Source organism: Bubalus kerabau, chromosome 23 (assembly GCF_029407905.1).
Source record: "Bubalus kerabau isolate K-KA32 ecotype Philippines breed swamp buffalo chromosome 23, PCC_UOA_SB_1v2, whole genome shotgun sequence".
Taxonomy (NCBI): Eukaryota; Metazoa; Chordata; class Mammalia; order Artiodactyla; family Bovidae; genus Bubalus; species Bubalus kerabau.
In genome coordinates, this window is record NC_073646.1 from 2,992,514 (window position 1) to 3,131,555 (window position 139,042).

At 53.6% G+C, this 139,042-nt stretch overlaps 3 protein-coding genes and 1 non-coding gene across 6 annotated transcripts; 3 read left to right on the forward strand and 1 right to left on the reverse strand.

The window, feature by feature from the left end:
• Nucleotides 1-5,863: 5,863 nt before the first annotated feature.
• On the forward strand, nt 5,864-75,153 carry PDPK1 (3-phosphoinositide dependent protein kinase 1). Of its 2 annotated transcripts, none has more exons than XM_055562474.1 (14): nt 5,864-5,944; nt 36,002-36,265; nt 38,665-38,707; nt 38,967-39,104; nt 43,645-43,789; nt 44,508-44,605; nt 55,239-55,314; nt 58,771-58,839; nt 59,070-59,166; nt 60,068-60,241; nt 61,736-61,953; nt 68,197-68,254; nt 69,089-69,241; nt 69,655-75,153. In XM_055562474.1, exons 2-14 carry the CDS (start codon nt 36,059-36,061, stop codon nt 69,769-69,771), a joined length of 1,593 nt encoding a protein of 530 aa, XP_055418449.1. In that variant the 5' UTR covers nt 5,864-5,944; nt 36,002-36,058; the 3' UTR covers nt 69,772-75,153. The 2 variants fall into 2 exon arrangements, with proteins under 2 accessions (XP_055418449.1, XP_055418447.1); XM_055562472.1 differs by lacking the exon at nt 5,864-5,944 and adding an exon at nt 10,152-10,298.
• A 310-nt stretch (nt 75,154-75,463) lies between these two features.
• Nucleotides 75,464-97,853, forward strand: KCTD5 (potassium channel tetramerization domain containing 5). Its single transcript, XM_055562475.1, has 6 exons — nt 75,464-75,778; nt 84,991-85,099; nt 85,683-85,774; nt 87,353-87,448; nt 91,306-91,431; nt 96,328-97,853. Exons 1-6 carry the CDS (start codon nt 75,527-75,529, stop codon nt 96,355-96,357), a joined length of 705 nt encoding a protein of 234 aa, XP_055418450.1. The 5' UTR covers nt 75,464-75,526; the 3' UTR covers nt 96,358-97,853.
• A 3,176-nt stretch (nt 97,854-101,029) lies between these two features.
• PRSS27 (serine protease 27) lies at nt 101,030-107,867 on the reverse strand. Of its 2 annotated transcripts, none has more exons than XM_055562194.1 (6): nt 107,849-107,867; nt 104,452-104,478; nt 103,811-103,973; nt 102,489-102,760; nt 101,750-101,919; nt 101,030-101,319 (listed from the first exon to the last, which is right to left on the reverse strand). In XM_055562194.1, exons 1-6 carry the CDS (start codon nt 107,865-107,867, stop codon nt 101,065-101,067), a joined length of 906 nt encoding a protein of 301 aa, XP_055418169.1. In that variant the 3' UTR covers nt 101,030-101,064. The 2 variants fall into 2 exon arrangements, with proteins under 2 accessions (XP_055418169.1, XP_055418170.1); XM_055562195.1 differs by lacking the exon at nt 104,452-104,478 and adding an exon at nt 104,787-104,791 and having other exon boundaries at nt 107,845-107,867.
• Nucleotides 107,868-124,817: 16,950 nt separating this feature from the next.
• On the forward strand, nt 124,818-124,890 carry TRNAE-CUC (transfer RNA glutamic acid (anticodon CUC)). The gene has a single exon. It is a non-coding gene; the product is annotated as a tRNA-Glu (tRNA).
• The last annotated feature ends 14,152 nt before the right edge of the window (nt 124,891-139,042 follow it).

Below are 139,042 nucleotides of genomic sequence, written 5' to 3' on the forward strand. Positions count from 1 at the left end.
AAGGAGGTGTCTGGACCCAAGGGGACAAAGATGGTTGCAGGTCCCAGCAACTTCTGGGAAGAGCAGCCATGTGACACAGGGCTGAGGGGTGATCTGGGGGCTGGGGGCCACCTGCCAGAGGAACAAAAGCCCCTCCACCTGCTCAGCCCAAGGCCGCCTCCAGGTGTTCCAGTGTATTAACCCCTCCCTTCCTTCTGTCTGTCCACAATCCAAAGAGGGTGTTCCTGTTTGTCAGCTGGGGAAGTGAGAGCATGGGGTCTCAGGGCTGGTGAGCATTGGCCAGAATGTGGCCTGACTGCCCGCCCAGGGGTTTCTGATAACGCTGCCTCTGCAGAATCACCGAGGGGCTCATGGACGTGGTGATCAGTGGGGGGACACCAGGGAGGGTGGGCTGGAAGCAAAGGGAACTACAATGCGCAGGCCCAGGGCTCAGGCTTAGTGTGGGGTTGGGGGGGTGACTTGGGGGCTGGAGAGGAACTGTGGTGTGGGGAACTGAGCCCTGCACCTGGGGTGGGAGTGTGGGTTTTGAAGTGGGGCAGCCATTGGTGTTTGTTTTTTTTTTTTTTTTAATGTTAAATACACAGATCGTTCGCCATTGTAACCATATTGAAGTGCAGAGTTCCGTGGCGTTGAGAATGTTCACACTGTGCAGCCCTTACCAGCATCTCCAAGTCTCCACAAAGCCGACCTGCGCCAAGGACGCCCTCGCTCCCACCCCTTCCCACCCCCTCACTCACCTCGCTCACTTGTCCGAGTTTGAGGCTATTGGGTTTTAGACATAAGGATGCCCCGCGTGGGTAGTAAGGAGACCCTGTGGGGTGGCAGTGGGGCCAGACTCAGGTAAAGTAGGGGGACAAGCTTTCCTTGATGTGGGCGTGGGGGGTGTGGGGGAGGTGACGCCAGGTGTGTGCTGAGTCACTAATGAGCGCTGGTGACTTTCACCATTTGGAGAAGCTGGGGTGGGATCGGGGCGGTGACCTGGCATGCTTCCAGCTTCTCCGTGTTTTGTTTGGGTGTGAGTGTGGGTGGGCGTGGGTAAGAGGCTCTGCAGGGACTTGCCTGTCCCTCGCAGCCGCCGCGTCGCGACTCCCCCGGGCGGGGGCAGGGGCCACCTGGCGGCCGAGCCCAGGCGCTGTGAGGCTTCTCCTGGGTGTTGCTGGGGGCTCCCTCCCGAAACCTCGGGCCCGTCTTCGGGATGACGGGTCTCCAGGTCCCGAGCGCAACCGGCACCATGGTGGACTGTGGGCTTGGAGCCGGCTGCAGGCGTGTGCAGTGATTGCGGCAGGAGAAGCCGGCTTGGGGACAGGCGGGTCGACAACGCCGAACCAGGCTGTGCCCGAGAGTCCGGGCGTCCACCACGAACCTGGTCCAACTCGCTCCGCCGCAGCTCAGGCGCCGGGCCTGAGATGGGAGCGCAGGTCGTGGAGACTTGGCGCCCGAGGACTCGCGCGTCCTGGGCGGGGCTCCCTCCAAGGGGCGGGGCTCCGGCTCAGGGCAATCAGGGCCGCCCTGCGGAGGGCTGCGCCTCGGCCGAGCAATAGGGGCGCGGGGAGCCCTCTGACGTCTTCAAGGGGTGGGCGGGGAGCTAGAAGCCCGGCCCCGCCCCCTGCCCGCCTCTCCCGAACCTGTAGCGCCGGCACCCCAGCCCTCTTCTCGGCGCCTCTCTCCCCCCCAACCTGTAACAGCTAGGTGTGGTACTTCATAACGTGGTCCTGGACCCCTTTCCACATTTATGGCTTTGTTTTACAAACCGGAATTGCAATTGTAATACGGCTCTGCTATTCACTAATTTTTTGAATTGAACGACATGAAGGGGAGAGCTTCCCAGGTGGGTATATGTGGACCTGTCTCACTGTTTTAACAAGGTGTCCAGTGTTGTCCAAGATGGATATTCCTTGACTTACCCACCGTGGACCTATTGGGTTCCTCCCCACCCAACCCCAGCTGTCCTGGGGAAGATGGACCTTGGAGTGATGGACAGGGAATTCTGCGAACTCTGGTGTTCAAGTGTGTCTAGAAGGCTGCAGGGAGCCCTGCCTGGGCACTCCTTTGGGCCCTGTGGGTTCCTTCTCCATCCTGTGGCCTCAGATGGGGCTTCTGTATTAATTTCGTAGTGCTGAAAAAAAATAATTTCTTAGTACTACTAGAACAAATTACCAAAACCTAAGTGGCTTAAAAAGACAAACTGGTTACTTAACAATTCTGGAGGTCAAATTCAAAAATAGGCCTCAGTGGCCTGAAGTCAAGGTTGTGACATCTCTCAGGAAGACTTTTACATCACCAGCTTGTGCACACCACCGGCCCTCCTTGGTTCATGACTCCCTCCCACTGGCAAAACCAGCAGTGGCAGGCCAGCCTCACATCCCACCACTCTGCCTCCTGCTGTGTGGCCCGGTTCCCAACAGGCCAGGGACCAGTACTGTGGCCTGGGGGTTGGGGACCCCTGCCTCGTTAAGGCAGGTTTGGCCACAGTACTGGTCCCTGGCCTGTTGGGAACCGGGCCACACAGCAGGAGGTGAGCAGTGGGCCAGTGAGCGAAGAGTCATCTGTATTTACAACTGCTCTCCATCACTTGCTTTACTGCCTGAACTCCGCCTCCTGTCGGATGGGTAGCGGCATTAGATTCCCATAAGAGCACAAACCCTACTGTGAACTGCACACGCAAGGGATCTAGGTTGCAAGCTCCTTATGAGAATCATCCCCAAACTATCCACTCCTACCTGGTCCATAGAAAAATTATTTTCCACGAAACCTGTCACTGGACCTAAAAATGTTTGGGGCTGCTGCCTTAATAACTAGTGATTGTATTGGGCTTACCTGGATGATCTCCAGATTTTAAGGTCAGCTCCCTGGCAAGCCACCTTAATTCCCCCTTTTCATGTAAGACAGCATATTCACAGGTTGGGAGATTCGGATGTAGACATATTAGGAGGCTCTGTTATTCTCCCACTGTATCTTCTGGGGAGAAGGGACTAGGCCTGGGCTCCCCATGGCTACCATCAGTGTATGAAGGTGCTGTTGCCCTACATGCTGATCAAACCGGATGTTTTCAGTCTTCGGAATTTTGACTGATTTGAGGAGTTGGCCCATTTTAAAGCTGAGAAAGCCCAGTTCTGCCCTCCCTCTCCCAACACATACACATTGCCCAGGCTGTGGGATCTTAGTTCCCTGACTAGAGGTGAAACCCAGACCGTGCCCCCTGCAGTAGCAGCACGAAGTCTGGATTGCCAGGGAAGTCCCAAGAGGAAACTCAGTTTTAGAGAAGGAAGCTTACTTACCTGAGACCTCAGGCAACTTTCTATTTCCAGAATTCCAGTCTAATGTTTTCCTCACAAAGCATGATTCATATGGGAGGATGTTTAGCCAGATGGCTTGGAAATCATTGGCCGAGTCGCATTTTTCATCCATCCACCGGCAGCCATGAGCAAACGCATCTTGGGAGCCTCAGGAGTGGTGACCAGGGACTTGGAAGGCAGAGGCAGAGACCACGCTGTAATCTCCAAGCCATGACCTCCTGATAGTTCCCTGTGTGTGTCTGTGTGTACTCGGTTATGTCCAACTCTTTGCGACTCCATGGACTGTAGCCCCACCCAGGCTCCTCTGTCCAAGGGATTCTCCAGGCAAGAATACTGGAGTGGGTTACCATTTCCTCCTCCAGGGGATCTTCCCAACCCAGGGATCTCTTGTGTCTCTTGCATCTCCTGCATTGGCAGGCAGATTCTTTACCACTGCACCACCTGGGAAGCCTGGAGAGTCCCCTTCTCTCTCCCTAACTGGATGCATTCTGACTGGTCTCCCAGCCTGCCCATTCCCAGGTACAGCCCTTTTTTTCCAGACCCACAAACCTCCAGGGGTGCAGGCCTGGCATCCTTCTTCTTTTGTCTTTCTCTGCATCCCAGCAGAACTGGAGTCCTGGCTCTGCCCTTGACCAGCTGTGGTGACCAGCCTGGAAGGTGTCACCCAGTGATCCTACCTCCCAGATCCTACCTACTGCACCCTCCTGCAGTGCCTCTCACGTGGTACCAGGAGGTCCCGTGTGACCTGCAGACTGTCAGAAGTGATGTTGTATTGCTTCGGACATTAGGTTATAAAAGTCACTACAGCTTCCATCTTTGGTGTTCCCTGGGGAATCATTCTCTCTGGGGAAAGCCCGCTGCCACCACACGAAGACAGACAGCCCTGCGGAGGGACCCCATGATGAGGAGGCTTCCAGCAGCAGCTGGGTGAATGAGCCCTTCTGGAAGTGGATCCTGCAGCTTTAGTCGAGTCTTTCAATGACTCAGCAGCGGCTGACATCTTGCCCACAACCTCATGAGAGACCCTGAGCCCGAACCCACCAGCCAAGCTGCTCCCGTATTCCTGACCCACAGGAACCATGAGAGCATCAGTGTGCACTGTTTCATGCCTCTATGTTTTGGGATGATTTGTTCACAGTAATAGATGATTAACACACTAGCTCTGCGATGTTAGGCAGGTTCTGTAGCCTCTGAACCCCAGTTTCCTCCTTTGCACCCCAAGAATCATAGAAGTGACTGAAACATAGAAAACGGCACAGTGCAAGCACAGAGCCTGGTTTGCTGTGAGTACTCCACACCCGTGGGCCCTGTGCTTCCCAGCCCTCTCCCAGGTTGGTTACTGTCACCCTCCTGCCCCTCCCCGGGCAAGATGACCTCACAATGTCAGGCCAAGCCACTGCACTCTTGGCCTGAGGTCACCCTCGAGCCGGCCAGGGACAGAGGCTCTGCCCAGGGAAGGGAGAAGGTGCCGTTTCTCTCCTCTAGCTGGGGCGCCTATGAACTGTGCCAGGCCAGGTGAGTCCATCTGCCCTCCCGCCCACTGTCCTGGGATGGGCAGCCAGAGGCATCCATGGAGTGGGTGCCCGGCCTCTCCCCAGGTGAGAAGAGCAGCCTGGCCTGACCTGGGCTCTGCACGCTAGTTGCCTTTCTGCCCTGTGAAGACTGAGAATTGTCCTGTGTTCTTCTCTCACCTTCCCCTCCCTGCCCTGCCCCTGCTGCCTCTCAGTGCCCCTCACCCCTGCCCCTGAGTCTGGCTGGGCTCAATCCTCCCCATCTGCTCTCCAGTGGGCTCTAGTGTTGACCACAGACTTTTCCCTCAAGCTTTGTTCCCCTCCCTGTTTCTCTTTCAATAACTCAAGATCACCATGGCCACGGTTTGGTGTCATAGACTCTAATTAAAAAAAAAAAATCTAAGACTCCATATTCTGCAGCTTGCTTCTTTGCCCTTGTGCCTAGTTTCCATGTTAGGGCTTTGCCTTGTGCTTTTCAGCAGCTGAGCTGCAGAAAATTCAGGATGAGTGTACATAATTTACTGCTCTCTCAATAAATATTTTTGTGTGTTTTTTTTAAATTTAGCTTTTCTGCTTTTTGCTTTGTAATATAGCCATGTGGTCACAGACATCCTCACACAGCTTTACATTCATGGGTGAAAGCTTCTTAGAATTTCCACGAAGAAGATACACCATTTTATTAATCTTTTAAAAAATAATTTTATATTTTTCTTTCTTCTTCATTTTATTAATTATTTGCCTCAATGTTTAAGAGCCCAATTAGTCCTAGAAAGGCTGGAAATGAGAAACAGCAGCAACCCGCCCCCCCCCCCCCCACACACACCTCTCTCTCTAGCCACGTTCCATTTACCGCTGGTTCTTCCGGGAAGTATTCTGTTATATATGTCCATCTTTCTATATAATATCTTTGTACTTTACGACTTGCTTTATCGGTTGTGGTCATCAGCTGCTGCCTTTCTGTTAAAAGAGGGAAGGATTCAGCTGTCTCATACCCTCCTTCCTCTCCAGGTCCTGCCAGGGTGCAGTAGAGTAATTACCAGTTGAATCAATGCATCTGTGTTATGCATCTGAGTAGCTATCACTTAGGGCTGAAATGAGCAAGCAGCCTCCTGAACTTCCGATGGTGCTTCCTTTCTGGTATGGCTGTTTTTCTGAAGTTTTCCTCATCCATCTGTCAATTTCTTTGTTCACTTTTGTTTTTTAAGAAGCCACCTTGTGTGGAAGGATCATTTTCCTTTTTTTTTAATCTTTAAAAATTATTATCCTTTGTTTATTGTTGGCTGTACTGGGTCTTTGATACTGCGCGCGGGCTTTCTCTAGTTGCGGTGAACAGGGACTGCTTTTCCTTGCGGTGCACGGGCTTGTCATGGCAGTGACTTCTCTCGTCACAGACCACGGGCTCAGTGGCCGTGCAGCGTGGGGGATCTTCCCGGACCAGGGTTCATACCCAAGTCCCCTGCATTGGCAGGCGAGTTCTTAAACACTGGACCACCAGGGAAGTCCCTTAATTAATTTTTTTCCTTAATTAAATTTTTTACATGGTGAAATCTCTCACAGAAGCTATCATTTTCAGTATTTTGGGGCAGCCTTCTGTAGCCTGTTCTCCTTATGTCTGAGGATTCTTGGGACTTTTCCCCATTATCCATTTCAAATTGCACCATCTCCCTGGGTACTCCTGAGGCCCCACTTAGTTGATTTTTTTCTCCCCCACAGCACTTATCTTCTAACATCCCATAAGATTTGCTTATTTATGATGCTTGCTGCCCTCCTTGGCCCCCTCCACACACACTGTCTGCCCTTCACCGGTGGTATCAGAGTACCACGAGGGCAGAGATTTTTGCTTTTTGTTCACCGATGTCTAGCATACTGCTTTGCATGGAGAAGAGGTGCAGTGCATGCTTGTTGAATGGACAGTCTCTGGGACTCCCCTTCGTGGTCCTCCTATGTGCTTACTTCCTCATTTGGCAGAGCTCATCCTTCAGTAACTTTCTGAGAAAGGGTGCTTGTGAGATAGATATTTTCAGACTTCTATAGTTATGTGTATATTGACACGCACATTTAGCGTAGAGTCTGCAAATTTCTTCACATGTAGTTCAGTCGCTCAGTTGTGTCTGACTCTTTGTGACCTCATGGACTGCATCCATCACCAACTCCTAGAGCTTGCTCAAACTCATGTCCCTTGAGTCATTGATGCCATCCAACCATATCATCCTCTTTCATCCCCTTCTCCTCCTGCCTTCAATTTTTCCCAGAGTCAAAGTCTTTTCCAGTGAGTCAGTTCTTCACATCAGATGGCCAAAGTACTGGAGTTTCAGCTTCAGCATCAGTCCTTCCAGTGAATATTCAGGACTGATCTCCTTTAGGATTGACTGGTTGGATCTCCTTGCAATCCAAGGGACTCGCAAGAGTCTTCTCCAACACCACAGTTCAAAAGCATCAGTTTTTTAGCACTCAGCTTTCTTTATGGTCCAACTCTCACATCCATACATGACTACTGGAAAAACCATGGTTTTGATTAGATGGACCTTTGTTGGCAAAGTAATGTCTCTGCTTTTTAATATGCTGTCTAAGATGGTCATAGCTTTTCTTCCAAGGAGCAAGCGTTTTTTAATTTCATGGCTGCAGTCACCATCTGCAGTGATTTTGGAGCCCCCCAAAATAAAGTCTGACACTGTTTCCATTGTTTACCCATCTATTTGCTATGAAGTGAGGGGAGCAGATGCTTCATGTGTAAGATGGTAATAAATATTGAGTCTCTCCAGGTTGTTCTTAGAACTAAGATAAAATGGTTAGAATTCTTTGAGGACAAGGTATTAGTTTGTGAAGATTGAAGTATGTATAAAATAAGGGTTGTTGAGGCAGCTGAGTCCAGTGACTGAGAGCAGGGTGTCAGTGTAGGTCGGGCTCATTCTGAGTCCTGTGCTCTGTAACCTAATAACTCTATGACCAAGAGTAACCAAGTTACTGAAGCCTTGGCTTCCTTGTGTAAAGAATGATCATAGTACCTGTTGTTTATGGGGCAAAATCCGATACACCACTCTGAATATACAGTAGGTGTGATTGATGTAGATACTGTTGGATGTGGCTTGGCATGGGAATAAGAGCAGTGTCTACCTTGGACTTGCCTTTGTGTCCCCTGAGGGTTACAGTACCTGGAGTGGGGTGCTGCTGCTGCTAAGTCACTTCAGTCGTGTCCAACTCTGTGCGACCCCGTAGACGGCAGCCCACCAGGCTCACCGGTCCCTGGGATTCTCCAGGCAAGAACACTGGAGTGGGTTGCCATTTCCTTCTCCAATGCGTGAAAGTGAAAAGTGAAAGTGAAGTCGCTCAGTCATGTCCAACTCTTAGCGACCCCATGGACAGCAGCCTACCAGGCTCCTCCGCCCATGGTGTTTTCCAGGCAAGAGTACTGGAGTGGGTTGCCATTGCCTTCTCCGTGGAGTAGGGTAACAAAGAGCCATTTACAGCAAAAGTCCTGGGAAGGATACCAGTGTTTTGACCCCCATTTCCATCTGCTAAGAATTTATCTTAAGGAAAGAAGTAAGGGTGTGTCCAGATTGATCTATAGGGCCTTGTTCATGACATAAAAGTCTGGGAACCACTTCAGTATCAGGTGTGAGCTTGATCAGTATCATAGATTTGGGGCTTATTAGGTGGATCGGTGGTAAACAATCTGCCTGCAATGCAGGAGACACTGGAGATGTGTGCAAATTGCTCTTTTTTTTAACAACTCCGCTGAGTTGGGAAGATCCTCTGGAGGAGGAAATGACAACCCACTGCAGTATTCTTGCCTTGAGAATCCCATGGACGGAGGAGCCCGGGGGGTTACAGTCCACGGGGTCACAGAGAGTCGGTCATGACTGACCGGCTGAGCACGGAGGCATAGACTCTAGTCTTCCTCTGGTGGAATCCTCTTTAGCTCTTACAGCTGAGGAAGATAGATATCCCAAGAGCCAGACAGGATACAGGAGGGTACATTGTTAAGTGAAAAAAGTGAGTGTCAGAACAGCAGGAGCCTTCTGAGGGATGGAGGTTACATTTGCCTTTTTACTGGTTATTTATTATTTAAATTTATTTTTGGCTGTGCCATGAAGTTTCTGGGATCTTAGTTCTCTGACCTGGAATCGAACCCCAGGCTAGTGGTAGAGAAAGCTTTTAACCACTAGACCACCAGGGAAGTCCCTCCCTATTGGTTTTTTAAGGTTTGTAAATAGAGGACTGGATGCCTGGACAAATAGAAGTCATATAGTCTAATTGTCAAACCACAGCCTCTGGCATGTGAATATCAAGATTCTGGGTCTGGTGATAACAAAACTCAGGGAAAGCTACAGAGTTATACTATGCCTCAGCTTCCTCATCTGAGAAGTGAGACAACAGTAGCTGGATGCTTGTTCTGAGTAAATGAGATTAGACATGAACATTCCTTACTGAGAGTAAGCACCGCTGCTCAATGATTAATTCTGGCCAGTGAGATTAGGGGTTCACTTATCTTACTGTTACTTCTCTTTATTGTCTAAAGGGTTGTTTTTTTTTTTTTTAATTAAGTGAAGATATATTTCTTCTAGAAACAGAAAAAAGATTTTTATATATAAATATATATTTATTTTAAAGATAAACTATGCAAACCTTCAGGTAACAAGGTGATTCTAATTTTTTTTTGAACTAACATCATCTTAGAACAACAACGTGAATGTACTGAATGCCACTGAACTCTAAACTGGTTAAGGTCTTAAATTTTACCACAATTAGAACAATAATACCACCGTCATCATCAACAATAACAACTACAAAAAAGTTAAAAGCAGAGAAGGAAGTCCTGAGGTAGTCCCTGGGACTCTCAGCGGAGATGAGATGGGACGGTTTTCTGCCTTACAGCTGCGGCTTTAGAGCCTCGTTTTGCTTCCGTGAACACTTCTCTGTTTTGCAACTAGTGAAGTTGCTTCTCTCGGTGTTTACTCAGAGCCCCGCTTCCGAGTCCGCGCCGTGCGGCTGCACCCCAGCCGCCGCGCCTGGGGCGTGACCTTGGCCGCCGCGTCCCCGCCCAGGCGAGCCTCAGTTTCCCGGTCCCGGAGCGAGGATGACAGCTCGCCGGGTCCGCGCGCAGCCCCGCCCCGCAGCCCGCGGATTGGCTTTCGTGGGGTCGCCCCCCCGCACAGGGGCGGGGCCGGGCCGCTCCCGCCTGCCAGGCCCTATCCCGGAAATGCGGCTCGGGGGCGCCGGCCGGGCTGGCCCGGACCGTGGCAGAGCGACGGCGAGGGCGGCCAATGGGCGCAGGCGGCGGCGGCGGCCCGGCGGAAGTCCCGCCCGGCGTCGCGCGGGGGCGGGGCGGCGCCGGGGGCGGCGGGCCGCGGGGCGGGCGCAGGATGAGGGCGGCCATTGCTGGGGCTCCGCCGCGGGGAGGAGGACGCTGAGGAGGCGCCGAGCCGCGCAGCGCTGCGGGGGAGGCGCCCGTGCCGACGCGGGGCCCATGGCCAGGACCACCAGCCAGCTGGTGAGTGCGCGGCTGCCGCCTGGGCGCGCCGGCCCGTCACCCCGCTGAGCGCGGCGGTCGCCGGGGCCCGGCAAGGCGGGGCGGCCCCGCGGTCCCGGGGGCCGGGCGGCGCCTCTTCACCTGCGGCAAGCGGCTGGGCCAGCGACCGCGGGCGCCGTCGGGGCGTCGCTCGGCCGCCCGGCGAATCCCGGGCCCGCCTGAGGCGGGCGCTGGCCGGCGGGGGCACTGACAGGCGCGCGCAGGGCGGGGGAGGCCGGGGAGGTGTCACCGGCCCGCCGCGGTGGAAGTGCTTGGAAAGTTTGTTTTCGGCGCGGCGCGGCCTGTAGCCCAGCCTCCGGGGTTACCTGTCGGACCGTCTGCGGAGAAGCCGCCCTGGGCCTTCACCTGGGACCGGTCCCTGTGCCTCCGCTCGCCGCCGAAGCGGGATGTGCGAGTTCTTGCCCGGAGCACCTGATGCTCGGGCCCTTCCGAATTCCCGGTTGGGATGGAGTCCGATGCACTCGGGTGCGCTCCTTTCCCGGCCCCGCGGGGCGGCGTGTGGGTGCTTTGCGTGCCTTTGGGCTCCACTCCGGCACCGGAGTGATGGGATGCCTCTGGGAGGCCAGGCTTGAACCCACCGCCGCGGGCTGGTGAGCGTGACCGGGCGGAGAGATTTTAGGGGGAAGGAAACGAAGAAGCGCTTGTTGGGTTAAATGTGTTGGTGAATGTATCGCTAGTGCTTCTGTGTTTTCTGTCTGTTGCTAAAAGTACCCCTACTGTGTTTATGTTTGTCCTCGCTTAAGTTCGGGAGTCTTGGGAAGACGGTTTAAGGATTTATACCTTGTATGCAATTGTGAAGTGAGTGCTGGATGAAGGTCTAGACTGCTTACAAAATCGGGTTCAAAAGGCGAATCCCTCCAATAGAGGAAGACCCAAGAAATTGACTCGACTCCTTATTTTTCTTATTTCTGCATTAGTGGCTGTTAATCATTTTGATGGGTCATGGACCCTTTAAAAACTCAGGGCTTTTCCGAATTTTGTAATTACTTCGGGAGGTTCTTGAACCTTCTGCCGCTGGTCCGTGGACTGGAGAATTCTGCTTTGTAGAGATGGGTGATAAGCTGAAGTGTGAGAGGAGGAAGACCTGGGCAGGTGAGACAAACGGTGAAAGGCGAGGGGATGTTTCTGACTCTTGCAACATGTATGGCCGTGCCCTGGGGGGCCTGGACTACCGTGCAAAAAACACCAACTAGGCTGCTTGGCGGCCCTCAGTGGTGGCTGGGGCTGACAGATTGTGGAAGTTTGTGCGACGAACTTTCGCACAGAGATGCTGTGGCAATGCAAGGTGTGCGCTCCGACGGCCTCCAGGGGAAGAGGAAAAGAGCGTGTCATCTCATGGTCTCGGTAGTTCCACGTGACGGACACTTGACATGTGGAGGTTTCTGTGCAGAAGGCAGCTTTTTCGTACAAAAACGCTGAAATCCAGTGAGAAGAAATGGGTTCCAAAAGAAAGAATGGACGTTCCCATCAGGAAGTGAGAGGAGCGAGGCTTTCATGTTCTCATCAGCTAGATTTTCCCCACCTGTCTGGGAGAACACGCCATGTTTCCCATCAGTAGTGGCAGAGATGCCCCCAATAGTGGGTTTTTTGTCTGAGGACAGATGGATTTGCGCTGTTCAAGTGAGTTTGCACCTGGATTTTTATGGTGGCACTTTATGAGAAGCCCCCCACCCGATTATTTTCCTGTTTCTTTACATGTGTACAGCCAGCGGGGCAGCAGAATGAGTGGGGAGGTCTGGAAACGGCCCAGCCCGGTTTGATACTAAGGTGGGCCGGAAGCTGTCGGACCCGGGTGTCGAGCTCTTACTTTAAGGCGGGCCCTTTGCCAGATAGTCCTCCTCGTGCTGCTGGGCTTCCATCAACAGTGTTCTGAGGTCAGTGTTGCTCCCATTTTACAGGTGTGAAAGCTTCAGTTTCCACAGTGCAGAGAGGTTGAGTACCCATCCGATAGAGTGCAGTTTGAACCCATGTCTGACTGATGGCAGAGGCCTGGGCGCCACCCTGCCTGCCCCTCCTGGGAGTGGTGCCCTGAGAGGGGCCGCAGCCTGCTGTCTGCGGAAGTCCTCAGTGCCACTGCCCAGGACATGTTTCTGGGGGCTGTGCGTGTCCTCAGACTGCTGTGTACGAGGCAGGAGGGACATCCTCTCCTAGACGGACAGAACACTTAGTTATTTCTCTAGGCAGATGGCTGAACTCTGTGACCCCTGGAACTCGTTTCAGCCTCTTGCCGTCAGAAAGCCGCTGTTTGGAAAGAGGCTCTGGTCCCTCCTTATTTGAGGGCTGGTTTTCTGAATGGTGAGCTTGGGAATCTTCCCTTGGTGAGAAGCTGCAGTGATGTTGTTAAGGTGAAACTGTTGGCTGGGGAGAGTGGTCCCGCGCACGCCAGGGTGGCTTTTGCAGGGTGGTTGCGTGTGTGGGCGGGTGTGGGGAAGGCTGGCAGCACGGAAAGAAGTGGGCTCTGGCTCTCGCGCGCCCTTGTGCATAGCTTCTCCTCGTGCGGCACGTGCAGAGCGATGCTCCCCACCCTGCCGCTCTCACCGAGTCCAGTCCAGAGCTGGCAGGTGGGGGCCCTGTACTCACGTACTCAGGAAGGGTGGACTTGCAGGTTTGCCCCCCTCCTCTGACATGTGTTTAGTAAGAAGGACTGCAGCGCAGCTTAGAGCAGTACAGGCTTTGAAGAGAGGCTTTGGGCTGCTCCCCAAGGCAGGACCGGGCCTCTGGGCTGCCTGTAGCAGCGGTGTGGGGAGGAGGAAGAGGCAGCTCTTGGGTGGGCCCCATTTTCAGCCTGTGCCCTCCCCCACTGACCCACCCAGTGGTGGGTTTGGGTGTGTGGACGGCAAGTGTGTTACGAATTGGGAAGTGGTGCAGAAGGGAGGGGGTGAACAAGGTCGGTGCCTTCCAGCTGGTGGTGTAAGGAGAGCCTCCACGGGCCCTACACTTTGCCCCTTCCTGAGGGGGAGCTTCTGTGGATGTGGACTTTGATGGAGTCCCACGTGATGCTTCACTTCTGTGACTACAGAGCGAGGAGCCACTGCTGAGGAGCGCTTGATGCAGAAATGACTCCCTCAGCAGGTGCGGGGGTGGGGCCAGCGTGTGCGTGCTCTATGCCTGCCCTTGTGAGGACAGCTGGCCATAGGGGTGCGGAGCACAGTTGTTTTGAAGGCGGGTTCAAAGGGCAGATCAGCAGGGAGGAAGTGCTGGTGTGGAAACTGTAGATTGGGACATGTATCGTTAAGGCCTTTTCAGTAATGCATTCTTCTCTAACTGGGTTGCATTCCTGTTCCCTGTGATACCAGACCCTTTAGAAAATTATTTGAATATTGAGAGCTAGTTGTGTATCCAGTCTGTATACCAGTCAACAGGCAGAGTGCATTTTTCTCAAGAGCAGTAGGGGACCTGTTTTGATGATGATGTCTTAAAAAGAGAGAGGTCTGTTGGGTTCATGGTGGTTCTTGGGGGTCTGTTTTCGGTGCTTGGTGCTGGTTGTGTTTGTATAGTTGTACAAAGTCTGGTTCTGTTCTCTTGATCTAGAAAATCTTAATAATTTAAACTGATGTTTTTACTCCAAGAAATCCCAAGTCGTTTTGAATGTGTTGAGAGAGAGTTCACTGTAAAGGATTTACATTTGTGGGCTTCAGATCTCTTATCAGAGCAACTGGTTCAGGCGTCTGTCTACATAGTTGGATCACACGTGGGCTCACAGAAGCGAGGACTGACCGCACCGCAAGCTCTGCGCAAGAAGAGGCACAGACCTGACCTTCGGGCTGGCACCTGGGTGCACAGCCATTTGGAGTGTGGTCGAGGGCCTGATGAAGGGGGCGCAGAGCTCCTGGCGGCCCAGTGACCTCCTCTGTCCTACAGATGGGACTGTGTGTCCGCTGTACCAGCCACGTGCAGCCTTCAGAATATTTACAGGTGTGGTTTGAAGGTATGTCTGGAGGTCCGCGTCTTCTGCCTGTTTGTGGAGCGGGTGGCAGGTCTGCCCACGCTGGAGAGGGCTGATGAGAGGCTGTGTGTGTGTGTGTGTATCTCTCGGCAGTATTGCAGTCAGAATTCATCCGGCTAAAAGCTTATTTAACAATGAATTCATTGTTAAAGTCTCATTCTTCAACCTGTTCTTTTTTGGAATTAATTTTAGCGCAGCAGGAGTTGTATCTCAAAGTGACAGCCGAATATTGGATGCTGTCAAGAAAGGTTGATAAGATTCGCCGGGAGGCTTGGAGCCTCATTGAGGTTCTCCTTAAGTGCCTTGGAAAGCTGTGGGGCTTGGAGTTCACTTTTCTGTCCCCGCCCAACCCCCGGATGCTGTGAGGTTGGGAGGGTCAGGCCGCAGGGGACCCGGAGAACTACCACTGCAGGGGGAGACCTTGTCTGAGCGTGGAGGTCGGTGCCTGTGGACACCCTCCCGCGGTGAAGGAAGGACTCCATGGCGGGCCGTGCTGCTCTCCCGCCTGGTGGTGCTGGAAATGCAGACACACTCTCTTCTTCATTCTCCCTTTTCTGGTGAGGAAGTGGGGGGATGCTGGGGCTCCCCGAATTCTGATGCTCCTGTGCCTTCCCTCGCCTCTCTCACCCATCACTTAGCTCTCCTCCACGCCAGTCCCCACCGTGTGGCTCTGTCCCAGGCAGGTTCAGGATCTCCGACCTCCAGGCTCTCCTCTCCAGTTCTCTTGGCCTGAAGAGATCCCCCTCAGGGGAAACATCCCTCCCTGCACCCGCCCTCCCCCGCCCCGCTCTGAAGCCTTTTCTAGCCAATCAGGTTCTCTGTGCCCCTTCCTGCCCTTGGTCTGCATCAGCTCTGACTACATGTGCCATGTTCTGTTTCTCTGGAATGGGTGTGTATAGCTCTTGTTAAACGTGTCTCCCTGAACTTGGAGTCTCTAGCTGGTTTCTGTTACTCTTTCTCACGCTTTTCTCTTCATGGTTTTCATCCCTGTCGTAGTTGTCACAAGCCTGTCTGTCTGACCGTTGCTGTTTATTAACAAAGACATCTCTGAATCCTGCATGTTTGTTCTGACTCCCTGTGTTCAGAGCTGAACGTGTTTGAGGGGCAGAGGGTCTCACCGTAGTCTGTTGCTTAACACGAAAGCTTTCCAAACAAGAAGTCAGATGGTTAAAAGCATGGTCCCACGTTCCATTTCTTCATTGTGTAAGGGAATGTAATTCAGAAAGGGAATATATATACATTATACTTCGTTCTTTATACATACTGTACCACCTACCTGAGCCTTGAAAGGTTGTATTTCAAAGCCGTTGGTTCTGTTTTATCCTACAGCCCCTCCCGGGAAGTTTGCTGATCAAATGCTGGGTGAAATCTGGGTGAGTGAGGAGTCAGGGTCAAGTGTGCGGTGCTCTGGGCTGAGGCTCGCCACGTTGGCACTGCTGCCCTGCTCTGGACCACTGTCCTCACTGGTCAGACCTTGAGTGTCTAGCCTGGAGAAGTGCCAGCGTTGGCGAGGTGGACCCTGACTGCAGGTCAGGGCATCCCTAGCGGATTCTCGGACCAGACGCCAAGCTGCTTTCCCCCCTTGCCAGAAGCAGCCACACTGTGCTGTGGTCCCTCTGGCACACCTCTCTGCTGCTTTGGGGCAGGTCGGAGGGAGCGTTTCCCAGCCCTGGGCTCTGCTCTGTTTCCAGGAGTGCCCTGTCCCAAGAGGAGCACGTGCTCCGTGGGTGCCTGCGGCCCTGGGTGTGAGGGCCTCCACCTTCCTGAGACAGCTGTGTGCTGGCGGTCCTGGGGGAAGCCAGCACTCTGTGTCCAAGCAGCCTGCTGCCTTCGGGTTTCCTGCTGGGCACCTGTGTGCGGCCATGCGGTGACTGAGTGTGACTGAGCGAGCCAGCAGCTTGGGAGGAGGGCGGCGGTGGACGGGCACTTGAGACCCCAGCGTGTGCCCACTCTGGCTGCGTGCAGAGCATCTCCTTCGGGAAGTGATGGAAACAGCCCAGTCTCTGGGAAAACTGCCCGAACACTGGCTCTGCTCAGGCACGTTGTCAGGAAGGTCTGATCCGCAGCGGCTGGGGCCGGGGGAAGCAGGTAAGTTACAAGCTCAGCAGCTGGATCACTGCTGTTTCTGGGGTCTTGTCAGTTTGTGACCTTGAGCTCTTAGCTGTTCGATTTTCCTCTCCGAGTGGCCTGTGACTTAACCTGGACCGGAGGCTCTTCATTGCAGGGTCTCAGGCGCTCAGCTTGCGCTGCCTTCTTTTCCCATTGTTAACTCATTTTTTCTTTCTGCAGTTTGGCGTTTTTCTTTCAGGGTTTTTTCAGAATTACAGTCTACTGATTGTATGTACATAGCTGGTTATTATCAGATACACAGTTTTAAAAATTGCATCTAAATATAGATTATATTTGTGAACCTATTTATTCTCATTCCTAAAAAAACAGAACTTGTGTCATCTAAATGCCTTTTTTTTTTTTTTTTTTTAAATAAAATCTTAGAAAACTCGCCTGAAAGTGGCTGGCACTGAGCTTTGTGTCTCTGGGGTGGAAGGGGGCGAGGACGGCCTGGTCGTGGGGTAGGAGAAGCGGCGTCAACAGAACAGGTCTCCGGGCTCACGCCCTGAAGGAATCCTTGGGTGAAAAAGGCCACATCTGCAACTCGGCACCGCTCTGTGAGCCCGCCAGCCATGGCCCTGCCTCGGGGAAGGAGGGAAGTGGCCAGCAGCACCGCCATTGCAAATGGTGCCCGAGGGGAGGGCAGCGCCCTGCCAGGAGGGGGTGGCCGGCCCTTGCGGGGCTGCTGCTGTGAGAAACCCAGAAGAACCGGGCCCCAGGGTGCACGGGGTATGCTGAGCAGGGGCCGGTCCTGTCCGCAAGTGGCGGACAGGCGCAGGGGATGGCTGAGAGCGGAGACGTCTGAGGAGGGGGCGCCCCTTTGTCGCCGGGAAGACAGGTGGGCTGTGCTTGCCGTGCTTTCTCGGGGCACCTGCTGTGCGCCCAGTCCTGGATGTCTTTCCGACAGTGCATGCTGAAGAAGGTGGTGGTGGTTGGAAATTTATACTGAGCTTATTCAGTGTCCAGGTTTTTCCCTTCCTGTCAAGTGTATTATTTTCTTTCAGTAGCCATATATTTTTCAAATTAGTGTTCAGCGTTGACTCTGAGTCGTTTTTTTTGGATACACCCTGCAGCATACAGGATATTAGTTCCCCAACCACGGATCATACCTGTGCCCCCCTGGAGCGGAAACGCAGTATTGGACCACCAGGGAAGTCCCCTGACTCAAGTTTTTAATGACACAGGATGTTTTCAGATCCTTTTGGTTTGCTTGACCAACCTAGACAGCATATTAAAAAGCAGAGACATTATTTTGTCAACAAAGGTCTGTCCAGTCAAAACTATGGTTTTTCCAGTAATCATATATGGATGTGAGAGTTGGACTATAAAGAAAGCTGAGTGCCAAAGAATTGATGATTGTGAACTGTGGTGTTGGAGAAGACACTTGAGAGTCCCTTGGACTGCAAGGAGATCCAGTCAGTCCATCTGAAAAGGAAATCAGTCCTGAATATTTGTTGGAAGGACTGATGCTGAAGCTGAAACTCCAATACTTTGGGCACCTGATGCGAAGATCTGAGTCATTGGAAAAGACCCTGATGCTGGGAAAGGTTGAAAGCAGGAGGAGACGGGGACGACAGAGGATGAGATGGTTGGATGGCATCACCGACTCAATGGACATGAGTTGGAGTAAACTCCAGGAGTTGGTGATGGACAGGGAGGCCTGGCGTGCCATGGTCCATGGGGTCGCAAAGAGTCAGACACGACTGAGCAACTGAACTGATCAAAATAATCTTCAAAACAAACTTAACTTTTAAAATAAACTTGATTTTTGGAATAAGTTTAGGTGTATAGAAAAGTTGCAAACACAACGTGGAGTTCCTGTAATACCTATCGTCCCACTTTCCCGGATGTTAGCATGTACACAGCCCGGCCACATCCATCAAAACTGAGCCCTAACCCTGCCAACACACTGTGACTCTGCTGCAGACCTGCTGGGCTTTCCTCAGTTTCCCCCTCCGTCGTCTCTCTGTCCCAGGACCCCACCCAGGGTACCACGTTGCGTTTGGCTGTCACGTCTCCAGGGTCCTCGCTGCTCTGTGACGGTCTGTCAGTCTTGTCTTGTCATGAACCTGATGCTTTTGAAGAGTGCCGCTCAGGTATTTCATGGACTGTCCTGCAATCTGGGTTTGTCTGATGTCTTTTGGTGATGAAACTGGGGTTCTGAGCTCAGGAAGAATTCCAAGGATGTCAGGTGTGCCTGGTGCGACCCGTCGCGTATCACTGGCAAGGTGGGGAGTGGCTGCAGGTGACTGGAGTCAGGCCTGCGGCCCGGCCCTGCCCTGCGGCCCTTGCGGACGGTGTGTCCCAGGATGACCGCAGTATTTCGCTTGGGGAGGGACCTTCCTGCTCGCCCGGTCGGATCCTTTTGGTTTCCAGATGAAGACAGTTGGGACTTGGAGGGCTTCTGACTTATGTACTGGGTTAGGCCTGGCATGGGGTCCAGGTGCTTTGTGGGTCTGGCCTCTTTCTGCAGGCTTGGGCACTCCCAGGACTCTGCCAGGACAGAGCTGTTTCCAAGTGCTGAGTGAACCCAAACTCACTGACGGAAACGGCTCCTCCTGGGGGAGGCCTGTGTCCCGCGGGCAGTCTGACGGCTGCTGCGTGTGATCTAATTAGCGCTCGGGTCCCGTGTGCTCGTCTCTCCGTGCTTTCTTTGCGGGCAGGAAGCTAGTCCTGTATCACCTGGGCTTCGTCACAGTAGGTGGTCAGCTGTGACATGTTCTTCTTTGGCTCTTTTCTTACCCTTGAAGCTAGAGTGTTATTATTGTCTAAAGCTCTTGAGTCGAGATTGATTTGTGGGCTGTTGACTCTGAGACTCTTAGATTGAGCCAAGAACAGAGCTTGGAGTTTCTTCTGCAGATCTCTGAAGATAGGCATTTTCAGGAAAATCATGAGTTGGTTTTGTTTTCCCACCCATCTATGGATTTCCCCTCCAACCTCTTTTCTACATGACCACAGCAAAAACAAGACTGTTACAAAGGTAGGAATTGGTAGGAAGAATGACGAGGAAAGCACTTTGAAGAAAATGAGGGAGCCGGCTCCTGGCCGCCGCAGGGAGGCCTGAGGGCATTGCAGGCCGTCCCCGGGACTCCGGGGCCGGACGCTGTCTAGGTGTTGGAAGTGGGTTAGGAGAAGGTGGGACAGAGCCTGGCCGGCCTGCCTGCCCTTCCTTCCTTCCTCCTCCTGTCTTTGTTTCCGGTAACTGAACTCTCAGTTGGTGATCAGTGGAGGTGTGGATGAAGGTCATGCTAGACAGAGTCGGTCTTTCTATGCACACTGATGCTGTGAAGCTTTGCTGTGGGAGTTAGCTGTTCACAGTGGGACAGAGTCTCTCTGTCTCAGTTGGTCATTATTGTTCCCAATAAGACGCTCTTTATTCAGAATTTGTAGATAAAGGCCCTGGAAAGGAAAGCATCTGTTAGAGGAGCCTTTTCAGGTGTCAGGAGAGGCAGTCACAGTTAGAAATAAGCTGAGCGAGTTGACTGCTAGAAGGGCGTTCCTGCCGGATGCTGTTTATATGTATGCCCAGTGGCATTCTGGGGGTTGGTTGGGTTTTATTTTCTATTTCAGAGAGAAGCTTTAGAGGATTAAAAATCAAGTCTAAACACATTAATCTGGCTTTTTTTTTTCAACAGGATAATCTGTTAGGGCTCTCAGAACAGTTGTCAGTATCAGTGTGGCTGTGTTTATGTGTGAGAGACTCAGATGGAGAATAAACAGTACCAGGGCCTTTTCAGGACGTCCCTACAGCCCCTTTGCCGTTCTTAAGGACCCCGCACCTTGCCAAGGGAGGCACACGAGCCGAGGGCCGGCGTGGACAGACGGCAGTGCAATCCCCACTGAGGTTGAAGGACATGGGAGACAGCAGGGCTCGTGGTCCGGATCAGCCAGGGGAAGGGGGTGGGGCTGCCGGAGCGGTCAGAGGCGTGGGCAGTGCCAAGGGTCCCAGCCCAGCAGAGGGAAGGGGACTGAAGAGGGGGCTTGGGAGGGCTGGGACCCTGGAGGACAGTTCTCATCTCACTGACAGTACCCGTGTGCTCTAGATTTCATTTTAGCGTTTGACCTTTTAGTCTTGAAGGCCGAGCGAGGTTTCCTCTAAGGAGCTGGAGTTGGGAGCTAGAGAGCAGGAAAGGGGAGCCCCAGGCTCTTCAGGGCAGAAGGGAGACAGCTCCGTGCTGCTGGCCTCACCATATGTATCACTTAACTTTCAAGATGCCCTGCTTTGGATCAAGTTAGGTATCACTTAGTTTCCCAAACTAGATTGTAGTGGGAAAATGTTAGCTGCATGGGTTTAATTCCCCAGAGAAGATTCATTTGTAGGTAGTATAAGTATGACGAGTTTAGAAGCTCAGTTTTTTTTTAGTTGTCAAGTTTAATATGTTGTATTATTTGAGCAAAACAGAGGGCAAGAGCTTGTTGATATTATTGTTTACTGATTACTAATAGATTTCACTGAGTAAAGCTTTTATACACATTCTTTCTAGATTTCATTCACGTCATTTAGGTGTGAGACAGAATCATAAGTATCTGGATGGGCTGCCCTGGTGGCTCAGATGGTAAAGAGTCTGCCTGCAAAGCAGGAGACCTGAGTTCGATCCCTGGGTTGAGAAGATCCCCTGGAGAAGGGAATGGCTATCCACTCCAGTATTCTTGCCTGGAGAATTTCTTGCACAGAGGAGCCTGGCGGGCTGCTGTCCATGGGGTCACAAAGAGTCGGACACAACTAACACAGACACAGTTACCTTTGAAGTGCTACTGTTTTTCTGATACAGCTCTGGGATGACAGGCTTCTAAAAGCAAAAGCAGGATTTCCATGCTGGGCCCCCACTGGTGGTTAATGATTTCTTCCTCACATAAAAGATAGCTAAAAGGTACTAACTTACTCATTTGTGCATTAGCAAATGCTTTTATACATCACGTGTCTTTTCTGAATGAATGAACTGATGGACCTAGAAGGAAGTTCAGGAAGTCTGTGGGCCCCCTGTGGTATCACCTGTGTCTGTTGAGGACCTTGTGGCCCCTGTGGTTGGTGTGCCATTGACAAGGTCCCTTGGAGGTCCCCACTGTCTCAAGCCTCTGCATCTACTGACCCTCGGGTGGATTCCATCCCTTGCCGCTGTCCAGGTTCGTAGTTTCAGGGAGCTGACCAGAAGATCTATGTTTCCTTCACCCAGAGGTCATTGCTGTTTCCTTTGTGTATTTTTTACTTATTTTGGGCAGCTCTGGGGCTTTATCGCTGTGTGCAGGCTTTCTCTAGTTGTGGAGAGCGGGCTGCTGTCTGGTTGCGGTGCTCAGACTTCTTGCTGCAGCGGCTTCTCTTGCTGTGGAGCCCCGGCCCTAGGTACAGGGCTTCAGTGGCTGCAGGCGCCGGGCTTTAGAGCGCAGGCTCGATAGTTGTGGCGCATGGCTTAGGTGCCCCGCGGCGCGTGGGATCTCCCCAGACCAGGGAGCGAACCGGTGTCTCCTGCATTGCAAGGCGGATTCTTAACCACTGGACCACCAGGGAAGCCCCTCCTATTTGTATTTTTTAAAAAATCAATTGGGACCCTTACTGTATATCTGAGACGGTTTTGTCTCCTGTTGTTTTCACTGAGTGTTTTGCGTGAGCCACTTGGCAGTGGCTGTGTGAACTCCCCTCTGTCAGTGAACCTTGAGCAGCCATTGTTCTGTTGGTGGACATTTACATAGGCTGTTTCCAGCTGTTTGGAGTAATTTCTTAATAAATGCTTTCATAGTATAAATCTTCATATGAATTTGTTGCAGCTAGATTCAGTGTGACAGAAGTTGTCAGAAGGACTGGAGCCCAAGGCGTGTTGTGGAGTGGTCCCTGACTGCTTCCCCGACGGCCCTGCCTGCTTGTTCCTGGCTCACCCTGAGCATCAGCTCCCCCTCCCCACTGCCCCCCAGCTGGGCAGGGCCGAGGGAGTGTGCATCTGGCTTCACTGCTGGGCTTGGGACTCAGGCGAGGGCCTGATCTGTGCCTTAATGTCTCCATTTGTAAAAAGGGATGCCAGTGGTCCTCATGCCCAGAAGTTGTTTTGAGAACTGTGATACCATGTGTGAAATGCCCAGAAGTGTGTGTTATTAAACAGTAAGTGCTTAATAAAAGTTATTTTTAGAAGTAGAGAAAAATGGCAGTTCATTAATTTCCCTTTAAGTAATGTTATTTAAAGTTGTATTTATAACGGGTGCATATAGAGAATTTGAAACAAACTGGCCCGTGCCACCACCCTCCTGTAAACACAGGGTTTTGTTGAGCTCTTAGAAGCCCCCTAAGTGGTCCTGCTGATTATAATCTCCCCTCACCTGCCCAGAAGTCACCCGCATCCTGATGCTCACGTTAATCAAGTTCGTGGCTTGTAAAGTGTACCTGTATGCAGTTTCAGAGTATGGCAGGGAAGTGAGAAGGACAAAGAGATCCTGTATTTCAGTGTTGTGTAGTATATATCAAGTTAGCGTTGGAGGTGCCAGTTTAGCACAGTTCAGAGACAGCGTTTGCTGAGTCTTGTGGTCTGTTAGACTTTACTGGTGGCTCAGGTGGTAAAGAACCTGCCTGCCACTCAGGAGACCTGAGTTCAATCCCTGGGTTGGGAAGATCCCCTGGAGAAGGGAATGGCTGCCCACTCCAGTATTCTGGCCTGGAGAATCCATGGACAGAGGAGCCTGGTGGGCTGTTAAGCCTGAGGACTGGACTTCATTCAGGCAGCTGGCAGCCATGACCTCGTGTTCCTCTTCCTGCCTCTGGCTGGGTGAGCGGCTCTGAGGGGCTGGAGAAGGGAGTAGGGGGACGGATTAAGTGGCCACCCTTGGGAATCACCCACAAGACGCTTCCCCCTTTGCTTGTGTCCTCTCTCCACCCTGGACAGCAAGGAGATCAAACCAGTCTATCTTAATGGAAATCAGTCCTGAATATTCATTGGAAGGACTGATGTTGGAGCTCAAACTCCAATACTTGGGCCATCTGATGCGAAGAACTGACTCATTTGAAAAGACCCTGATGCTGGGAAAGATTGAAGGCAGGAGGAGAAGGGGACGACAGAGGATGAGATGGTTGGATAGCATTACCAACTCGATGGACCTGAGTTTGAGCAAGCTCTGGGAGTTGGTGATGGACAGGGAGGCCTGGCGTGCTGCAGCCCATGGGGTTAGAGAGTTGGACACGACTGAGCAACTGAACTGAACTCTCTCTACCCTGCACCATGGAACAGCAGAGTCTTACTCGGGTGTTCATTGAGATCCAGTCAGCCACCCACCCGGGGTTCCTCGGTGTCATTGCGTGGTCAGGAGCGGTGGCATTTTGCTGTGTATCACACTGCACAAGCTCCTTGGTGACCCCAGTGTCCTGTGGGCCAGCTCCCAGTCTGCCTGTGCTTGGAGGCTCCCATGGGTGGAGCGGGTGGCCGCCGGCGCTCTCAGTGCGCTCAGACGGGCACCCAGGCCCCGCAGTCCAGCCTTCAGCAGGGGCCGTGTCTCTTCTGCCCTGTGGACACAAGACATGCCCTTCCCAGAGTGCCTTTGACCTCCTGTCTATCATGGGCCCCCAGCAGCCCTCAAGAAGTGGGTTGATGTTCTTGACCTCTCTCTACAGAGAGTGAACCATGGCTCAGAGAGTGGGGCTTCACCCTGGTTGGCCCTGGTCTTCGTGAGCTCGCCGGGGGTCCTCGGTTTGGCTCTGTCCCTCCGGCCCCTCGTGGTGGGGCCTGGGCGGGACTGGGCTTGTGGGGGTCCTCGGCTTGGCGCCCCCTCTCCGGCCTCTCGTGGTGGGTCCTGGGTGGAGCTGGGCTTGTGGCTGCTGTCCCTGCCTCTACCAGGTTCTGTGCACTGGGCTCCGCCTTGCTGGGTTTCTTGAGGTGCGAGGAGGCTCTTAGCAGAGTGTTCTTTGCCAGTGAGCGCGCCTGACTGGAGAGCAGGGTCCCTCTGGGGCTGAGCTGCTTGGCTGGGGGGGCAGTCCACGCCACCCTCGTGCAGGGCCCAGGGGGAGATGCCCTCTCTGCGGTGCGTTGGCTGCGCCCGGCAAGGCCTTCTAGAGCGCCGCCGCACACTCCTCCAGGGAGGCCCGTGGAGTTTGGGATCCTTTCTCTCGATGCCTGGAGCCTTATGCAGCAGGACGGCATCCTGACCATAGAAGGCCTGGCTGTGATCCTGATTCCAGAGCTCAGCAGTCCTGTATCACCTCGTCTGCCTCGCAGTTAGAGCTGGGCCTCTTCACTCAGTACATTGTTAATTCAGGTTTACTCACAGAAAAGGGAATAGTATTTGGAAAGGGGATGAGCTTCATTTTGGTCGTGAAGGGTTTGTTTTATGATCTGATGACCCTTGGTTGGGAAAACCGTGTGTCTTCTGTGTTCTTTAATCATAAAACTGCTTATAGCATGCTCGGTCTGAGTCGGCTTGAGTGCTTTGTGTAGATTAACTCATTAAATCCTCCTGGCAAGCCTGGAAGTTCCGGTTCTCGTCATCCCTGCTATTAGGTGAAGAGTCTGAGCCGCAGAGAGGTGACATAGCACGTTCAAGGTCAGATGGCTAGTGAGGAGTGGAGCTGGGGTCCAGCCTGGCAGAGTGCAGCTTTGAACAGTTTGGAGGTAACTTCTCTTCTTGTACCTGTAACTTGTTTGTCTGAAGTGGTGACTATTAATAAGTGAGAGGTTTGGGTGGTTTAGTAAGTCATGGTTAAGCGTTTGGGACAGTTCACCCTTGTGATATCATGGAGTTCGTTTCTTCCTCAGCAGGTCTGCAGGTAGAAATTTGAAACTCCTCGGAGCCGAGACACTTTGAAAGCATCTAGTTGCGATTGCTTCAGTATGGGGTGTGCAGGCCCCCAGGTTTGAGTCCTTGGCTGTGTTGCGGAGTGACAGGCTCCCCACTCAGGCTGAAAGACTGACTCATCACGCCAGCCATGAGTCTAGCTTTAGGCTTCCGAGCCTGTTGTTCATGTGAAATTCTTGCTTAATGTGCACTTTATCCTTTTTAAAGAGATAAAGATACAGAGATGAGAAAGAAAGATCCAAAGGGATCCGAGGAACTTTAGGCAACCCCGCTCCCCTGCGTCCCCTCCCCTGCTTCCTGGCGCTGGCTCAGGAGCTGTTTGCTTTGCTCGTCTTGGTCCCCGGGGCTCAGGTAGGATTGGACACCTGGTTGGTGCTAAGTGAATATCTGTCAGAATGAACAGATAAATCACTTTTCATTGTAAAGTTTTTTTTTTTTTTTTTTTAATAATTTTATTCTTTTTTTTGGCTGTGCTGGGTCTTCAGTGCCGCTTGAGCTTTTCTCTGGCTGTGGTGAGTGGGGGCTCCTCTGGTTGCGGAGCACGGGCTTCTCGCTGCGGTGGCTTCTCTCCTTGCGGAGCAGGGCTTTAGCGCGTGCGCCCTTCAGCGCTGGAGCACAGGCTCAGTAGTTGTGGCGCACGGGTTTAGCTGCTCTACAGCGTGTGGGAGCTCCCTGGGTCGGGGATCCACCCTGTGTCTCCTGCATTGGCAGGCAGATTCTTCACCACTGAGCCACTAGGGAAGCCCCATTGTAAAGTGTTTTAAACTACATTTCAAAACAGAGGAGGAGAAACCATGAATCTCTCATCCTGACACAACTTCTCTGAGCGCTTTTGGAGAAGTCGTCATCTCTGCTGAGCCCCTGCACGTGCAGGCCCAGCAGGGGCTCAGGGAGGCCACCCAGGCTGCGGGCCGTGCCCCCCTGCACGCTCGCCAAGGTGCCTGGAGCCTGGTGCGTGGTCGCCGCTCTGCTTCCTCATATGCCAGGCGCAGTACTGTCCTGCCGCCCCGTAATTAAGATCTGGGGTGTGCTTTAAGAACACATGGCTCTGAATTTTAAAAACCAGCTTCCGTTCACCCAGCGGCTGGTCTCCTAAGGATTAGGGAAGTCGTCACTTGCAGCTTGGGAAGAGGTGTGGTGTCTGGTGTAAGAAACTTGATGGAAGCTGGAAAAGAAACCTGTGGGTCATTGTTTTCCTTTGCTCCAAATTCATTTGCATTTTCATCTATTTGTCAATCAAATATTTGTCACATTTAGCAGTTTCGAATGTTGGATACTGGACTTGTTTTTCAGTGTTGGTTTATTTATTTGACTTGCGGGGTTGGGGCCGGGTGTAGTTGTGGCGCATGGGATCTAGTTCTCTAACCAGAGAGGGAGCATGGGCCCCTGGACCACCAGGGAAGTCCCTGGATTCTGGATATTTTGATGCTCATATTTTCCTAAACTCCCTTAGTGGTTGATAGTGTCATTAAACCTTGATGTGTTTTTGTGGATATGAAAATTAATTCATCTCATTAATTTTTCCTTTAGAGTTTCTGCCTCTTAGGAGACTGCTGAACTCAATCCTCAAAGAAATTGAAAGTCCTATGTTCTTTATACACATTGCTGTAAAACCAGTTTAAGTGTACAGAAAATGCCCAGTTTACGGACGATGCTTTTCCAAGTTCATTTGGAAGTCGGTTGTTTGAGATGTGGGCTTGTCTGCTGTCAGGGATGCTCGGGTGCTGCCCTGGCCTTGCCCGGAGATGGTGGGCCCTCGGGTGCCGCCTGCTGACTTGGTCACATGGCCCGGGGATGGTGCGGGATGAGGTGTGTCTTGGGCCGTGTGACCGCGCTTCCAGAGACATCACAGGTGCTGGGTGTTGGTGGCGCCGGCTCTTCAGACTGAGTTCAGTTGAGAACAGCCGTCTGTCCCTGTCCGCGGTGGAGCAGAGCCACAGGCTCCACTTCATGCATTTCCAGAAGCCAGAGAGAGGAACAGAGGGGCCCTGTCCTGTGGGGGTTAGAGGGTGCTGGTGCTGGGAGGTGGGGGAGCGGGGGTGGGGGTTGCGGCCCCTGGCGTGGGCCAGCCTTCCCTCAGTGGGAGATGCTTCACTCGGGTGCGCCACGTGTGTCGGGAGGCCCGCAGTCAGGACTTGTGGTGACGCTGCGCTGTCAGGACCCGGCGGAGAGCCGTGTTCTCGAGGACTTGTGACCAGGGCGGAGGAGGCTGGGGGACAGGGTGCTGGAGCTTTAAATTTCTCCTGAGACTTACATTTCAGAAGCTGTTGAGTAACCAGATGTATTTGTTCACCATAATTTTGGGTCACCAAGCGGGTGGCGGGCTGACGGGGCTGTGCTGGGTGGGAGTGACTCACTCGAGGCCCTGGGCGCCCCGGGCAGTGCTGTCTCCACAGGGCGCAGGGCCCGCGGGCTGGGAGGAAGTCCTCGTGAGCCCGACCCCCGCCCCGGGCCGGAACTGGTGAGAGTCCTCTGGACCACGGTGAGGACGTCTCAGAGTTCCTTCTCTGCAGCTTAATTATCACCTCGAAACCTTACAAAATCAACCCTTTAGAGTAACAGCAAGAGTACAGATAAACATTTGGGCTTTTCACTGTGGGCGAGGGATTTCTTCATAGGCTTTTCATTTTACAGTTGATGCTTTTAAAATGCTTTAAAAGGTAACATTGCGACCATCATTTTACTGCCAGATTGAAACTGTTCATTAAGACATACCCATACCAGCGAGTTATGACTGCAGGGAGAGAAAGCCGGAGCCCTGAGCTGCCCCTGTGAGCGGCACTCTGTCAGCGCGGCCCTGAGACGCAGTCTCGCGCTGAGGCACGTTGCTGGGGCACTGGGGCTGACGCAGGAAGGAAATTGCGGAATTCCACAAAGGAGAAAGGCTGGCAGTGACAGGCCCCTGTGTCAGCATGCCCGTGGCGCTGGTGCAGAGTGGGAGCTTCTGGGGCGTGTCCAGAGCGGCCGTGGTCTGGTGGCCAGCATCTGCCGCCCAGGGCTGACGTGGGACCCCACAGTGGGGTTCAGCCGGCATCAGACTCGGGTGCAGGAGGCGCCTGGACCCTATGGGAAGCCCCACTACTCAGGCTTCTCCCTTGAGGTTTGCGGTGCCCAGAGGGTGCCAGAAGTGGCTAGAGGAGGGGGTTTCAGGGATCCTGAGGTCTTGCCTGGCATCCAGAGGTCCTGTCTGGAGGCGTCCCGTCCCAAGGGTCAAGCGGACGACTGTGAGTCTAGAGCTGCTCTGCCGCCGGGTCTTTGCGTTGCCCGGTCCTCTCCCTGAGGGTTCCCCACCTCCTCAGGTCTTTGTTCAGAAGTCACCTTCCCAGTGGGGGCGCCTCTGGTCGTTACATTTGCAGCCCTCTTGTCTTCCTTCCCTGCTGTATTTTCTCACAGTGATTTATCACCATTTGAGACGCTGGGTTTTGCCTGGCTTTTGTTTTTGGGCGTCAGCCTGCCCCCACTAGAACGTGGGCCTCTTGAGGGATGGGCTCGGTTCTTTGCTGTATCTGCCGTGCCTAGGGCAGTGCACGGTGCAGAGTAGGTGCTCAGGGAATGTTTGTTAGTGAAGTAGATAAAACTGTGTTTAAAGAAATATTTATTCAACTGTTCTAGGTATCAGTCGAGGCACTAGGACCCTCGATCTTTGTTGCAGCACCCAGGATCTTTAGTTTTGGCATACCAATTCTTAGTTGCAGCATGTGGAATCTAGTTCCCTGACCGGGGATCGATCCCGGGCCCCCTGCATAGGGAGTCCTGCGTCTTAGCCACTGGCCCACCAGGGAATCCCCTGAAGCAGTGTGGTCTTGAGGGCACTGCATTTACCTTAAGTCCCTGAAGCGCCTGTGAAGTGCTGGTGGTGGCCCTGCCCTTTCTCATAAAGCCTGTGGGGGAGAAAAGCAGGTGTGTGTGTGTGTGTGTGTCTGTGTATTGCATCATCTATTATTGCCATTTCAGAATGACTGGGTTTTCTTTCTGACTCATAAAGGCCGCTGAATCTGAATTTTGAGTCTCAAACATTAGAGGAAAGTGAAACTCGACCTGTGTGGTGCATGGTTGGTTACTTTTGCATCTCGCTTTGTGTGTGTGTGTCCCCCTGCGTGCCGTCGCAGCACCCCTGAGCCACTGTCAGCCTCCTGGGACCTGCGGCAGTGCTCCCCAGCTCCCCCGAGCTTCCCCCCCCCGCCCCCCACACGCCCTCCACCTGTGCCCGGCTGCCCTCACACTCTCCTCAGTGAGTTCTGGGTGTGAACCCGCGTCTGTCACTCCCTCTCCCTTAGGATGTTGCTTCCTAGAGGTAGGGACCGCGTCTGCCTGGGCCTTTGCTAGCACAGTGGCCGTGTTTGTTGAGTCTGGGTTAATAACGTAGTTCATTTACCTCCTTTAAGAAACAGTGATGAGCAGAATGAGCACGTGTATTTTCATGAAATAACAGAAGGTGTTGGAGAAGAGGGTGTCCTTGGGGAAGTCACTGAGGCACTGTCGGCAGGGTGCAGTTGTGGTCTCAGAGCTCTGCGACCCTCCTTCCTGGGTTGTGGGCAGCGGCACACCGGGGCAAGCCTGCTGTGCGGGGGTGAGGGTGCAGAGGTTCGGGGCGGTGACGGGGTTCTGGCATTTGAGGCGGGGATGGTGCTTGTGTCGGGGCGAGGTGCCTGGTGTGTGTGCAGACCCAGCGTCCTGTCCCCGCCCCTCAGCCTGGCCCCAGGGCCACCTTTCCACCCACCAGCAGCTCCAGCGCACACAGTTTCTCTGCTCCGACTCCAGTCAAGCCTTCTGCTTCAGTGCCCATCAGGCTGAAGTGGGCGCAGCTTAGCTCTGGCTCCAGAACCTTCTGCAGCTGTCCAGAACATGCTGACAGTTGCAGCCAGCTTCCAACGATGAAAGACTTAGTAGTTTATGTTAGTTTACATGGTGTGTGTCCTTCAAGAGTGGCCTGTCAGCTCCTGCCTTCATACCTGTCATTGAAGTTGTGCTTTGGGGCTGGCAGCTTGCCAGAGTTCAACACTTGTGAGAATAAGTGTCGGCCTCAAGGGCCTTGATGTTTACTGGTGGGAAAACCCTGGGCTCCAGCCTTTGTCTCGTGACCAGCTTTGGGGGGATAAAGGTGGCTGGGGCGTTTTCCGAGGCACTCACCACAGATTGGTGTTGAGTAGGACCTGAGCGGATTTCTTCAGCACGACCCTCTGCTCCTTCCCTTGTCGTTGGCCGGCCAGGGGCGCTCGGTGTCACAGGTCTGGAGGCAGGTCCAGCTCTGTCGAGATGGCTTGATCTTCAGCACGCCTCGAATTTCCACATGTCCGCTAGAAGTGCTGTCGCCTGGAGGGAGGCTGCGTGTGGGGTCTCTGCCGCTGAGGTCAGGAGCAGACCTCTATGTTCTGTGCTGTCCTTCGAGAACCTGTTCTGGAGAAACTGCTCTGATGGAGAGGAAGCGCTCAGGAGCATGTCTGTGTCAGCTTGAGTCTCATTAGACGCACCTGTCGTTGTCTTTGGAGGCTGCGGTCGTGGGCTGGACGCGTGTTCATTTCGCATCCAGGAGGCTGCAGCTGAAGAGTACGGCCCTCAGCAGGTGTTCCTGAGGCCGGCAGAAGGTGCATTCACCGTGTGAGCCTCCGTGGCTGCCTGATGCCAGGGCCATCTGCCCCTGCTCGAGCTGGCTCGAGGGTGGTGGTCCTGCCAGCTTTTGTCCCCATGTGTGCGGATGCCTGGGGCCTGCTGCCTGCGCCCGCCTCCAGCGCCACCTCAGGCCTCTGCCCTCTGTGCTGTCCCTCGCCTGGGCTGAGACCCGTGTGAGACCCACGTGGCACCGTTGCTGGAATAGTCACTGGGTCCAGAAGCATGTCTGTAAAATTACCTGTTTTCAGGTCCATGAATCAACTCATCACGTTTTGTTATCTAAAAACTTCATGTTTGAGATTTTACTCAGTAGTTCATGTGTCGGTTTTGAATCAGAAGCAGCATTTGCCACTATCTGGTGCGTTTCCCATTGTCTCCTAGAGCCTTGCTTGGCAGGAGCGGGGCGCTCAGGTGAGGTCAATAACCGGCTGCACGTGGCGGGACCCGTGGTGCTCTCCCTGCCCCCATCCCGTTGGGCAGCAGTGACCCTACTGGGCGTGTGAGCCGCCAGTCTGAAGTGGTGCCTGGGGTGGCGCTGCTGGAGTGCCGGCTCTTTCCTCCCCATCTCGTGGAGTCCCTTTGGGCCCCACAGCCCTGCTGCGCCTCAGTCCTGGGCCTGAGAGCTTGCACTTGGGATGACTCTGCAGGCACAGGGAGCGCTTACCCCTTGGCTGTGTGTGGGAAGCCCGTGAGGTGCTCGGTGGCCTGTGGGCACAGCCTGGGGTCATCAGGCCCCTGGCCTGGACGCTGAGGACAGCCCGGGCCTGTCTTGGTTCCTGATGGACCTTGGCATGGTGGCTGTGACCTTCTCCCTACTTCCCACTGCTCTGGAGGACAGAAAGTTCCAGCTGATATCCAGGGGAAGCTCCTGAGTTTGATTACACTTCTATTAGCTTCCCTGGTGGCTCAGGGGTAGAGAACCTGCCTGCAGTGTAGTAGACGCAAGCGACATGGGTTCGATCCCTGGGTCAGGAAGATCTGCTGGAGGAGGGCACGGCAACCTACTCCAGTATTCTTTCCTGGAGAATCCTGGGGACAGAGGAGCCTGGCAGACTATAGTCCATGGGGTCACAAAGAGTTGCACACAACTGAGCAGCTAAACAACACTTCTGTTAGGATTGTATGCCTTGTTTATAGGGACAAACCCTTAAGGTACTGGCTGAACCACAGAGCTGAGTCCAGCCCTCGTACCTCTCCCGAGATGGAGGGTTTATGAGGTGCATCAGCCACACTAGACCTACTGTGAGCCTCAGTGTGTCCACGGAGACAGCAGTGTTCCAGAAGGAACTGGTGTGCCTCAGGCTCCCATTCCAAGGAGAGGGCCCCACTGCTGGTCACATCTGTGCTGTCGGCCACATTTAAAAAGGCAAGTTTTCTTAGATAGGCTTTACAACGCTTGTTAGTCACAGTCTCCTAGTGTTTCATTGATTGTGTGTGTTGAGTTAGTTCCTTCATATTTGTGTACCTTGCCTGAAGTGAAAATGAAGCCTGCCCGTCCCAGCTGGGGAGCAGCTCTGGAGCTGGCATGTGCTGTGTCCTCTGGGGTGACCTGCCTGCACCAGCCTTGCCTGGCCTGCCCTGCCGGGGGCAGCCCAGGCTCCTGCCTTTCTTGCCATCCGCTGCCTCGCTTCTCCTCCTCTGTGCTCATCACGTTCGGGTTGCAGGGTGTTCCACCTAGATGTGTCTCACTTGTTTGGCTTTTGTGCCTCTTAGGGTGAGCGTCTGTCTCCATCAGCTTCCCCTGTGGTTGAGCTGTCGCAGTCCGCACACGTTGGTTGCTGTGCCCGCCTGTCCAGCCTTTCTTGGTGCACTTCCTGTAGGACTCTGGCTTCTTGATAGTTCTCTGCATCTCTTCCTGTATTAATGGAGAGAGAAAATTTTTATCTAGCCTTTCTGAACAAACATAGTTGGAGTAAACTCAGGGAGATGGTGAAGGACAGGGAAGCCTGGTGTGCTTCATTGCAGGGGATTGCAAAGAGTCAGACACGACTGAGTGACTGAAAAACAGCAATGTACATATAAGAAACAACTTTGGCCACACTCCTTTACCTGTTTAAATTCATAAAGTTAAGTGTTCAGTTGTCTTGAGCCTGCTTTTGTGTTACCACGTTGATGCACTTCTTACCACCTATCTGTGTGTGTTGTTGCAGTCTTGATTTTCCCCAGTTTCAGCTTATTCTTAGTGGCTGTACTTATGTTTGCAGGGACACAGCGTGGCCAGTAACAGTCCCTGCAGGCCAGCTTCCCTGCCTTTTCCTCCCACACAGACAGCCTCCTTTTCAGACGTAGCAGAGGATCACAGCCCATGTTGACAGCCTTCTTCCTGTTCCAAGATGTGGAGCCAAGTGCTCTCCTGGTTCTTTTAAAGGGCAGGACTGTTAGAAACAAATCTGGGTGCTCTGAGTTCGTTCCGTGTTGTTCCACAACAGTCTGGTGATGAGTAGGCCCATGATGTCACTCCTGGAACGCTTTAGGCTCAGACTGGAAAGGCTTTTCTTTTTAACGGTTGTGGGCACAACTTTTGTGTGTTTCCGATTTAACTTTGCACTATCTAAAAATCCTTCCTTAATGGCCATCTAAATTTTAACTGTACATCTGGCCACCTCTCCTAAGTGTTTTTATGTATCTCACTGATGAAAGTTTTGTGGTCACTCTGTTGACAGGTTACCATATTGTGTCCAAAACCATTTTAGTGGCAGCACGGGCCCATGTGCCGGCCACAGTTGGATGGTCAGCGTGCTTTATAGTCCCGCCAGCCTTTGGTGTCTCTCTGTGTTGTAGACATACTTAATCATTCTTCTTGTCTAATAATTCATCCCCCCAGCCTCTCCCCATAGTTAAAAATGTGTGCTGTGGTCTGGGGCTCTCGCTTGTATTTGAGAGACACATTTTCACAGCTCTGAGCTACTTGAGTTTTTTTGGTGCCTATTCTTTTGTTAAAAAACAGTCTTGATGGTTTATGGATTCGAATGAGATATATAAATTTATGTAGTCATTTGTGTGATACAGCTATTTTTATAACAGCTTATTGAGATACAATTCATATACTGTATAATCCACCTATTTTAAAAGTGTGTAATTCAGTGGTTTTAGTGTATTTATGAGGTTATATGTCCCCACTTTCCAATTCCAGGACATCCTTCTCATTCCAGAAAGAAACCCCCGACCCATTAGCAGCCACTCTGTTCTCCCCTCCTGCCAGCCCCAACAACCACCAGTTTTCCTTTCTTTGTAGATCTGCCTCATCTGGACATTTCACACAGATGGAATCACACAATGTGTGGCTTTTGTGTCAGGCCCTTTTCACATCCCATAGCGTTTGCATGTTCATCTGTTTGGTAGAGTATATCAGTACTTCCTTTTTATGGCTGAGTATTCAGCTTTTTTATAGCTGCAGTGCATTTTGTTTATTCATTTATCTGTTGATTGTCCTTTCCAGCCCTTTTAGTTATCTATAATGATGCTGCGAACATGCTTGTACAGGATTTGTGTGGACCTGTGCTTTCATTTCTAGGAGTGGGATTGCTCGGTTGTACGCTACCTGTTTCCTTTTGAGGAACTGTTGTATGTTTTCTGATGTGGTTGCCCCATTTGACATCCTACCAGCAGTGTGAGGGTTCCAATTTCTGTGCATCTCCATCAACACTTGTTATTATCTTTTTGATCCTGGTATGTGTGAAATGGAATTTCATTGTGGCTTTGACTTGCATTTCTGTAGCAGCGAATGATGTTGAGCCTCTTTTCAGGTACTTTTTCGCCATTTGTATGGTTTTTTCCTTGGAGAAGTGTTTACTCAGATTTGTTGACTGTTTTTAAATTGTGTTTTGTTTCGTTTTTAATTGAATTGTTTGAGTTCTTTATACAGTCTGAATGCAAGTCCCTTATCAGATAGATGATTTGTAAATATTTTCTCCCATTCTTTGGCTTGTTCTTTCACTTTGTTGGTGGTGCCTTTGAAGCACAGAAGTTTAAAATTGTGATGAAGTCCCTTTGATCTGTTTCTTCTTTTGTTCCTGTGCTTTTGGTTTCATATCTAAGAAACCATTGCCAAAATCATAAAGATATACTCCTGTATTTTCTTCTAAGAGTTTTCTAGTTTTATTTCTTACATGTAGATCTTTGATCCATTTGAGTTAAATTTTGATGTGGGAAAGGCAGCCACCTTCATTTTTCTACGTGTGGATATCCAGTACCATTGGCAGAAAAAGGCTTTTTCCCCTTGAAGCCTTGGCACCCTTGTCAAAGATTGATTGGCCATAGACTTAGGAGTTTTCTTCTAGACTCTGCTCCGTTCACCACCGCGTGTATCGTTACACAGCACCACACTGTCTTGATTACTATAGCTTTGGAATGAATTTGGAAACCAGGTAGTGTGAGTCCTCCAGTTTTGTTCTTTTTTTTTGAGATTGTTTGGCTATTCTGGATTCCTTGAATTTCCATAAGAATTTTAGAATTATCTTGTCAGTTTCTGCAAGGAAGCCAGCTTCTTTTAATAGGGATTGCAAATTTTAAAAACTTGTTAGGTTTTAAAATTTGTTTAAATAACTAAAAAAACATAAAATTCTTTAATTTGGAGGTAACTTGGGTGTGCAGTGAGCATTTTGGCTCTAAATCAGTTACTTTTTCAAGTTGTTAAGCATTATCCACTACTGTTCTTTTTGAGCAGCTTGTTTCTTCTTCATCAGCTGTACCTTTCATGTGCGGTTGGCAGTTCTTGGACTCTTCTTTCCATTTGGTTACTCTCTGTGTTCCGGGACTGCTTAGGTACCCGCTCTGTTTAGCTGTGGGACACAGTCTGAAGCTGGTCTTTTTGTTCAAGCCCTGGGTGCCTTCTGTGCATCTTGCCTTATATCATGTGTGGGTGGGTGAGCAGGGGAGGGGTTCTGGGATGGGAGACCCTGAGGTCACAGGTTTGGACCAGCTTGCTCTGTGACAGGCCACAGAAGGTGTTCAGGGAAGGCCAGCTGAGCGGGGCTGGGGGTGTTGGAGGCGCACGCGGTGCTGAGGGAGTGGGTGAGGGCGGGTCGATGCTGGGTGGGGGGGTCGTGGGCGTGCAGACCGGGCAGGGCGAGGTTTGAGCAGGAGGAGACTTCAGAGTAGAGGGCCGCGGCCAGGGCTGCACGTCCGAACATCGGGCGGCCTGCCTGTGCTTGGTGGCGGCTCAGCGGCATCTAGACTTCGTTCAGAACAGCGAGCCGCCTTGAACCTTACCTCTCTTTTCCTGTGCCCCCAGTATGACACGGTTCCCATTCAGTCCAGCGTGGTGTTATGCTCCTGCCCATCCCCATCAATGGTGAGGACCCAGACTGAGTCCAGCACGGCCCCCGGCGTTCCCAGCGGGGGGAGCAGGCAGGGCCCCGCCATGGACGGCACCGCGGCCCAGCCCCGGGCTAGCGCCAGCGCTCTGCAGCACGCCGCGCAGCCCCCGCAGCCTCGGAAGAAACGGCCCGAGGACTTCAAATTCGGGAAGATTCTCGGTGAAGGCTCGTTTTCAACAGTGAGTACACGCCGCTGCCGTTTGTTTGTTGGACGAGGGTGTTCTCCTTGGGAGCACTGGCCTTTCTCAGGACGTGGAGCTGGGCGCTGAGATGCTGTGGTGGCGCTCCACCCCAGAGGAGCCTCTCGGGCCCCTTGGGGATTCGTCTCCTACCTGTAGTGAAGGTGGCTTGGGGCTGGCTGCCACCAGTCAGATCAGATGGTTAAAATATCGAAGCTGTGATTTTCGTAGGTGAAAGCTTTAAAAGGCATTTCATGATCTTGTTTTTAATTTTCTAAAAAATCCAGTGAAATTTTATTCTCGTCAGGCATCACAAGTGACATTTCATATCACTGTGTCCCATTGGCAGGGCCCTGGGAGTCTTCTCTTCCTTAGATTGGACATCAGTATTGGTGTCAGTGTCTGTTCATAGTTGTTGGGAAACATCCAGTTCAGATCAGTCGCTCATTCGTGTCCAACTCTTTGCAACCCCATGAACCGCAGCACGCCAGGCCTCCCTGTCCATCACCAAAAATTTTCCATTTATGAAATATTTCAAACTACAAAGAACGTGACATACTACAGCTCACCCATGTTCCCAGTATCATTTTAATTGTTAACTTTTGCTCCGTTCACATTTTTAATTTAGATTTTTTTATTGGCAGTATTTAAGTTATGAAAGAATTGGGTCCTCATGATAAAAATCTTCAACTTTAAGGATAAGGCCCAGTAGGTCTGGTACTCACAGGTCCTTTCAGTAAGAGAAAAACTGTTTTGGAAAGAACCTTGGGTGTTCTGCAGTTACTTGCACGAGTCCAGTAAAAGAAGCAGTGTTCTCCCTTCTCTCAGCTGGCCCTCACAGGATGTTTATGTTGCCTGGAAAATGAGGACGTGTTTGTGACGTCCCCCCGGTGTCCCTGGGTTTCCACCGTGGGTGAAAGTGCGTGCCATATGTTCTGGATGCAGAGAAGCCCCAGCTGGTCTGGTCTTCCCGGTGCTCAGCAAAGCCCGAGAGCCCGCAGGCTCTTTTCTGGCGCTGCTGGGAGTCCTGCAGCCTGCGGCCTCCGATTACGTGTGCTGCCCGCAGGTCTCTCCCACCACTCTTGCAGCAGGTCTCCAGGGCGGGAGTGGAGGAGAAGAGGCGGCTCCCAGGCTGGGTGCTGGAGAGGGGAAGCCTGGTCCGCTGCCCACGGCTCCCTGAGGGTGCTCCTGCCGTCAGCTTGAGCCGCGTGGACGGACATAGGAGACCTGCGTGGAATGTGCAGTTCACGTGACAGAAGGATGAGACGGCGTCTCCTTCAGAGAGGGCTTCGTTACACGCTAGCGCCCGAGCCACGCGCTTCCTCTCTCTCCTCACCTGGCCAGCGCGTGCTGCTGTCAGCCTTGCGTCAGTCGTGACCTCAGGAGGCCGGCCCTTCACCAGCCCCGCTCCTTACCCTCCAGCAGCTGAGGGCAATCCAGGGTCCCTCTTCCACAGAGATCCTTCCAATCTTTCCGCCTGAGCACGTGTAATCCAACCTTGGTCTTACTGACTGCAGAGCTTCACACAGTGCCCAGGGTCACTTGTGATGAACTTGAGGGATTCTGTAATGGGATAGAACTCACAGCCCTGGAGTAGACAGGTTTGCATCTGCTCGTGGGTCCTTGGCCGTTCCCTGCAGGTGTTATAGGAGAGGAATTGGAACCGGCTGGTGGAGGGGGGGAGGTGCCCCAGCTCACTGCCAGGGGGGCCATCGGGCACTGGGAAGTTGTTGCTCAGGTTGTGCCCAGGTGTGTGTAGAAAGGTCTCTTCCCTGTTGTGTGGGGCCCCACCGGTGCTCTGTCTCCGGGGTTGAGGGTCAGGCTGTGCCAGGAGAGGGCACAGCCGGGGGGTGGTGCTGGCATGCTGGGGGTGGCTCTGCCTCCGTTTCCCGCACCCTCCAGGCAGGCGTGGGATTATAGCATCTGCAGGGGGCATCAAAATCAAGTGAAATGGATGGTAACCGTTATTGGTAAAAGCCCAAATTCAGGGCAGCCTTTTGCAGTGAACATGTACTAGGGACATATCCATAGAGTTATTTTTCTGAAGCAATTCCCGATACCCACTTGGTGGAGGTATTACTTGCTGCTGCTTCCCACAGTTTGTGAGGGTTACGCTAGTGCTAAGGTTTGTGAATATATGTTTCACTGCATCAAGGAACATTGGCAGATGCTGAGGATCCTTCTGGAAACATGTGAGGAATATCTGTTTGCTTTACTGTGAGAACACGTTGCCTTAGTCACTGACCACGTTTGTCCGCACAGGGCGGGAGTGTGTAAAGAGGGATTTCAGAGGGGGCGGGGTGGTCCTTGTGGTTGGTTGCAGGGTGCCTTGTGAGACTCTGCCCTAGTGACATTGGGTGTTTTTTCTCTTCTTTTTCCCCCTTTTCTTCCCAAACCAGGTTGTCCTGGCCCGAGAACTGGCAACCTCAAGGGAATATGCTAGTAAGTAACTAACTCCAGCGAGCTAGGTTGCTCAGTGTCTAGGAAGCAGGGACAGCGCCCCGGCCCGCGGCCGCCTGGCTGCCCCTCCCCGGAGGGCTCTGCGCTGGTCTCGGGGGACAGGGCACTGTTGGTCTTAGAGATCACAAAGCTGGTGGGTGTGTTTTGTGAAACACTTTTATTTGTGTTTGATACTTTATGTGTTGTGTCTTTAGTTGTTTTCTTACCATTTCCAATTGCAGTAACTTGCTTCTTTCTTAAGTTAAAATTCTAGAGAAACGCCACATTATCAAAGAGAACAAAGTCCCGTATGTAACCAGAGAGCGAGACGTGATGTCGCGGCTGGATCATCCCTTCTTTGTTAAACTTTACTTCACGTTTCAGGATGATGAAAAGCTGTGTATCCTTTGAACACTCAAAGCCTCCGAAATGCCATGCCAGTGATTGCTTATTGTTTTGGAACCATGACCCTGTTTTTGTTTTCAGAAGTAACCCCTTGCCTGGAAAGGAAAGGGTAGCATATTCTAGATACAAATGAATTCACATCACTTGCTTTGGGACCCCTGGGATTGCAGACAGTCACTGAAGTCGAACATTGCTTCAAGGGAGATCATCACAGCCACTTTTGAGGTTTTCTATTGGTAAACTTCGTAGCTCAACTGTTTCAGTGCTGACGTTGCTACACCTTTACTGAAAGGCGTTTCTCCCACTCCTCTTGACCAGCGTCCGTGCAGCACCTATCAGGTGTCACATCCTGTGCACAGAGCAGGGACATGAGTGAGAAGGGTCGTGGGCATCCAGGGCTCCTGGGAGGTGGGCACCACTCTGCCCTCCCTGGCCTGGGGCTCTGGGGTTTGGTTGGAAGGGGCTTCTTTCCCAGGCTCGGCTGCCAGGTGAGAAGTTCAGGGAGTGACCCCCAGAAACCCAGAACCTTTATCCCTGCCTCTGGGGCTGTCCCCCACCCCCGTTCCGCCCCTCCCTCCAGGGCTGTGCTCCCTGCTTCTCCACCCTGCCGATTCTTTGCTTTATTTCAGGGCATCCCCTGAACTTGTTCCCTGACGTGTCCTCTAATCCCTGAACACTGTCATTTTTCTTGCTCCTTTGCTCGGGGTTGGGGGGCTTTGTCTACGCCATCAGCTTGTCTGTTGTTCCCTGGGCAGCCGGGTCGGCCGGTGCTCCCTGCTCCCAGCCCCTCTCCTGCAGCTGTTCTTCCAAACCCAGCCTTCCCTGGCCCCTGGATGCCCGGAGACGCTGTCTGAGCCCCAGCAGACGCTCTTGGCTGCAGCTCGATGGGGGAGGTCACTCAGATTTAAACCTTGTTCAGGCTTAAACCTCAGTCTGTGCATCTGCTCTCTTCCTTCTGCCCTTGGGTCTCCAGAGCCCCTCCCCACCCCCCCACCTTGGGGTGGACCTGCCCTGAACCCCCTCCCCTCCCACCCTCCTCTTTCCACTCTCCACCTTCTGGGTTGAAACTTGTCTTGATCCTCTTTCCCCTTGCACAACGCTTTCTGTCTCCTTCAGCCATCTGTTGAATGTTGTCTTTGGTTCATTGAGAAGGCCTTGTTGAGTGCCGGGGTGGGAACACGGTGGTGTGTGAGGTGAGGGCTCTGCCCTCGGGGGGCTTGTGTTTCCCTGCGGAGTTAGATCTACACGGATGATTCCTGGCTGTGTAGGAATCAGGCCAGTGGGAGGTGGGAGTGTTGGAGTTGCTGTTTTAGTGGTCGAAGGAGAGGCCATCAGCCAGAGGCCTGGACGGAGCAGGGGCAGGTGTGGGTGGGTTGGGGGGCACCGGGCCCAAGAGACCAGAGTCCCAGCAAGAGTTCTGGGTTTTCTTCTGAGTGTGGTGCAGAGCCCAGCAGGGTCTGGGGCAGCTGCCGCGTGCTCTCACCCGGGCCGCTGCTGGGAGGAGGCCCTTGGGAGGGGGCAGGGAGGCTGGGGCCTCGGAGCCTGTGCACGTTGCTCCCGCACCTGACATGTGTGGTGGCGCCTGCCACTCGAGACCCCGAGGTCAGGTTGGTGTGCAGACTCAGGGGCAGAGGGCCGGAGCGGGCCCAGCAGGGCAGAGTTCCAGGGAGCGGAGACGGCAGATCCCAGGGCCACGGCCAGCTGGTTCCAGTGAGGGTGCTGGCTGCCCGGCCAGACAGCGCCGGGTAGGCCAGTACTTGGGCGGAGGCCTGAACTGTGGATCGGCCCCCAGGGAGGTGTGGAGAGTACAGTCTGGGGTGGGGTGCGGGTCTTGAGAGGGGCTAGGAGGTACAGCTGGTTTTCCTGATGTTGCGCTCTCAAGGGGACTGGTGAAGGGGTCCAGCCACCACGGCCTGCGGGGCGGGGAGTCCTGCAGATTTGTTTCCGGGGTCGCAGCGGGTGCGCCTCTCCACCTGGCTTTGGCATCACCTGCCCCCGCCTGTGTGCTGCCAGGGGTCTCCTGGGGACATCGGAGCACCCCTCAGCCTGCTCTGGGTCTCACTCTGAGGCCGCCTTGACCCCTCGTACCCCATGCTCCTCTCTGAGCCTGTGGGGCTCTCTGGCCAGTTTTCTGGAGTCCCAGGCCTGGGCTTCCAGCAGGGCCCCTGGAGAATGCGTCTTGTCATCTGGGAGGCTCCAGCAGTCGCACACGCTGATGGCGCCTCCTCCCAGGGTCAGGAGCCGTGGGAGCAGGCCCTAAGACTGGGTGAGTGAGCTTGCTGTCTGATTTTGGACGGGATTGGCCAGAGTAACGCAGGTGGAGGGGACTCTAGGTCTTTGTCCAACAGTATCTGTTGCTCTTGACCTTTTAAGACCACTTTGAAAGCCTGTGGAGATTGCAAGGGCTCACTTACCTTTGATAGGAGTGAGACCCGGGGAGGGGGGACTTGCACTCTACTCAAAGTCTTTTGTGGCGCACAATGTGTTGAAAGAGAAAGTAAAGGAGACACTCTGCCTGAAGCAGATCCCCAGCGTGCACGGCATCCTCCCTGTAGCCGTGATGTGCCTGCTGGGGAGAACGGCGCCTCCTGCAACTGCAGGGGTAACCTCCGCCCCGGGATAGACAAGGCAGAGCCTGGAGATCCCCCTGCCACAGCCTGAGAGCAGGCAGGTTGGTCCGCGAGGGGACTCCTGGGCTCTGGCAGCCTTTTCGCCCTCTGGAGGTTCAGCTTGACCAACTCAGTCCCTGCTCCCAAGAGAGGCTGAACTCAGAGCAGCCCGCCTGCCCTCCCTCCCTGGGTGCGGGGCAGGGCTGGGCACTGGAGCCAGACGGCCAGGGTGCCTTTCCTCTAGCAGGGGTGCAGCTGGAGGGGCTTCAGGGCTGCTGCCGGGCCAGCCTGCGTTCTTCCTCCGCCGCCCCCTGCCCGCCCTCGGTGTCCTCTTGCAGCCTGGGGACAGGCATGGTGCACTGGCCCTCAGGAAGCTGCGCTCCAGGCTGGGTGACCTTGAGCCAGTTGCTTAACCTCTCTGGGCTGGGTTTGCCTGCAGAGTGCAGGCACTGGGCTCAGCAGGCTCTCCGGCTCTGCCACGGGCCTGTGCTCCTCATCCCAGGAATTCACCTATTCCTGCTGAGAGAGCAGCCTCGTCTCCTGCCTTGAGGCCTTCGCTGTGCTGGGGAGGAGGAGCGGAGCCATGAGGTCTGAGGGTATTCCTGGGGAATGAGGAACGTGTGTGGGCAGAGAGAACACCGGCTTGGAGCCGTGATCCTCAGCATCTGTCATGTTCAGAATCGTCGGTCACTAGCTCCCTGGCTGGGCAGAGAACTCAGAGTGTCCTTCACACAGGAAACAGGAACTCGGGGAGTGGGCAGATAAGGGGCAAAACCTGTGAAGCCAGAAGAGGCCCCATGGCCAAGCCTCTCATGGGGGCTGCTGGTCTCTGGGAGACCGCGCTCCTGCGCTGGAGAGGCACCGTGGCCAGTCCAGGGCCGGTGGGACCTCTGCTCAGAGTTGGCTGGGCTGGAGTCTGCAGGCCTCTGGCGAGGCTGGCCACGGGTGCCGGCCTTCCCTGAGGAGGGGTCGGAGCAAGGCAGGGAGGGAGGGGCCCTGGCTGAGACCCTTTGCTTTCCCTGGAAGTAAGGTTGGTTTTCCGCTTCAGCTGCCTGTTACACGTTGTTCTAGTTGGAAGGGCTTGGGTAGCCACGGAGGGGGCCCAGTCAGAAAGTTTCGAGCAGCTTCGGTTGCTGGTTTCTTCCCTCTTGGCCTTGTCCTCCCTGCGCCACAGTGTCAGGCACCTTCCTCCGTGGGCGATGCAGGGCCTTGGGGAACAGAAACCAGATGGAACACCTTGACCACAGGCCACCCCCGGCGCCATTGCTCAGGGTGGGCTAGGCCTTGGGCCACCCCGTCCCTGGCGGCCTGTAGCTTCCATTAAGAGGTGCCGTACTCCATGGGGAGGAAGCAGTTCTGTGGGATCTGTCACTCGCGTCAGCCTTTAGTCCGCTTTGAGAAAGGGAGAAGAGGAGCGAAACGGCACACTGCGGTGTCTGAGGGGAGAGGGGACCACAGAGAGAGTCAGAGTGAGCCAGACAGGGTTTCTCCCCCGGAACTGCTCACTTCACATGTGCCGGGAGCCTTCTTTTCAGGAGCCTTTCCGTGACTTGGCGCCGCACAGCCTGAGGTGCGAGGCTGGCGCAAGCTGTGAGGGTGGAAGCGCTGCCCGCATCTCCAGCCGCTCTCTTCACAGAGCCCACGGGGGTCTTCTGTGGACGGGCGTCCAGAAGGGGCAGTTGGCTAAGAGGCCTGTGTTTCTGTGCTGTTGGTGAGAACCCCCGGGGGCCTGTCCTGGAGCCAGGCCAGGGGATCCCTCCAGACCCAGCTCCGCAGGTCTGTGGAGGGCCTGGCTGGGGGCGGGGCAGCTGTCTCTGGCCACAGGTACCTTCAATTTTCATTAATTAAAAAAAAATTGCTACTGGGCTGCTAAGATTAGTTTAAAAGAATGACTTTTGCTGTCTTCCTTAACCATGCGATGTTTAGATTTTGGCCTTAGTTATGCCAAAAATGGAGAACTACTTAAATACATTCGGAAAATCGGTTCATTTGATGAGACGTGCACCCGCTTTTACACGGCCGAGATGGTGTCCGCCCTGGAGTACTTGCACGGCAAGGGCATCGTCCACAGGTACCGAGCTGGGGGCTGCCGGCTGCTCCCCAGGCCTGGGCTCAGCTCTGGTCTCCTTCCTGGAGGGCGGGCTGCCTCCCTGTGAGAACTAAGAACCTGGCGCCGAGAGGCCGTGGGCCTGAAGTACCAGGTGAAACCGGTCAGATGTCTTTTTCACCAGGCTAATGATTCTCTTCGCCATCTTGGCTGCTGCTTTTATTTTGTCAGCTTCTGTATGTACTTACTTCTGGTCTCATTTTCCAATAGTCAAATTGAAAGTATTCATTTGAGCTTTTTTTTTCTCTTATAAATTTTTTTTTTGGTGGTAGTCGTAGTAGAATACACATAACATAAAAATTTATCATTTAATCATTTTTCCCCTCCTTGTTTTATTGAGAAGTAGTTGACATCCCTAAGTTTAAGGTGTGCGTTGTGATGGTTTGATTCACATTGATTGTGTAATGATACCACAGAAGGTTTAAAGGTTCTTTATAAACATGAGAGATTATACTTCAGTTAAAAGCTTATTAAAATGATAGCAGTTATGAAATGATTGATTCGAATGTCCTCACTGGATCAGTTGATACTGTTCGGTGCTAACTTTAGACTTGTATTCTTGGTTGTTCGTCTATACAGATTATAGGTATTAACCAGTTCATTTTGTTTTTAGCTAAATTTGGAGTATGTAATGTTACTGTTTCAAATATTTCATCTCAAGTGTGAAAATCTGCTTTCACAGGGACCTGAAACCAGAAAATATTTTGTTAAATGAAGACATGCACATCCAGATCACAGATTTTGGAACAGCGAAAGTATTATCCCCAGAGAGTAAACAAGGTGTGTGTTTCGTTTCCTGCAGACCCCGCTCCAGGCTTCAGATCCAAATCCCCTTAGAAACCGGTGGAGTGCAGTGCCTTGTGCCCGTCTTTAGGGACAGTTGTTTGTAGTACCTTCGTTGTTGTAAAGAAGATGCTTGAGTGTTCCTCAGGGAAGCCCCTGCCTCCGGGCAGCTCTAGCAGAGGCCTGGTTGGTGAGTGCCTGGTCTAGTGGGGGCCGGGAGGAGGCTTCCTCGGCATCCGTGGTTGGTCCTCCTGGCCTTGAGTGGTGCTGGGTCCCCAGGCGCTTTCTGTACCTTGTCACAGGGCCTCGGACGCCTGCCGTGGCTCACCCTCCCTAGTCATCTTCCTGGAAGTTTCTGGAGTGTCTCGTTTGTTCTCATTTCCCACGCAGGGGTGTGGGCTCAGTGTGATCAGCTCCCAGTTCTTCCTTTTGGCACTGTGGGTTCCCCAGGGCGGGGGGAAACACATTCACGATGCCCACTGTCTGCCTGTCTCCTGTGTGCAAATGCCAGGGGTGGTGGCCCCAGCACGCCGATCACACGTTCTGTAAGGTCACAGTGAGTGGGGGCTGGCTTTTCCTGCTGGTCCAGTGCACGTTCGTCATTGCAGACCCTCCTAACCACTGCCCCTCGCTGGTGTTTCCTAGCTGGATTATGTGCCGTGACAGTTGCTGACAGCCTACCTGGGGTAGAGGAGAGCCTGGGTGTCTTAGCTAGCCAGGGGCTTCTCGGCCAGGGTGGGATGCAGGCATCTTTCAGCCCTTTAGGTGTTTGTTGACTGGAAATGATAAACTTCGAGGTTTACAGAATGGCAGTTTAACTCAGAAAACTGTGTTCAGGTGTTGGGGTAGAGAGACCATGAAGTTCTGTGTAGTGAGGTTGCAAGAAGCTCAAGGCCCGTGTGTGAATTAATAAATGACCCTGAAAATGAACCTTGGGTGTGGGGCCAGGTGTGACAGAACTGCCCTGACCTGAGACGCTGCTGAAGGGACCCCCACGTAGAGCCTGTGCTTCTGCTGGGGCTCGTGGGTAGCCGGGAGACAAGGACCTTGATGGGGGGTGGGGACAGACATGCTGGGGTGGGTAGAGGGTTTGCTGGTGGAAGGAAGATTCAGACAGAAGCCTCCACTTTTCTGCAGCTGCTCTTTTCATCTGTAGCTTCTTGGCATCTCTGTTTTTTTCTCTTGTGTCTGTTGAAGAAACCAGGTCGTTGTCTCGCAGAGCTTCCCAGAGTTTGTCGATGGCACCTCTGTGGAGTCCTGTAGCGTTCTCCTTTCCCTCTGTACATCTTGAAAGTCGGGAGTTGGATGTGGCTGCTTGATGACGTTCAGGTTCAGTCCTTTTACCTAGCGGCTGGTGTGCGTAGCATGTTCTTCATTTGGGAGCATGTAATGTCCAGTCATCTCTCCCTCTGTGATGTCAGCAGCCCTTTATAGCTGCAATGGCCTAGATCTATCTGTTCATTAGAGAATGCAGAGTGATCGTAGCCCAGTTCTTTCATTCTGGAGCTGGAATTCTTTAAAGAGAAACTTATCCTTTGCCACTATTTGGTTAACTAGTGACATTGATTGTAAAGGAAAAACTGGATAAATGCTCGCTTCTTTCCCCTTTATTTACAGCTTTTGAAAAGTGTGAATTGGTTCACTGTCCTGATGACCAGTTCATCAAAAACATTATTAACTCCACCTCACACCGTACACAGAAGTTAACTTGGATAGATCAGAGATCTGAATATAGGAGCTAAAACAATTACACTCTTGGAAGAAGGCATTGGAATAAATCTCTATGACCTTGGGTGAGGTAGTGGTTCTTTAGATACAATACCAAAAGCATAAGCAGCAGAGCAAGTTTTAAAACTTTGGTGCTTTGATACATTAAGAAAGTGAAAAAGACAACCTGTGGGATTGAAGAGGAAAAAAAATTTTGGCTCCTGTATCTGATAAGGGACTTGTACTCAGAGTATATGAAGAATTCATAACAACAACAAAAAATTTTTAATGGGTCTGAATAGACGTTTTCTCCAAAGATAAACACCAAAGAAGATAAACAAATGGCTGATAAACACATGAAAAGATGCTCAATATCACTCATTAGAGAAATGCAAATCAAAACTACGAGATATCACCTCACACCAGTCAGAATGACCTTCATCAAGAAGTCTACAAACAGTAAATGCAGGAGAGGGTGTGGAGGAGAGGGAACGCACTTGCACTGTAGTGGGAATGTAAATTGACAGCCACCATGGAAGACGGTATGGAGATTCCTTTAAAAACTAGGAATAACATCACCATATGACCCAGCGGCGCCACTCCTAGGCATATACCCTGAGGAAACCAAAATTGAAAAGACACGTGTATCCCGTTGTTCATTGCAGCACTGTTTACAATAGCTGGAACATGGAAGCAACCTAGATGCCCATCGACAGATGAATGGATAAGGAAGTTGTGGTACATACACACGAAGGAATATTACTCAGCCATAAAAAGGAATGCATTTGAGTCAGTTCTGATGAGGTGGATGAATCTAGAGCCTATTTTACAGAGTGAAGTAAGTCAGAGAGAGATAAATACTGTATTCAAACACATACATATGGGATCTAGAAAAATGGCACTGAAGAATTTATTTACAGGGCATCAGTGGAGAAACCGGAGAAGGCAATGGCACCCCACTTCCGTACTCTTGCCTGGAAAATCCCACGGACGGAGGAGCCTGGTAGGCTGCAGTCCATGGGGTCGCTAAGAGTCGGACACGACTGAGCGACTTCACTTTCACTTTTCACTTGCATGCATTGGAGAAGGAAATGGCAACCCACTCCAGTGTTCTTGCCTGGAGACTCCCAGGGACAGGGGAGCCTGGTAGGCTGCAGTCTGTGGGGTCACACAGAGTCGGACACGACTGAAGTGACTTAGCAGTGGAGAAACAGATGTAGGGAATAGACTTATGGGCTTGGGAAGAGGGGAGGAGAGGGTGAGATGCATGGAAAGAAGTAATAAGGAAACTTGCATTACCATATGTAAAATAGATAGCCAACGGGAATTTGCTGTGTGACTCAGGAAACTCAAACAGGGGCTCTGTATCAACCCAGAAGGGTGGGATGGGGTGGGAGATGGGAAGGAAGTTCAAAAGGGAGGGGATATATGTATACCTGTGGCTGATTCACATTGAGGTTTAGCAGAAAACAACAAAATTCTGTAAAGGAATTATCTTTCAATTAAGAAATAAATTTAAAAGGATTTAGAAAAGAAAATACATGAAAGAAAAGAAATAAGAGCAGAAATTGGTGAAATTGAAAAAAAAACAGTATAGAAATTTAACAGAGCCAAAGTCCAGAGGGAAGAGGCTGAGTGGTCTGGGGAAGCCAAATGTGAGGACCATGGGTCTGAGGGGGAGAATGCCGCTCAGTGTTACCAAGTCTTTGTAGAAACACCCAATCCCATGGGGGTCTTTTTGACACTGTCATTTTGCCCCAGTACAAACAGAGTTGGGAGGCAGGTATTATTTCAACAGCATTTGAAACTTAGAAACGTTGGCGCAATCTTTTGTTGTGCCTGTCACTTTCCTGTGCTTCCATTATCTCTTTCTGCCATTTAGCATCCTTAAGACCTTCTCCAAGCCAGGCTTCAGCAGTATGTGAACCGTGAACTTCCTGATGTTCAAGCTGGTTTTAGAAAAGGCAGAGGAACCAGAGATCAAATTGCCAACATCCGCTGGATCATGGAAAAAGCAAGAGAGTTCCAGAAAAACATCTATTTCTGCTTTCTTGACTATGCCAAAGCCTTTGACTGTGTGGATCACAATGAACTGTGGAAAATTCTTCAAGAGATGGGAATACCAGACCACCTGACCTGCCTCTTGAGAAATCTGTATGCAGGTCAGGAAGCAACAGTTAGAACTGGACATGGAACAACAGACTGGTTCCAAATAGGAAAAGGAGTACGTCAAGGCTGTATATTGTCACCCTGCTTATTTAACTTCTTTGGAGAGTACATCATGAGAAACGCTGGACTGGAGGAAGCACAAGCTGGAATCAAGATTGCTGGGAGAAATATCAATAACCTCAGATATGCAGATGACACCACCCTTATGGCAGAAAGTGAAGAGGAACTCAAAAGCCTCTTGATGAAAGTGAAAGAGGAGAGTGAAAAAGTTGGCTTAAAGCTCAACATTCAGAAAACGAAGATCATGGCATCCGGTCCCACCACTTCATGGGAAATAGATGGGGAAACAGTGTCAGACTTTATTTTTGGGGGCTCCAAAATCAGTGCAGACGGTGACTGCACCCATGAAATTAAAAGACGCTTACTCCTTGGAAGAAAAGTTATGACCAACCTAGATAGCTTATTCAAAAGCAGAGACATTACTTTGCCAACAAAGGTCCGTCTAGTCAAGGCTATGGTTTTTCCAGTGGTCATGTATGGATGTGAGAGTTGGACTGTGAAGAAGGCTGAGCGCCGAAGAATTGATGCTTTTGAACTGGGGTGTTGGAGAAGACTCTTGAGAGTCCCTTGGACTGCAAAGAGATCCAACTAGTCCATTCTGAAGGAGATCAGCCCTGGGATTTCTTTGGAAGGAATGATGCTAAAGCTGAAACTCCAGTACTTTGGCCACCTCATGCGAAGGGTTGACTCATTGGAAAAGACTCTGATGCTGGGAGGGATTGGGGGCAGGAGGAGAAGGACAACAGAGGATGAGATGGCTGGATGGCATCACTGACTCGATGGACGTGAGTGTGGGTGAACTCTGGGAGTTGGTGATGGACAGGGAGGCCTGGCGTGCTGCGATTCATGGGGTTGCAAAGATTTGGACACGACTGAGCGACTGAACTGAACTAAACTGAAGACCTTCTGTGTTTCTCAGCACCATTGCCTTTGCTGGCTCGCAGCAATATACAGTAGGGACTGCACACCTATGGAGATTTTATTCAGAGCGCAGTACCTGTATGTCTGGGCTTGGGCTTAATACAAGGTCTCCAGGAGAACCATCTCTGGAAGAGAGGGCTCCCTGTTCTTGCTTCAGTTTAGTATGTTGAAATTTGCAAATGTCATGCACACTTGTAAGAATGTCAGTTACAATTCAGTCTATAGGAAATGACCATTTGATCAATAAATTTTTGCTTTTAATTTTAAAAAAAAAAGTGAAAAAGACAACCCATGGGGTTGAAGAGGAAAAAAAAAATTCAGCTTCTGTATCTGTACCCACAATATATAAAGAACTTATAACAAAAAAAAATTTTTTAAGGGGTCTGAATAGATATTTTCTCCAAAGAAGAGAAACAAGTGGCTGATAAACACATGAAAAGATGCTCAAGATCTTAGGGAAATGCAACTCAAACCCACAGTGAGACACCACTCCACACCCACTAAGACGACTGTGGTCGAAAAGACCATAAGAAGCATTAGCAAGGATGGGGAGAAATCGAAGCCCTCCTATTCTGCAGGTGGGGTTGTCAAATGATGCAGCCGCTTTGGAAAAGTCTGGCAGTTCCTTACAAGGTTAAGCATAGTTATGTTGTAATTGACAGTTCAGCTTCTAGTTAATATATCCAAGAGAACGGAAAAACGTTCATATAAAAGGTTGTACACAGTTGTTCATAGCAGCTTTATTTGTAATAACCAAGGAGTGGAAACAGCTCAGGTGTCCATCAACGGATGAACGGATAGATGAAGCGTGGCTCTCTGTACGTGGAGTGTCATTCAGCCTTGGAAGGGATGAAGTTCTCATACAGGCTGCAGCCTTGGTGAACTGTGAAAACTGCTTGAGTGACAGCCAGCTGGGATCAGGACAGGGCTTGTGTTGCGTGGATAGGTCAGTTTGGGAGTCCTGCTGTCTTAACAGTATTGTCTTCTGATGCTTCACTGTGGAATGTCTTTCTGTGTATAGCTTTTGTAATTTCAAATTTTTTTGGTAGGTTTTGGTATTATAAGCTTTGTGCTTCTTTTGTTAAATTTATTCCTAAGTATTTTTTATTTTATTTTTGAGGTTATTGTAAATGTAGTTGTTTTCTTAATTTTCAGATTTTTCATTGAGGGTGTTTAGGAATAGAGTTGACCTTTTTTTGGTGTACTGATCTTACGTCCTGCGGCCTGAATGGACTTGTGTATTACTTGTGATAGTTCTTGAGCAACTTCCTGGGGACCTTTTATGTACAAGATGGTGTCATCTGTCATTAGAGATAGTTTTACTTCTTCCTTTGCAACCAGGATGCCTTTTGCCTCACGTTCTTTCCTGCTTTTCCTGGTTTGAGCCTCCTGTTGAATAGCGAGAGCAGGCATCCTTGTCTTGTTACTGATCTTCGGGGGAGAGCTTTCAGTCTTTCACTGCTGATGTTCACCACTGAGTGTGATGTTCCTTGTGGGTTTTTCATGGTGTCTTTATCAGGTTGCGGATGTTCCCTTCTGTTCCTAGTTTGTTTCATAATTCATCATGAGGAGCATTGAATTTTGGTAGATGCTTTTTCTGCATTTCTTGATCAGGTTGGTCATGTGGGTTTTGTGCTCTGTTCTTCATTTCTTTATGGCTGTGCTGGGTCTTCGTTGCTATGCACGGGCTTTCTCTAGTTGTGGCAGGCGGGGCTACTCTGCTTGGCAGTGCACGAGCTGCTCATTGTATTGGCTTCTCGTTGCAGAGCAGGGGCTCTAGGCGTGCGGGCCTCAGTAGCTGGGGTGCACGGGCTTGGTTGGTTGCCCCACAACATGTGAGATCGTCCTGGACCAGGGGTCGAACCTGCATCCCCTGCATTGGCAGGTGGATTCTTAACCACTGGACCACCAGGGATGTCCTTGTTCTTTATTCTGATGATGTGATGTCATAAATTGATGGGTTTTTAACGTGCTGAACCACCCTTGCATTCGCAAGATAACTGCCACTTGGTCGTGGTGCACACTCCTCTCTGTGTTGCTGGATTCAGTTTGCTTGTCTTCTGTCCAAGGGCTAACAAGCACATTTTGTGGGGTGTTTGCTGTGCCTCGCATGTGGGTTCACGGGTAAGTCAGCGGCAGTCTACACTTTCAGCTTTGGAGACATTGTGGGTGTCTTCTGACCTCAGCAGCACCTCGGGGTCCGACTTGCAGATCTGTGGTGGCCAGAGTGGTTTCCAGCCCAGGGTACTGGGCAGGTGTTTTGAATCACTTGGAGGGTGGAGATAAAAACCCAGCGCAAACACTCCTCCTTTGGCCTGACCCTGTGGCCCCTGTTGAGTGGGCCGTGGCCTGGAGGAGGCAGCTCAGGTCCACAGTGGTTCTGGGCCTGGTCTCCAGGGCCTGGGGGAGTTTGCCTCTGGCTCATCTCTGAGCTTCCAGGGGAAGTAACTGGATTATCTCTGTGGTTTGCTCCTGTGCTCTCGGGCTCTTACCTGAGTTTCACATAGAAACCTGCTGTTTGTGAAGCTGGAGAGGAGAACAGTCCTTGTTGTCACTAACCTTTCAGTGAAATGGAGCATTTTTTTCAGTTTGAAGGTGGGAGCAGACGTCTGTCAGTAGAAACCACAGATGTGTGCATGTCCTGTCCCAGTGAGCACGGTTCCTGGTCTGTTGTTTGTGCTCACCGCCGGATCTTGTTAGTGCATTAAAAAAAAGACACCAGATACTGGTACCTTATGCGTTTATTACTTTAATGTTTTGATACTTTCATTATGTATATAGTCTTATGTATTTTACTTTATGTCTTTAGAACATCATTCTGAGGACAGGAGTTCTTTTCCATACTGTGGAGGAGTGATTCATCTCTAGACTAATGAAAGAGCTCCTTCCTGGGGGTGTGACTTAGTACACTCCCAGGGTCTTGGAGTCCCTTTAAGAAGGTGGGGCTCCTGGGAAGAGGAAGCAGCAAGGGTCGCAGGAGACAAGCAGATGTAGGCCCAGAAAACTTACAGCAGTGGCAGCAACAGCAACCCGGTCCAGTGCCATCATGATTTGCTCTTTAAAGCCCTGCTGTGCAGCGGGGGGGGGTGTGTGTGCGCGTCCTGTCCACTTTGTTTTATGCAAAATGTAGCTATTGCAAAGCATCAATGCCTCTGCATACTTTGTGATAGCCTGAATTATTTAATTATGTGTAATGCATATCTTTTCATATAAAATATATTTCTAGAGATTTTTAATAGTAGCATTAAAAAAAAATAAATCCTGGAAGAAATGCACGCTTCTTGAACAGAGCAGGAACGCTGCCCGGGCACAGCGTCTCGCGCGGCCCAGCCCCTGACGGGTTGGGCGTTTGTCCTGCTGTCTGTGCCAACTTCATCCTGGAGGCTCAGGTGCCAGAAGGGGGACCGCGGGTCAGAGGGCACACCTGCCTCTTCTCTGTGGCTTTCGGTGTTTGTTGGAAAGTTGCTCCCTAGAGTGACATCATCTCACATCCCCACCGGTGGCACTGCACGGCCTCCCTCCTCACGCCCAGTCAGCGCTGTGCATTCTCTCTCGTCGCTGGTTTGATGGCTGTCCTGTGTTGAACGCGTCAGTGATTCATTGTGAGATTGAAGTTTTCACTGGGCTTCGGCTCCTGCTGTGTTTTCTTCCTCTTGTAATCATCTCCGAGCTCTTGGTGTATCCGGGTCCTGGCAGGTGCAGGAGAGTCCCTGACCTTGGGGACCAGTCACAGGTCGCGAGGCCCTAAGAAGCTGGGTCCCCCAGCAGGACTGAGCACCCCTCGGCCCCAGGAGGGCGCTGGGTGGGGGTGTGCGGGGCCTCTGTCATGGGTGCGCCTGGGGCGGGGGGTGGCTGTGGCCTGGGGGGTGGGTCAGGAGGAAGAATCCCCAGCTCTCTCTCCCTTGGGGAGGCCCTGGTGGCTGCAGGGCCTGGAGACCAAACCTGGGAACAAATGGGGACGAGGCAGCAGGGCGGCCTTGTCTGTGTTCCTCAGCCTTTGGAGGTCGTTAGACGCAGTCAGGAGGTCTCCCCCATGGGAAGCCCTGCTGGGTGCCCACCCCAGGGATGGCAGGTGGGGAGCGGAGGGCCGCTGTGGCCAGCGGGCAGCAGACCATTGCATGCAGAAGTGGTGTGGCCACGGGCCCTGGGCATTTTTGCCTTTCCATTCTGGTATTAGGTTATTTGTACCTGTGTGCGGTGAAGACTCCAGCTGTGGGCAGACATAGCACAGTCTGGCAGGTTTACTGCAGGCAGCCGCACCCCATCAGGCTGTTTGAGGCGGGCCTGAGCCAAGGAGCCCAGGACAGAGCCTTCAGCCTGTGCGGGAGGCGCAGCGTGGCCCCCCGACTGGAGCTCTGGGTGGAGCGGGTGGTGGGCTTCGAGAAGGAGAGACGAGAAGGCGCTCTGAGCTGTCCTGCCTCCCCAGCTCTAGAGCAGTCCGCACCGGGCTGGCTGCCCTGCGGCGTGCGTGGCCGGAGCTCGTGTCTGAGAGAGCGCTGCTACAGCCCCTGGGCCTGTGGGCTTGGAGAGGTCCTGCTGAGGGGCTGTCTGGCGCCCTGCCAGCGTGCTTAGGTGCACCCCTGGCTTCTGCCCGCTTGGTGATGGCAGCCGCTTCCCACCCCCTCTGTCTGGGAGCCAGTTGTCCACAGCTGAGGCAGGGGGCCAGCAGGCGGGCCCCTCACCTTGGGGCCTGTCCCTGTTCTTAGCGTTGTCTGACTTCAGGTGAGCCTGCAGGGCCGGGCCCCTCTCAGGGGTTGGTGTGTCACGTTGCACCTGGCGCACTTCCCAGGTCGGCTCAGGTGAACAGAGAGACCAGTAGTTTCTAGCCCAGGTTATTAAAGATGGTGAAGGAAAAGTCAGCTTGACCGCAGAGGGTCAGGCCAGGTGAAAGGGTCTGTGTCTGGAGCCCGCGAGTGTTGAGCCAGGCGAGGTGCTCTGTGTTGCCCTGTGGGGAGCCATCAGAGGGGCCGGTGCCGTGGGTGTCCCTGGGGACCCACCGGTGGGGTGACAGTACTTGACAGCAGGATGCTCACGGGAATCCCCGGCCCCGTGTCCTCTGGCTGTGGGTAAGGACAAGAGCGGCTGCTCCGTCCCCATCACGGGGACGCCTCCGGGGGTGGGGGCGGGGGGCATGCGGACTGGCCGTGCCCACAGTGCAGCCCTGTCAGGGCTCCGGGATCCCCTGGGGCGATGCGGCGTCTGCCTCCTCACAGCCGGCACCAGACCCTGCAGGGCTGCAGTTGACCTTGGAGAGCCTTGCACGCGCAGTCAAGGACTAGCGGGGACAGAATGTTGCAAGGGGGTCGGGCCGCCCGAGTCTTATTCCCCTTCTGGCCCCTTGGCTCCATGAGCGGTTGTTACGAGGAGAGGGTGTCCCTGCAGGGGGGTCCAGTCCTGGCCCCACACTGCATGTGTGCAGGGCTGGTTTAGGCACCCCGGCTCCAGCGGTGAGCAAACAGGAGCCCGTCTGCAAGGTGCTCCCGGCTGACAGCACGCTGGGCGAGGGCCACTCGGGGGGCGAGGGCCACTCGGGGGGTGTGTGCGGGAGGAGGGCGGGCCAGAGCACTGCCCTGGAGTCAGGGCCACCTGGGAGCCTCGGGGCAGGGGCGGGCACCAGAAGGGGGTGCAGGGGGTCCCCAACAAGTCCTGCTCTCGGGAGGGTATGGGCGGATGGCGGGTGACCACGGCGTCCTGAGAGGTGAACGCCGACAGCAGCATCCACGGTGGAAGCGCTGGCGCAGCATGACCGTCTCCTCTCCCCTCTTCTCATCAGCCAGGGCCAACTCGTTTGTGGGAACAGCCCAGTATGTCTCTCCAGAGCTGCTCACAGAGAAATCGGCCTGTAAGAGGTAACCTGCTTTCCTCTGACCCATGCTTCTCTCTCCTCTAAAGTGCTGGTACTTCTTTCAGGTGAAATCAGTAGTTAAGAGAATGCCTTTCATGGCCTTTACCTCGCTGAGCCTCCTTTGGAAGAAGTTAGCGTTTTGCCTTTTAGCCAGCATCTTTCCTTTGATAACCTGCGTGTTAACTTTATTGTCACTGCTTATCCTTCCTGGGTGGTGGTTGCTTTTATGCTCTGAGATTTGGTCTTGCTCCTGTCGGAACTACTGACTGTGCAGTGGGGAACAGCATGGCCAGCAGGTCTGTCTGATTGACCCGAGGCTTCCTGCCGTGGCCTGGAGCCCGGGGACCCTTGGCGCCACCTCTGCTCAGGTCAGCTGCTGAGTGTGCCACGCTCTGCAGAGTGCAGGGCAGGCCCAGCCGGCCCTCCAGGAGCCAGGCCCAGTGGTGGCCACAGGCTGGAGGACCCAGGCAGAGGCCTCAGTTGTGGAAATGAGAAGTGCAGGGGCTGGGATGTTGTTCCCCGAGGGAGGTCCGGAGCGTGGAGAGGGTTAGCGACGGGCAGTGGGCAGTGGAGGTAAAGCAGGTGGGCGCCAATGGTCTGGAGCTTGGGGCATCTGGGGGGCTGTCTGGAGCAGGCGTGAGGCAGGCGAGGACGGAGAGGCGGCAATAGGAGTGGGCTGTCAGGGTTCAGGGACAGGTTCTGTGGTGAGGTGTTTTCGGCTCTTCCTGCGCTGGGCCAGGCCCTGGGCCCGCAGGTGCCATCAGAGCTGACCAGGGCCCACACGGCCAGTGTCTGTGCCCGTGGGCTGCACGGCCGCCTTCCTGGCGCGACAAGCCCCTGCCAGAGGCAGGAGAATTGAGGATGGTTCTGGGCACAGCAGCTGTTTCTGAGCCTGAAGGCTTTTCAAAAACTCTTAGGGAGTGGATGGATCCACCGGGCACAGACATGATGGGTAGAAAGATGTTAGGAAAACTTGGCCATCTTAGCAGTTGCTGAGCTCTTTGGTTTTTTGTTTTTTAGTTGTTTTACTGAGTCAACAGACTTGGAGCTCTTCCTGTGGCCAGACGCTGTTGTGGGTCAGGGCTTCCCCGTGGGGCAGTTCTCCCGCCAGGGGACTTCTGGTCTAGACAGTTCTGATGTCACACTTCACGGCCGGGAGGCACTGGGTGGAGCCGGGGGTGCCGCCCAGCGTCCCACAGTGTGAAAGCCCCAGGACAGCAGGTCCCAGACGCCCCAGGGGCCCTGCTGAAGAGCCCTCTTGCAGGCGCGCTCAGCCAGCCTCTCCAGTGTGTCCCTGCTGGCCGAGAGCCGGCTTTTCCTCTCGTTGGAGTCACTTTTAGAAAGAGGAAGCTCTCACTGCTGATAGAGGAAGGTCTCCAGGCTCTGCTGAGGAGAGGAGGGCACAGGGGCGCTCATCTGTGCGTTTAGACCTCTACCAGGACACACAGGGTGTGGACAGCTGGCTGGCTGTAGGGCAAGGGCTGTACCAGGGCTGAGGGGCACGTCACTGGGCATCCTTTATGCTTTTAATTCGTAAAGTCATGTGATATGTAAAAGTAGTTACGAATTTTTTTTTCTGATTATAAAAATGATACCTTTTCATTATAAAGAATTCTTAGAAAATATGAAGATTAAAAGAAAGCAATTAATGGGGAGTTCCCTGTGGCCTAGTGGTTAGGATTCAGCACTTCCGCTGCTGTGGCCCGGTTTCAGTCCCTGGTCGGGGAACTGAGATTCCTTAAGGCAAGCAGTCAGAACAAAAACAGAAAACACTCACGGTCTCCGACCCGCTTGCAGTCACAGACAGTGGTTTGGTGTGGCCGTCTTTCCAGCTCCTTTTTTCTGTGTGTTGTATATGTGTTTACGTAGTTTTTGTACAGCTGGAATCACACTGAATGACCAGTTTTGAATCACACTCCCTGCGATTAGCTGATGGACATCTCCCATGTCACTCACAGTGTTGGCAGAAATCTCTTCAGAGCTGTGTGGTCTCCTCACCTATGACCTCAGTGTAGTTTATCCAGCTTCGCTGTGGTTCCTCCCGTGTCGGGCGTGGCCTGACGCGCCTCCCGCGTGCACACAGCCTGTGCCGGGGAAGACGGGCTCCTGCCTGAGTGGCCGGGCACCGCGCTGCCCCGTGGTCTGCTTTGAATTTCAAGAATAGAATAACTCTGTTTAACTGAGCATTTAAAGAAATCACTGGTGCATACTGCTTTCCAGAAATGTTCACTGGCTTCCCCTTTTATTTTTCATCGCATTAGAAAACATTAAACGATAAGATGCTTGTGGAAGGGTAGCCCGGGGCTGGTTCTGCTAGCGGTCCTGCTCCCTGGAGATGACCCGGGACGGCTAGGGAGGCAGCCCCCCGACACACACACAGCCCGCCCCCCTTTCTGGACACTGTCGCAGCACGGGGCCGGTGCTTTTCTGTCAGCGTTTGTCTCGTGTAGCTCCCCCTGTTAACTACACCAGACAGCAGAGGACGCCAAGGGTTAAGAACTAGCCATTGAGAATGCACGCTTGTTTTTAACATGCCTTCACCCGACCTGTGTGTTGTGACTCAGATTTCTGGTCTGTGGCGTTTTTAACTCACATCGAGTCCTTCATCCGCCTGCCGTGCTGGTGATGCGGGTCCGAGGACAGAGCCTCCACTCAGGCCCCCAGCCCTGTAACCGGCCCGTTGTCTTGCCCACGACCTGTGAGCTCGTCTTCGGAATGCCCGGTGTGGCCTCTTGGAGCTGCCTATGTCCAGCACCCCACGAGCCTTGTACGTTTATGGCTTGCAGGGCGGCAGCTGGCTGTGCAGGGCGAGTTGCCTCTTGGTGCTTTCCTAGGGCTGAGCTGGGAGTAGAACGCAGAACTGACAGAGGAAATAAAGCATGCAAAGTGGTTCTCAGTAGGACTCTGCAGTGCCCCAAGGGGAGGGCGTGGGTGGGAGCAGGGCAGCCCCTCCAGGCTTCCTGCAGCTGGTTCCTGAGGGGCGGGCTGTTCTCCACGAGTCCAGGCAGTGCAAGAGAAGTGCTCCGTGTGCAGCCTGACACGCGAACGGCATCCGTGTGCTAAGGGCAACAGTGACGAGGAGGGACTCTGAGCCTGTGCCCTCCCTGGCACTGGAGGAGGGGCTTTTCTGCCAGTGGCTGCTGCCCTCAGGAGTGACCACTGGTCCCTGGTCAGGGTCAGGCCAGGCCTATGGGGGCGCTGGTTGCCCCCGAGGAAGGCACCTGACCTGGCCCAGCAGCGCCTGCGGTGTGTGCGGGACCCTCTGGTCCTGGCCCAGCAGGGAGGCCCCCTCAAGGGGAGCCCAGAGCAGGTGAGGTCTCCACCGCACGCTGACTTGGTTTTAAAGGAGAGGAAGGGGTCAGAAGCTGAATCTGGTGGCGTGAACAGATGGAGGGACATGAGCTGTGCTCGCCTCTGAAGTTACAAATGTCACTCTCCTGTGTTTTCTCTTCCCGTAAAGTTCAGACCTTTGGGCACTTGGATGCATCATATACCAGCTTGTGGCAGGACTGCCTCCGTTCCGAGCCGGGTAAGAGACCCCTCCCGGCTCTGGCCGCCCCTTCGCAGCAGCCTGATGAGGAATGGGAGAGGGCGGTCCCAGGGGGTGGGGGGGGGGCCTGTCCTGACGGCTCTTGAGTGACCGAGGTGGCTCTCTGCGGGAGAGGGAGCTGGCTGGGTCCGGAGGGCTGCAGCTCTGTCCTGTGGTGGGCTGGGATCTGTGTGCCCCCACCCAGAATAACGGCTTTTCTTGTTTTACAGAAATGAGTATCTTATATTTCAGAAGATCATTAAGTTGGAGTATGACTTTCCTGAAAAATTCTTTCCTAAGGCGAGAGATCTTGTGGAAAAACTTCTGGTAAATGTTTTGCATTTTCTTCTGGTGAGCTCATCCAGTAGCCACCCCCTGAGTCCCTCTCGTCTTGTGGTCAGAGGGGCTTTCCTTGGTGGCACCGTGTTTAATAAAGGGCGTTTGAGGGTAGGTAATGGTTGTAGGTAGATGTGTGTCTCCAGTCTCTTCCCATCAAGCCTTTTCAGTTCCCAGGTGTCTGATTTCTGACCTTAGTTAAGACAGGAAGTTACTCTAGCGCTCTGCAGTTGCCCATCAGCACACACAGCACTTCAGGCTGCGGGGCGCTGGGGCTGGCTGTGCTGTGTGGCTGGTGGTGTGAGTTCCGCCCAGCGACGTTGGTGGGCGTCCGCCTTAGAGTCGGGCACGTGAGGCGTCAGACGCCAGTACAGGGACAGTGTGCCCGGGAAGGCAGTGTGTGTGTTCTGGAAACTGCAGTGTCCTTTCCCCTGGTGTGTGTTGGCTCCACGCCTTCCCTCTTCTTGGTCTGGGTGAGAGGGTTGCGTCTGCCTCTGCCCGCCTGGCCCTCCTGCACTGTCCCCAGTGGGGGAGGCCTGCGTCCTCCATGGAGCTGGGGGCAGCCGGATGCCGAGGTCCCTTGGAGCCCTCTGGGTGAACTCTTCATTCTCTTGTTGAAGCCAGTGAGCTCCTCTTTCTTGTTTTAGGATTTTAAGAGGATACTTGCCATTATTTGTGAACTTTTAATGTCGTGATTCGTTTGCACCTGTGTGAGGAGGGGCAGAGACTCCAGAAAAGTGAAAGGACCCCTGAGGGTGACTCCGTTGTTCCCAGCCCTCCGTGTCCTTCCAAGTTCCAAGAGACCCCAAGAACTGAGAACTACTCAGAAGAGTTTTTTGGGTCAGAATTGTGTTTTAACCCTAATGCTGAATTGTCTCGACTTCTGTTTCAGGTTTTAGATGCCACAAAGCGATTAGGCTGTGAAGAAATGGAGGGGTATGGCCCTCTGAAAGCCCACCCGTTCTTTGAGTCCATCTCGTGGGAGGACCTGCATCACCAGACGCCCCCGAAGCTCACGGCTTACTTGCCGGCCATGTCGGAAGACGACGAGGACTGCTATGGCAACGTGAGCCACGCTGGGGCGTCCCTCGGGGGGGACGGTGGCCGGAGCGAGAGCCAGTGGAGATACGTGATGGAGGGCGGCGAACACTGGCCTCGAGGTCCCCACTGGGACTGAAGAGGCTTCTGTCCGCCCCAAGCACAGAGTGCCAGGCCCTGGGGCGCGTGCGTCCCTTTCACTTTTCCTCTAGTTAATTTTTCCCAAAGAGATTGGACCAGAGCCTGGGCACCAGTTCTCCTGGTGGGCTTCTGTCTTTGGGTTTTAGCTGGTGTCTTTATAATTGTGTATTTGGAGACATTCTGGAGTGCTTCCTCTATTTCCCAGAGAGGTGGGCACCGCTGCTTTGCGCTTTCAGGGCACGTAGCATCGAGGATGGACGCTGGTTGCCGTCGGCTCTTAGCACCCGACTCTAGGCCTGCGGGGTGGGCAGCGGAGGCCCTTGGTGTGCTTGGTCCCTTAACTCTTCTGGGGAAGGCCGTGTTTGTGTGCAGTTTCAGATGTTTTTATTGTCAGCTGCGGTCCATTTTTCTGGTGTGATTTCTGTCATTATGGCTTGCAACCAGTCGTCATATATAGCGCTCCACCTCAGTTGACTGAGGAATTCTAAAGTTTATCTTAAAAGTCACTCACAGGTGAGTTAAAATTACAACAGGCATCGCCTCCTGGAGATCAAGAGCGCCTCTTTATGGCTTCAACCTACCGTTTAAAGCTGTACATCCCCCTTCTTTTGCCCTAAAATATCCTTTATGCTCAGACTCAAGGAGACCCAGACATGGGGAGTCATCTGTGCCCCACCCTGCTCTGGTCTGCTTCCCTGTCTCACTGGCTCCAGCTTTCCGCATCCTTTGCACACGCAGAGGACTTCCACCTTGGCCCTAGAGGCCGACCAGACCCTTGAGCCCTGATGCTGTCATGGGGAGGGTCCCCAGGGCCTGTGGCAGGGGGGGTCCCACAGAGGGCCACGCTCTGCTGGCTGGGCTCCAAGAGAGTCGTTGTCTCTGATCTCAGTGCCCGGGAACCCTGGCTCCACGGGGCGTGTATACACTCCTGCCTGTCGTGTGCAGGCCCTCTGTCTGCTGTCTCATCGTGTTTGCCAGGGTGAGAGCTCTGGTGTCGCCGCCTTAATCCTGACCCTGCAGGGCGGCATGGGACCCACGGAGGTCAGCAGGCCCAGGTCCCGGCTCTCCCCTTCCTGTAGGTCAGGACTGAAGCTAACCCCCTCTCTCAGGGGTGAACAGCTTCTGAGGTTGCTGTTAGAAGTGGGGCGCAGGGCAGGTCGGGCCCAGCCTCAGGCTTGGTGGCCAGCTGTGTAGTGAGGAGAAGTCTGAGTGGCCCACACTGGTCAGGGTACTCTGAGCGGGGCCCCTGGTCAGCAGCTTGTCTCCCTGGGGGCTCGACCTTCAGGATGTGGGCCATGGGGTACCCTCCAGGGCAGGGGGGTCAGGACGCTGGGGGCGGAGGGGAGCCGGGCGCCACGCTCACTGCCTGCTCTCCCCGCAGTACGACAATCTCCTGAGCCAGTTCGGCTGCATGCAGGTGTCCGCGTCCTCCTCCTCGCACTCCTTGTCGGCCGTGGACACGGGCCTGCCCCAGCGGGTGGGCAGCAACATCGAGCAGTACATCCACGACCTGGACACGAACTCCTTTGAACTGGACTTACAGTTTTCTGAAGACGAGAAGAGGTTGTTGTTGGAGAAGCAGGCCAGCGGAAACCCTTGGTAAGGACGCACGGGCGTGAGCAGCGCCGCGGGTCCCGCTTTCTGTCCCCGCTGCCGTCAGGGCCCGGGCGCGCATAGCTGCCTTTTGCACATGAGGACCCAACCCTCGAAGCGCCGAACTGGAAGTAGGTGTTTGGAGCACTGGCTGGGGGCTGTGTGGGGTTGGCCTCCTGGGGCTCAGCAGGCCAGGCACGCCAGCAGTGTGGTTGGACTGGGATTAGCTAGTATATCCACCACTCCCTGGTGGAGTGTTTAGGATGTTCCGAGCTTTGGCTCTAGATCACCCTCTGCACGTGGCTCTCATTTGCCTCGTTCATGGTGCGCCCTGAGGTGGCGGGTGGGGCGTGCCTGTTTAAGAAGGCAGTGCTCAGTGTCCACGGCGCCTGAGAGCCTGTGTTTCCCGAGGGCCCCCCTGCCCTTGAGCGTCTGGCTGCTCTAGAAATGGGCTGTGTGAACGGGCGCCTGTATTCTGGTCGGGGCATACCTCTTCCATGTGTGTTGGCCGCTTGTATTTATTTTTTGAGGTACTTTTGTGTCCTTTGACCCTTTTTTGGGTGTACCTTTTGCGTCTTTTGAAAATTGACTTTTCAGCGCCATGGATATGAAGACTGTTCCTTGTTTGTTGAGAAAGCATTCTTCTTCAGTTTATCTTTTTATTCTACTTGTGCATCATATTTTTGGGAGGGGAAGTTGCAAATTCTTAAAAGGAAAACCAGTTGAGTTGGTGTGTTTCTTTTCTGCTTTCCGTCTTGGTCCTGTTGAAAAGAGGTTCTCTGCCTGGACATTGTCTTCAAGCGTTTTCTTGGTTTCACTTTTTGCACGGGCAGAGAGGAGCTTTTGCAGGGCCAAGAGGAAGACCCTGAGTTCTCTGAAGCCTGGCAGGGAGAAATCAACTCCAGAGAAACTGGGCACAAGTGCATGAAACAGAAGCGAGACAGACGCTGCTTTCCCCGCCTGTGGGGTCTGAGCAACTCGCAGTGTTGTGTCTGTGAACAGTATCTTTGCTGTTTTGGTGCCCGAGAAGTTGCAGCAGCATCTGGAGACCAGTCACTCAGAATTTCAGAGAGAAAAGAATGGAATGTTGTAAGTGACACGTGACGAGCTCTTTCCAACCCAGACATCGTGCAGCCCCTGGAGCGCCTTAGCGAGGAGTTAGGTGTGGTAGATCGCTGGGAGTCCGAAGAGTCTCAGGCCACTGGCCCTGCCGACAGCCCCTGGGGCCACGAGCATGGTCCATGACTCACTGGATTGAAGATGTGGCTGCTGACGTGGGGAGAGAGTTGGTGTCTCTGCCTCCACGTGGCTCTCTCCCTTCCAGGTGGACAGACCTCCAGTGGGACTGCACTCACTCACTCCTTGGCTGGCGTTTGTCTGCAGGCCTTTGCCCCAGCTTGCCATCAAAGAAAGTGTTCTTTTACATTTTCCCTGTGTGGCTTGGCAGGAAGCGCCGTGTGTGGGACAGTCCGTGTTGGGCACCCCTTTTGGATATCACGACTTCTTCTGGGACAGATGCGTTGCTGTGGAGCGGTGGTGCCAGAGCAGTCGTGGGCAGGCCCGCCAGCTGCGGGGCCAGGCGGCGCGGGAAGAGCCGGCTCTACAGCCACCGGTCACAGGCAGAGGAAGACAAGCAGCCTGCTAGGGAGGACGCGTTTGGGGAGTGTGCTGCGGAGCGGGTGAGAGGGCTGCAGAATGCCTCCTGCTGTCCCGGCCTCCGGGGCGAGGCCGCTCAGGACCGGCTCTGCGTGCTGACCTCGTTGGGAGCTGGACGTCTGGTCTGCTTCTGGAAGCCCGTTTCCACTGGAAGGTCTGCCTGCCAGTTGGGGTTATCCACTCAGCTGTTCAACCAGTGTTGTTCTGGGAAATGAATGGAATGAGCCTGTAGCTTCAGGGAAAACAACTGCTAGTGTTTGTTACCAGTGATAAAATCACAGCCTTCAAGTGAAAATTAGAATTTGGGGAAACTTTACCCGTCACTGTCAGCTTGACACCTTCCCAGTGCTTAAAAGAGAAAGTGCTTTTGAGGAGAAACGTAGCGATGTTTGTGGATTGATTTGTTGATATCATAGAATGAAATTGGTCAGGATTCGGGAGATCTCCATAACTCAGCGAACCAGTGTTGGGTGCTGTCAGACCACGTCAGGGCGCAGGATCCAGTCCCAGTGTAAGGTGATGGGTGGGTTCTGGTGTCACGGAGTATGAAAAATATATTCCTGGGGATTTGGATTCCATGTGGCAGCTAACCTGTAAGAAACGACACTTGGAGACTTCTGGTGTAGTCTCCGGTAGCCTTGGGCCGGTGGCCTTGAGGTGGGCCTTCTCAGGGTCTGGGTAGGGTGGGAGAGGGTGAGGAGGAGGGAACTGGCTCTGGAGTCAGGAAAGGGGGTTACCCTGTCACCCCATGTGAAGTGACATGGGCAGCTGGCACCTGAGTGGTGGAAGCCAGAGGCTGTGGGGCAGCGGGCTGCGTTCAAGCCGCATCCATACGCCGCCTATGTGCTCAGAGTCAGGTGTGTCTCTGACTCGGGTCTGCACGCTTGTCAGAGAGGCGGTGCCAGCGCCGGGTGGGGCCTGGGCGCTCCCCTCAGGAAAGTGGGGATTGACTTTTGGAAGTGAAAGATGAAAATGCTTCCTTAGTCCTTACACGTTTCAGGGTAGCTGACTGGTCGGTCAGCCGAGTGAGTGGGCTGCCGAGCTGTGGCTGCTGCCCAGCTACTCTGCACGCTGCTCCTGGGCTTTCTCACCGCAGCTGCTGCATCCAGCCTGCACCCAGCTTGGGCTGCTCCCGCCCTGCCCACCGTGGTTCTCCTGTCTCGGGAGAAGCCGGGAGGGAGCGTGCGGGCAGAGGCCTTGTGCCAGGAGACGGCCAGCCCTGCGTCTGCAGGTTCCCGGACGGGACTGTTCCTGCTGTGAGCATGCGTCCTCCTCTTTGCTGTCTTTGCGTCCTGAGGGTAAATTCCTGGGAGCGGGATTCCTGCAGTATTCAGCGAGTCCCTCCTGCGGTCACTGCACCCCAGCGCACCCCAGGAGAACCAGAGCCAGAGGAGTAGGGCTCGGTGTCTTTCTTTGGAGCCATACCAAAGAATGCTCAAACTACTGCACAATTGCACTCATCTCACACGCTAGTAAAGTAATGCTCAAAATTCTCCACGCCAGGCTTCAGCAATATGTGAACCGTGAACTTCCTGATGTTCAAGCTGGTTTTAGAAAAGGCAGAGGAACCAGAGATCAAATTGCCAACATCCGCTGGATCATAGAAAAAGCAAGAGAGTTCCAGAAAAACATCTATTTCTGCTTTCTTGACTATGCCAAAGCCTTTGACTGTGTGGATCACAATAAACTGTGGAAAATTCTTCAAGAGATGGGAATACCAGACCACCTGATCTGCCTCTTGAGAAACCTATATGCAGGTCAGGAAGCAACAGTTAGAACTGGACATGGAACAACAGACTGGTTCCAAATAGGAAAAGGACTACGTCAAGGCTGTATATTGTCACCCTGCTTATTTAACTTCTATGCAGAGTACATCATGAGAAACGCTGGACTGGAAGAAACACAAGCTGGAATCAAGATTGCTGGGAGAAATATCAATAACCTCAGATATGCAGATGACACCACCCTTATGGCAGAAAGTGAAGAGGAACTCAAAAGCCTCTTGATGAAAGTGAAAGAGGAGAGTGAAAAAGTTGGCTTAAAGCTCAACGTTCAGAAAATGAAGATCATGGCATCCGGTCCCATCACTTCATGGGAAATAGATGGGGAAACAGTGGAAACAGTGTCAGACTTTATTTTGGGGGGTTCCAAAATCACTGCAGATGGTGACCGCAGCCAAGAAATTAAAAGACGCTTACTCCTTGGAAGGAAAGTTATGTCCAACCTAGACAGCATATTCAAAAGCAGAGACATCACTTTGCCAACAAAGTGTGGTCATGTATGGATGTGAGAGTTGGACTGTGAAGAAGGCTGAGCGCCACAGAATTGATGCTTTTGAACTGTGGTGTTGGAGAAGACTCTTGAGAGTCCCTTGGACTGCAAGGAGATCTAACCAGTCCATTCTGAAGGAGATCAGCCCTGGGATTTCTTTGGAAGGAACGATGCTAAAGCTGAAACTCCAGTACTTTGGCCACCTCATGCAAAGGGTTGATTCATTGGAAAAGACTGATGCTGGGAGGAATTGGGGGCAGGAGGAGAAGGGGACGACAGAGGATGAGATGGCTGGATGGCATCACTGACTCGATGGACGTGAGTGTGGGTGAACTCTGGGAGTTGGTGATGGACAGGGAGGCCTGGCGTGCTGCGATTCATGGGGTAACAAAGAGTTGGACACGACTGAGCGACTGATCTGATCTGATGGCGAATTTGGGGCCACTTCATTTCTTTGGGAAGAATTTCCAGCCCGTGTCCTTGGCTCAGCTTTCTCTAAAAGTTTTAACCCATAAAAGCTGCTTTGTGTGCATTCTGGAGCTCAGGTGTTGGCTGTCTGTAGGTTATCTTCGCGGAAGGTCTTCTCCAGCGTGTTTTCCTGTAAATTGTGGTTATTTCTGTAATTAGAGGTTCCTTTTGTTCCCTTGTATCGTGTGTGTTATTCTGTTTGGTGACTTGTTTTCAGCGTAGAGAAGGGTCCCTCCCACCAAAGCTTGCCCGCTGTCCCCTGCTGTCTGGTCTCCTGTTTGACCTCTTTGTGCCGTCCCCGTGGCGGCTGCTTCTGTCCTTGCCTGCCTGGCTTCCCAGGCGACCCGGCCCCTGCTGCCCAGCTTACTGCGGGCCTTGGCGGCGAGGTCCTTGACCAGCTTGGGACTAGACTATACTCGGGACACACACACACAGATACACACACACACACACACACACACACCCCTGGGACTACACTGTACTCGGGAGACACACAAATACACACACACCCCTGGGACTAGACTACTCGGGGGACACACACACAGATACACACACACACGCACACACACCCCATTGTCAGATCAGATAATCTGATCATCTCCAGCCTGTCGTCAGTGTGTGGTTCTGACATGGTGGGACCTGCTGGTCCAAGGGGCTCCTCTTGGGCCCCGTGGATTCATCTCTGTGTTTCTACCCTGCGGGAGCCCCTCATTATGTCTCCTCACGAACTTCTTGATTTTTTTCTCTTTGTTTCAAGTCTTGTTTTTGTTTGGTTTTTAAGTACCTCTCAGAGGAAGCATCACACTTTGCCTCATGAAAGTCGCAACACTTTTTGTTGTTGTTAACATTCCTCTGAGTTGTTTTCAGAACCCAGATGCTGTGTCAGTTTAACTGGGTCTGGGTCCTTCGTGAGGGGCCCTAGTTTAGTGGGGTCTGTGGGGCGGGCATTGTCTGGTGGATTTGGTGGGGCAGACCTGGAGGCCAGTTAAACTCACGGGAGAACTCGGCCCCCCAGCCAGGCTGTCTCCTCGCATGTGAGCCAGTCCCAGGAGGAGCCAGGAGAGCGAGTAGTCTGCTCACTTCTGGGGTAAGATCATCGCTGTGGGAGGTGACAAGCGTCTTACGCCTTTTACTGTTTCTACAGTAGAACCTTTAGATCAAGAATTTTAGTCAAGTCAGACAAAACGTAAAGCGCTAACGGCTAGCTTTAACCAAAAGAGAGAACCTGCAGACACTAATGTCCCAGGAGTCAAGCGGACGGTACTTGTTACTAATATGTTTTAAGTCAGAATCTCTATTTGGGAGTTTTTGTTCTGAATTCCTGCCATGTTGGGATACAAGTGCTTTATTACTATGATAGAAACACCAGATGAGATGTTCTTAAACCAAGTTTCCAACTTGGCTCTTTAGGGATTCGTGATTCTAAACAGCACAGTGGTTTCTGAGTGCCGCGTCAGGGTCCCAGCTTAGTGCGGTGACGTGAGAACAGCAGTCTCTCTTTCACCCCAGCTTTGCTTCCAAGTGGCGAGCACGTGTGTTCCCGCCATCTGCCCGTGCCTTCACCTGTCGAGCAGACGCTGCTGAGGAGAGCCGAGGCTGAGGTCTTGCCAGCGCCCATGGCCCCGGGCCCACGGGCAGGCGCAGTTTTGTGTGGCACCCGCGCTCAGGCGCGTCTGCAGTTCGCTCCCCTCACTGGAGTGCGCTTGGGTCTCTGAAGGCGGGGGCTTGATTGAGGCAGGGTTCACAGTGCTGTCTGGGAGTTTGTTCTGAGGGGGGAGTTTGTTCTGAGGGAGGAGTTTGGAGAGTTTCTGACTCTGACATGAGTGTCTGATCCTTGTTTTCTTTTTTTTATAGGCACCAGTTTGTAGAAAATAATTTAATACTAAAAATGGGTCCAGTAGACAAGCGGAAGGTAAGTTAGAGTCCGGAGGCGCCTTCCTGCGCGTCCATGTCTTACTCCATTCCTCCCTCTCAGAGATCGTCTCTGCATGTCAGAGCTAAGGACAGCCTCAGCCGCTTGGGGAGACCTCTGAGAGCACACAAGGCTGGGCATACGGAAATTTGGCCTCTTGTTGCCGACTGGGGAGCCAGGGTTCTGATTTCTGTCCGATGCTGGGGTTGGTCACTGAGGTCAAGGTTTCTGTCTGAGGAGCCTCTCTTTATATCCCAGCAAGTCATTATTACTTTATCAGGATTGTTTCTGAAAATCTTACTTTGTTTTATGAATTAATTAAATGGATTAACGCGTCCAAAAATAACAGACTCTGCACACGTTCTCTCTCCGCTGCTGTGGGCCCTTGTCGGCTCAGGCTCCCCTACCCTGGGTGTCTCTGCCCCGAGAGCCTCTGTGAAGGTGGCGGGCAGGGGGTCAGCATGCAGGACTCGGCCTCAGCGTGGAGAAGAGAGTCTGGGAAGCGGCAGGGCCTGGGTGCTGAGGGCAGGTTCTCGGGGCCAGGCTGCGGTCCCATCCCATGCGGCAGCCAGAGTAGGACGCTCCGTCCTGGATGCCGGGATCCAGCTCGCACCAGCAGGCGTGGTGCCGCTGCGTCCATCTGACCCGGGGGCCTGGTCCTGATCAGGGGAGGTGTGCCCGCCCCTGTCCCAGGCCAATGGGCAGGGGCCGGTGGTGGTCCCCATGCTGGAGCGCCCCGACAGTCCAGCATCCGAGGTGGCAGCGGGAGCGCTCAGCCTCCACTCTGAGCCTTAACGAGCAGAGTCCTTTCTTTCCTGTTGTCATTTGCACCAGGGTTTATTTGCACGGCGACGACAGTTGCTGCTCACGGAAGGGCCACACTTGTATTACGTGGATCCTGTCAACAAAGTCTTGAAAGGTGAAATTCCATGGTCACAAGAACTCCGACCAGAGGCCAAGAATTTTAAAACTTTCTTTGTGCACACGGTGAGTTTGTCCCCACGAGCTCCCCTGCCAGGCACTCAGGCCTCTGTGCCTCCAGCCAGAGCGGTCGAATGCTGTGGCCAGTGGGGCAGGTGGGGGTGGGGGTCGTGGTCCCCCCTTCCCCACGCGCCAGGGATCCCAGCATTCACGACTCAGCTCAGAGTTAGGTCAGGATTCACCCATGCTTGTTCTCAAGTCTCGGGGTGACCTCACCCCCAGGGAACTGCAGGTCCTCACCTGCATGTTTAATCTCCGCACAAACGTGGAAGGAAAACGCCCACCTGCTCTCGGGCTTCCTGGCGGTGCTTGTGTTGGCCGCAGGAGCCGGCACCTTCTTTGTTCGATTTCTCACTGCCGGGGGGGTGCCGGTCATGCTGGGACCCCTAGCAGAAAAGTCAGCGTGTCTCTCTCTGCAGCCAAACAGGACATATTACCTGATGGACCCCAGCGGGAACGCGCATAAGTGGTGCCGAAAGATCCAGGAGGTGTGGCGGCACAGGTACCAGAGCCACCCGGATGCCGCCGTGCAGTGACGCTGCGGCCCGCCCTTACCGCGGGGCCATGCCCCGCACAGCCTGCCGCCTCCGGACGCTTCCAGACCACCTGCCGGCCATCTCAAGGGGGACGCAGACGGCGGAACCTTGCAGCTTTTTTATTTAAAAGAAAAGAAGAAAAAAAACATCCAACCACACAAAGAACAAAACCAATAACGAAAAGGAATTCAGGGTCGCTTTGCTTGCTCTCTGTGCTGTGTGGAGCTCTCCACGCTCTGCTCGCCGTGGGGACTAGCGCTGTGCACGTCTGCCTGGCTCCCGCCCCGACTCGGGGTCAGACTCGCGGCGCCAGCTCTCCTCCGTGGGCCCGTCATGCCTGTCCTGCTGTGGCCCCTGGGCCAAGGCGTGTCTCTGGGTTCTCCCTGCCCCTGGATCATCGGGGGGGGGAACCAACTCTTCTCCAGGGAGCCAGGCGGGCCCTGCTAGGGGCCTCCAGCTCTGCAGGCGGGGGGGTCCTTGGCTTTTGTCCGTTTGCCCCTTTCTTCTCGTCCCCAGTGTCTGGCCCGATCCCTGCGACCGTGCTTGGCTCCTCCAGCCGTCGTGGCTGTGAGATTCCTGCGGTCCTTGCTGTCTGTCTGCGAGCACTCCTGCGTCGTGTCGACCGGGCAGGCTCCGGGCGGTGAGAAGTGGAACAGGTTGTCCAGGCGAAACGCAGAGCCGCTGCTGTCGGAGGGCGCCAGCCGAGCGCTCCAGTGCGTCACCCATGGAGCAGCGTTGCCCCGGGTCTGGGGACCGAGCACTGACCCGGGGGAGCCCCAGGAGCCGGGCTCTGTGGCCCCCTCCCCTGTGAGGCCAGGGCAGCGGGGCAGACAGGCCTGGTGGCCTCCTCTTGGAGGAGCAAGAGCCGACAGCCCTTCTGAGAGTTTGGTTGGAAGGTGGAGTGTGTCCGGGTGAAGTCGGGGCTGCGAGGTGCCCGGCATTGGCACATGGGCTGGTCCTCCATCACACCAAGGCTGCCCCGCACACCCTTTTCCTGCTAAAGTTGCCTCTTCTCCGAGTCTAGCTCAGAGCGTTTTTACGTGTCCACCGGGAACATCAAAAAGCCCTCACATCGTCGGGTCACCTGGTCCCCGTCATGTGGGCTTTGCCTGGAGAACAGTGGTGCCGCTCCCCTTGCACAGGGGCAGGAGCAGCACATGTGAACCCGGCCCACCCCTCTCCAGTGTCAGGCTATTTCCTCTTGCTCTTTAGGGGCGTGCCCTGCCCAGGGTGTCCCGGGGGGCAGCCTTCAGTCCCAGTGGAGGAGGAGCAGGCGCTGTGGCCCCGTCCCCAGGGGAAGGGTGACTGCCATTTCCTCTGGACTTGCACAAAGGCACCGATTTAAACTCCCACGGAAAAGGTCCCCTGACGACTTCTGTGCCCCCACCTCCTGTCCCACCACCCATCACCGTGTGTGACCCACGGTCCACCCGGAGGGAAGGATGTCTTAACCTCTATTGGTGATGTCGCAACAGCGGCTGTTAAACTCGGAAGGAGGTTGGGCTGTGGGGAATCCCACTGTGCGGGGGGCACTGGAGGGGCGCAGAGGTGTAGCCAGGTTCACGTGTGTGTGTGTGTGTGTGTGTGTGTGTGTGTGTGTGTAGGATACCAAGGCGCAGGGGGTGCCTGCCCAGGGTGGGGGGCGGCCCAGAAATAAGTCACTGCCCTGGGCGTGTAGCCGTAGACTGAGCCCCCCCTCCTTGCTTTGGAAAAAGCTTGCCTGTGTTCACCTGCTTTCCCAAAAGCGAATCTGTCTTGAGCCTTTCTTTCAGGATCAGGACTTGGGTTTCAGGTGCACACCCTGTTCAAATGTCCCTCGCCACAGCGCCCGTGTCTGTGTGTGCAGTTGGAGGGCGGGGAGCCGCGTCCACGCCGCATCCGTCCTGGATGTCTGGGTGCGGGGGTGATAGGCAGAGCTGAGTCCTGGCTGTAAAAGCGCGCTCGGCTGGGCCGCTCGGGGAGAGACAATGCTCCCACTGCATTCTTCCCTCCGGAGAGCGCCACTACCTCCTGGGCTCAACCGACAAGCTCCATCTTAACCTCCAGAGCCAGAGACCCAGGGCTTCGGGGTTGAGCTCGCAGCTGGCAGAGCTGAAGTGACTGCCCTGGCCTGAGCCGGTGACAGCTGAGCCCTTGTCGGCCACCTTTCTCTGCTCACTCACAAGCCTCTTCCCTTGTTTTTCTTTTAAAGGCCCTTAGATATTCTCTTCTTGCCCTGTGCTTCCTCGTGTAGTCTTTAATTTTATCCACCTCATCCTTTGAGCCATCATCCTGGCAGGCAGGTGCCTTACGTTCTAAGATGTGGACGTGGGTGGATGTCAGTCTCTGAACACGCGCAGACATACCTGGAAACATATATATAAACGTGGGCTGATCCAGGGTGAGAAAGAGAATGCCCTAGTGTTGAACAGCTCAGGAGCCCGGAGTTGTACCGAGAGGGGCGGGGGGGGAGGTGCCGGAGCTGAAGCCAGTGCCTTTCAGAGAGCGCCGCTCCCCCACTGCCCAGCCCCTCTTGCCACAGAGCCGGGGCAGGAGGGCCGAGGGCTTTGCCACCTGGCAACGCCTAGCCTCCCTCCAGGGGCATGAGGAAGCCAGGTGTGACGTGACCAAGGCAGTGGGCAGCCCCACGTGGAGCCCAAAGCCCCACCCCGAGAGGGGCACCACAGGCCTGCCATTCTGAACCTTGCGTCTCAGGAGGCTGGTTACAGACTTTCCTTGGGAAAGATGACTCTTGGGGTCAGGCCAGGGCTGAGGGGAACTGCACCTACCCCAGCACCCTTGGGCCAGTCTGTGGCATTGGTGGTACAGGCCCGAAGGAATTGCAGGAGACCGACCACCTGCCAACAGACCCCCAAGGACAGGGTGCGTGCGTGGGGCTCCGCGTGACTTTGTACTTTGTTAAAACATTTGTGTTCTGAAAAAAGTCAGTGGGAGGCTCAGCACCCAGGAAAGCCCGCTGCGCGCGTCTGTGTACAGGCCCAGCCTGCCGCCCGCCGCCCCACCTGCACACGTGTGTTCGCTCTTGTAACTGACCTGGGAACATGACAACGCACACCATTTTGCATCCAGCTTTTCCCACTTGGTGTTTTTTCTTAATGTTGTGTCATGTTTGAACGGTGATTTAAAAACCTTATTTTTAATGATTGTAGAGTTTAATGGATAATTTTTATCATAATTTATCTGACCATTTCACTGCTATAAAACATTTAGGTGGCTTCTGGTTTTTCACCATTTAAATAATGCTGTGATTAATATCCTCAGAAATCTTTGATTTTGGACTCTGAATCTCCCTCGCCCCCACCCTGCCCAAATACCTAGAAGTGGTGTTTTGGGGGCAAAAAGTCTGTTCATTTTAAAGGTAGTATAGTGTCTCTTCTCTGTCTTGATCTGATGAGTAGATGCTCAGAGTTCCAGTACAGAACTTCCTTAGTTGTGTTCTGCAGATTCTGAACAAATCAATTTCTGGTAAGCTGTGTGTTCCCAAGAATGTTTGAGTAAGATTGCTCTTTTTTTTCCCCCCCTCTTAATCCTAAAGTGATGTCATTACTGCAGGCCATTTGTGACATATTTTTCCAAAAGCCAGTTTCCTTATTTTCACTGAGAAAACCTGGTTATGCTTGCATGTTACCTTCCCGCCCCTGCTGCTATGGCTTTCAAGTGCTTGGTGACACTTCCAGAATCTTGTACTTTGTGTCCACAATGGTACTGAATTTGCATCTGCACAGTCAGCAGAGATAAAAAGTGTTGAACTGACCTTGCCACATACTTAGTGGATAATTTGTAATGAAGTTTGTAGACTCAGAAAGTACACTGGGCCATTTGGAATCAGCAAAAGAGCAAAGGCTCTACTTGAAACCATGTAGACAATTGGATTTTAGGGAAGTGTGCTTGCCCTCATGCTCTTCAGATCACAGGACTTAGGTCTTAGCAGTTCATTAGAGCATGCTGGCCAGGTTTTTTCATTGTAGAATATGATTGTCCTGGCTGACAAGGATTTAAGGATTTCTCCTCCCCTTTCCTTGCCCACCAGTGTTGCAGGTTGCCTAGTTGTCTTTTAAGTCCAGACCACCCAAATTGGCTTCATCCTTAATTTCTGCACTTTAGTTTGGGGTCTGTCAATTCTGAGGTGGAACACACATGGGAGACTTCTGGGTGCCATGCCCAGTGCCACTTGGCATGGTCAGAGGCTGTGGCCAGATGATGCAGAATTAGCTCTCCCTTCCCTCTGATCACCTCCCCCTGGTTGGTCCATAGACCAGAGCAGAGGCTGAGCAGCTGTGAGCATGGTGGAGGTACTCTCCTTGGAGATAGCACCGTATGCGTTTCCCCATGTTTTCTTTCATGCCCAAACCTAGCATGAACTAACTGATGGTGACTCGAGTGGGTGTGGCCCTTGCTTCTTAGGCAGAGTACATGGCAAGTGCCTTAACTCAGGGCAGGAGTCACTCCCAGAGCCTCAGAGGGGTGCAGGCTGCTGGCCCAAGACTGCAGGGTTGTGAACTAGGCTGCCTGTGGAGATCTGGCCTGGGGAGGAAGCTGTTCAGCAGAGGGCAGTTTTATCTGAGCTCAGACAGCATGGTGGGCAAGCCTCCAAGGATACCTGAATTTCCCCCAGACCCATTTCTTCACTATGAAGAAATACCAAACTATGTACAGAGAACTTTTTACAAAAGGCAAACTTTTTTAGCTGTGTAATCCACCCTAGTCTAACCCATCTGGCTGAATGACTATGAATAGGGGTTCATTTTGCTGATGAAAAGCCTCTATCGTGGTGTTTGATTGGACATCGACAAAATCAAATTTTTGCAATATTTAGAGCTGCTGTAGCTGTTCCTTAACAACACAAAATAGGATGAATCAGTAGTATGTTAGCTGTCTTTCAGGTTGGTGGCAGTCAGTTATAACATGTGTAATATTCTCTACCTGGTCTGTAGCTGTAACTGTGATGTACAGGCAAAGCAAACATTAAAAAAAGAACTTATGAAAACAAATAATGCAATGATATTAGGATATACACTTTTGTATTTTTATTCTTATATAAGGTTATTTGCTGGCTATTGTTGGCCTCTAGTTCAGTCTGTGTTATTTAAAATCTAATATATGAATTATTTGGATTGAATTCATGTTCGGGGCCACGTTGTTGTATGTATGGATGTACAGCCTTGAATGTGAATAATTATTGTAAACTATATTTTACAACTTTTTTTTCTGGCTTTATTATATAAATTTTCTATTTGGTCGATGATTTAATCATATCATAATTTAATGAATCTGTTTATTCTTTTTTTTTTCCCCCCAAATATTTGTGCTTTAGATGTAGTTACCAGATGAATTTTCCACGTATGCTCGGTAGTCTTGTAATAAAAAAGCATGTAGAGTGTAGACTCTCGCTGACGTAGCTCATCCTTTGGCCGGGGCGCGGGTCGGGCGTGGTCGGGCGACCAGGACCTGGGCCCGAGAACAGGGCGTCCAGGCATGGCACGCGCCTGGCGGAGGCTGGCGAACCCCTTTCGAGCCCTACACCCGGCTCCACCGCGGCTCGCCCACGTCGGCGTTACCGGGCCACGCCGCGCCGGGCTCCGGCCGGAAGAAGGTACGGCCGGCCGCTTTTCCGGGCCGGAACTTCCGCTTCTCGCGTGACGCCGGGGTGGGCGCTTTACGAAGGCGGACCCGTGGGCGGGACAGAGCTCGGAGGACTGTATTAAAGACAGGACGCTTCCGGTGGCGAGGAGCTGTGGCGGGGCTTGCTGGGATCATGGCGGAGAATCACTGCGAGCTGCTGCCTCCGGCCCCGGGCGGCCTCGGGGCGGGGCTGGGGGGTGGCCTGTGCCGGCGCTGCAGCGCGGGGCTCGGCGCCTTGGCCCAGCGTCCTGGCAGCGTGTCCAAGTGGGTCCGGCTCAACGTCGGCGGCACCTACTTCCTCACCACTCGGCAGACGCTGTGCCGGGATCCGAAATCCTTCCTCTACCGTTTGTGCCAGGCCGACCCCGACCTGGACTCGGACAAGGTGAGGGCCGCGCGGGCCAGTCAGAAGGGTTCGGGTCGCCCTGGTCAGCGGCCCGCCGCACGCCCCCTGCCCCACGCTGAGGAGATCCGCCTCGGCTCCGAGCCCCGCGTTCTCCGTCACCAGCTTGACCCAGGTTCGCGACTCCTTTTCTCGGGCCGGGAAAAGAGAGGATGGCGCTCTGGCGCCCACCACCCTCAAGGATCCCCTGCCCGTCCGCCTCTGGGTGCCTCTCTGTCTCGCCCTCTCTACTCTTCTGTGGAGGAGGTTTTCCAGACCCCAGACTACTGTGGATCTACTTTCTTTCGTCCCTAGATTCTTTGGCCCCTGGTGCGAACACCTTCTCTTCTCCGTCCCGTGGTGTACTTACTGGCCTTGGAATCTGAGAGCCCCGGTGTTCTCGTCTTCTCACGTTCCAGACGCTTGACTTAACGTTGGTGTGGGGGTTTACGTGGGTGGCCTCTCTTTCCCAGTGACTTGCATTTAGAGAGTTGATGCTCCATGGTTTTCAGCCGCAACACGCACCCACTCAGCACTCCGAGAAAGTGCCGTCCATAGAGTGCTTTTTCAAAAGGAGGGTTGCTTATATTAAGGCATGGCTTAGGAGTGTTAAGGAAGGGCTAGATAGGAAATTTTTTTTAGTCTTCTAAGTAACCTAGTTTTCTTAGTGCCCTCTCCGAAGGATAGGAATCTCTAGGTTGGTTTGCCGATTGTCTTTCATCAGATTAAATGCTCCTACGGTTGTGCAGAAACTATTGTGATGACCACATTTACAAGATTTGTGTGCCTGAAGGAGACTGTCTCGAGCTGAACAGCGCTGACACTCAGAAAAGGCACTTGGAAGAACAGTTTTTACCTATATTTTTCCTAGTTCACAAGTCTTATTCTAACTTTCCTGTCTTTCACTTGAGCCTACATAATTGCACTTGGCTTGGAGCCTTGCCAGCCCAGCATTTGCCAGGCCTAGGCTTCTCAGAAAGATTCATATTGTCTTCAGGATGCAAAGCCTGACCGACACCATCTTCTGTGTGGCATGACCTTATGATCAGGAAAGGAGAGCTCGAGTTACCACAAAACCACCAGTCATGGGTAGAAATCAGAGTTTGGGCTGCCAGCTCTCCGGTTCCCACCACCCCACACACACCCTCCCCCGCGGCTGCCCAGCTGTTTCCATTGCGCATTTGACCAAGCTCTCTGCTCTCAGAGAATTGACCTCCCAGAAAATGACAGTCATCTCCAGGATAGAAATAGGCTTTTGTTAGCTGTGATTTTCCTTTTATAGTGTGGGTGTATGTTTTACTGTTTAAGCAGTGAGCCTTAGTGGTCATTCACTTGCATTTCTACTTGAGCCTTTTTGTTTTGTATGCTGAGGCCCATTTTTACATTGCTCTTGTCCATTGGGTTGTTTTGAGGCAGTGCTGTCTATTCAGCGCTGAGACAGTTGATTCAGGGCTGATTATAGTTTGCCTGTTAAGTCAGTTTATCCCTTCATTTTAATATCTCAAGACTGCTTAAAAAAATTACACTTTATAGTAGTTTTTTGCAGGGGGTAATTTATCAGAGTATAAATTATATCTGTGTTACAGCTGCTCTTTTTCATCTATTTGTAAAGTTGGAATTCAGAACATGAAGGTAATGCAGCAGATACGGTTTCTGTCTCATGAAGGAGTTGATAGTAACTATGAGTTAGCTTTAGCCACAGATGTGAACTTGCCAGAAAGAGTAAGGCTAATTCCCTTTAGTCATAGTAGTAGTGTTCTGCTTCAAATGACAAAATGTATAAGGTACTCATTCTCCTCAGTTTTCCCCCCTTTCGTTCTGATGAAAGAATGTCCCAGAGATTCACTCCTGGATAACGAAATCCTGAGTAAGGAGTCTGAGGTTGAGGGTGGAGGGAAAGGGGCTCATTTGGAAGAGTGGGATGCTAGCAGTTATGTGCTGGAAGAGAAAACAGGATGTTGATTCACGTGTAAAAATCTCCAAACCCAGACCTCATAGTTAAGACTGATGGACGCACACCTCAAAGATATTCACAGGGCTGGACGCACCTACTGGAAGATTTCCTGCTGGGCATATTTCTCGTGTTTATTGAGCACTTGGGCTTGCAGAGTAGTGCTTGGGTCGTGTTGGGTGGGGAGACTTAATGGGGAGGAGTTCCCAGACGTCGAAGGCTGGAATCTTTCAGGAGCCTGATGGGTTCGGAGTTTGCTGGGAGAGTGCCTAGAGCTTGCTATTAAACACAGAATGTCTGGCAAGGACCTCTGTCAGGAAGCCTGGGGGGAAAGGTGGTGTCAGGATATTTCTGTGGAGGAGTGCTTCGTTCAACAGCGGACAGCCAGGTTGTTAGGGGCGCGGGGAGCCAGGCTGTCTCTGGGCCCCACTGCTCACTGCTCTCTCGCCTGCTGTTCTGACCTGGGCCCCCGGCGGCCGTGACGTTCTCTCTGCAGTTAGCCCCAGTGCGAGTTCTCACTTCCTCCTGGTGCTTCCCCAGCAGGGCCGGGACTGCGCCCTTCATCTCGGCCTCTGTTCATCTGCTGTCCTGGGCCATTTTTCTCTGCCCTCTTCCATCGGGAACGGGCCAGGTGTAGCACCTCTTCCCGGAAGTGCTGTGCAAATACCCGGCATGTGATTCACTTGGGCTGTCTCTCTATTCCACGGTTCCTAGCCCAGTGGCATTGTTGAAAACAGGTTTGAGTTTGTTCAGAGTTAAGTCCATCCCTGCTTCGGTGGGGAGATGCTTTAGGAATTAAAGGGAAACAGGAAATACTACTTGGTGGTTGGAAACCACTCAGATTAAATAGGATTTGCAGGGGAGGGGCTTCATTCTCTGCCACTGAGCCAGGTCTGGAGAAAACTGCGTTTCTCATCAGCCTTTGCCCTTCAGCAGGGCCCTTGTCCTAGTTTTGGGGCTGCAGGTGTGGGGGCATCAGGTGGGTCTCTGAGAGGTGGGCTGTCGAGGTGTTCTGATGACATGCTGTATCCTACACAGGTCTTGGCCTGTGCTGACCCCCAGGTGTTGGCTAGAGTTTCAGGATTAGAACGATAGTGAAAGGAGTTTCACAGACAGGGCTAAGTGACGGGGGTGTGGGTGGAAGGACTATCTTTTAAGCTGCTTGGCAGGAGAAGTGGGGATTACTTAGAGTGAAACGCCAGATTATGTTCTGTGTGACTTAAGTCAGAGGTGAAAGGCTGTGAGCATCGTAGCTCCACCGAGAGGGCTGGGGTTCTGGTGTGAGGCAGGAGCGGTGGTCCCCAGGGGCTGTGCGTTTCATCTCACACTTTGCTTGAGTTCCGAGCCCGTCCTCAGCCCTGGCCCCGGGCCTGGCTCAGGCCCCTGGCGGGGGATGCCCCAGCGCAGGGGGTGGCTCACTCGCTGAGGATGCCGCAGTCATCTCTTCACAAGGCCCCTTGGCCCTGACCAGCCCACGCGTCAGAGCAGGGATGTCCTGAGAAAGGGCTTGCTTCTAGGGGAGAGCTGCTTCAGGCCAGTGGACTCGGCTGCTAGCCGTCCGAGGGTGGCCAGGAGGAAGTGGTCGTCTGCTGCAGAGCAGTTCCTCTTTCTGCCGACAGCTTGGGCGGCCTTCACTCACTCTTGGCCAGCGGGACAGTGACTGGCCTCGGTTTCCAGCAGCGGTCAGAAAGCTGTGGTCCACCTGCCTGTTTTGCAAAACAGAGTTGTATGAGAACATAGAGATGCCAGCTCCTGGGGCTTGGCCGTGGCCGCATTCCCCTGGGGTGGCCGCGCTCGACTGCTTTCCGGAGGTGCCCGAGGACTGCAGTCACTGGGCCAACCATCTTTAAACGCACTGACTCTGCCTGGTACCCAGGGCACAGTCTGCGCGGCCAGGACACCCGCGGGCTGCCTCGAGCACAGGACGCTTCCCAGGCCTCCGCTGGGCAGCTCTCCTCAGCCTGCAGAGCGCCCAGCACATTGTGGTCTAGAGTTGGTGGGCTGCGGGGCGTTTTCCACGGTGGCCCACTTAGACTCAGGCCTGACTTTGACTCCACCCACAACCCAACCTGCCCTTATGTGGGTTGGGTTCCTGGACCTCTCTGAGCCAGAGTCCCAGGGGCGTTTGAGGACCAGGGATGCAGGCGTCAGCTCCCCCGCCGGGTGCCCCACGCTGCGTCAGCGACGGCGCAGGAAGTAGAGATGGCACTCCCTGGGCTTTATTTACCTCCGCACTTTGTTTTTAGAAAGAATGTCCCAAGAATTTCTCACCTTTGGAACTTGTTTTTTGTTTCCATTTGTTACTTACACACACTAACTCAATGCGTGCAAACTTCATGCCACTGGCAGGGAGCCCCGGCTGCTGGGCCAGCCCCTTGGTGGGGGGTGGGCACTGGGCTCTGCAGACCCCCCTGCAGGCCTCTCAAGCTGCCAGTTCTCAGGACAGGCCCTGGGGGTCCGTTCCCAGCACTGGGCACTGGGGCTGTACCACGGGGGAGGGGCACGGGTTCCCTGCTTACAGGAAGCATGATGCCCTTCAGCTTGCAGGGCGCAGCTCCTCTGGGCCGTGTGCCTCTGGGACAGGCTCCTAGCCTCAGGGAGGCTGTGTACCCTGCGTCTCTTATCAGGGTCCATTCTGGGGGGCTCTGGTGTCCTCGGGCTGGGCGTCCAGGTTCCTGGCTGACTTTGCAAGTCAGGCTCGGCTAGGGCTGGCTCTGCCGCTGAATAGACCAAGGTGGGCTTCTCAAAGCAGTAAGGGAGAGGCAGGCAGGCCTCAGTGAGGACGGGGAGTTGGTCGAGGGCGCAGAGGAGCCGTGTGCCTGCCCTTCGGCCCGGCAAGAAGGGAGAGTGAACTCTGTACCGGCTCCGCCAGCAGGACCAGGCTCAGAGGAGAACAAAGGCTGCTGGGAGCCAGCAGGGCGGTGCCGTGGGGGCCTCAGGAGCAGCGGGTGCGGCATGAGCCTGTGGTGAACATCCTGGCTGCAGTGTCCTGCCTGCCTGCTGTGACTGGCATCCAGGGGACTGGAGACTCCAGGCCTGAGGGGGCCTCGCCTCCAGGCTGGCAGAGCTGCTTGGGAGCTTTGTGCCAGGGACCCTGGGCCCTGTCTGCGGGTGCGTCTCTCCCGTGGTTCCTGCCTGTTTCCATCTCAGGTTGACCTGGTTGCTCACGTTCTCTCTCCCCTCTCCCTCTCTCTCTCCCTCCCGTCTCTCTCCTCTCACTTTCTCTCTCTCTCTCTCTCCCCTCTCCTCTCTCTCTCCCCACCAAGATAAGCAGCGTGGCATCTGTAGGGGAATTCTTTGCAGGTGCTCTGTAACTACTGTCTGTAGGCAGGGAAGTACCTGAGCAGTCCGGACAGGTGGCTGCCCCCTTGCCTTTGACAGAGGTGTTCATGGCTGGTGGGTCTCCCCACAGCGTCCTGCTCACGACTGCCCCACACCTGGGTGCCTGGCCCCTGTCTCTGCACACATTTGATACAGTGTCTGCTCCAAGCGGGCCCGGGTCCTGTGAGCCATCTCTGCTTGTTCAGGGAGCTTGGTGTGATTCCCTACACCCCCCACCCCCTGGTGGATTGGTTCTAAGAGAAGAACCAGGAGCCTCGTGTGGGGGTCCTGTCATGCACCTGTGGTTTGCTTCTGAGTCAGCGTCATTGGAGTCGTGGGTGTCACCCTAGATTCTGTTCCTAAGCCACATGCTAGGACTGCGAGGTGCCCTGGGGTCGGGGCCCCAGGAGCCCAGGGCCCTGCTTCCCCTCCGTTCCCTGCGTGTGCCGCAGGGATGCCCCTCCACGGTGCGCAGGGCGGCGTGCGGCCGGGGCCGCCGGCTCTCCCACGCTCATGAGTGCGGCCGCTGCCCGCGCGGGCCTCTGCTCTCTGGCCTCCGTTTCCTCATTTGGAACTGATGATGTCTCAGGCCTCTTCTAGGTCAGGGACTTGTCAAACCGTAGAAAACTAAAGAGAAAAGCAGGCAGAGGTGAAGGTTTTAAGTGATACAGAATCCCTTAAGTGGGTAATTTCAGAGAGAAATGTCTTTCTAATTATGTTGCTTGCACATGTTTGTGCACAGATAACTCCACGCTTTTGCGTTTAGATCTCAGATGGGGAATTTTGACAGCACACCTTGCGTTAGCTGGGGACACTCCACCCCCTTAACTTATAGCCGCCGGTGGCCGACAGCCACGGTCACATTGTGTTTCCTGGTGTGTCTGCTGCAGTTGGGAAGGTGGCTGAGAGGAGCCGGGCACAGTGAGACGGTAACAGGATTCCTCTGTTTACTGTCTCGCCTGAGGGCCCGGCTTCTCCACCCGCGTCCCTTATGCCCCTTTTCCTTTTTATGGCCCTTTGCATGGGCGGCTGCCTGCTCTGACCCACAGTGCTTGCTGGCAGGGCGTTCAAACCTGCCTGGACCATGCGGGCCGGGCATGGGCGGGCAGGCGCGCTGCCTCCTAACCAGCACCAGGGGCTGGGGTGGGTGTGCGTGGGGTCTCCCATCGGGATTCCCCTCCCTGCCTCCCTCCTCTGACTGCAGGTCAGGGGTCCCATGGGTGCCTGTGGCATGGGCTTGTCCAGAGGAGGGACGGGGGCAGGGCACTTATGGCTGTGGCCAGGGCGTTGCCTCTGTGGCCCAAGGCCCAGGTTCACTGTTCACTGGAGCCCTCGGCTCAGCCCCGGGCAGGGCGGGAAAGTGAGCAGACAGTGAGAGCTGCCTGGTGGGCATGGCCTCTGTTAAATATTCATGAGCAAGTTCAGCCATTCTGTGCCTTTGGGTGGATGTATATTTCAAAGCCAGCACTGCGGAAGCAGGTCACACGCTAACTTGGCGAGAAGAGGGGATAGTCAGTTTTTAAAAAAAAGGTTTGTTGAGCAAGCAATCTTAATTCTGGCTCTTTTACAAAAAAATAAAACCCTCAAGCCTCACCACTGTATGAATGTGACACAGGCTTGTTATATAAACTGAGGGCAGGAGAGAGATCCTCGAGTCTTCCTGCCTGTTGTCCGCCTGGCCAGGCCAGGCACACGTCACAAGCTCATCCTCCCGTGAGCTGGCGCCGGGCGGCATTCCCCCGCTGCTAACTAGACAGCACGGAGACCGCCCTCCCTGTCCTGTGGCTCAGGTGAGCCCGAGGCTGCTGAATCTGGGACAAGGGGTCTTCTCTCTTTGTGTGCTCTGTGTTTTTATTTCTGCCTTAGGCTGGATGCCCCGGGGCCGCTTACACACAAACAGCGTGAGGGCCCAGGGCCCTGGCGCCCCCGGGTGCAGCCTAGTCACGGCCCAGGGCACGGCTGCCCTCGCCAGCGCAGATGCGCTCCAGCAGCGTGGGCTCCAGCATGGGCTCAGTGCTAGGGTGCGGCTTCTGCAGAGCTCCTGCCTGAGTGCCTCAAGTGAGCGTGTGCGGTCTTCTGGGCAGGGGCCCATGTGCCGTCGTAGAGTGAGCACTGCCCCCACACTGCTGCTCGGCCTGTCCTGACTCCGGAGTCTCGACCGTGTTTCTTAAGGAAGCCCTTCCGATCAGAACAGGTGCTTGCAGAGAGACTGGGCCCGAGAGCCGTGTGGGGCCCACGAGGAGGCCGCCGAGAAGACTCCTCAGGTCCGTCCTGGAGAGGCGGGCCCATCGCTGCCAGGAGGTGGCCGCTTCCCTGCAGCGTCTCAGGGTGCCTGGGGCCTGCACTTCCAGGGCCAGGTTGGGGGGTTTCCCTCCCCGGAGGGGGCGCAGGGCCGGCGTGGCAGCCGCTGGACTGGGTGTCCCGCCCTCAGCTGGTGACGCTGCAGGGGAGACACGTGGCGTGTCAGGGGCCCCCCTGAAGCCCACTCCGGCTGGCCCCAGCCCCTGGAGGCCAGCTCAGGCAGTGGGTCCTGGGACCCTGGGGAGCTGGCACATGTGCCCTGAGGGTGGGTAGGTGCCCAGCTCCGGGCAGCCGTGCTCTGGCACGGAGGCAGTCGAGATAGAAAACGGTAGAACTACACAGAAGGCGTGCATCCTCACATCCCCTGGTCCATCCCAGAGGCCGCCTTTGCTCCTCCTGGACTCAACGGAAAACCCTTGAGGCCTCCAGGTTTACTGCACGAAATTCCGGGCTCTATGCGCACGAGGGAGAAGGGGGCCCTCGCACAGCACGTTGCCTCACAGTTGAGAGTGGCTCTGGCACCCGTGGGCTCACCATGTCCAGGAGGCTCAGGGGCTTCTACTGCACCCCCTCCTACCGTGAGCACCCTGATGCTGCACTGGAGCCTCGGTCCGTCAGCTGCCCCTGCGTCCTCCATGGCCCTTGCCTCCAGGACCCCAGCCTCATCCCGGCAGGCACCTGCTGGACAGGGAGGCCAGCCCCACACTTCCTGACTTATGAGTCACCTGCTTGTCTCAGCGGAGTCCTGGGGCCCTTGGCCCAGGTGCAGAGGGAAGGGGGCTCCTATGAGAGGAGGAGCCAGCAGCCCTGCTGGATGGCAGCCTGGGCCAGGTCGCACTCAGCAGACCAGAGAGCAGTGGACACAGTGTCCTGGAAGCGGCGGGGCCGTGGCCTTCTGTGGACCCCAGACTCTTCTCCTTGGCACAGACCCTGCCCTGCCTCTGCACCGAGGGCTGCCACAGGCCTCCACTGGTGTGCCCACGTATGGGCACCACAGCCTCCCCTGTGCCAGGGCGTGTGTGTCCACCTCCGTCAGCCACGCCCGGATGGCGCTGAGCTGACGCCAAAGGCCTGCCGCGGGCAGCGAGGCATCAGAAAGACGCTGGCCCTGCGGGGGGGCAGGGCCCACCAGGTCTGGAGGGGCGCCTTCTGAAGATAGGCCCTGGAGGCGCCACCTATCGGGGAGGGGTCCTCGGTGGTCAGTCACAGGGAAGCTCTGTTCCCTGAGCCTGGACCCCACCCCAGTCCTGCCCAGGGAGGAGCCCCGAAATGAGCAGGGCAGCCATCAGCCACTGTGCCGGGGAGAGAGTGGGGTCACTAGGGGGCGGGCCTGACTGAGCGAAAGGTGAACCCGCCTCAGGAGTCCTGGGAGCTGAGCAGAGAGGTCTTGTGCATGGCCCCCCTGCCTCTGAGTGGCGGTCACCTTGCCGCCACAGAGCTGAGACTCAGTTTCAGCTGCAGTGGTGATGGGTCAGGGCCAGCAGCCGCGGGTGCTGAGGCAGGCGACGCTGCTTGGGGTCCCCTGAAGTGGCACGAGCGCTGACGCGCCGGTTGGGGGTGAGACCCCTCTAGCCGTGGCCTGGCGGCCAGCTGCAGAAACCGCCCTGTTGTCTGGGCTCAGCTTGTCTCTTGCTCTCTGCAGGATGAAACAGGTGCCTACTTAATCGACAGAGACCCCACCTACTTTGGGCCTGTGCTGAACTACCTGAGACATGGGAAGCTGGTCATTAACAAAGACCTGGCAGAGGAAGGTAAGTCGGAGAGGGAGGGGCAGGCAGTGGGGGCCCTCCAGCCCCAGGAACGGAGCCCCCCTCCTTCCCCAGCTCCCTCCCGAGCAGATGCTCGTCTCAGGCCCAGCCTGCCCGCTGGGGGCTGCAGCTCTCTCACTCCCTGTCCTTCAGGGAGGGCGGCTCTGGCCCGGGGCCCGCTGCTCTCTGGGGTCCTGGCTGACACTGCTTGGGGGCCACGCCCCTCCCGGGGTCCCCGGGATCGCCCACCCTGGGTCTGCTCCCCTCCAGGGCAGCCTGGCTGCCGGCTCTGCGTTCTGCCCATGTCTGCAGACACCGGCCATGCTCCGGTTCCTGGCATGGAGCCGGGTGTCCTGAGAGCCCAGGGCTCGGCCCTGTTTTGCTTGTTGAGCTGTGCCAACTCCCTCCTTCATTCTGGCCCATCTTGCTCCTGTGACCATATGTCTGCATCTTTTTCTGCAGCATCTATTTAGTATATACATGTGTGTTTTGTCTGTTATATGTGTGCATGGGCCTTGGGTTCACTGCGGGGCAGAGACAGCATTTATTTCATCTGGTTGAAATTAGTTATTTTTCTTTATCCTAGGGGTATTGGAGGAAGCGGAATTTTACAATATCACCTCACTAATAAAACTCGTCAAGGACAAAATTAGAGAGCGAGACAGCAAAACATCACAGGTGAGATGGGTGACACACCAGAACCCTTCCGAGACCTGCTTGGTGATGTGGCTCACTCCCTTCTCCCGGCTGACCAGTTCCTCTGGAGCTGTCCTTGTGCCCTGCCTTGCCCTCTGGGCACCTCTCGCAGTGCCTGCCAGCTGGTGCCCTGGCCAGTGAGGAGGGGCGGAGGACGAGCGAGAGGCCTCCATGGGCCTCTGTGTGTGTAGCCGTCTCGGGGCGGGTGTTGCAGGCAGAGCTCCGCAAGTGCAAAGGTCCTGTGGTGGCCAACTCCTTGGCCCATTCGGAAGGCTTGCGGGGAGACTGGGGGAGCTGGCGGTGGGCTGGTGCTGATGGGGACAGGGGTGGGGGTGTAGGCAGAGCGGGCTTGGCTCTGATCGGGAAGGAAGGGCTCAGTGGACAGCTCTTGATGCTGACCCTGTCCCAAGGGCATGGAGTCCACGTGGGACCTGTTTGCACTTGGCCACGGTCAGCAGTGCTGGAGCTGGCGTGGGCACTCTGCTGCCTGTTGGGCCAGTGCATTTTGAGGCAGCTATCTGACACCTTCCCCGAGGCAGGCTCCTGAGGGTCTCGGCAGTGGTCCTGTCGTGGTGCCAGGCTCTGCGGTGGCTGCAGAGTGCAGCCCCTGCCCAGGCCCCCACCCGGGGCCGCTGTGCACACTTTCCCTGAGAGCCGGTGTTCCTGACTAAGCGTCTCCACTCTTCTCACCGCCCTGCCACTGCCTCCCGAGCCGGGCTTCCCCCCGGGGCCCTGCAGCCCCAGGGCTGGCACTCTCGGCCTCTCTGAAGAGCTTGCTGAGATCGGCCACTCCAGGTGGCTGGTCAGGGACTGGGGGAGGGCAGGTGATGCGGCCACAGGCCCCACAGTCATCTCTGGCCAGTGTGCAGCCTGGTTCCCTGCTGCCAGCCCCCTCAGAGACAAAGCCCGTGACTGGGCCAGCCCAGCCCTCTGTGCCTGTGCCGTTGCACCCCCCACCCCGTGGGGACCTGGGCGAGGCCCACACAGGCGGGGCAGCGCTCAGCGCCCTCCATGTGTCCCCGGTGAAGGCTCTTGGGCCGTGTGGGGACCAGAGCACTGGGGCTGCGACCCTGTCCCTGGGGCGGCGTCAGGGCAGAGCTCTGGCAGTGTGGCCCAGGCTGGGAGTGGAGCTGGGTGGAGTTTGGGGTGGGGGTGCACAGACGGGAAGGCCCACGGGCTCCTGTCCGAGCCACGTGCTCAGCTGAGTGCTGTCTTCCGGGGGTGGGCCCGGGCCGGTCCTGCTGCTGGGGTCAGACGCTTGGTAAGGCTCCCCAGGGCGCAGGCAGGGCTGCCTTCATGTGTTTGCATCCAGCCACAGGTGTTCTCGGGTTTCAGGAACATGACTCATTTTATTTTGGAATTTAGAAATAGAAATATTTTTGGAGGCGGATGGGGAAGCAGAAGACAGTAGCTATTCCAACATGTTTGTTTTGCTTTGGTGTTCCTGTGGGCGTTACGACCTGGGCTGAGAGGTGGGCGGGCCTGTGGGCCTCCCCGGGGCCCGGGGCTGTCCCCGGCTTGGCCCCCAGTGGGAACACTCGCCCGTGTCTGCTCTCGCAGGTGCCGGTGAAGCACGTGTACCGTGTCCTGCAGTGTCAAGAGGAGGAGCTCACGCAGATGGTCTCCACCATGTCCGATGGCTGGAAGTTCGAGCAGGTAAAGGCCTCTGAGCCCACAGGGCAGTGAAGCTGCTGATTGCCAAGGCCTTGCCCAGTGCTCAGGGCAGCCGGCCCCAGGGACCAGTAATGAGGCATCAGGAGGCCTGCGGTTCCTGGAAGCTCGGTCCCCAGGGTGTCCCCCGCACCTCTCACTAGCAGCAACCTGTGCCAGCCCAGGCTGGATCGTTGTGGGCGCAGGGCTGGTGGCGGCAGGAGTTGGTCTTAGGGTCCCACTGCCCAGTCTTCACTCCACAGTTATCTTTCCTCGTCCAGTTGCTTCTTTGTGGTACGACTGTTCCCTGGGCTTCTCTGTGGCATCTCTACATGTGTGTGTAGAGATGTGTTTGTGTGTGTATATGTGTGTCCTTGAGTATATACATGTGTGTGCGTCTGTGTATACGTGTGTGATTGTGTATGTACCCGTGTGTGTACATGTGTGCACGTGTACTTCTGTGTCCTTGTGTATATACATGTGTGTGCATGTGTTTTTGTGTGTCTGTGTGTATATACGTGTGTGTGCTTATATGTGTGTGTGATTGTGTGTGTGTGTATCTATGTGCATGTGTGTACTTAAGTGTATCTCTGTGTGTGTGCATGTGTGTACCCATGTGTGTATGTGTGAATATCTGTGTGCATGTGTGTACCTATGTGTGTTTCTGTGTGTGTACCTATGTGTGTATGTCTATGTATGTGTATCTGTGTGTATGTGTCTGTTCTTGTGTATATAGGTGTGTGTGTATATATGTATATCTGTGTGTGTATATGTGTGTATATCTGTGTGTGTGTGTCCGTCCTTGTATGTATAGGTGTGTGTGTGTATCTCTGTGTGTGTGTATCTCTATGTGTGTGTGTGTTTGTGTGTGTGTCCATCCGTGTGTGTGTGTGTGTGTGTGTATCTGTGTGTGTGTGTGTGTATATCTGTGTGTATGTGTGTTTGTCCTTGTGTGTATCGGTGTGTGTGTGTGTGTATCTGTGTGTATGTGTGTTTGTCCTTGTGTGTATCGGTGTGTGTGTGTGTGTATCTGTGTGTGTGTGTGTCCGTCCTTGTGTGTATGGGGGTGTGTGTGTGTGTATATCTGTGTGTATGTGTGTTTGTCCTTGTGTGTATCGGTGTGTGTGTGTGTGTGTATCTGTGTGTGTGTGTGTGTGTGTGTGTGTGTGTCTCCATCCGTGTGTGTGTGTATCTGTGTGTGTATGTGTGTATATCTGTGTGTATGTGTGTCGGTCCTTGTGTGTATCGGTGTGTGTGTGTGTGTATCTGTGTGTGTGTGTGTCCGTCCTTGCGTGTATGGGGGTGTGTGTGTGTGTATCTGTGTGTATGTGTGTTTGTCCTTGTGTGTATCGGTGTGTGTGTGTGTATCTGTGTGTGTGTGTGTGTCCGTCCTTGTGTGTATGTGTGTTTGTCCTTGTGTGTATCGGTGTGTGTGTGTGTGTATCTGTGTGTGTGTGTGTGTGTCCGTCCTTATGTGTATCGGTGTGTGTGTGTGTGTCCCCGTCCTTGTGTGTATGGGGGGGTGTGTGTGTGTATCTGTGTGTGTGTGTGTGTCTGTCCTTGTGTGTATGGGGGTGTGTGTGTGTGTATCTGTGTGTGTGTGTGTCCCCGTCCTTGTGTGTACGGGGGTGTGTGTGTGTGTATCTCTGTGTGTGTGTGTCCGTCCTTGTGTGTATGGGGGGGTGTGTGTGTGTATCTGTGTGTGTGTGTGTCCGTCCTTGTGTGTATGGGGGGGTGTGTGTGTGTATCTGTGTGTGTGTGTGTCCCCGTCCTTGTGTGTATGGGGGGGTGTGTGTGTGTATCTCTGTGTGTGTGTGTCCGTCCTTGTGTGTATGGGGGTGTGTGTGTGTGTATCTGTGTGTGTGTGTCCGTCCTTGTGTGTATGGGGGTGTGTGTGTGTATGTGTGTGTGTGTGTGTCCGTCCTTGTGTGTATGGGGGGGTGTGTGTGTATCTGTGTGTGTGTGTGTGTCCGTCCTTGTGTGTATGGGGGGGTGTGTGTGTGTATCTGTGTGTGTGTGTGTGTCCATCCTTATGTGTATCGGTGTGTGTGTGTGTATCTGTGTGTGTGTGTGTCCGTCCTTGTGTGTATGGGGGTGTGTGTGTGTATGTGTGTGTGTGTGTGTCCGTCCTTGTGTGTATGGGGGTGTGTGTGTGTGTATCTGTGTGTGTGTCCCCGTCCTTGTGTGTATGGGGGTGTGTGTGTGTGTGTGTGTGTGTGTCCGTCCTTGTGTGTATGGGGGGGTGTGTGTGTGTATCTGTGTGTGTGTGTGTCCGTCCTTATGTGTATCGGTGTGTGTGTGTGTATCTGTGTGTGTGTGTGTCCGTCCTTGTGTGTATGGGGGTGTGTGTGTGTATGTGTGTGTGTGTGTCCCCGTCCTTGTGTGTATGGGGGGGTGTGTGTGTGTATCTGTGTGTGTGTGTGTCCGTCCTTGTGTGTATGGGGGGGTGTGTGTGTGTATCTGTGTGTGTGTGTGTGTCCGTCCTTGTGTGTATGGGGGGGTGTGTGTGTGTATCTGTGTGTGTGTGTGTCCGTCCTTGTGTGTATGGGGGGGTGTGTGTGTGTATCTGTGTGTGTGTGTGTGTCCGTCCTTGTGTGTATGGGGGGGTGTGTGTGTGTATCTGTGTGTGTGTGTGTGTCCGTCCTTATGTGTATCGGTGTGTGTGTGTATGTGTGTGTGTGTGTGTGTGTCCGTCCTTGTGTGTATGGGGGTGTGTGTGTGTATGTGTGTGTATCTGTGTGTGTCCTCCAGCCCCACCCCTGGTCCGTGTCCGCCTCGGCCTCCAAGGCCGTTGGTGCTGCTGTAGGCACCAGGGCCCTTCCCGGGGGGCTGCCCGGCGCGCTCCTGCCCTGTCCTGCCCGTGACCGAGCAGCGCTGCCGACTCTGGCCCGACCCAGCCGCTCGCTTCATCAGCAGCGCCCTGGCCAGGACCACAGGGAGAAGGGACGAGAGCTGAGTCTCTTCCTCCCACCCACCTGCTGCCCTGTCCAGGGCGCTCTGACGGTCCCGCGGGCACACTGCCCCTCGTGCCAGGGGCCTGCAGCTCGTTACCTGGGGGCCTCTGCCCACGGCCAGGGTGTTCTGTGAGTAGCCAGCGCCCCCACAAGCTCAGTGTCCCTGTGCCTGTGTCTCAGGCTGAGACTCTGAGGTTTGACCTCACAACCCCATGACCCTGCTGGCCCCTCTGGCTCCTCAGAGTGTCCCCTGGAGCAGACTACCCAAGGGAGAAATTAAAGGGCTCCCGGCATCTCTCCTGGTTAAGGTGACCCCTTTCGGGGGTATTTTGAAATAATCACACTGTTCTTGGCGCCCCTGTGAATCGTCATGAAAGGTGCCAGCCCAGCCCTCCTCAACTGCTCCTTGGTCAGCAGCCCCAGCGCGAGGAAGCCCCAGTCCTGGCTTCCCCGAGGGGCTCGCCCTCGAGTGTGCTCATGCACATGTGCTCTGGCCCTTGCTCACGGAGAGGGCAGAGCACTGTGGCCCCCTCCTGGGCCTGGCTCCGAGGGGCCCCCAGCGCCCTGCCTGCTCGCTGCCGGCTCCAGCGCCACACTCCCCTCCCTGGTCACTGCTTGTCCTCTGTGGGCCCAGCCAGGACCCCCGAGAGGAGCTGGACGCGCGGCACAGGAGGCCCGTCCCGCATGGCTTCGTGTGTGTGTGTGTGTGTGTGTGCGCGCGCGCACACATTTGAGCCTGAGCCCAGATGTTTGGAGACTGTGTTTTCAGTAAGCTCATAAAAAGTCTCTCGACTGAACCCTGTCCCTAGCTTATTCGGCTGGGTGTCTCCGAAGGCTTCCCTCCCGGTGGGCTGGTCCTGAGCTGGGGGCAGCTCTCAACCCATGTCCCACTGGCCCTCTCTCCCCTAGCTGGTCAGCATCGGCTCCTCCTACAACTATGGCAGCGAGGACCAGGCCGAGTTCCTGTGTGTGGTCTCCAAGGAGCTGCACAACTCGCCACACGGCCCCGCCAGCGAGCCCAGCGAGAAGGCCAAGGTGGGTGCACCGTGCCCGCCGCCTGCCGGGCTGGCTCCCTCCTTCCCGCGTCGCCGCTCGCCATCGTCCCTGTGCTGCAGCCTCGTGGGCTTCGCGGCCACCCGCTCGCCCTGTGCATCTGCTCTGTCGTCCCTCATTTTCCCCAGGCGTGTCGGAAGCGAAACTCGGAAACAGAGGGCGCAGACATCCCTGGGCCGTGGGCTGTGGGGTCACTGGACACCCAGGCCCCCGCCCTCACTGCCCCTGCCCACGGCCTGCTCCTGAAAGTGCCCTCCTTGGTGGGGGCTGCACTTCTCCGTGATGTTTTCCTGGGGACGGGACGTTGAGGCTGGAGGGCAGGGCCTCCGTCCCAGGTGTGGGGGTAGACGGGGCAGATCTGGTAGGTGTGTGGTTCTTCAACTCCACGGAGTGCGCTCTTGGCGCGGCACCGGCCCCTCCCTGCGGGCCATCGGGCACTTCTCCCCAGAGCAGCTCAAGTGCAGCCACGGTGAAAACGGGCAGGGGGTGGTTGCTACCCTTCCCCGGAGGCAACAGGTTCTAACGCATGTCTTCTGGGCTCGTCCCTGGGTCAGGACTCCAGATGTGTTTGTCCGTGCAGAGTCCAGCGTCAGTATGAGCAGGACTTCCGAACCTGTGGGCCAAGCGGTGCCTGGACGACCCTGCAGCCGGCTCAGGGGGCCCAGGGCTCCGTGGCGGCCAGCCCGTGAGGCCAGGCCCACAGACGGCCCTGGGGGAGGCTCAGGTGGCCATCAGAGGTGCTCTGAGGGGGTATGGGAAAGGCCTGAGTTGGGAGGGCTTTACCTGATGATGTTAAACTGGGGCTCCCCGGCCTTCCCCACATGCTTGCCCAGGGGCACCCCGTCTGCTCTGGGCCTAGAACTGTTGCCATGAGCCTTTCAGGGTCTTCCTTGGAGGTGTAGGCTTGGGATGGACCGCAGAGTCACCGCGCCCACAGTCCGTGGTGACTGTCCCCCTCTTCCTCCAGGGCTGCAGGCGCCTCCTCGCCAGGGCTCTACCAGGGTCCGGAGGTGAGGAGTGCTGATGCCTTGCCTGGAGTGGGGCTTCAGGGGCTCAGAGTCGGCCCACCTCCCCAGAGCCCCAGCCTCCAGAGGAGCCTTGTCTCCCTGAGTGTTTGCAGGGCTCTTTGTAAGTTGTCTATTTTTAGCAGCTTTTATTTCTGAACTTGAAAAATTGGTGTAGCCAAGCTCCCCAGGCAACCATCCGGCTCATCTCCCTCAGGTGCTTTTCAGCTGCGGGAGGATGCGTCTGTGCCGCCGGGGTGCCGGGCATGACCCCAGATGCCTTTGCCAGCGGAAGCGCGGCCCTGTTTCTCTCTCCAGAAATACCTGGTCCTGGAGTGTGGTCACCACAGCGGCTTCTAAATGGGGCGGTAGCAGAGGGGGCCTCAGAGCTGTGGGAAACCGTGGGCGCCACTTGGGGTGTCGTCGGGGGCACCCGTGTGTGGCCTGGGGGGAGCAGTGCCGTGAGCTCCAGGAGCCCCGTCACGATGGCCCCTCCCTGGGCCGCAGCTGGGGCTGGCCTCCCCCACACACGCGTCTCGGGGGAAGTGACCCGAGAGAGTGGGGGCGGGGCAGCCGGACAAGGGGCCCAGGCGCCGGGGTCAGGCACGCGGTGCACAGGAAGCTCAGAGCGGGTGTGGGGCGGAGGCCAGAAAGTCGGCCCCTGGAGTTCACCGAGGTGCCCCTGGGGCCATGGGACCCTGCCCCCAAGCACGCACCCCCAACCTGTGTCCAGCCCAGTCTATGGGTCTTGGTTAGGTAGACATGATTGATCCATGGATCAGTGATCGATCGCCCATGTGCCTGATCGCAGCCTCCAGCCCCCCGGCCAACTGACCCCACCCTGTGTCCTGGAGGTCATGGCCTCCCAGGAGCCGAAGGTAACGGCCAGGTTCTGGGCCTGGCCCAGTGCTTCACAACGTGGAGGGAAGGAGAACTCTGCAGCCTCAGGGACACAGGGACGGCGCAGCTCGCTCCGCTGTGGCCAGCACGGCTGCACTGAGGAGTCTTGCCCATCTGGGTGGGCTCCCTTGCCCCCGCCCTGCCCGCACTGAAGGGTGGGCGCCCCCCGCCCCCCACCCCGCCTGCACTGACGCGCCCTCTCTTCTTCTCCTCCCTGCCGCCCGCCACGTGCCGAGCCAGAGTGACGACGAGGACACGGGTCCCGGTGACAGTGACTCAGATTAAGTGTAAATGTCACGGTGAGCCTGCCGCCCTCGAAACTGACCACGCGCCTGCGCCTCCTTGAGCCCCGCCTCCCCCGCCGCGTCTGCCCCGCACCTGTAGTTGACAGAGGCCCTTCCGTGCTCAGTACCCGCGCCGACCTGTCCGGGAGCGGGGCTCTGTGTCCCCCAAAGGATGCCCGCGTGGGGGTGGGACCTTGGCCGGGGCCCCCGGGCGCTGTGTGTATCTGCCTGGGGGTGCAGCTGGGCCTCAGGCCTGTGCCTCCCGGGGACACGCAGCCCCAGCCTCACGGTCTCCCCACCCTGTCCCAGCCACCCCCTGGCTCAGGGCTGAGGAGTCGGTGTTGTGCCTCAGAGGGTGGGCCCTGACGCCCTGCTCCCCGCGCCTCATGAGGCTTGCTGGTGGACAGGAGTCTGTGCCAACCCTCCGGTTGGCCATTTTGGGAGACCCTGGGGTGCCCCTCAGCCCTGCTGCTCATCAGGGCCCTGCTTCCGCCTGGCCAGAACCCGATCAGCAGGGAGCGCCAGGCTTGCCCCCTCACATTGCCAGCAGAAGTGGAGCTCAGAGGGGCTGGGCGCCAGCGTCGCCCAGGGTCCCCCAAGCCCTGAGGTCTGGTCTGGGGGCACGGGCCAGGAATGGCTTCTTCGTTGTTACTGGTGGTTTTTCTGGTGGTTGTACAAGTACATAATATCCTCATTGTGCCTCTTGACCTGGAGATCGTGCGGTGTCTGCCGCCTAGCCCTTTGAGCAAAGTCTGCAGGGCCTGGTCTGGGCCAGTGCAGCGCAGGCTCCAGCTGTCGTTTTAAACTTTGCAGCGGCCACGTGGACCAAGAAAAGGGACACGCGGAATAGATGCGATGACCGTTAGCTGTGACGGTCCTGACTCGTTTCTCACTTCCCTCTTCTCAGCCTGGAGTCAGGCGTGCAGTTTGCGGGTAGGGCCCGTCTCAGCTTGGAGTGACCGCCCCTTCGGGCTCAGCTCAGCCTCAGCCCGGCCGGAGGTGAACCGCAGTGAGGGTGCAGGAGCGCAGAGGAGCCAGCCTCCCGGAGGAGGCGGGGCTTCTTTCAGCACCACCCCCGTTACGGCTGTCACGGGTGCCTGCAGGAGACCCTGGCTCCGGGTGTGGACTGCTGGGGGTGCTGCCCTGGACCTGGACTGGCCCGGCCCTTGGGGGCCCTGCCGTGTACCGGGCTTGGCCTGCTCTGTTCCCGCGAGCTGGCTCAGGCCTTCTTGCCAGCGGTGGCTGAGGTGAGAGCCCGTCTGGGTAGACGGGCTGTGCCCGCCACAGCTCCCAAGCGAGGTTTCTGCCCTCATGTGCAGACAATGCTGGGGCTCCGGCTGCAGCGGGCCGCTCCCTCCCGCACGGTCCCTCACTCCCAGCCCGCTCGACCTTCCCATGTCTCAGTCCTGCGATCTCAGATGCCCACTGCCCTGCTGGACTCCACGGAGTGGGTGGCTCGCGGCCCCCCAGACTCCAGCTTTTCCTTCAGACTGCCATGGGGCCAGGGCTGCAGGCCCTCCTGAGATCGCCCCAGGTCTTGTTCTCAGGCCGCGTCCCCGTCCAGGCCTTTCCCAGTGAGCAGGCAAGTCCAACTTGGGGGCCTGCCCCGTCCAGCCTGAGGAGGGGCCCTCAGCCTGTTGCACCCCCAGCCCAGCAGAAGGTGCACCTCCCTGGCGGCTGGTGGTAGGCAGGGCAGGAGAGCGGCCTGGAGACCTGGCTGTCGGACGCCGTGGCAGGCGGGGGCTGTCGAGGTGGGCTGGACAGCTTGAACGTCTCCTGAGTCACTGGAACACGCCCACGGGACGTGATAGGCTGGCCCAGGCGGCTGTGCTGGTGGGGAGCCACTGGCCTCGAGACAGCGGTCTGCCCGTGCCCGCAGGGCCTCACCTGACCAGCCTCCGTGTGAGCTCACCCTCCCAGGCGCGGCCTGAGCTCGGGGGATTCAGGGCTCAGCACCTCTTCTCAGGGCCATATCTCTCTCAGCTCCGAAACGCAAGTGGAAAATGCCCCCAGGAGGCCTCTTTTGCTGCCAGTGAGGTCGCAGGGAAGGTTATCTTACTGCTCTGGCCTGGGCTGGGTCGGCCTGGCTGGGCAGTGGCCTTCTTATCCTGGTACCTGGGGTCAGGGATGTGTCCCAGAGCCCTGTCTGGTTACAAAGAGGGAGCCGGCCCCCCAGGCCAAGGGTCTGGTTACAGAAGACAAGACTCAGCCAGGCAGTGTGTGGATGAGGGGGTGACAGGCAGGCCTGGGGGGCCAGTTGGAGGGGTGTGGTTTGCAGTGGGGCATGGAAGGAAAATGAGGGCCGGTTGGGTGGGGGCCCTGGTCACACACCTGTGTCTTCCACCTGGACTAAGCTGAGCTGGATAGAAAATCAAGGTTTGGGGGCAGTTAACCCCCAGGTGGGCACTGGCACCCTTGGGAGCGGGGAGCCTCCCACCCTTGGGAGGCCATTGCGGGAGATGCAGCTGGGGTCCTCTGGCCCTCGGTGAGGAGCTGTCCCCTGGGGCCGCGCTGGTGAGTCTCAGGCGACCCTGGAGGCGCCGTGGAGACAGGCCTGCGACTGCCTCGAGCGCGGTCACTCGGTGGTTTTCTGCAGCCTCTACATGTCCATTGCTTCCCGGGCCGCAGCCCGCAACGCTGCCTTTCTGTTCACAGCCTGAGTCCTCACTGTCTGCCTTTGGCATTTTCAGATTTTGCAAGAACGGGGTTCGAGGATGTGAGGAACACACTGTTGAAGCTGAAGAGACGTTTTACCTTTTCCCAAGACGCAATGATCCGCCATGTCGAGGAAGCTTGGCCGTGAGAAGAAACCTGCTTTTGACAATTTCTCTAGAGATCTGGGTGTGAATGCTTTTTTTGCCTCTGAGGTGGGTGGTGAGAGACGGGACCAGCTGTCCGAAGCCAGGCATCGCTGCTCGCAGGCAGCTTCTGCTGGGTGGGCATCTCTGTGGGGACCTCCGCTCGGTTTCCCAAGTGCCGCTCGGGCCCGAGGCAGGGCTCCTGAACTGGCCCTTATATCACTGAAGATCATTTCAAGGACTGCGTTCTTGGTGCTACATAAACAGTCTGTAATGGAGCCTGGGCCTCGCTGGTAGGAGGTGGGCACAGTGCCCCAGGCTCTGGGTGCCCTCTGACCACCCTGGTCCTTGGGGCAGGGGGTCTGCTGTGCCTCCCAGACGTGACGGCTTGGTGGTCTCTCCCGGCCTCCGCGTGTTCACTACTTCCTGGGCCTGACCCGGCCGGGCCGACCCAGGCTTCTCCATTTGTAGTTTCCCGACAAGAGACCGTGGCGTCCTTTCTTTCCCAGTATGGACAGACTGCCAGTGCTTTCGCTTCCTAGAGACGCCTGAAAGTGCTGCTGCCTTTTGGGTGGACCTGTCCCCTCACTTAAAGGGAGGGACGAGTTTGCCTTGTCTGGCCCGCCCGGGGGCGCGGGGGCAGCCGGCGCCCCGCAGTGCCTTGCTCTCGCCTGGGCTGGAGGGCGGGGCGGGAGGCCTGTCCACGGGCTCCCGGAGCTGAGACTCCAGGCCGCGCTGGAGGTCGGGCGTTGACAGCGCACACGGACAGCCTCTGCCGGCTTGCGCGCTCGTGTAACTATGCAGTTCTCTGACATTTCTGGGGCGCTGGGGAGGAGCCTGCATGGCCAGCCCCTGCCTGACGCTGGAGCTGCCGGATCGGATTCCTTTGAGGACGGCTGTCCACGCGCTTTGAGAGCTGACCTTCCCCAGCGGGTTGGGGACCTGTGCCCCCCATCCCGTCCGGGTGCCGACCTGCCTGGCTCCAGACGCTACCGGAGGCTTCTCGCCTGCCCCTCTTCTCCTTTGCCAATATTACCTGATGAACCAAGTTCTCCAGCACTAGGACTTACCTCTTTTTGTAAGGTCTCTTGTGCGTGGTTCAGCGTTTTTGGCTTCACACCGACCTTTCCATGGGCACACTCGGCCCCGAGACCCGCCCTCCCCTTGGAGCCTCGGGGATACCATGGGGCGCCGCTGACTGCTTCGCATCATTTGATTTGTGACCTTGAGATAATAGATAGGCTTGTGGTTTGTTTGTTTTTTTAATTTAAAGATATTAAGACTTAATTCACTAAAATTTATTCTAAGGGGATATTTATACTTTTGTACTTTTTTAGGTATCCGTATTTTATCACCTTACAGTTTAATGCCTAAGTTTCCCCTGAAAATAGCAAATAAAATTGTGTATTTATGACTGAGCAGAACAGCTGGTAGTGTCTTAAAGCGCACAGAAGAGCCACTGCCGTGGAAGCACCACCTTGGGCTCATGGCAGCCCTGCTGGCTGCCTGGGTCCCTGTCCAGCCCGACCCCCACCACGGCCAGGCCAGCCCTCGCCGCCTCACCTGGTTCTTGTGGAATCGTTTAAAGAGTGCCGATGCCACACCGAGTCAAGCGTGTGCGCGTGTCTCTCCCTGGCTGGAAGCACCAGCTTCAGAGACATTTCCCTGAAGTTCCCTGGGTGTCCCCCCCAACAGGCTCTCCGGCTCCCCCTGGTGGCAGCTCCTCAGGCTTTGAGGCGGTTCCCTGGACAGCTGCCCCAGCTGGACTAGGACATCTGTGACCCTGAGAGGCTGGTCTCACCGGCTGCCTGTAGTGTTTCCAGCGCCCACTCGGCTCGAGTGGGAATTCCCTGCCAGAGGGTGGAAGTGGGGCTCCAGGCGTGCCCTATACAGCGGGGCACATGGGGAGGACTTGAGATTCTCCAAGGAGTTTGCTTTCTGCAAGGAGACTAAACCTGGCATCTCCCAGCTGCCTGAGGCCAATAGCAAAGCTGGACCTGCCTCCAGGCCCCTCTGCCCGGCGGGTGCTTGGAGACACCACAGAGCAGCTGGTCTTACAGCGCATGCCTGTCTCCTGTCTTGAGCACAGGGCCAAGAGGAGATGGCGGTCCAGTCTGGGGCCTGCAGTCGGGGGCCCGTGCTGGGTCCTCAGGACGGGGTGGGGCAGTTGGGGGCACACCGCCTCCCACACTTCACAGCTCTGAGCTCACTGTGAACGGCGTCAATAAAGTCTCTCCCCCTCCCGTCTCCTTGAGTGCCTGCCTGGGTCTGGGTGGGGCCAGTGTCTGGGAGCCCAGGTCGTGGGGGACCTGCCCTGGAGTCGCATGCTGGCCACCCCCTGGGGCCCACCGAGGACCGCAGCCTCGCCCTTCCAGCCTGGTGCGGGGGGTACCCGGGGTGCTCAGCTGTGCTGATATCCGTGCGCCTCCTCCCCTAGGACCACTGGACCCTGAGCAGACTCCCGCCCCATGGCAGAGGCAGGAGGTTGGTGGGGTAAGGGAGACCCCTGGGCACCCAGAAAGCTGGGATAGCAGGCAGGGGGATGCGGAGACGGGGTGGCAGGACTTCCAAGGGGAGCCTGTTGCTTCCGGATCCCCACATGGCCCTACCCTGGCCTCTCTCCACGGAGCTGGCAGGTGGGCTGCCCCACCCTCCTCTGACCCCACCATGACAGGACCTGGAGTCTACTCCCCCGGGCAGGGTGGCCTCTCCATGGCGGCAGGACCTAGGCTAGCCCCTGCTCCCAGCACCTGGGGCTGTACTCCGGACGCCCACAGCCTTGCCTTCCCCCCCACCTCCCCGTCAGGCCTCGTTGCACCTGCTGCCCCATCCCACTTCCCCCGAGGCCTCAGAGCCCATGTCTGCTCTGGAGAAGGAGCTCGCAGACGGCCCTGGGCCACTCCCCGGGGCCACTGGGCAGCGCTCCCTGCCCGCCAAGAGCACGCCTGGGCAGAGTGGAGCGGACAGGAACGCGGTGTTTTTTCCTGCTTCCGTCCCCAGGGTCGGGTCGCAGCAGGTGCCTGCTAAGTGCTTACGGGTTTGTTCCATAAACAGCCAGGCCTGCGTTCCCCCAGCACTGGCCGGGCCAGCTGGGCCCATGCACGCGCTTGCATGTGTGTTTCTCTGTGCGTGAGTGTGCACGTGTGTGCGTGTACACGTGAATGTGAAGTGTGTGTGTCTGCGTGGGTGCACGTGTGTTACATGGGCATGTGTGTTCAGTGTGCAAGGCCCAGACCTCCCAGGACTCTCGCCCACTCATGTTCACTGAGCAGGGCGAGAAGCCACTGCCTTTTGGGAATCGGCCAACACCGGGGAGTGGACTGGCTGGCTGCAGGCCTGCTGTGGACACACGGGCCAGAGAACCCGGGGCGGCCTCCAGGGACAGCCTTACCGTCGCGGCCGTGATAGGGTCAGAGTGAGCTGCGGGCCTGAGCTCTGCGCCTGCTGGATTCCCTGGCCGGGAGGGAGTGGGGTGGGGTGGCTGGTGGGACAAGGGGTGGGAGGGGCAGCGGAACTGGGGCAGGGGTGCTGTGGGCAGGGAATCCCCAGGGGTCCTCGCAGAAACCATGAACCACTCCGGCAAACACGATCTGAATCCCAAACGTGGAGCAAGGGGGATGGAGGGGGTCCCAGCCAAGGGAGCTGTTGAGGCCTGTCTCCTGGGGGCCTGGCCCACCGACCTCCGTGCCCCCACCCCCCCCTCCCATGGCCTGGGCCTCCCTCTTCTGTGTGACACCATCCGAGCCTGGCCGGCAGCATGTGGACTCCAGGAGGGCCCTGCCCACCCCTGCATCCTCGGGTCTGGGGGGGTTCAGCCTGCTGGGCTGTTGGGTCTGCAGGGTCCCCGGGCGCTTCCAGGTGGGTGTGGGGCCTTGCCTGACGTACGCTCGGGCGAGTTCACCGACCACGCCGTGACCTGGGAGCTGGTGGAGGTGCTGCCCAGGGTCACAGGAGACAAACAGGCTCAGAGGGGCCAGTGGCTTGTCCAACATCTCCCAGCTGGTGTGGACCCCAACTCCAGCCCCCCACCCCCCAAAACTTCAGATTCAGGTTGACATGGAGGGAGGGAGGGCGTGGAGGAAAGGAAACGGGTTCAAGGGGCCCTGGGGCGCCAGGAGCAGCCCCCTGTCTTAGCCTTGGTGTGTCACCAAGGGAAGTTGTTGGGCGAGTCCAACAGGCAGTGGGGGTTGCTCCCCGACTCCCCGCAGAGCCCCCCTCCTCCAAAGCTCTGCTGGGCCCCCCTGCCAGTGTTGGTCACCCCCAGTGCCATCCCCAGGTACCCGTTGGTGACACATGGTGACAACCATGTTGGCAAGGACACAGGTGGGGGGGAAGCGGGGAGGCCGCCTGTGTGGGCTGGGTGACATCCAGCTTCCAGTGTGGAGCCTCGCCCCCACACCCCTCCCTAGCACCAGACGCCCTGCCCCCTGAGGGGCCACACCCAGGCAGCCAGCCCTGAGGTTGGGTCTTTATTGGAGAGTGAACATAAATAAAAATAAGCAGGAACTTGAGAGGAGGGGGAACTGGAGGGCTATTTACAAATGTACACCTTGGACCTGGGCGGCCGCTGCCCACCGGCCTGAGCAAGGCTCAGAGCAAGGCGAGCAGGGCTGCAAGGACCAGGACGGCTCAGGCGGCAGGGTAGCGTGCAGAGTTCCAACCGAGGGGCTGCCGGGTCCGGGGGTCCCGCTTCTGGGCACCGCCTGGCCCTGCCTGCTGGAACTGCAGCTCTGGGATGATCCGGTGGATCCAGTCGTGGTGGGAGGTGAGCCGGATGTAGACACCTGGGCGGTTCCGGCGGGCGCAGCCCTCGCCCCAGCTGATCACCCCGGCCTGCAGCCACACCTGGCCCACGAGGCACACCAGGGGGCCCCCGGAATCTCCCTGCGGCCAAAGCAGAGGTACCTGTGTCGGCGCACGCGGGCCAGAGAGCCGGGCTCTGCAGCTGCATGGCTCAGTGCCTGTGCCTGTCTCCCTCCCTTCGCTCGTCTCTGCCCAGGACACCCCAGCCCCTGCAGTCCTTCCTTTCCAGCCTGGAGTGCCCATTTCTCTAGCATTGCCGCACTACCCACCCTGAATCACCTCAGAGAAGTGTCTTGAAGATGCCGCTTCCTGAGTCCCGCCGCAGACCCACTGACTGACTCCCCCGGGTAGAACCCAGGAACCTGCTTTCCCAGCTGGTCGAATGCATAGCTCTGGTCTGGGCCCTGCGGGTCCACCTCCTTGGCCTTGTCCCTTGTCCCAGGTGGGCTGGTTTCCGCCTGGGGCCCAGGGACTAGGGCTCAGCCTCGGCCCGCCCCGCCCCAGTGCCCACCTTGCAGGCATCCTTCTTGCCCTCAGCGAAGCCCGCACATAGCATGTCGTCCTTGATGGTTCTGGGCTGGAAGCCGGACTCTGCATCCTTGCTGTAGAGCAGATTGCACTTGGGCGTGCTGATGATGGGCACGGCAAGCTTCTGCAGGGTCCGGGGTTTGGGCAGGCTGTCTGCAGAGGGAAGACACCAGGTGCGGCTCAGGGGACAGTCTCACCGAGGGCCCCAGGCCCTGGTTCTCAAGAACCGCAGCTCCATCCCACCTGCTTTTCTCTTGTGTTTTTAGATCTCTTCTGGCTGGAGGCTTTGTAAGACAGAGTTCCTTCTTCCCACCCCCCACCCACCAGGCTGGGCTCTTTCTGTTCCCTGTGGCCCCTGCTCCTATGTCTGCTGCCCCTTTCCCATACCTACTCCACCCATTTGAGTAGAGATCTTGTGGACCTTCCTGGTGGCTCAGACGGTAAAGAATCTATCTGCAGTGCGGGAGACCAGGGTTCGATCTCTGGGTTGGGAAGATCCCCTGGAGAAGGGAATGGCTACCCACTCCAGTATTCTTGCCTGGAGAACCCCGTGGACAGAGGAGCCTGGCGGGCTACAGTCCATGGGGTCACAGAGAGTCGGACATGACTGAGCGACTAACACACGTGCAGCAGTTTGAACTGAAGATGGTTGGTTCAGGGTGGCCCCCAGGCTGCCTTCTCTAGGCCCGCCACCCGTTCTCTCCCCGCCCTGCCCTTAGTACCTTGTTCACCGGGGATGCCCCAGCCGGTGACCCAGCAGTTCATGCCTGACTCAAAGACGACTGAGGGGTCAGGCAAACACACGGGGAGGATGTAGTTGGTGAAGGTCACAGGTGCCTCCAACTCCACCAGGGCCACGTCGGCGCTAGAGGCCATGCCTTGGTACTGGGGGTTGCTCTCGACCCGCTTCACCCGGGCATACACGGCGTGTGGCCCTGGCCTCGCCAGCTGCAGCACCCCCAGCAGGACCTGGTACAGGGATGTTTCCGAGGTGCTGGTGGGAGAGTAGAGACCTGGTGTGAGGCGGCCTGGGAGGCGTCAGCGGAAGTTAAGTGGAGATGAGAAGTAGGGAGGAGTCGGCCTTCCTCCCCGCTCCCCAGGATGCTGACAGCTCAGTCTACACTTTGTCTTCCGGAGCACACTCTCCAGGGGGGTGTACTAAGAGATGAGGTGGGAAAGGGTGTAAACCCCAAGCAGCTTTAAATTCCCAGCTCCACCCTGGCCAGCCCAGCCACCTCGCACAAGTCACCCAGCAAGTTCTCTGTGACTCCGTTTCCTTGTCTGTAAAATGGGGACAGTAACAGTCCCCACCTGAAAGGCTGTCTGTGGGGGTCGAAGGAGATGATCACCCACCGGGACCCAGCCTGAGGCAAGTGACCTGTTCACTCTGAGCCTGGATTTCTGAACTTGAGATGTGAGGTTTTAGAATTGCAAGAGCTGTGGCATGGAGAGAGCTGAGATGCCTGGGCAGCCCTGAAGGCTTGGGACCAGGCAGGTCATGGTGTGGAAGCAGGGTTTGGGTGGCTTGGCCCTTTGGTTAGGGCCAGTGTAGGTGACCTCAGAGTGAGGAGGAGGAATGGCCATTTTGCTTCGTCCACCTGTGCCCAGAGCCCCAACCAGGAAGGGAGTGTCTGGATTTGAGGTGTGGGAGGAGACGAGGAAGAGATGCAGGCAACAGGAGGACCCTGAGGCCAGCAGCAGGGGCGGCCTGTCTGGGAAAGCACCTCACTGTGAGCCCCCGGGGGAAATGGACCCCTCCCAGCTGGGCTGGGGACAGCAAGAGCCCAGAAGCAGGGGCTGCTGCTGGAAGCTGGCCCCGAGGCTGGACCCAAAGGGAGCCCTGGCAGGGAAGGCTCAGATGACCCAGACGCAGCCTCTCTCGGGCCGTGGGGGCTCGGCCTGGGCGCCCCGCACCGCCGCTGTCCGCGGGCCGGCGCTGTCCGCGGTGCTGAAGCCCGGCGTTTGCGGACGGCGCACGGGGAGGGGGCGGTTCCGTCGCTCGATCTGTGCCCCCGGAGCGGAGTGAGGGGCGCAGCCGACTCACTTGGAGAAGCAGTGCGCGGCGGTGAGGACCCACCGGTCCGTGATGAGGCTGCCCCCGCAGAAGTGGCTTCCGTTTCTCTGAATGCTGACCTGCCAGGGCCACTCGCCCTCCAAGGCATTCTGCCCGCCCACCATCCGGTTCAGCATCCTCCGGCGGCCGCAGGCTGGGGGAACAGAATCAAGGCGGGGGTGGGGGGCGCTCCCTGGAGGCCCATCCTCTCAGCTGTGATTCCCACCCCCAAACCCACACTCAAGCTTTCTTATCCTGTTCACTCCCTGGCTTTCCTGTCCCTGACCCACTCCAGGACCTTGGGCCTAAGTCGGAGGCCTGGGCATCAGTCAGCCTCTGACAGTGGGCTGTGGGCCCCTTGCCCCTCACCTGTGACACCTGACCCTCTGCGTGGTGGGGGTGAGATAACACGGTTAAGGTCTTACCCCACCCCCCCAGCCTGACAAATGGGCTCCCGGACCTTCCCCTTCCACCCCGCAACTCCTGTCTAGGCTCCCCAGTTTTCCCCACTGTGGGATTCCCATGCCGGGCCCATTCATTATGGGTCTCACCAGGGAGGGGGTCCTGGCCAGTCTCGGAGATCTCAGCCAAGCCCACTCCTGTCCCCTTACCCGAAGGCCTTGAATGCTTACCGTTCAGTGCCTCGCCTCCCCGAGTCCCTGAAAATGAGAAAAAAGAGGGTGATCAGCCAACTTTGCCCAAGGTGCAGTCTGCTCCTCCCCTCCCCAACGACTGGTCAGCATAGCCTGTCCTCTGCTGCACACCCAGCCTCCTGCAGACTCTGCAGGACCATCCACCGGGGACCTGGCAGGAGAGGCTGGCAGCCTTCAGCCGCAGGTCCCCCACGTGCCCCCATGGTGTGCACAGGCCAGGCTGTGGGCCAGGACCAATCAGAAAGGCCAGGGAGGGGACCCCGTCAGGGCTTGACCCTCCCATTCGGGGCAAGAGGGCTTCTTCTGGACCCCACCAGGGCTTTCCCTCCACACCCCACACTCATCCTCATCTGGAAGCTCTGTGGAGGATGTGGCCTTCAGCCCAGGGGCTGTGGGGCCTCCCCCCAACCACCCCCCCCCAGCCTGGGGCTGGCTGGGATAAGGGGCCAAACGAGTGAGCGAGGCTCCACGTCCGCCCACCCACCCAGCCGCTCGAGCCTCGCTCATCTCAGGGGAGTAGAGAGGCCAGACGATGGTCATGGGTCAGTCCTCCCAAGATCCCAGATTCCCAGGCGCCAGCCCCTCAGGTGTTCCAGCAAGCTCACAGGCGGCCCCAAGAGCCCTGCCGGGCCCAGCACCCCTGCCCATGTGAGGGACAGTGGGGGGAAGGGTGGGGGGCACTCTTTGGAAGTGGACCCCTCTCCCCGGGACCACTGTCCCCCAGTCTCTGGACAAGGCACAGGGCCCACCTCTTGGCCTTGACAGGCCCCTCCACTCCAGCTCGGAGACCCCAGCCAGGCCAACAGTCTCGACCAGCGCCAGCGCAGCTCCAGGTAACCCACCCCATAAAGAGAGCCCTGCTTATGGATCTGGTCACTGGGGTGGATCTGATTAGAGCTTGGGGGGTCAGGACAGCCTCTTCCCACTTCACACTCCCCCGACACCCCAGCCCCAGTAACCAGTCCCAGGCGGCTGAGGGGCCCCTGGGGCCAGGCAGGAAATGGCCGGGCTGAGCCACACCCCTCTGTGACCTTGGGGGTTTTAACAGGACCCTATTCTTCCAGCTGAGGGGCGCACTCTCCAGTGCTGGGGGCCGGATGATAAAGCAGTTGCAGAGGGTGCTGAGCATGGGCCAAGAGGAGCGGGCAGGCACAGGCAGGACCGGCCACTCTTCCAGGCAGAGGCGCCAACAGACGCGTGGGGGTGAGGGCAGTCAGTCCAGGCCAGCAGGACATCTGCCCAGACACTGATTGTGTCAACAAGGGTCCCTTTAAAAATGCACACGTGCCCCAGGTGGACATTCCCTCCAGCCCCTCGTCTTAGTATAATCTGATTTAGTCAGATTGACAACCCCAGACCCTGCGCTCTTGCTTCTTGCACGAAGCTGAAACGCCCTGGCCGGCTTTTTCCCTCCCCGTGGGGCTTTCCCAGAGCCTTGACCAGGTTCTCCCCACAGCCATCCCTGCTCCTGTGTGTGGATCCACTGTCCACGCCTGGGATCAAGGGCACTCACACCCTGCCTAGCAGACCCTTCCATTGAGGCTCTGCAGGCTTCTGCGTCCCAGCCTGATGCACTTCAGCTTCTTGTTTGGACTGAGCCCCCGGCCTCTGAGGCTTCCCTGGTGGCTCAGATGGTAAAGAATCCATCTATGATGAAGGAGAACCAGGTTCGATCACTGGGTTGGGAAGATCCCCTGGAGAAGGGAATGGCTATCCACTCCAGTATTTCCTGGAGAATTCCACAGACAGAGGAACCTGGCGGTCTACAGTCCCGGGGGTCACAAAGAATCAGACCCGACTAAGCGACTTTGACTTCACTTTTTCTGCCTCTGAATGTTTGTTCACAGCACCGCTTTCCTCCTGGGTCTAAATCCAGATTCTAGAGAGTGCTAATCCAGATCCTAATCCAGAGTGCTAACCCTAACTGAAATTCCTCCCCCTCCTTCAGGCAGCCCTCCTTGATTGTACTGTCTGGGCAGCCTGGCTCCCTTTCCTGAGCTTTCTGCCTTCCCACTTGGCCCCACAGAGCTCTGCCCACCTTGCCCTGGGGGTGGAATTGTCATCTCATCTCATCTCACCCATGAGCTCAGGATCTCTGTGGAAGCAGGGCCCACATCCTGGGAGCCTGAGCCCAGGGAATATATAAGTGGGACAATGGGAGCAGGACTGCCTGGGGAAGAGCGATGTGGAGACCCAGGCTGGGCAGGGTGGGCATCCTGTTGGGGCTGGGTAAGCCAGCAGGGTGTCAGCCCCCTCCTCTGGATCCAGGGCCCTTCTGCTCCTGTATCTGGTTGTGGAGGCAGGAGAGGCCCAAGGATTTAGGAGGAACAGCCAGAGATGAGAGGCCAAGATGGTGCTGAAGGAGTTCAGGCCTCTGGTGTCAGCTGTTGGAGAGCCAAGTGCAGGCCGCTGTTTGCACTTTGGCAATGACCTCGATTACTCTACCCACCAGGAACAATCACAGGGTTACACACCCTGGCAGAGACGAGCTCCCTCAAAGAACGCTGTTATCCTGGTGCCAGGGGAGGAAGGCAGGGTGGCGAGGCCTGGGGGCCCCTGCGGAGCCCAAGGAGTCTGGGGCCTCCCCACCGAGGTGCCTCCTCCCTGGTGGGAAGCCTGGAGCCCCAGCAGGGCTGCAGCCCAGGCTGACGGCCGGGCCCTGCGAGGTGACTTGAGGACACGGAAGTGAGGAGGTGGCTGGGCGGGCCGGGCGGGCCAGGCGGGCCCAGGAATGCATGAGAGTTTCTCCAGCAGAGAACAGCCTGCCCGGCTGGGAGGGGCAGGTGAGGCCCCTGGCTGACACCTGCTCACCCTCACTGGGGCCTGGGAGAGGGGCCAGGGTGCAGGAGCCGCCCCCCGCCCCCATCCCCTCCTGCCTGCACCCCTCCCCCATGCCCCGCTAAGCGCCTGCAGCCTTCCGTGGCTCCCTGGCTCAGGCCACGCTCGGCCACACCTCCTGGCCTTGCGGACACTGGCCCTGGGCTGGAGGCCAGCAGTCTTGAGTTCAGATCCTGCACCCAGGCAGCCCTGTGCTTGTGCCTTGGAGACAGAAGAGACCAAGATGAGAGGAAGCGGAGTGCCAAGCCCAGAGCTTGGCCCTGCTTGCCCGAGGCAGTGGGAGCGGGGGTGGGGGTGCAGGTGGGGGTGGATCCTGCCCGGGTCACTGCCTTAGGGCCCTCGCCTCGCAGGCCTGCACCCACGCTGCCTTCCCCACTTCATTCCCCCAGGTGGGATGTCTGGAACCTTCCTCCTGCGAGAAGAAGAGGAGGCCAGTGCTTCAGCCCCAAGCCTGGCCAGGGAGTGGGGACTGGCCACAGCTGCTGGCAGGACAGACCTGTAGGACCTGTAGGACTCTCCTGCGATCTGTAGGACTCACCGGACCGCAGCAGCAGCATGAGCAGGACCACGGCTAGCACCTGCCTCATGGTCTTGGCCTGGCTGGAGCGCCCGACAGGCAGGGGACAGCGGTGGCAGGAGTTCCGAGTGCTCGAGCACAACGTTCGGGGCTCCATGAAGTGGGTTATATGCTGCAGATGAGTGTCAGCTCGGCTATGCCGCTGGACCTGTCAGCCCGGCCAGCCCAGTTCCTCTCCACAGGAAGGAGGCACCCCAGAACTCTGGTTCCTCCATGACCTGGCCCTGAACCCCAAGGGGCCAGACCCCTCACCCAAGGGTTTGAGGCCAGGGTGCATAGGCCTCATTTAGGCGGCTTGTGGCCTGGAGTTCTACCCCCTACCATGGCTGACCACACCCCCCAACTGACCACAGGCCCCACATAAACTGACTGCAGTCCGCCCATGAGACCCTCCCTGTTTCATTCATTCATTCATTTCATTTGTTCATTCATTTATATTGAGCATCTACTTCCCAGGTGACGCTAGTGGTAAAGAACCTGTCTTCCAAAGCAGGAGACACAGAACTTCCGATTTGATTCCTGAAGGAAGATCCCTGGAGAAGGAAATGGCAACCCGCTCCCGCGTTCTTGCCTGGAAAATTCCATGGACAGAGGAGCCTGGCGGGCTAGGGTCCATAGGGTCACAAAGAGCTGGGCATGACTGAACTCACGAGCATGTGCACACACGCACACACACACATACACACACAGTCCATGGGGTCACAAAGAGTCGGGCATGACTGAGCCCAGGAGGACGTGCACACACACACACAACACACACAGACACACACACACAGACACACAGACACACACAAACTGTACCCCGCATCAGTGAATGAAACAGAGTCCAGAACTGGGTTTTACACTTTTAGGGGGGATGAGCACAAAAAAAGTCCAGGTCCCCTGTGCTTATGGAACAAAGTGGAGCAGGGAAGGAGTCCGCAGTGGGGGTCCCCAACCAACATCAGCGCCCTTACCGGCCCTCCGTCCAGGGACTGGGTCCCGGCAGTTCCAGGACTCCCAAGGAGGCCACGGGCGGCACCTTCCTACCCCACCTGGAGGTGGGGGCAGTGGGGGGGCTTCCCGGAACCGAAGGCCAGGTGGGCGGGGCGGAAGCTGGTTCTGGGAAGGCCGGTCCGGGTGACCATACCGTGTCCCTGCCCTGGGCGTGGCAGGCCGGGTCGGGGACGTGCGGCCGCCGCGGAAGCGGCTCTGGGAGGAAGTTATCTGGGGCACGGGGCTGACGTCAGAGGCTCAGGTCTGGGCTCGGCTTGGGGCGGGGGGCGGGGGCCGGGGACCAGGTCCGGTAGACCCCCCACCCCAGGCCTGGGATGGGGCGCGCTGGAGCACAGGGAGAGCCTGACCTCAGCCTCCCGGCCTGCGCAGGGGTTGCGGCGCGCCCCGGGAGGCGCTGGGACCGAGGACGGCCGCCCCCTCCCCGTCCCCCGTTCTCCGCCCCCCGGCCCTGGAGCGCCGGTCCGCGCAGTCCTGCCCTCCGGTGTCCGGGCGGCCAGGCAGAGCCAGGCCTGGGGGGGCTCCCTCCGCTCCTCGCTGCCCCCTTCCTCCCAGTCCTGCCCCTGCCCCCCTCCTGCTCCCCTCCCCTCCCTTCTCTTCTCCAGTAGTTCGGGCCTGTCCTGCACGCTCCCTCTCTCCCCGCCTCCTCCGCGCCCCCCTCGGCGCTGTGTCCCGGGTGTGTCCCGGGGCCTGTGCGGGAACTGGGCTCCCTGGGGAGGGGCGGAGTATGGAAGCCGGGCCCAGATTCACTGGGGCTCCTTGCACAGGTGTCCTGTGCACGCGCTGGGGGCCCAGCCCTGTCCCGTGCCGGGGAACATCCAGGTGAACCGTGTGGAGGGCCCGACAAGACAGAATGAAGCTGAAAATGTCTAATCGTAAACGGGAAAAGTTTCAGGAGGTCAGGACAGCGACATTCCTCCAGCACCTGAGGGTCGATTCCCTGGATCTAAGAGGCCTCTCAGATTCTTCTGGGCCAACACTGCCTCTAGGGCATCCTTCTTCGTTTTTTTTTTGTGTTTTTTTTTTTAAGCTAATTCTAAGAAGGCTGTGCCTTGAAATCAAGCAAGCGACAAAAGTCAGGAGTGATCAGACAGCGGAGACACAGGGAAAGTTGGGCTCCCAGTGATTCCAGTGCCTAGAGAAGCGGCTTGTGTCCCCCTGGACACCTGTGGGCCTGGGGCCAGTGTCCCGCTCCCCCCCCAGACAGAGAGCTGGGGTGGAGGCTGCAGAGTGAGCAGGAAGCCAGGCCGCTTTCTCATTCCCTCCACCAAACAAAGGAGGAGAACTGGAATCCAGAAGGATTCAGAGACTTGATTATGTTTTATCAATTCCTCCTCAAAAAAAAAAGTGGCTATCTACCAACTCCGTCAGGGAGCATGTTTTCTAATGTTAGAAGTCACGGTAGGGACTTCCCCGAGGGTCCAGTGGTTAAGACTCAGAGCTTGCAATGCAGGGGGCATGGGTTTGATAATGGCTACCCGCTCCAGTATTCTTGCCTGGAGAATTCCATGGACAGAGGAGACTGACAGTCCTTGGGGTCGCAAAGAGTCAGACATGACTGAGAGACTAACACTTTCATTGGGAACTAATATCCCACATGCTGTGTGGCAAAGAAAAAAAGAAGTCACAGCAGACAACATAATAGAGACGTGGCTGTAAACTGAAAAAATACAAGCAAAACTGGCTTCAAAATAAAAAAGCAGGGACTTCCCTGGCAGTCTAGTGGTTAAGATTCCATGTTCCCAGTGCAGAGGGTAAGTGTTTGATCCCTGTCTGGGGAACAGTGAACTCACAGGCCACACGGTGCAGCCCCCCCCCTCCCCGCCCCGCAAAAAAAACAGTTTTTAAAATTTAAAAACATTAAAAAGCAAACAATAGGAAAAATATTTGCAGGAAATGTGGCCAAATGCTGACAACATTATTGTCCAGAGCACTTAAGAAATTGATCAGTCAAACCCTGGACCCCTAAAGACGAAATGAATGAAGGACACAGACAAGTCTTGGAAGAGGAAACCAATTTGGCTAATAGACTTACTGAGAAATATTCAGCCTCAGTAATTAAAGAAATGCAAATCAAAGCCACAGCAAGAAGATGTGTGGAGTTATCTCAACCTTGGTGGAATGCTGTTAGTCGAGGCTATGGGGCAATGTGCCAGCTGGTGGGCACGTAACTGGCCCAGCCCGTTTGTAAATCAGTTTGTTAGTGTTTGCTTCAACTTTTTAAAATAGTTATTCCCTTTGAGTCAGTGAATTCATCACTGAAAGTCTATTCTAAGAAGAAAATCTTAAATACAGAAAAAGTATGAAGATGTCAGTGGTCAGCTCACTTAGAATTGCAAAAACAAAACAAAACCTTGTTTGGACATTGGTAACTAAAACAGCCTTTCAATATAATTTTTAAAAATTACACTTTCATGGAGAATGGGTAAATATAGAAAATGCTCATGATATAAGAGGACATTTTAAAAGAATGAGTATAAAGATTTTTAGGAAGTATAATAACTGAAAATTTAAAACAACAGCAGCAACCTCCGAAAGAAAAGTCTGCAGAATGTTCAGCAGTGCCCATCTAGGAGGGATTCTGTAGTCAGTTGGATTTCTTTCCAAAGGAAAGCCAACTGACACTCATAAAGCACAACAGGTGTTCGTGGGACCTCTGCTTCGGGTTCATGGGCCATTCATGGGACCTTCCTGTGATGCTCCAGCAGAGAAACAAGCTTCAGGACCTGGTGGACAGATGGCCTTCCTTCTAGCACCCAGGTGGTGACTTGGTTCTCCAGTCTCCAAGATGACTCCTGGAGCCAGGCACACTGCAGTCTCTTCCTCAAGGGATGCCAGTGAAGAAGGCTGGAGCCCTCCCCGGTCCCATCCAACGTGAACAATCCCAGGAAAGGACAGTAACTGTCTCACAAGTTGCCCAGGCTGGTAATACGGCTACTATGTGGCCACGGCACAGAGTGTGTTAGCAGAAAGGAGAAGGGAAGGAAACAGGTCAGCAAGAAGCAATGACCACCACACTGACTCCAGTGTGAGAGTGAAATAAAGACATTTTGAAACATGGAAAGTCTCAGAAAATTTTATCCCCCAGGCACAATTCTTGGGAAGCCACGGGCGGGGTGGGGGGTGGTGGGGAAGATGTTCTCTGACTAAAGAAGAGTTAAACCAAAAAAGCAGGAAATGTGAGCTGTAGAAAACAGAGATCAAACTCGGAAGAGGGAGAAGGGAGTCTGTGGGATGCTGGTGAAGGGAGATTCCAGAACGGCAGCTGTGCCCCAAGCAGAGAGGGCGGTCTTCATTCACGAATGCTGTGACAAGAGACAGGAATGCTGACATAGTCACAATGTCACCATCGTGCCCTCTGCCATTGCGCTATCTTTTCAGTCGGATGAAACATCTGGAGCAAGCAAGCCAAGAAAGAGGAAGATGTGAGACACAGGACAGGGAACCCCAACCAGGAGAAAGACAAATGAAATCCCAAGATGGTAGTTAAAGGGACATCCCAGGACGACAGTGCTACCCAGAGAGCAAGATCCCAGAAAAAGGAAAATGGGTGTATCAAGGTGGGATTAAAAAGGAGAAGTGGTGGTGGGGGGGGGGAGGGAATGATATATGTTCCTTAATGAGTTTGCTCTGGTGGAGAGTCATAAAGTGTGGGTAGGTACAAAGGAAATCAACAACAACAAAGGCGATTATTAACTTTAGGGGAAAAAATTAAGAAAGGAAACAAATATAGTACACTATAAGACTGGGCCATGCCCCCTAAAGTCCCATCCCATTATGGCATCAGCCAGCCTTGAGGTCCAGGGTCTTGTCGACTAAACTAGATTGACATGCAGTCGAGGCTTCTTGGGCATAATTCCTCTTGATCTGAAGAACTGTGAACTAAAGAGGTCACCCTGCCCACCCAACATGCAGAGGTGAGGAAGGGACAGGATGACCACCAGACATAACCCACTCAGAGCAAGGACTGGTCCACAGCATTTCTGAAATCTCGCTAAGCAATGTGCTGCCCCCTCCTGCTCAGGAGCGGAAGTGCATATTGTCCAGAGTCCTGGAGAGACGGTCTTCCTGACTCTTAGCTCTGCCCTCTGGGCTGTTGGCTTTGGCCTCTGAATCATCTGTGCTTTCCCATAAGACACGGTTCATGTCTATAACTGAATAGTTTTCTCTGCCAACCTGCTTCTTGTCTGTAGAAAGTTGGGAATCTAAAGAACTGTCCCTTTCAGTTCAAGCTTGTAGAATTTGCTGACTTCTCAGCATAAATAATGGAGGCCAGAAGACAATGGAAGTCTTTAAAGTGACTTCCCTGGTGGTCTAGTGGTTAAGAGTCTGCCTTCCAACGCAGAGGATGCAAGTTTGATCCCTGGTCTGGGAACTAAGATACCACAAGCAAAGAGGTGCAGCCAAAAATAAACAAATTAATAAACAAATAAGGGGACTTCCCTGGTGGCAGTGAATAAGAATTCACCTGCCAAGGCAGGGGACATGGGTTTGATCCCTGGTCCAGAAAGTTTCCACATGCTGCAGAGCAACTAAGCCCGTGCACCACAACCACCGAGTCTGCATGTCACAACTGCTGAAGTCCTCTCACCTAGAGCCTGTGCTCTGCAACAACAGAAAACACCGAAACCAGAAGCCCAAGTACTGCAACGACGAGGAGCCCCTGCTTGCTGTAGCTGGAGAATGTCTGTGCGAAGCAACAAGACCCAACACAGCCATTAATTAATTAATTAAACAAATGAGGGTCTCTGTAATTTATTCCTGACTCTTACCCAGATAAAACAGTCCATCCATTTTTAGAAGCCACTTGATGATTGATGGTTGACCAGTCTGATTCTTGATATTTACCCCCCAAAAGAGGCCTGGGTTGACTAAAAAACTGAATGCAAGATATGTTCTCACAATACTTGTGATAGTTTTCAGATCATTCTGCCCTTCCCTGCCGGGGTCCAGCCCCAGCAGGATCCAAGGGTACCCTCAGGATGGACGGCGTCGTTGAGAGAGATGACACGGGTCTTATAATGGACTGGAACCTGATGGTCCAGGGTTGAACGATAAGAAAATAGAGGAGAAAGAATAAAGAAGAGAGAAAGAGGCTGATATTCCTTGGTTTACACAGAAAGCCAATAAAGGCCCTGACACGGGACTTGTTCTGTTCATGGAGGCCTCAGGCACCCTCTCAATGGGGTGAAGACACAGAGTGCCTTCTTGATTGGGTGAAGACGCAGAGCGCCTTCTGGATTGGGTCTTAGAAGCCTGGGCAAAAAAGTGAACTCAGAGAGCCTCTGGGCTCCAGGGAATCAGCCTGAAAAAAGAGAGAGAGAGAGAGAAAGAAAGAAAGACACAGAGACCAGAGCTCTGGTGAAGTGGGATCCACTGCTTTATTTTCAAAAGGGGCTTTTATACCCTGAGTTACACATTTCTAGAAATGAAAGATGCAGAGTCAGCTCAATATTACATCAGTTTTACCTTTATCAAAACCAGGACATTTTTCTGCCTACCTTTTCACTTACAAGGGTCTTGTCATTATCTTCTGGCTCGGAGGTCTGTTAACATTTTATGACCCTTTTCTGATAAAGGTTGGTCAATCAGAAAACTTGTTTTTCCTTTAAAGTGTTTTTTCTTTATTTTTTCAATCAGGGTCACCCTCAGAAAGTACTAAATAAAGTTACATTTTTTTATGGAGCAAAGGTGCAGTGGGTTACAACAAAGAAAGAACTTATTAACTCAAAGGTCTTAGGTTGCTATTGTCAAGGCTACTACTTGTTTTTCTACATTTTAACTATATTAACTAATGCACTCCCAGGCACACAGTGGGTAAGGGATAAGGAAACTTGGCAGCAAACATTGGCTCAACAATGAAGTCCTTCACCAGTATTATCTAATAATTTTTCACCCATCAAAGGGCTCTATGCCCATTAGGACTTTTAGAATGTTTTGGCTTCTCGTGCCTTTCTTGTTTGGGGAGTTGTAAACAATCATGTGTGTTAGTTGCAAGAGTATGGATAAACCTGCCAAGCAAGCTAAAATGCTAACAGAGGGGTTAGAATTTAAATACTCCTTTCAAGCCCAGGAGATTTATTAACTAGCCCTAAGTTGATTTTCTTCAGAGAAAGGTGGTTGGGGATAGCCCCCTGTTAATGTCAGAGGAGTTGGTGAAAAGCATAATATAGTAAACAGTAGACAGATAGACTTTGGTTTCAGGGTAGATGCTCGAGCAGGTCCAGGGGAGTCCCCCAAGTTCTGATCTGCCTTGCCTATCAGCTCTCCTCCACATGACCTTGTCATGGGTGGGATCTCCTGTGCTGGCTCCCGGCACTTCCCCAGTGTTTGATAATCAGGGGCTCAAATATTGCCACAAAACTGTTCTTCTGAACTGGCACCAACTAATCACTCCACTTCAAATAGCCTCTGACAAGCGTGGTGCTGTAGAAGCCTGCTTTGAAGGGGTTGTGGAGAAATTTGAGCTTTCTAGGTGGCTCAGTGGTAAAGAATCTGCCTGTCAAGGCAAGAGATGCAGGAGACACGGGTTTGATCCCTGGGTTGGGAAGATTCCCTGGAGCAGGAAATGGCCATCTACTCCAGTATTCTTGCCTGAAAATTTCCACGGACAGAGGAGCTTGGAGGGTTACCATCCATGAGGTCACAAAAGAGTTGGATAATGACTGGGCGACTGAGCACATATGAATGTGGAGAAATTCTCATGAGGGCAGTGGTGCACACCTGGATGAGCCAGGCAGGCACTAATGAAGGACAAAGGCAGGTGTCATGCAGGTGTGTCTCATCACCTGCGCTCTACCACACACCTCTCAAGGTTCCCCAGAGTCAAGAAATAACTGAAATTGTCTTCTCTGATACCTCAAAGAAACCTACTCAGGACAGAATGGGTAGACTTTTGCTCTGCTAATTAATTGACCTCTCAAAGTATGCAAAACAGATTAATCTTTGCCAGACCATCTGGTTTGTTTCTCCTTTCTTTCTCTTTGATGGTATTTATTTATTGACTCACCCCACTTTATGGAAGTATAATTAACAAATAAAATCTGTACATATTTAACGTGTACAATGTGATGATTTGATATATGTGTACATTGTGAAATGGTTACCACATTCAAGCTAATTAACACATCCATCACCTGTTACCATTGTGTGTGTGTGGGGGGGTGGGGTGTGGTAAGAATGTGTGTGCATGCTCAGTCACTCTGTTGTGTCCAACTCTTTGTGACCCCATAGACTGTAGCCCACCAGGCTCCTCTGTCTATGGAATTTTCCAGGCAAGAACACGAGTGGATTACCATTTCCTTCTCCAGGGGATCTTCCTGACCCAGAGATCAAACCCACATCTCCGGTGTCATAGGCAGATTCTTTACCACTGTGTCGCCTGTGGTAAGAACAGTCAGTTAGTCAGTTCAGTCGCTCAGTCGTGTCCGACTCCTTGCGACCCCATGAATCGCAGCACGCCAGGCCTCCCAGTCCATCACCAACTCCCGGAGTTCACTCAGACTCAAGTCCATCAAGTCAGTGATGCCATCCAGCCATCTCATCCTCTGGCGTCACCTTCTCCTCCTGCTCTCAATCCCTCCCAGCATCAGAGTCTTTTCCAGTGAGTCAGCTCTTCACATGAGGTGGCCAAAATACTGGAGTTTCAGCTTTAGCATCATTCCCTCCAAAGAAATCCCAGGGCTGATCTCCTTCAGAATGGACTGGTTGCATCTCCTTGCAGTCCACAGGACTCTCAAGAGTCTTCTCCAACACCACAGTTCAAAAGCATCAGTTCTTCAGTGCTCAGCCTTCTTCACAGTCCAACTCTCACATCCATACATGACCAGAGGAAAAACCATAGCCTTGACTAGACGGACCTTTGTTGGCAAAATAATGTCTCTGCTTTTGAATATGCTATCTAGGTTGGTCATCACTTTCCTTCCAAGGAGTAAGCGTCTTTTAATTTCATGACTGCAATCACTATCTGCAGTGATTTTGGAGCCCAGAAAAATAAAGTCTGACACTGTTTCTACTGTTTCCCCATCTATTTCCCATGAAGTGATGGGACCAGATTCCATGATCTTAGTTTTCTGAATGTTGAGCTTTAAGCCAACTTTTTCACTCTCCACTTTCACTTTCATCAAGAGGCTTTTTAGTTCCTCTTCACTTTCTGCCATAAGGGTGGTGTCATCTGCATATCTGAGGTTATTGATATTTCTCCTGGCAATCTTGATTCCAGCTTGTGTTTCTTGCAGCCCAGCGTTTCTCATGATGTACTCTGCATATAAGTTAAACAAACAGGGTGACAATATACAGCCTTGACATACTCCCTTTCCTATTTGGAACCAGTCTGTTGTTCCATGTCCAGTTCTAACTGTTGCTTCCTGACCTGCATACAGATTTCTCAAGAGGCAGGTCAGGTGGTCTGGTATTCCCATCTCTTTCAGAATTTTCCACAGTTTATTGTGATCCACACAGTCAAAGGCTTTGGCATAGTCAATAAAGCAGAAATAGATGTTTTTCTTGAAGTCTCTTGCTTTTTCCATGATCCAGCGGATGTTGGCAATTTGATCTCTGGTTCCTCTGCTTTTTCTAAAACCAGCTTGAACAACTGGAAGTTCAGGGTTCACATATTGCTGAAGCCTGGCTGGGAGAATTTTGAGTGTTACTTTACTAGCATGTGAGATGAGTGCAATTGTGCGATAGTACGAGCATTCTTTGGCATTGCCTTTCTTTGGGATTGGAATGAAAACTGACCTTTTCCAGTCCTGTGGCCACTGCTGAGTTTTCCAAATTTGCTGGCATATTGAGTGCAGCACTTCCACAGCATCATCTTTCAGGATTTGAAATAGCTCAACTGGAATTCCATCACCTCCACTAGCTTTGTTCGTAGTGATGCTTTCTAAGGCCCATTGGACTTCACATTCCAGGATGTCTGGCTCTAGGTCAGTGATCACACTATTGTGATTATCTTGTGGGATCTTAATTCCCATACTGTGGATTGAACCTATGCATTGGGAGCACAGAGTCTTAACCACTGGGCCACTAGGGAAATCCAAGATTTCCATCTTTTTATGGCTTAGAGCAATATTCCCCTGTATATTTACACCACATTTTCTTTATCCGTTCATCCACTGAGGGACACTTGGGTTGTTTCCAGACCTTGGCTACTGTGAATACTGTTGTAATTAACACAGGAGTGCAAATATCTTTGAAATACTGATTTTATTTCCTTTGGAGATCTACCCAGAAGTTGAATTGCTGAAACCTAAGGTAATAGTATTTTTAATTTTATGATAAGCCTCCATACTATTTTCTGTCATGTCTATATCAATTTATATTCCCACCAACAATGAACAAGTGTTCACTTTTCTCCATACCCTACCCAACACCTGTTAGCTCTTGTCTTTTTAATATTAATGTTAGCCATCCTCAGGGACTTTGTGCTTTCACTGCCAGAGGCCTGGGTTTGGTCCCTGGTCAGGGAGCTAAGATTCCATAAGCCGTATGTATTAGCCATTCTAACAGGTGTGAGGTGATATCTCAGTGTGTTTTTTTCTTTTTTATTGTGATTTTGATTTGAATTTTCTTAATGATTAGGGACGTCAAGTATCTTTTCATATACCTGTTGGAAATCATGTGTCTTCTTTGGAAAGCTAGTGAGCCAGGCCCTTTGCCCATTTCTTTATTTATTCTTACTGTTGATATTTATTAGTTTATTTGGCTGTGTTTTATCCGTTGTGGCACTTGGGACCTTTAGATGCAGCATGCAAACTCCTAGTTATGGCATGTGGGATCTAGTTCCCTGACCAGGGATCGAACCCAGGCCCCTTGTCTTGGGAGCACAGAGTCTTAGCCACTGGACCAATGAGGAAGTCCCTAAATTGTTTTTAAAAAATATCTTCAGGGGACTGACTTTGAATCCAGACACCCACCTAAATGATAAAGTTGCATCAAGTTTCCAAAATGGAGTGTGTGTGTGTATGTGAGAGACAGACAGACAGAGACAGAAAACAAGTGTGTTTGAAAGAGCTTCTGACACGCAGCATGGGCCAGGTATGGAGTCAGGAACCTTCAGCCACACTCTGAGTCGGTATTCCTTCTGGCTGGATCACAGAAGGAGGTAGGAGATGTGGCTGGAACTGCGTGTTGCTGCAGACACGGATCGGGACCGGAGAATACAGGGAACACCCCCCAGCCACTCAGCCAGGACCGGCTTTGTGCCCCCATGCTGACGGCTGCTGCTTAGCCTTGGCCGTGGGAACCCCATGTTTCCAGACCCATCTCCCTCCTCTCAGCGCTCCTCTTCCAGTCACATCTCCAAGGCCCTCTACAGACCCAGGCCTTTGCCTGAGCGGTTCTCTCAGCCTGGGACCCACCCCTCTTCTTTTGACAGCTGCAAGCTCCACTTGTCCAGGCTGGGTCATAGCTTCCTTGCCTCTTCCAGAAAGAATGAGTCAATTGCTTCTTGGCCTTTTGGCTAAGATCAAGTGCATGAAGAATGAGTCACCTGTTGGCACCTGGACCTGCTCTTTTCAACACACTTATCACACTCATAGTATTTGTCCGTTTGAACTCCCCGGGCCATGGATTGTGATTCACGGTGTTTTCCACAGCCTTGCCCCTACACAGGGCCTGAGTGCTGAACCAAGTCTTGAATGAACAGGCTGGTTTCCTGGATTCTATTCCTTTCTATCTTCAACCTGTCCTGCACACAGGCCCAATTCTCATCCCAAAGTAAAATGTGAATTCTATCACCCCCAACTCAAAATCCTTCCCTGGCTGACCTTCACCAGGGAAACTACCTGAATTATTGGCATTTAAGGCCTCGCACTCCATGCAGTGAGCTCTGTTAGGTCACCTGGAAAAATGTCAGCTGAGAGGTACAGTCGAGGTTGGAGAAGCTGATCTTAAGAAAATGGACAGAGCCCAGTTTAGCAGGTAATTTTCTCTCTCCCTCCCTTCCTCACTCATTGAGCACCATGGTCAGGACCTGTGCTGGGCCTTAACAAAGAGGAAAGCAATTATGTTCCTATGCTGCCCGCCCCACCACACACACACACACACACACACACACACACACACCAAAAGACGTGGGGCTTGTTCTCTGTCCACTCCACCCTTGTCTGACCAAAGTGGTGTGTTGGTGAATGTTTGACCCCCATGGGAAGTGGGGGAGGGGGCGCTGTGGGGACTGATTTCCAGAGTTGGCCCATTTCTGTGGTGTAAATACTCCCTTTATGGCTGATGTTAGACTACCAAGGTGGCCACTGAAGGCGGAGTCAGAAGTAAACCTACAGAAGCACATTGGTATTTCCACCACATGGATATAATAGATACAAAAACCTCAAGAACACAGATAATAGTAAAATAAATAGAAGTGACTACTTTTGATTATTTGCTACCTTTGTCAATATAATTTAAATGTAAGTTTATATAATGCAATTTTTTTAATGTGCTGGGTCTTTGTTGCTGTGTGAGGGCTTCTCTTGTAGTGGAGCACAGGCTCTAGACTGCCCCAGCTCAGTAGTTGCAGTGACCAGGCTTAGTTGCCACCTGGCATGTGGGATCTAAGTTCCCTGACCAGTGATGGAAACTGCAACCCCTTCCCCTGCCTTGGAAGGTGGATCCTCAACCACTAAACTGGTCCACAATGGGGAAATCCCTATAATGTAATTTTTAACAATGAGTTTTAAAAGATAAAAGACTGTATTGCACACCCAGCTTGCAAAACTCAACATATTCTCTCCTCCCATTTTTGATTTTATTGTTGTTCAGTCACTCAGTCACGTCCGACTCTTTGTGACCCCGTGGACTGCAGCATGCCATGCTTCCTGTCCTTCACTACCTCCCAGAGTTTGCTCAAATTCATGCCCATCGAGTCAATGATGTCATCCAATCATCTCATCCTCTGTGGCCCCCTTCTCCTCCTGCCCTCAATTTTTCTCAATATCAGGGTCTTTTCCAATGAGTCAGCTGTTCGCGTCAGGTGGCCAAAGTACTGGAGCTTCGGCTTCAGCATCAGTCCTTCCAATGAATTGTCAGGGTTGATTTCCTTTAGGATGGACTCCTTTGATCTCCGTGCTGTCCAAGGGTTAGCGTGTACATTTTACTTCCTCCACCGGGCGGGGAAACAAAGGCCGGAGGAGGCATGCGGCTCCGTCGGAAGCAGAAAGCCGGGCTGGCGTCCCCCAAACGGCCACCGGGTGCGCCAGACACAATCTGATCGGGAGCTCAGGCCCGAGGCAAGCCGGGCTGGAGTCCCTCAAATGGCCACCGGGGGGCGCCAGACACAATCTGATCGGCAGCTCAGGCCCGAGGCAAGCCGGGCTGGAGTCCCTCAAACGGCCACCGGGGGGCGCCAGACACAATCTGATCGGCAGCTCAGCCCAGAGGCCCTTGGGGTCCGCGGCCCCTGCTTGGCTCCTGGATCATGGAGGCGCTTTTCCTTGTATTTTGGGCTCGTCCAGGACCAGGGCCGCTAGAAAGGGTCTCGAGGCGCGGAGGGCTCGCCCCCCACCGCGAGTACGCACACGCCCTCGCCCCTAGTCTGAGAAACCAGAATTCTCGACCCGCCACCCAGCCACGCAGCCACCCACCTTAAGCCCCTACCCGGGGGCCTTTGCAGCCGGAAGTCGGCCGTCCTCCGCCTTCCCGGCATCCCCTGTGCTTCCGCGGGCTGAGGGTCCGTAGTGAGCCTGGATCATGAGCTGGCTGGAGTGAATTAATCTGTAGGGAATTAGTTTATATTGTCCTCGGGCTGGATTAGTGCGGAGGGACGAGGGACAGGAGTTTCCTCCTGAGTCAGCCTGAGGCCACAGAGCCCGGGAAATCAGGGAAGGAGCTTCCCAGGCTTCCGGTGCAGGTGCGGACGAGGGCCATGCCTCGCCTGCGGAAAGGCCTGCGTGCTCCTCCCAGCTTTTTGTCAACAGTCTGCGTGGCCTTGGGCAAGCTGGGCTCGCGTTACGGGGCAGACGCTGTGGGTTGACTCCCAGGCACCTGTGCCCTTTTGTCCCTGTTGGTAGGTACTGCCCACCCCTCAGGGTTTCCCAGGTGGCGCTAGTGGTAAAGAGCCCGCCTGCCAATGCAGGAGATGTAAGAGACGCAGGTTCAATCCCTGGGTGCAGAAGATCCTCTGGACGGGGGCATGGCAACCCGCTCCAGTATTCTTGCCTGGAGAGCCTCTTAGATCAGAGGAGCCTGGTGGGCTACAGTCCATGGGGTCGCCAAGAATAGGACAGAGCTGAAGCAACCGAGCGCGCCCACCACTCCAGGAGGATTTACTGCGGCTCTTTGCGCCCACTGTGTCAGTCCTGTACCCCTCATCAAATGCTGGTTCCTTGAAAATACCATCAAAACAGCCTGTCGCTAAGACTAAACTGCGTTTGTTGCTTCCCTTCTTGAGGGAGCAGCATCTTGAAAGACTCCTTCCTGGGGAGGGCAAAGTTGAGATAGGTTTCAGAGTCTGGCTTAATTTAAGACCTTAATGAGGATCGGTAGGGATCATGTTACATAGTTGAGGGCTGTTAGTCATGGTAGTTGAGGGTTTATAGTCTCAGCGAGGGAGTCTTGGATCTTCAACAGTTATTTTATACTACCTGTTTAAAAAAATCATGTGGTTTTTGATGGATTTTTCTGAGGTCAAGGTGTAAAATTATTTGCGCTTTTTCTCTTCCTGGTCAGGTGTTTCTGGGAGTAGTAAACTCATAGTAACACAGTCATGCTATTTTGCTTCAACCAGGGTGAGTCACAGCCCTCTTCTACTTGCACCCAGAGGGATCTTGTGTGTGGTTTTCTTGTGTGTGAAATGGGGATTGTGTTGCAGGGGGAGGGGGAGAAGACCAACAAGGTTTCACCCTGTAGTAGCCTTTCAGACTACATAACGGTGGGGCTTACAAAAATGTGTGAGTCCTGGAAAAGAGTTCTTACTCTCAAATCTGAAAACAGCTGCCAAATTGAAAAGAACAGATGTGTATTAAATGTCTCCAGGATGTCACTATGTTTATTTGCCAGCTGCAACTCACAGCATACAGTTAAGGGGTCATTATATTCACTCGGCAAAAGGAGGTGTGTGTTCACATGTTGATGGCACGTAGTGAAGGCTTCAGGTTTACGGATTATCAAGGTCTTAAAATGGCCACGGGGCGTTTCACTCTTGGCCTTCCTTCTTCCCAGTCTTGTAAGTTGGGGTGAGCTCCTCCCCTTTCTGCCTTCATTTCCTCCTAGGTCCGGTGGGGAGGACAGTGCTCTGAGCAGAGTAAGGAGGCTGAAGTGAGGTCATGTGTTGAGTGTGGCAGCTGGCAGTTGCAACTGAGGTGTGGATGATTCTGGAGCCCTGCGAACTGGGGTCTAGGGCAGCTGTGAGAGACGGGGCCCATGGGAAGCACCAGGGAAGGATGCAGGGGGTTAAGCAGGTTGGGAGAGAAAGCAGGAGAAATGCAGATGACAGTAACCACACTGTCCCAGTTCAGAGAGTCTGTGGCTTGTTCTGGTCAGTTCCTGCAAGGAAGTTCCTGACCGTCCCCAGGACAGGTGACAAGTCTAGGGACAACATAAAAAGTATTGAACAACCAGTTCTTTACCGGCAGGAAGCAGAACAGGGTGACTGGAGTCTGAGTCTTTTGGAGGCCCCGTGTCTCAATGGATATTAACCTATAATTGCTCTATTTGGGGTGGGCTGGAGCAGCCAGGCTAATGCAATTGGAGGCTTGAGGAGGCAAGTATTTGCAGCCTGTAGGTGACATGAAGTTGGGCCCCAACAAGGCGTCCTGACCGGATGTCTTCTTTGCTGGGGGAGGGTGGAGGTGGCAGGTGTGGGGTGGTGAAGGTTGGCAACACAGCCGGGTGCTGGGCAGGCGTGGGTGAGGGCCACATTCTGGTCAGGTGGGTCCTCCCTGGGCACTCCCAGACCCTGGCACCTGGTGGAACCTGGGCTCCTTGGGCTCTGGAGGCATGGAGCAGAGCCCTGGCATGGAACTTTGCCAGGCTTTCTGGTCCTCCCTTCATTTAGACTGGGGGAATTCCTTCCCTCTTCCTGTTTCTAGCATTTCCTGTCTCCTCATCTTTCCCAGCAGACCTGAGGGCAAGGTTAGCTTGAGATCAAGTCTTTAGCAGTTGGGAGAACTTGTTCTCCTTTCCTCCAGGGCAAGAAAGACAGAATCTTTAGACTCTGACAGGATATGAGGGCAAATATTTGCATTTCATCTTTCTGTGGTAAAGAGAGGAAAGGAAAACAAGTCACTGTACGATTTTAGAAAAGAGACTCGTTTGACAATACATGCCAAAACCTGTATATACACCTACAACCTTTGACCTAGCCATTTCTCTTTTAGGAATATAACTCCAGAAAATACTCGGAGATGTTCTTCAAAGATTTCTGAATAAGATTGTTTTCTGAAGTGTTCTGTACAACAGTAAAAAGAATGAGTGTCAAGTATTAATAATTACATTATGAACAAATAGTTTACTGACATGGGAAGCTACCCAAATAATTACATTTAGAAAACAATATAGTATCATGGTTCCAGTGGAAGGACTGATGTTGAAGCTGAAGCTCCAATACTTTGGCCACCTGATGTGAAGAACTGACTCATTTGAAAAGACCCTGATGCTGGGAAAGATTGAGGGCAGGAGAAGGGGACGACAGAGGATGAGGTTGTTGGATGGCATCACCGACTCAATGGACATAAGTTTGAGTAAGCTCCGGGAGATGTTGAAGGACAGGGAAGTTTGGGGTGCTGCAGTCCACGGGTTCACAGAGTCGGACACGACTGAGCGATTCAACAACATGGTTCCAGTAATAAAAGGGTAAATACAGAATCTATAGCCTGTTTTCTCAGTTAGGAAAAAGGTTGTGAACTGTTTCATTAAGTAATCAATTGACTCAACAAAAGTGGGAGACACGACATCCCAAGAACTGTGGATATGATAGTGAGCTGTTAAAAGTGACCTGACTTCCCTGGTGGTCCAGTGGCTAAGACTCCACACTCTCAATGCGGGGGGCCCAGGTTTGATCCCTGGTCAGGGAACTAGATTCCACCTGCCCAAACTAATGAAGAGCCTGTATGCTGCAGCTAAAGATCCCCTGTACTGCAACTAAGAAAGATCCCACATGACGCAGTGAAAATCGAAGATTGAAGTTCCCGAGTTCTGCACCTAAGACGGGCACAGCCAAAAGATAAAGAACTGAATAAAAGTGTAATTTCCAAAAAAGGTAAAAGCATGACTCAAAGAAATATAAAAGTGGCATGTATCAGAGATTTTAACTCATTCACGAAGAAGGAAACCATCAAGATGTTACAACTGATTTGAGAAACAGAAGAAGAAATCTATACACGGGACATAAGGAATGGTGAAATCCATTTGCTAATAACAGATGCAAGACTATTTAGGGCCTAGGGACTTCCCTGGTGGTCCAGTGGTTAAGATCTGCCTTCCAATGCAGGGGTTAAGGTTTGGTCCCTGTAGGAGAACTAAGATCCCAGGTGCCGGGGATCAGCCCACGCATTGAAGAGCCCTTACGCAGCAGCTAAGACCAGACGCAGCCAAAAATGGATAAATATTTTCTTAAAACGTTGAGTCTAAAGCAAGAAAACGTCACGTTTGGCATCACCTCTTCCACAGGGCGACGAGGACACCAGCCGGCAGCACTGTCCGTCCTCACAGATAGTAACCGGTCACATCGGTGGGAGGTGGCTGGCTCTTGTAGGGGCAGGCCTGATTAGCATTGCTATCAGTTAACTTCTGTCTCCACAGAGCTGTCAGCCAGCCTCATCACAGACACAGGCGCACACATGCCCCTACAGGATCTGAAGATCCCGGGAGACTCGTACTTGCCTTGGGAAGGCTGTTCAGGCCTCCCCCATTTCATGTCTTCCACACTTTCCCCACAGAACACTTAAACTAAGGCCAAAGGAAAAGGGCCGACTCTGAAGATGTTGGTCACGACCTTCCGAGCAGACAGAGCAGCAGGTGCCAAGGGTGCAAAGGAAGGAGAGGCCCCGTGGGGCCGGGCGTGGGCCAGCAGTGAAAGCAGGTGAGCACGGTGGATGCTCCAGCGCCTGCGGGGAGGGGACGAGGTGCTGGGATCCCCTTCTCGGTGCATTGGGTACCGCTGGGGCTTTGAACAGGGAGATGCCATGAGCTTGTTGGAGTTTTGTTAAACATCTCGGCCATTGCGGGAGGGGAGCCTGGAGGGGAGCTGGAGGACCTGTGTCAGGGGAGGGAGGAGGAGGCCTGGGCTCTCCCGTGGGCTTGTTCTGGGCTGGCACCAGGACGCACTGATGGATCAGTGGGACGTCAGAAGTGTTGCTGTGGCCGGCTCAGCCTGGTGGCGAGGAATGCCTGCGCCCCACCCCAAGCCCACAATGTGGCGAGGCCCCCATAGACGTGTTGTGGCTGGACTGGCCCCTGGGGTTCTTACTATGATCACAAGACACACCTTAGCAACCAGCCTCAGGAGACTTTGGAAAAAAAACAGATTTATTACTCACAGGTCCTGGAGGGCACAGCGAGCACCCTGAGGCCACACGGTGAGGTTGTGGGTAGAGATGGGTAGGGGTGCGCACAGGAGCTCTGCCTTTATTAGGGTCCAAGGGTGGGCAGGCTGGGGTTTCCAGGGTTCACTCTTTGCTGAACTTAAACTCGAATTCCTTGCTGATTTTAAAACCTAAGAGGGGGAATTTGGGCTCAGGAAGAGAAAAGTGGGGTCAACCCACTGGTCAGTTATCTGGGTCACCCAGGGTTTTCTAAAAGGGGACCTTCATGGCTGGGGCCCAGGCTCCTTAGCTGGTGGTCAGCTCGGGCTGTGTCGCACGGCTGGCATCGCCTTCATTCGAGATGGGTGTCTTTGAAATAGATTCTCCAGCAGCCGAAAGCTTACTGTCAGAAGCTAACATTGCAAATATGTATACATCGGGCCCTGCCCTGCCTCAGCCCTGATCCTGGAGCCCTTAAAATTCCCGGGTGATAGTATCTTTTGTTTTGTTAAGATGATTTTTGGTGGTCTCTTTGGCTCCTGGATGGGGGCTGGTAACCGGAAAGACCAAGCCATGATTAGAAGCTTGAAACCTTCATCTTCTGGGGAGGGGGAGGGGCTGGAGAGCGAATTAATAATGGATCGTGCCCACGTGATGAGGCTCCATAAAAATCCCTGAAGTACAAGGATTGCCAGAGTAGGAACTCATCCGTGTGTGGGGTGGCACACCCCAGCTGCACAGGGACAGAAGCCTCTGCACTCGGGACCCTTCTGGACCTCTCCCGAAGTGCTTCTTCACCTGACTGCGCCTCTGTGTCCGCCACCATAGAATACTCTGGCCGCATAAATAAGTGTTTCCCTGAATTCTGTGAGTCATTATAGCAAATGAGCAAACCTGAGGACGGGCTTTATGGGAACTCCTGATTTGTAGCTGTGTCAGACGGGAGTGCGGGTGACCCGAGGACACGCCACTTGGATCGGCATCTGAGGTGGGGAAGGTCGTAGGGGGCTGAGCCTGTAACCTGTGGGGTCTGCACAAACTCCAGTTAGTGTCAGCCCTGAGTGAAATCATACAACACCTGGTTGGTGTCCACAGACAATTGATTGGTGTGGAAAAAACCACACACCTGGTGTCAAAAATACTCTATGTGGGGCTTCTCTGGTAGTCCAGTGGTTAAGAATCTACTTGCCAGTGCAGGGGACGCAGGTTAGATCCCCAGTCTGGGAAGAACCCACATACCTTGGGGCAGCTAAGCCCACACACCACAACTACTGAGCCTGTGGCCTAGAGCCTGGAACTACAGCTACTGAGCCCCCATGGCATGACTACTGAAGCCCAAGATCTCCAGAGCCTGTGCTGCGCAGCAAGAGAAGCCGCCAAGAATGAGAAGCCAGCATACGGCCACCAGCGTAGCGCCTGCTTGCCGCAACTAGAGGAAGTCGTGCAGGATGAAGACCCAGCACAGCCAAAAATAAACAACCTTTAAAAACAATACGTGTACAGAGAAGGAGTTTTTCCTTTTCAGTTGGTAATGGGTGGGGAGGAAAAGGCTGAATCAAGAATGACTCGAATGGCTTGTGCATCTGGGAGAACGGTGCCATTTTCTGAGATGGGGCGCTGCGGTGGGGGGGTGGTGCGGAGCCTGGATCCCGGGGACTCTCAAGATCCCCTAGTCTGTGACGCTGGCTGGGAGTCCAGGTCCCCAGCCCCCAAGCCTGCGTCTTGGAAGCACAACTGAGGAGTGCGGGTGGGGATCTGTCCCCAGGCCCCCATGCAGAGGGGCGCCCTGGTCCCAGCTGCGAACTGACTCCCCTAGAGCCTTCTGTCCTCCTGGCAGGAGAGCTGGGATAGCCTCTGCACCCTGACTTACCCAGGAGCCATTCACCATCAATTATTTCCCTGGAGGGTTGATGGGGGAAGAGGAACGTGGTTGGCGGTGGGTCTCCACCCTGTGGGGGAGGCTGGAACTGGTTTCTCCAGGCCTCCTCTCTGGCCCACCGGAAGTGGCTGCTCAGTAGGTACCCCGAAGGCAGACCTGCAGAGCCCAGCTCTGTGTCCAGAGAACTGGGGCTTCTCGTTCTGCACCTGCCCCCAGGTATCGTTCATCATGTACACTCAGTCACTTCCTCTCCAGGAGCCCTTGGCCATGACCTCTGACCTCACAAGCCCTAGGACTGAGAGTAACTGATGAGTCACCAGGAGTGCTGGAAGCGGCCCAGGCCGGCACTGGACACCCAGCGAGGCAGCTGGACCAGAGCACGCACCCCGCTCCGTCCTTCCCAGCGCAGCTCTTCCCGGCGGCGCATCTGGGTTCAGCCCTCCCCAGCCTGGAGTTTCTGTCTCTGCCTCCTGGTGCAGAGGAAGCGCAGCCCTTCCAGACGGACTTCTTGGTGTTGCAGTGAGGGTCGTTCTAGCTGGTCCCGGGGAGAAGTGGGAGCTCTGCACTTGACTGGGGAGGAAAGGAGGCATTGCCAGTGATGTGGGAGGGCTGGCCACCTTCCACCCTGGAGACTCCCAACCCGGCTGCTGGGAGGTTTTTCCAGGAGAACAACAGAAGTCAGTGGGGAAAATGGGCTCTAAGAATTCTGGTGTGCAGCCAACTTTTCTGAAGGAGGGGGAGATTATGAACAGAACCTAGGAGAACGCTCTAAGCTGTGGAAAGAAAATTCTGGAGGAAGCTGACATAGAGGAAGAGATGGGCCACTAAGGAATAGAGAAACAGGTGTAAGTGTGGTTTAAAAAGAAGTGCGGAAGGTCTCAGTGGACCCCTAAGATTACAGAAAGGAAGGCTGGGCAAGGAGCGGGAGGCTCAGCTTCCATTTTAAGGAAATGTCAAGAGGACAGACAATGCTGTTGTGAGATGGTGAAAATTTTCTTTCCAAGAATTCTAGGTAGGGGTAGGGTGGACCATATAGCCAAGGGTCAGAGAGCCTGAAGATGGGGAGAGGATTCGGTGTATGCCTGTGTGATGCTAGGCTTCTTGTGGAAACTGAACTCGGGCCGGGACGGCAGTGAGCAGGACGAAGAGGGCCTTGAGGAACTTGGGAAGAGGAAATGTGAGGTCTGAGGTCACAGGAGCCATGGGGAGGTTCTGAGCAGGGCCAGGAGCCCCGGATGGGGCTGGAGTCAAGTCACACCCCAGTCTCCAAGAGGCAGAGAGCCCCAAGTGACACTGAAAAGGAAAAGGTAAAATTTTACTTAACCTCATGGTCCTTCTGGCTCTGTAACTCAGCTTTCTCCTTGCAAAGTCTGGGTCAGATAGGTCTCAGAAAGTTGGGACTCACAATATTAGGAACTGGAGCTTATTTCACTTACCCTTGTCCTGCTCTTTGCAATTGCCCAGCTCCTGCAAACCCATAAACCCGCTTAATCATGCCTGTCCATGTATAAAAACTCTGTAACCCCTTTGATCAGGGCTCAGAGCTTGGAGTGTTAACTCCTCTGGGCCCACTGGCATAATAAACCTGAGTTCTCCAACTCTCTGAGAGTGGGGCTTTGTTTCTCGAGTACTGATTTCTGCAACATTTCTGGAGGCCCCAGCGAGATCCCAACCATGCTGGCCTCTTGAGCTGCCGGACTGGTGGCTCGGCCAGGCTGGAGCGAAGGAACCCTGAGACGAATGAGGAGGCGCGCCATCGGATGGTATCCTGGGTTCTCTTTTGGACCCGTGTTCTGACTCTCTGGATGACCGAGCACCAACTGGACTCATTGGAGGGATGGACCAACTCACCAGGAGTGGCCACAGGGTCAGTTAAGGCCCCGGGGCCAGTCCCCATTCAGGTCCTACTCCAACAGGTAGAAGAGAAGACTGATCACCTCCTTGGGCTCCCAGGAAGGGAGCGTCAGATAGGGAGACCTGGAGACTCAGGAGAAGGGAGGCATCGTGAATGATAACTCCTTGGGGCTCGCAGGAAGGGAGCAACAGTTAAGGAAACCTGGGGCCTCGGGGAAAGGGAGGCATTGTGATAACCTCTGAATGATTGTGAGTGCGTGCTTGCTGATTGAATGGAGTGAGAGAAATTTTTCTTTTGGAAACTACAAAACCAATTCTTTTTGCATATATAATTAAAAACAACTAGCATGTTAGCGACTTAGCAGCAGCAGCAGCATGTTAAAAGTCCTGCCTAGGAAAAAGCTTAAAGTTAACCCTTTCCATGTCCTTGAAATACACAGCCAACTTTGCCTGAGACCTCAGCCTTGGGCAAATTAGAACTTCAGGCAAAGACAAAAAAGGGGTCAAAGAGATATTTTATTTTTTTATTATTTTTTTTTCAAATAGATATTTTAAATCTCAAACAGAAAACTATAAGATCTCTGTCAGTCTGTCTGGATTTATGTATGTCTCAGTGTATGTCTTGTTTTTTTTCTGATAATGTTGTTGAAGTTGTAAATGAGTGCTAATTTACTTGGCCTAATGGAAAGTGCTGCTGCTGCTGCTAAGTCGATTCGGTCGTGTCTGACTCTGTGTGACTCCATAGACGGCAGCCCTCCAGGCTCCCCTGTCCCTGGGATTCTCCAGACAAGAATTCTGGAGTGGGTTGCCATTTCCTTCTCCAATGCATGCAAGTGAAAAGTGAAAGTGAAGTTGCTCAGTCGTATCTGACTCTTCGCGACCCCATGGACTGCAGCCTACCAGACTCCTCCATCCATGGGATTTTCCAGGCAAGAGTTCTGGAGTGGGGTACCATTGCCTTCTCCAAAGGAAAGTAATTGCTTACAAATCAAACAATCCTAAATACAAGAGAAATCAACCTAAATAAATTTCAGATTCATATAAATTTGGAAATATTCAATATTAATTATCTAGTATTAATGTTTGCTTGCTAATCTAATAAAGAAGTAGGATGTATGTTTTTAATAAAAAGGTATAAAAATAAAATTACATTTTATGAAGAGAAAAAGAAAGTAGGTCTGACTTACAGGTGGCTGTTACAAAAAGTGATTAGAAGTTTTGTGGACAGTGACCCTGAAAAAAAATATTTTGGGGTATGGTTAGGACCGATTAAGTTTAAAATAAATTTAATTAAGTTTACCTAAATGAGTTTAAAGTAAGCTGGTGCAAAACTTGAATTCGGCCTTCCTCTCTGTTAACAGGACATACTTTCTTCAGATGTTGAACTGCTTTTAATAATAGATTTAAGTTTCTTTACCTCTTAATTGATCTGTTCTGTATTTACCTTTGAAATCTTTTGTTACCTTTGACTAAGTAAATAACTATTATTTCACAGTGACTTATATGATCCTACCTGATGAGTGTTATGAACCCTTTTGATATTTATCGACAAAACTTCCTAAATCACTTGACTTCTAGCTAACTTTGGGATGCTTCAGAGGGCCCCTGAGACATTCCAAAGAGCTATTAAGCCACCTAGGTTCATTGGACATGTTAAATTACATGGGAAGTACTATTGAGGGGGTGATGAATCTTACAGGTTATACTGTATGGTTGATGTTACTACATAGCTACCCTAAAATTGTGTGAAATTCATATAGATCTGATATGCCCTGAAAAAATATGGTCAATTATAATCCTAGTTATCATACTGAAGAGTACATATCACAACAATGACCAGGTTTCTTTGTCAATTACAACAGAATCAGTTTTTAAACACACCTTCCATGGTTTTACTCTCATGCCTTTAGAGGAATACTGCTAGTTCTTCAAGATTTATGGAAAAGACTTTCTAAGATTAAACAGATAAACAAATTTTGTTATTAACAGTAAGCTGGTACCAGACTAGAATTTGGTCTCTCTCTGTTTAGAAAACAAAATTTTCTTAGAATGCAGCTTTTGATAACAGATTATTAATTTCCTTGCCTTAAGTGATTTATATTTGTTTTTAAAATATTTTTGTTACTTTGGTAAAATAACTAAACAATATTTAAGATTATGATGTGGGCCTTCCTGGTAGTCAGACGGTAAAGAATCTATCTGCAGTGTGGGAGACCAGGGTTCGATCCCTGGGTTGGGAAGATCCCCTGGAGAAGGGAATGGCTACCCATTCCAGTATTCTTGCCTGGAGAATCCCATGGACAGAGGAGCCTGGCGCGCTACAGACCATGGGGTCTCAAAGAGTCGGACACGTTGTGGCTCAGCTGGTGAAGAATCTGCCTGCAATGTGGGAGACCTGGGTTCGATCCCTGGGTTGGGAAGATCCCCTGGGGAAGGGAAAGGCTACCCACTCCAGTATTCTGGCCTGGAGAATTCCATGGATTATATGGGGTTGCAAAGAGTCGGACACAACTGAGCCACTTTCACTTTCAGTTTCAAGATTATGATACATGTAGACAAAGCTCATTCTGCTTCTACAAAAAATAACCCCTCATGGCAAGACTTTTGCTATCCTGATGTCTTTAAAACATGGCAATAGCCTGCTCCTAAAACAGGAAATTAAAAATGGATATAAACAACAGCTGAAAATCAAGAGCCAGGGCTATGGGAAATCCAAGATGGCTGCTTGGCTTTTCCCAGCTCCCTGACAGACCTCATTTTTATTTGATGGGTAGAATCACAATAAACTCTGGAAAATTCTGAAAGAGATGGGAATACCAGACCACCTGACCTGCCTCTTGAGAAATTTGTATGCAGGTCAGGAAGCAACAGTTAGAACTGGACATGGAACAACAGACTGGTTCCAAATAGGAAAAGGAGGACGTCAAGGCTGTATATTGTCACCCTGCTTATTTAACTTATATGCAGGGTACATCATGAGAAAAGCTGGGCTGGAGAAAGCACAAGCTGGAATCAAGATTGCTGGGAGAAATATCAATAACCTCAGATATGCAGATGACAGCACCCTTATGGCAGAAAGCAAAGAAGATCTAAAGAGCTTCTTGATGAAAGTGAAAGAGGAAAGTGAAAAAGCTGGCTTAAAGCTCAACATTCAGAAAACAAAGATCATGGCGTCTGGTCCCATCACTTCATGGCAAATAGATGGAGAAACAGTGGAAACAATGGCAGACTTTATTTTTGGGGGCTCCAAAATTACTGCAGATGGTGACTGCAGACGTGAAATTAAAAGACACTTGCTTGTTGGAAGAAAAGTTATGACCAACCTAGACAGCATATTAAAAAGCAGAGACATTACTTTGCCAACAAAGGTCCATCTAGTCAAAGCTATGGTTTTTCCAGTAGTCACGTATGAATGTGAGAGTTGGACTATAAAGAAAGCTGAGCGCCGAAGAATTGATGCTTTTGAACTGTGGTGTTGGAGAAGACTCTTGAGAGTCCCTTGGACTGCAAGGAGATCCAACCAGTCCATCCTAAAGGAGATCAGTCCTGGGTGTTCATTGGAAGGACTGATGCTGAAGCTGAAACTCCAATACTTTGGCCACCTGATGTGAAGAACTGACTCATTTGAAAAGACCCTGATGTTGGGAAAGATTGAAGGTGGGAGGAGAAGGGGACAACAGTGGATGAGATGGTTGGATGGCATCACCGACCCAATGGACATGAGTTTGAGCAAACTCTGGGAGTTGGTGATGGACAGGGAGGCCTGGCGTGCTGCAATTCATGGGGTCACAAAAAGTCGGACACAACTGAGCGAATGAACTGAAACCCTTCCCTGGCTACAGTGTTAATGCCCTCACGATGAGTTCTCAAAAAAAAAAAAAAGTTTCACTGAATATTAAGTTCTAGTTTTGTTAATTAAGGTCTGTGCTTACTAAGACTCACTTCTGAGCTAGTTCCTTGTTATGTTATATTGCTAAAAGGCTTAATTAAGCTTTTAAAAAGGACATTCTAAGATTGTTTCTAAAGCTTATCTCAGTAACCAATCTTTGGATAAAGGTCAGATGCTCAATGATGTACAACCAGGAGATTAACACTTGGCTATAATCATTTAACTGAGTCAGATGTTACCTGGGTTATACCAGGCTATACCAGTGAAAGTTCTTGACTTAAATTTTTGCTTATGACCTTACTAATCACTGCTAGCTGTATTATTTTCTATGTAGCTTGTTTCAGAAGATTATTTCTTATGCTACCAAATGTGTGACTGAGCCTGTGATAAAATGCTGATATGCAGTTCCATATGAGATCAATAATTGTAGTAATGTAACTCTAGATATGAGAAGAAGCAACAAGACGAAATACTTTCCTGGACCAAGAGGCTAGTAAGACAGGTATTGTCCAGAGACCTTTGCTACTTACAAGGCCTGGTCTAGTGACAACACATCGAGTGACCTGTCAAGGGAATCTTTGTTACACCTGGGAATGAGCCTTTCCAGCACCGTAGGACACAACAACCAAGAAATTCCCCCCCAAAACGTGGTCAAATATGTGGCTATGAAGGGCCCCTGCGGACTGGATGTTGGCCCTTGCCAGCTGCCTCTACAAAGATGAAATCATGACCACTGCAAGATGCTGACCTTCAACACCCCCTCGAAAGGAGTTCACTGCTGCTGCTAAGTCACTTCAGTCGTGTCCAACTCTGTGCGACCCCATAGATGGCAGCCCACCAGGCTCCCCCATCCCTGGGATTCTCCAGGCAAGAATGAAAGGAATTCAGGGTGGAGACAAAAAATAAGGCACTCTGTGCTCTGGGAAAAACCCAGAAAAACAAGCCTTCAGATAGTCAGATGTAAAGATTTTCATGAGTCCAAATTCTTGCATCTTCTCATGCCTAGAGAAACACTAATGTCATGAACCAATGTCTGGACCTGGTTCTCCTGGTTAGCCCCACAACAACTTTCCTACTTCTGTTCATCTTTGGGCCATATATCTTTAACTTTCTTGTTAAGTTTATTTCTCCAAGTAGTAGTATGTTGCCCTAAAGGTCCAGGAGTGAGAGACAAGAATGAAAACAGAACACGAAATCTGATGCAACGGATCAGGGACCTGCAGACTCTATTGGACTGAGGTGGAGTCCACTCTGCGTCCAGCTTTCATTCCTGACTGCAGACTACAAAACTCTCTTTGATCTATCTTTCCCAAGACACTACACTGACACAGTCCAGATCTTGTTTTTACCCCAAGCCGTTCCCTTCTGGGAAAGTCTCAGGAACAATCAGCAAGTGTGTAGAGAGTGTTCATGGCTAACGCCGACCCGGTGTTCCAAGGTCCATGCTTTCGTGATCCCAGTCATACTCCCTTCTGGGTCTGGTCTTGGGGTCTGTAACAAAGCAATTATTTTGAGAAAAACATGAAAAATGGTTTTTATCATTGTTGATATATCATCAACACAGTTTCTTGATATCTGCTGTTTTTCCAGGTGCTATTTCTTTTTTTTTTTTTTCTACCTCCCTCCCCGCTCCAGGTGCTATTTCTATGAAATTTCTCAAAGCTGTGGAAGTACATTATTAGAAACTCCCATTACATCTCCCCCTTTTTGTTTTTGCAGGAGTAGATACACTGTCCGAGCAACTTTTTTCTTCATCAGTTCTCAGATCATTTCTCTCATGTATCTAAGGACTAGACACAAAACAGTTAAAAATATATGTTTTGATATTATAGTACCAAGCAATCCTCCTCCTAAAGCTTTAATCTACATCATGGGGTTAAGTTTATGTAAGCTTTCCTCAATTTCTTTAAATAAATCAGTTTCTGGGAGTAACTGTAAGTGGACATTCTCCATATTAGAAATAGTAGCCTGTAATCGAGAAATATCTAAGAATAGATTATTATGAACCTGTCCTCTCAAATGTTTAGATAATTGATCTCAAGTATATGCACTTTGATTATATTTATGAGGTGTGATATAAAATGAAGAAATATTCCAATCACACTTAAGATGAATTTGTAATTAAAAATTTTGTATTTCCTCCCCTAGTAGGAGAACCAGGCAGAATTTGCATTTTGGTGCCTCTACTGTACAAACGTAGTCGTTTGTATAGTTTGATGCGGAGCTCCCCAGCTACTGCTGTGGTCGTGGCTATAGCAATAATTCCCACAAGAGCTGCTATGAGGAGTCCAATAAACCTTTTGGAACGTTGCAGTACTTTCTTTCGGAGAAGGCAATGGCACCCCACTCCAGTACTCTTGCCTGGAAAATCCCATGGATGGAAGAGCCTGGTAGGCTGCAGTCCATGGGGTCGCTGAGTCGGACATGACTGAGCGACTTCACTTTCACTTTTCCCTTTCATGCATTGGAGAAGGAAATGGCAACCCACTCCAGTGTTCTTGCCTGGAGAGTCCCAGGGACGTGGGCGCCTGGTGGGCTGCCGTCTAAGGGGTCGCAGAGTCGGACACGACTAAAGCGACTTAGCAGCAGCAGCAGCAGCAGCAGGAGTACTTTCTTTATAACCTTTAAAAGAGCATGTATTTCAGGGGAGCCTTCCCAAGGTCTGGTTTGATTTACTAGAAGCCATACTCCCAATCTCCTTCTTAATGTAACAAATGAGTGATTAGGATTGTAAAGTGAAGAATTTAAGCAAGTATATAATTTGTAATCCTGGCAAGAAAGTTCTTGTACACTTTCATTGATAGAAATTGTTCCTTTTAAAAGCACATAGGATCTCTCACACAAGTCTGAGTATAAAATGTCCCATTTGTACTGGTATTAAATGTCAATGACTGATTAGTTTTATCGGAACAATATCCATCCCAAATTTGGAATTTTCTAAGACTTAGAGCCAATTTCCAAATCTCTTCTTGCCCTCTTCCTTGAGTGACATGCCACTACCATGCCATATAATCAGATGGTCTGAATGAGTGGTAATATTAGCGTGGTCAAAGACTTTCTGCACCTGCCAACACAGCCTTTTGTGTGGATTGCAGGACTGATTTTGATGAGAGCAATTAGAGACTGCATACCCCTTGGGGGACCAGTCCCATACAATTCCATAGGAACCATTAATCAGAATTACTCCCTCAGTCCTGCAGCAATTATTCCACTGAATACGATCTTGTTTTCCAGTCCACAGCTTGCGATGCTCGCATAAAGGTCTATCTGATTTGGTGTCATGATTGGGTTCTGAGTTGTCATAAGCAAAGCTCAGACCAGAGAGAAGATGTAGTTGAACCTTAGTATAATTATGCTTTAAAGAATTAGTGGACAGCCAGGCTTTCATAGATAATTTAAGACATCCTGTAGCTGGTCCTATACAAACTGGCCAGGATTCATACCCATAAATAACATTGAAGGGAGTCCCTTCCTCTTTTTAAACAAGAGGAAGGCGTGTATCTTCAGGTCCTGGTATCCAGGAAGAGCCATTAACATAAACGGGGATCATAGAATCCCCCCAATCAATGGGTTTCAGTAATGGGGGGTTAGGTATATATGCCCAATTAGTATAATTCTTTGCTTCTGCCGAAACCAGGGGTGCACCCCTTGCGATGGTTACCAGGGCAACATGACCACGATGAGGTGGGCTGGAGTCACTGGTTGTTTTTGCTCAGTTTGACTCTACGAGCTGGACTCCACACAGGTTCCGGACCTTCTCCTGGGGAGATACAAGCAAACCCTCTTTCCCGTGTAATTAACTTTCCCGATGACCAAGCATTTGTTAGTCGATCTTGCCACCAAATCACAGGCTTAGTTTATTTGTGGATGTCGCCTGAAAACGTCGCTCAGCTGTAGTTTCCATAGTTTGTGTCAAAATATTAAAAAATCGAGAGTAGATAAAGCTTTATTCAATATTGTTTATTGTCCTGTGGCATTTCCCCCTTTTTGTTTTTGTATCGCATGTTTAAGTGATTGATTAGCCCTCTCCATTATGGCCTGTCTTTGTGGGTTATAGGGAATGTCAGTAGAATGTTTTATAGATCAAATTTTAAGAAATTGTTGGAATGTTCTACTGGTATAAGCAGGGCCATTATCAGTTTCTATAGTTTTTGGTAATTTTATAACAGCAAAACAAGCATATAAATGTCTTTGTATATGTTTTGTGGAGTGAGCAGTGGGCCATATAAATTGAGAGAATGTATCAATAGTCATATGTACATAAGAGAGTTTGCCAAAAGAAGATACGTGAGTTACATCCATTATAAATATGGATTTTATATGAATCTGTGTATCACCATTATATCAGTGGCTCAGTCACACATTTGATAATGTATGGGACAACCTTTCTTGAAACAGGCAATGTAGAAAACAATATAGTTAGCAGTACTAGTAAAATCATAAACAAGAATTTAAGTCAAGAACTTTTATTAGGTATATCCCAGTGACATCTTTAAGTCCTGTGACTTCGTTTGTTAAATGACTATAGCTTGTTAATTTCCCGGTTGTAGATTCTGGGGCAACCGATCTTTATTTAAAGACTGGTTACTGAGACAAGTTTTAGAAACAAACTTAGAGTGTCCTTTTTAATTTAAGTTAATGAATGTCCTTTTTAATTTAACCTAATGAAGCCTCTTAGCAATGTAACATAACCATAAGGAATTATCTAAGAAGTGAGTCTTAGTAAATACAGATTTTAATTGACAAAACTAGAACTTAAGATTCAGTGAAACATTAGATGTCATAGGCTGACATCAGTTGGGTGGATGTTTCTTTTCCAGCTCCCCAGTATAGTCTTGAGATTTTTGTATATGTCTGGGGACAGTCTTTTTTTTCTTTTTTTAACCTTGATGAGGCTGTTCAGAACCCAAATGTTTCTAATTTCTGGAGGGACAAGGCAGAGAGAACAGAAAAATGCTTTAATTTTAACCTCAGGTGTAAATCACTAAATTGTTTTAAACCATCAGTGACTTGAGGAGAAGAGCTTTTTTATATCTGAAAACAAAGATTAGAAGCCAGTAATATGTCAAACAAAAGTCATG

Excerpts from the sequence above, each read along its gene's own strand:
- PDPK1 (XM_055562472.1), top strand. The coding sequence starts at position 10,275 with ATGGCCAGGACCACCAGCCAGCTG. Across the intron at positions 44,606-55,238 it reads ATCCCCAGAGAGTAAACAAG|CCAGGGCCAACTCGTTTGTG; the intron begins GTGTGTGTTTCG and ends TCTTCTCATCAG. Across the intron at positions 69,242-69,654 it reads AAACTTTCTTTGTGCACACG|CCAAACAGGACATATTACCT; the intron begins GTGAGTTTGTCC and ends CTCTCTCTGCAG.
- KCTD5 (XM_055562475.1), top strand. The coding sequence starts at position 75,527 with ATGGCGGAGAATCACTGCGAGCTGCTGCCTCCGGCCCCGGGCGGCCTC. Across the intron at positions 85,100-85,682 it reads CAAAGACCTGGCAGAGGAAG|GGGTATTGGAGGAAGCGGAA; the intron begins GTAAGTCGGAGA and ends TCTTTATCCTAG. Across the intron at positions 85,775-87,352 it reads GAGACAGCAAAACATCACAG|GTGCCGGTGAAGCACGTGTA; the intron begins GTGAGATGGGTG and ends CTGCTCTCGCAG.
- PRSS27 (XM_055562194.1), bottom strand. Across the intron at positions 103,974-104,451 it reads GGGAGGCGAGGCACTGAACG|CCTGCGGCCGCCGGAGGATG; the intron begins GTAAGCATTCAA and ends CTGTTCCCCCAG. Across the intron at positions 101,320-101,749 it reads GCAAGAAGGATGCCTGCAAG|GGAGATTCCGGGGGCCCCCT; the intron begins GTGGGCACTGGG and ends CTTTGGCCGCAG.